This window comes from Rhagoletis zephyria, unplaced genomic scaffold (genome assembly GCF_001687245.7).
Source record: "Rhagoletis zephyria isolate East Lansing unplaced genomic scaffold, Rhagoletis_zephyria_1.1 Rzeph_scaffold_00035, whole genome shotgun sequence".
In the NCBI taxonomy this organism is placed as follows: domain Eukaryota; kingdom Metazoa; phylum Arthropoda; class Insecta; order Diptera; family Tephritidae; genus Rhagoletis; species Rhagoletis zephyria.
The window spans coordinates 79,265-223,443 of record NW_016157119.1 but is presented as its reverse complement, the minus strand read 5'-3'; the positions used below and the strand labels follow the sequence as shown (position 1 = coordinate 223,443).

Below are 144,179 nucleotides of genomic sequence, written 5' to 3'. Positions count from 1 at the left end.
CATCCATAGATGTACATACATACGTACATATATGTACAAGTTGAACTAAATGATTTATGATGTCGAGTGGAAGAAGTACTAAAGTTAGTTATTAAGTGCCTTGTAAATAGTAGTCGGAACAGCGAAAATCCGAGAGCAGTTAGCTAAGCTGCCATATTGGCACTCACACACTTATATATGTATGTACATATACATATACATAAGTACTACTTACTTGGAGTAAGGAAATTGCTTTGTTATGGCTGGCGCGTTATTGCATGCAATGCAGCGAAAGTATTGATGCCGCGTTGAGTTTCGTGTCCTGTCGAATGCATTTTTCCTTGCAATTAATCAAAGTGAGAAGGAAAATGAAAAAATTAAACAATCTGAAAACAAAATGCCAATATATAGTAAATGTTATAACTAGCTACATATTTACGTATACTATTTTCTTTAAACTACTGTAGTATTGATTATGGTAATAGAAATAATTTAGGTAAAAAATTTCAAGGCTGCATACAACATTCTTTTTACAAGTGGGTTAGCCTTGAGAATATTATTTTTCATGCTAGCGCCGAATATCTGCTTTAGCTGTAGTTATTATGCAGCTTTTGTTTTGTTGATACGAGTAGCAGTTCATTGATCAAAGTGAGCTATTGAAATGATTGAAAATATATTTGCCCAAATTAAAATATTTTTTCTATCAAGTAGACCTTGTAAGTATGTATTTCATATTTTAGGGTTCTCAAAGATTCTCAAACCGGGATCCCCATTGTACTCCTAATAGATCCTGCAAAAAACTGTACTATATCTCAAAACTCAGTGATAACTTGGACTTGGTTTTCACTAATGCAGGGAAGTGGGCTCTTGAAAGCTCATGCCCCTTACGGATTTATAAGTCCCACATCAAGAAGACTAAAGGGCCCCAGGCGAAGCTTGAATTCTACAGGTTAAGATGCTTATTTGCGAGGAATTCTTCTCCCTTGGGATATTTAAAACGGCCGGAAGTCGTGGACACTTGTCCTCGATTCTTATTTCCCGTGCAATCCAGCTCCAGAAGCAAACTCAGATTCGGCTATGGAGGATAGAAGTACCGCTTGCGACCTATTGTGCAAACCCTGCCTGGCTAGGGAAATCAACTCTTTGAAGTCTTTCAAGTCAGCAGGATCGGAATGCGTTATACCTTCCCGGTGCAAAAGACTATAAACGGTTCATGTGATTGGCTGCCTCCCATCTTCACTACATCAGGAGAGTGATCAGGGTGACGTTTATATCGAAAACCGCAAAACGTTTCCACATCTTATCCAAGTATTTCAGGCCAATCAGTCTATGTTAGTTTTTGTTTAAAACCCCGGATGGACTTATTGATCTGCACATTGGGAATATGATTCCTCGTTATTGCCTATCAGGAGCTCTCAGCTTGCGTACATAAAGAGTAGGTTAGTCGAGACCCCTGACATGATCGTGACGCCGTTGGTCAAGGTTTTCATACATCAAGATTTTGCTATGAGTTTCGAGGGGCCTTTAGATAGTTTTCTCCCGAGAGCAGTCGTCAGATACTTAGTTAAGCTTGTGGTCGAAAGTAATCTACTTTTTTAGTAGTACCATGCAGATTAGAATAATCATGCGGACGCCACAAAGTAGTGTCCTTTCATATCTAAGATTTCCTATGACGTAGCACTTTTAGTGAAGGTAAATTGTTGTATATCTTTAATGATCTGATCCTGGTGAATAGGTGTTGTGCGGAATTAAAGTAAGACGTTTAGACTTATATGTACATGACAACCCGGATTATCGCCTGGCCAGACTGGCACCAACTAGTTTTTTCTCCACGCACAACCCCGCTGGAAATCAGTGCGTAACGGGCAATGGTTGGAAAGAGGCGAATCATGGGAACTTTTGAAAGGATAAGCCGAAGCTTAAAAGAAAGGTCGGGGTAGAAGGCTTTTGTATGGTACAGATTGAAGGGCCTTAAATTTAGGCTTACAGATCTTTTGTAACGCTTTCCAATACGACAACCATAACCAATCGGCATTCAGGACCGTGCACAGTACGATTTGAGATAGTAGGTGAAAATATGCGTTTGACTATTCCATAGTGAAATTTGTATGAGTGCCAGGCCACGGTGAGATTGCGGAAAATTGCGCGGCGAATAAGCTGGCCGAATTAGGTGTTATCCAATCGACCTCACTGGGAAGACGGAGTACCTTCGACAACATATGGTTCTTGGTGAGACGGGCTTCATGTCAGTTGAGTGCAGGGTGGGCGAAAACAGGAACATATGCTGCGCAGTGAGACTAAATACCACGACGTATTCACACCGTCGCAGTAGTCGTTTATGCTTGAAAAACCTCAGCTCTCGCCGCTGTTGGGAAATCTTGCCTATCCCTGTATCATCCACCAAAAGGATGGCGGGATGGAATCATCTCAACACTTTCTATAAGACTGTTCAGCCTTCGCGAGGATAAGGTGGAAATATCCTGGCTCGCACTTCCTGACTTGCCCCCGATATTAGCCGCGCTAGGAATTTCGTAATCGGCTAGTGGTATTTTGTCCAATGGTCTCCGTTCAATTTTCGTGGTATAACAGAGGACAATAAATTAAATGTCCAAGTGCGTCTGTCTGTGGGACAACCACTGTAAACTTACCCAACAAAACCTTACCCACACTTCTCGAATAGGTTCACTAAGAATTTTGTTCGGCGAGGTATTTAGTAGTTAGGTAGTTTATTAGACTTTCTGAGAGTATTCAAGCTATTTAAGAGCAACAAAGGCAACGGTAACCAAAAGTAGTCGAATCGAATTAAGGCCATTCGAACGAAATAAGGCCAGCATTTATCAAGGTTATGGTGAGGATCTCACTTACACACTAGTTTGGTAATATATTCCTAAAGTCTGAGAAAGTATATACTGCCGAAATGGCGCCCTAACTACATCGCATCTTCTTCTTCTTCTTCTTTATTGGCGCTGTAACCGCCTAAGCGATTTTGGCCGAGTCCAAAACAGTACGCCAGTCATTTCTCTTCTGTGTTAACTGACGCCAATTGGAAATTCCAAGTGAAGCCAAGTCCTTCTCCAGTCAAAAGATGGACTTGAAGAAGAAAGAACACTTCGATGTTGCTATCCTCTTATGGCTCTAAAACTCACCGATACATATGGAGTCCAAGGGTTATATAATTGTGCACTTACGCAGCTTGGTGTCCTTCAAAAACAGTGAAAAGCCCTATGCCTCTTTGGGCCAATGCCTTAGAGATAGACTTATAGAGAGTATTATCTTGTGACCTCTCGCTTTCTGAGAAGGCACACAGGGTGCCCTACTTTCCAACTCACCAAGCAAATACTGTAAGGTGGATTCCGTTGATTTCCCTTTGGCATAATCAATTTACATTTGTCGTGTCCTTCAAAACGTACAACATTTTAATGTTATCTTAGAAATGTTAAAAAAAAATGTTTTTTACTGATAAACCCCTCCATCCTTATAAGTATAAAGCACGCTCACTCCTTAGACAAAATTTTTTGCTTATCCAAAGATTACTTAAATTACAACAGATTAAGGCAATAGCTGCGCCGAGCGGCATTCTTATATTCCCCTCTTAATCCCGCTTGAGCTTTAGATATCTGTGAGCTCTAAACGTTGAAAAACTTTACAACACATTTATTAGATGCTGTTGTTATTGCTGGAAGTTGTTTATTGTTGGCTGTTGCTGTCACTGTCGCCACTTAAGTAACTCAACTTGCGACTAAACCATTCGCGGCTGAAATACGCTTACAAATAAATAGAAAAAATAACTTTGCAAGCCATGCAGAAAAAGCATTGACAAATGAAGACTGACATTTACAAAACAACATTTGAGCAGCAACTGCGACAGGCCGAAAAAAAATAAAATAAAATAAGAAATACGTAACTCAGGAAGCTCGCAGTTACAAATTCGCAATGCGATGCGCGACTTCTGATTTTGACTTCAAGTGGGCCACAGGCTTGCGACGCCGCGTAGCTGTCTGTCTATTAGTCTCGCTGGCTGTCGGCAAGATTTAGTGAAGTGCAGAGCATAGCAATAACGACAGTTTCCCCCACCCCAAAAAAAAAAAACAATAATATGAATAATAAAGATATATTTAGTAAAGATTTTTCAGAGTCATACGTACATCTCTGGATTTATTTGTTGCCAATACTACCAAATATATACGAGCTTAGCTGTTGTTGTCGTCAAATGTACGTGAAAGATTTGACACAAAACCACTTAATTTTTGAATTTTTCATTCAAGTACACACATAAGTACATTTAAATGCGACCACTGATAAAGCTGTCACCCCTCTGAAACGGCCTACAACTACCCTCGGAGACTGTTTCTTTCGCTGCTTTGTACTTTGCAAGCGTATGTATGACAATTGGATAAATCGCATACTTTATTTATTTGTCACTTGTCGCGCTTTCACTAAAGTGGATTCTCTCTGTACGCGTGACACTTTCTCCCTTTTTCATATTCTTGTTTATTTATCTTTCGATTTAGTTCATTATTTTTGACAAGATTTCGCAAACGAACATATTTTCGAATTTCTCACCATTTAATTTTAATTTAAAATTCCGCGCCATTTTTTCTTCTCTTTTGTCCATTTTTTGTGGTGGCGGACGAAAAGTCGATTTGTCATAATTTTACTTAAGTATTGCTTCTGAATAAAAGCTGGGTGTTTTGTCTTTTAATTTTAATTAATAGCAGATCTTTAAAAGCTTTTATTTACTTAAGGCAGTGTGGATTGTGGGAAATTGACTCACACGAACAATTTCGTAGATTACAAATTCCACAGCCTCCATAACTCAAATTCACATGAGAATTTATTTTTCGAGATTCGTATGGATATACAAGTAAGTTTTCGAGGATTTTTTTTACGAGTTTGAAACTTTATTGTCCAAATTGGTACAATGTATTTTATTGAATGTATTGCCGATCGCTAGCTATAACTTTATCCACTTTTCTGGCAATGCATGCCTTCCGGGCTAATAAAACTGCTCGTTTTTTTGCAGACCAAGAAAGTATGAAGCCCCTTTTGGATACCTTCAACTGAAGATAAAGTGTCCTCCCGTAAGGCCGCTCTGCATCGACCGCAACAAATGGTAGTCTGCTGGAGCAAGGTTTGGGATATAAGGCGGGTGGGTTAGGACTTCCAATCCGCTATCATCGAGATAAGTTTTGACCAGTTTTGCGACATGCGGCTGAGCATTGCCATAGTGGAAGATCAACAATTCTTGTCTGGTTGCCCATTACGACAGTTTTTCCGCAGTCGCTCGCTTCAATCGCGTCAGTTGTTGTCTGTAGTGAGCGCCATCGATCGTCTGACGACTTTTCAGAAGTGCATGATAAAGGATGCGCTTCTGGTACCACCAAATTCAGAGCGCCACGCTTTCCGGATTCGCCGTGTTTAACATACGCCTTCTGGCTCTTTGGATTGTCGTATTGAATAAATTTTTAATACAATGCACAAAGGACTTCGCTTTGTACCGTTGAAAAAGAATTTGGGAAACGATGATACGCCGTTAAATATCTCTTGTGATATGTGTGTGAGTGAGGCATCCAATTTCTCACTTTCTGGACAATAGCAATAGGTTTTCAACCGCAATGAAACGTCTTGTTGAGTTACACTTAATGTTGCTGGAAGTTCTTCTTGGGTCTGGCATGGGTCTTCATCCAAAATTGTCTCTAATTCGGCATCTAAAAACGTTGATGGCCCTCCTTTGTGATGAATTCGCAGATCACTTATGCCGAGCCTAGACGGGCATGCTGCTCGATCATAATTGTTAAGTCAATCGATTGATGCTCATTCAAATAAAATTTTAATCTTCTCATCAATCTTTGGTTGGAAATTCACTCTTAGTTAAGTCCCGACTCCGGAAATCTGTCGTGAAGTTTCTTTAGTGGTTGCCTTCAAGCCGAAGAAGTTAGTTAATAGAAAATGACGGCGTTTTAAGAAAGCGGCTCAAAATGGGAAACCGTTTCTCTGATGAAAATTTACTTAACATTCACAGCGATATGGAACCAAAAGGGTACAGTAAACTCCAGCGGTCAGTCAGTGACCGACGCACTGCGTGATCAAAAAAGCCTACGCAATGCAGCACATTTGCCTACTGCTTGATTCATTTAAACTTTCCATCAATCACTATCCATACGATTGTCTCAGGCATAAATGGTATTCTGAGATGGTAAATAATGCTTGATGTTACTGTTTACGTTCAGCTTTGATGACAATGATTGAGCGTCTATGGCCTCCCTTATCTTTGTTTTCTCTGCTAGGGTTTTGATTATTCTTATCCCCCAACCTTTACGAGAGCACCTCCGAAAACGAAGAGAGGTTGAGGGACTTCGCTGCCTTGTGTGATAGGCATTAATTGGCAGTACGAATCGCCAGCATAGAAATATCCGAAAAAACCAACAGCAGGTGTCGCCCGATCAAAGATCCAAGAACCAAATTGATCAGGTTGTAATAGACAGAAGATACACTTAGCTCATTCTTAACGTGCCGTTCATCAGAGTAGCCAACATCGATACGGATTACTTCTTTTTAGTAGCTAAGTTCCGCAAGCGCCTTGTACAATGAAAAATTTACAAGAGAAGCTACAGTCACAACGGGCAGCCGAAAAATTTATTACTCTACTCTCAAAGCATCTTAAATAAGAAATTGTCATCAGTCATATCCCAATTTCTTCGTACCGCTGCAAAAGAGGTCGTTGGTTACAATTGCTCACGCAGAAAAACTGATGTGACGTAGAAATACCCATCACACAAAACCAGCCGATAGCCAATATCTACGCGCGAGACGATTGGTCGGAGAGACGCTTATTCGAGAAGCAGAAAAGAAATGCACAAAGGCCTGAATGGAAGAGTTTGTAACGCTATCAGGCAGAAATATACTTAGCTCTAAAAAAAATTCACAAAATATGGCAGCAATCGAAATACTTCTGCGGGGTGAAAACGGAAAACTTATAAAAGCGTGCCCACGTCATTCCACTCGAGCAAGACGGAGTAAGAACAGGAATAATGTGGTCAAAATCAACAAAAAGCTCCCGGAGCTTGCTTAACTACTGAAAGCCGGCGACAAAGAGCAGCAGATGGTAGGGCGAGCGTAGCCGCTGTTGAGCACATTTTGGACTAATGAATACGTGGCCGCAGATTGGACGCTCAGTGTGCTTTGTCCAATTCATAAGAAGGGTGATCCAGCTTTTTGCGCCAAGTACCGCGGAATTAGCCTTTTTAGGATTACAGAGCAAAGCCTTTCATGCACCAACTGATTGAACTTTATCAGTGTGGCTTCAGACCTTAACCAGATTTTCACAGTTCGTCAAATCCAGCAGAACACACTGAACGAGCAAATCGACACATACAATCTTTATGCCAGTTTTAACGACACTAACACGAAGCAAAGCGATATCTAAATTTGGTATCCCCCAAAAAATAATACTAACTATGTAGAGGGATGTTGAGCACATCGTTCAGCTCCGTTCTAACTGGGAAGGACCTTGCCGCGCTATTTGTGACTAAATGAGGTGTTAGATAAAACGACTCAGTCTGACGTAATACCAAATACAAGAGAAGAAGACTTGTGCAGATGATACTGACATCAGCGGCGTCAAAACCAGAGCTGTGCCAAAACGTAGACGTTGTCCAAGAAGGATGAGAACACTTTGCAGTTTTTGGAGAGATGCCGTCTACGTAAAGTCTGTGGCTCTGCTCGCGTGGACAACGTTTACAGAATAAGATGGCTGAGGAGAGAGGTGATTATCGAAGTTTTTGGTCTTGGAATAAACCAAAAAGCGGTTGTCGTGATATTTACCAAGAAGAAGAAGTTCAAGAGTTTTCAAATAGAATAGTAACGAATGGCCAGGAAGTAAATCAACACTCAATATTTTGGTGTGAGCAGTATGTAAAGTTGTGTGATTCTTTTTTGAGAAAAATACTAATGGTGATTTCGTTTCTACAAAAAATGTTGCCTTCTCATCGCCCTCTTCTTAGTGTTTGTGCGTAGAGGGCAAAGAGAAGGTTGCATTTTTCGGTAGAATCGAACTCGGCATTAGTCATACTTATGTGCATTATTTTATTCAGATTGTTAGTGGGGAAATACTTTATACATACATACATATTTGCTTTAATCGAGCCTGAAAAAGAGTGTAATAAGTAGTCGCAATTAGTACTCACAATTCTGTGTCAAAAATAACTTTTATCGATTTTGCCTAAAGAAAAACAAAAACAAATCCTTTAAATGCTAATTTAACTACATACATACATACAGGCGCAACAGCTGTCTCACAACAATTCGATAATATTCGTACCAAGCGCTGTATGCAAATGAATAGCAAAATGCCTTGAAAAAGTTGGTTAATCTATTCAAGGACATTGTAAGCACTTAAACTCAACTAATTTTTGTTTGTAGTTTTTCGCCGACTAAAACTGTTGACATTGCAAGAAAAAGCAATTAGAAAAGTTTGCTAAACAAAAATCAATAATTGATACTAAAAATAAGTCGAAATGCAGAAAAACCTGTAAATGCAATTATATAACTTTCACATTTGCATTCCTAATAAGACGGAAGGTACATACATACTTACATGCATAGATGTGTTGGATATTAATAGCAGACGTCACATTAGGGGGGCCCCTACTGTATCTACATATACTTTCTTTATATATAAATAGGCAAACATGTTTTCTTGACACCCCTTTTACGGCTAAACTATACTTCTAAGGTATAGAGAATTATATATCATTAGAAAGGTATTTTGATGCTGATGTGTAGAGAGTTACTAAAATGTCAAATTAGTTTAAAATAAAGCGCAAAAATTAATTGAAAAGTGACACCAATACATATACCATATGTCTACATGGTTGGGGCGGAAATGCCTGCATATTAGTCACGACTTTTTGCATTTCAGTTACGATCGTGTTACGCCATTTTGCATTTCAGGTGATGGTATGTAGATGACGAACACGATAAAGGCAAAGATTAAAATAAAAGCAAACAAACCTAAAGATAAAGACAAAGAGGAAGGTAAATTTAAATACTTAATATAATGACAAATGTGGGCATGAATATGCACAGGATAAAAATATAAAGATAAGAAAACGATGGAGACAAAGATTGTGATAGAGGAGTCTAAAAATAAAGGTAGAGACAAAGAAAAATATTAAACTGAAGAATGACCTGGGTTATGGTATGGTTTTATGTTATGTTGTATTATGTTATGTTGGGTATTATGGTATATTTTTAATGTTATGCTATGTCATGTAATCTTATGTTTCGTTATGTAATGTTATGTTATGTTATATTTGTTATCTAATGTTATGTTATATTAGGTAATGCTATGTTATGTTATGTAATACTATGTTATGCTATATTATGTTATGTTACATTATGTTGTGTTATGTTATGTTATGCACTGTCCTGGTACTCCGCATAGTAATACCGTGTTCTTTGCTGACAAGAGTTGAATAGTGTCAAAGGACTCCTTAACGAGCCACCTCCAGGTCGTCCTATTGAAAAGGGCCTTTATGGCCGCCTGGATATCTGATAATGTAACTAGAAATGCGCCATTTAATTCCTTCATAAGGTTCAGTCTGGCATTGAGGCTGCTAGTACCTCGGCTTGAAAGACCGTGGACCAAGTAGCCATTGCAATTGAAAGTTTGGTGCTAGGTCCAAAGACAGCCGCCCTTTCTCTACCCTCCATCTTTGATCCGTCTGTGTGCCAGTGTAAATATCTGGGATATAGTCCTGGTAAACCATTTGACCAGGCATCTCGATCTGGAATTTTGACTTGAAATTTCGTTCCAAACAGATTTCCTTTGGCATAGCGTCGGAGAACTCGCAGATTTCTAGACCTGGTATTTTGCTCAAAATACCTTTGTGTTGTGTCTAGTTTTTAAAAATATCGAATTTTGAATTTGCGAAGTCGCTGCTGCTTGGACACAAATATGTAGTGGAGTCCAGCCTAGGAGAGAGTTTAAGGCCGGGGCTGGACATGTTGCTCCTGTTACCGACATTAGAGCCAGCTTTTGGAGTTTGTGGTGTCAGCGTTTTTGGCCACCTAACTATAGAGTTATAAGTTACAATCGGACGGACTGTAGTTCGGTATAGCCATTCCGTTAGTTTGGAGTACAGACCCCATATTCGACCGAATTCCAACTTAATCTCTTATCCAGGGTAACCCCGAGATATATGACTTCGTCAGTGTATTCAAGCACTGTTTCACCAACGATAACCGAACCAATGTTCGGCTAGTACCTTCTTGTAAACGGTACCAGAACAGCCTTTTGTGGGTTTATGCAGAGGCCCTCATTGGCACACCAGTTTGATACTTGAATAATTTCTTTTTCTTCATAAATTTAGTTAATATAGCAGATCATTAGCTGAATTGGTGCTATAATATTCTAAGCTTTATCTGTAGAATAAACCACACTTCCTGCTCTTTCTCCTTGAAAAATACCAGACAAATCCGCAAATCAGTGTTTTCGCTACACAACAAACGTGCTCAACATCCATTCTGCTTTTATTTTACAAATTCAATGACGCAGGTGATACAGATGTTTGACGCATACGGGTCACCGAGGGGCAGAAGTACATATATGTAGAAAATACTGGCATATAAAAATCTTGCGCATTGTTTATTCCGTTGTGGTGAGAAAAATTGATTTGCAACACCGCAGAAAATCCAATGGCTGCGAAAGAGTGCTGTGTGTCGGCACCTCAACGGAAAAGACATAAAATTTGGCGTTGATGCAATCAGTGAAAATGAGCGCACCTGCGTTGCGCACTTCAAGTGCTGATGTAATGGAAATAGAAGCGAAAAATTAAAAAAAAATACACACACACAAATAAACAAAGGTGAGCGAAACTAAAATTGAAAAAAAATAAATAAAAAAAAACTTAAATTTCGAAATTAGAAATCATCTGAGTTGTTTAAGATTTTTCGCTTTGAAGTGGCATGACCGCCAATATGGGGCACAGCAGCGGAAAAATTGAAGAAATTGCAAGATGGGGGTACTCATATTTTAATTAGTGCACACAATTTTGTTGTTTACATTTGATTGCTGAATTGTTTTTCCCCCTCTCTTACCAACTCACTCAACCCCCTGCAATCGGGCAATTCGCACTTTGGACATTGTATGCCTTTAAAACCAATAGCTGCTGCTTCGTCAGCAGATAACTTTTGGTACAAATGCATATTCCAATGAATTCTGTTTAATCTGACTTTTCTTTGATTTCCGCTTCGAATTTTCTTTTCAACTATCAATCTTAATTTTACACTCACATACTCACACATGCGTCGCATTGAGTCATTTTAAAACACAATCGGCAATTGATTTACTCAACCAGTGATGCATTCAACGTCGCATTCCGCAATCGCACAATGACTAAAGTACAACTTTTCCGCTCTGATTAATAGCAAACTATTGCAAGACAAACAAAAACAACAATCAATTGATGCCAATGACAACACTTGCTCGAATGTCCTTGTACTCATTTCATTGTTTCTGCCATCTTGTTGTTGTACTATTAAAATTAATTAAAGGACTGCCTTTGTACATACATACATATCTATGCATTTCGGCGAAGAGGAAACGGTGCAAATTATTAGGGAATTACTTAAAATTCTCCGAATAAAGTGATTATGCATGAAGTGAGTCGCGATGTGGTTAATTCACAAAAATCGAATGCATAAATAGATTCACTTTACATGCACGTAAATGGCAAATTTGAAATATTACACCGTGCGACAGTCTATTTTACACACGAAAAAATCAACATGTTCCCAGAACTGTTTGTTTTTCTCTCTGACGTCAGAATTTTCTTCAAAAGGTCTTTGAAAATTCTATAATATGATTTAATAAGAAAATTATTCAAAAGATTCGATGCATTGTAAAGTAACAATATGTGTATAAATTAAGAGGAAAAGTTCTGTAGAATAGAAAAAAAATAATAATTTTTGGGTGCAACTGGACGAATAAGTATTGAAAATGTCCTTTTAAAACTTTATCCTTGAATATCCTGAAAAATTTCCAATATTTATTTTTGAAAAAAATATTTGTCAAGGACTAATATTTTAACTACCACATCCCCGAATTTCATCCTCCTCACTTTATTAGTTTTAGATAAAAAAAATTGTACACTTCTCTTTATAAGATATTGATAGTTACAATATGCATAAATGAAGATACTGGAATCGTTATTTTGGAACCATGTATGCACAAACTGACCGTATGATGTGCGATTTAAATGCTTTAATTTTTATAATCGATAACAAAATCGATAAATAATCAATAACAAAATCGATAATATATCGAAAAAAATTTATGACAAATTCGATAAAAATTTCGATAGCAAAATCGATAATAATATTGGTAAAAAATTGATTAGAAAACCGATAAAAATATCGATTAAAAAAATCCATGAAAATATCGATTACAAAATCGATAAAAACATCGAATACAAAACCGATAAAAATTTCGATAAATAATCGATAACAAAACCGATAAAAATATCTATTATTATATCGATGTCCCGAGAATCCTGAAAATCTATAATATCCCAAAATAGTTCTCAGATTGAGTCTCTGTGTCTCTATCTATATCCTTTTCTCTATAGTTACCTTTATTTTTATCTCTCTTCCTCTATCTTCATCTTTACTTTTATCGGTATCCCCAACCTCATCTTTTTCGTTATAGTTATCTTTGTTTTCACTTTTATGTTTATCATTTTCATCATCTACATATTCCCCTTCACATTTGCCCTTATACAATTAAAGTGTTTAAATTTGCCTTGGTCTTCATTTTTGACTTTATCTTTACGCATCTTTGTTTTTGTTTTTATTTTTACCTTTGCCTTCATCCTTTTCTTTATCTTTGTACGTACGCGCCTTTACTATCATTCTTGTATTAGTCTTTTTCTAAGTGTGATTCTTTAACGTTTTATTAGCAAGTTTTTGTTAAATTAATAACATTCAACATACATACAAGAGGCACTTGTTTCCGTCCCAACCATTTCCGTTGCACCGTTTCCGTGTGCAATCTCCGTTCAATTTGCCAATTTAATCCCAACCAACCAACCGCCGCTAAAGAAGTTTCACTTCAGAAAGAAAAAAATCTTCAGCTGCTCTTTTAAACGAAGAGAGTTTAGGTTACATATTGATATTGTAACCGACCATTATATTGAAAATTGCAACACCTACAAATCGTCAGTTTATATCATAAACGAATTTTCTTGAAGCATACGGATTTTTGCGAATATTTTAAACACTTTTTGGCTTAACGAGTACGGATTTATGTAAACGCATCCAGATGTTGATATATATGCATACAAGCATGTGTGTATTACACTGATTTAAAATCGCCCCGCCTGATTTAATTTTGTTATTTTCATGGCGTTTTTTTCCCTTCTTTTAAGGAAGTTCAATTTAACCTCGTGGGCGGCCAGCTAAAGCGCCTTCATACTTACATATGTATACTACATACGAGTAAGTATAACCTCTTGCAGGCGCATTGCACGCAGCACTTTCTTCTCTTCTTGCATCCACTGCTTATCCAGTGCATCTTCGCAACGCAACTACGGTTAACCGAGAAAATCAGCCGATTTTGCAATTACGCAGCGTTTTTCGCACTCCGCTCCGTGGCGCGCAAGCGGTCAGCCGTTAAATGCATTTTTAATAAATTATTTCTTTTATCACCCCATCACTTAAGTACTCAAACATTTGCAAGCATGTGTGTATGTATGTATGTATGCATATGGCAGCGCCCCATCCAACCACCCGCGCAAGTGTTGAAAGAAAAATTTCGCGTTGCGGCTCGTGAATACTTAACGCCTCGTTGCAATGCCAACTGCCACCAAGTATACATACTTTTGCTTCATTCCTTTACAGTTAGGTGCGCAACTGCTACCCGATTGTTATTTTTGCTATTTTTATATCGCACTTCAATGCAGTTTATTAACGTAATTGCATTGCCCAATTGTGCGTGCAAGCTGCGGCAGCGATTTAACTTTCGTATCGATTTTTTTTTTTCGTAAAAATAAAAAAAAGAAAAACAATAAAAATTACGCTTAAAAATTGTGCTGAATTGTATGTGTATGTGTTGTTGTTTTTATTAGCTTTATTGTTTACACTGCGTAATTGGGACATAAACGTAGCGTAAATTTAGAGATTAACTAAGAAGATTTGTGTGAGGTCGTTTGAGGTGTGGAAAGCTCAGGAGTGTAGCTCCACTCACTTACAACGAATCAATTTTACATGCTACTATGTATGTATGTATGTAGGTGCACACGGCTAAATAATGTTAATGTACTTACAGCCAATTTGATTGAAAACAATTTCTTTAAATTTTACGATTGAAATAAACTATGTGTAGTCATAAATATTTATTTGAGCAACTGAAATTGAAAAATTCGCGGAATTCCAATGGAACTATAAAAGTTATTGCTTAATTCGCTGGTATCTGTGCTATGTACTAATGTGTGTATGTAGCATTTGTGTTTTATAGCATGAAATATTTCTTAAGAAATATACGGGCTACTATTTCATGTTATTAAAACAAATTTTTCCGATAACATACACTTATATATGTACATATATATGTAAATAAATGTAAGAATGGAATGCGAAGGATATAGAATTATTAGCAAAGTTGATGAGCGTGGATATAAACGCTCATTTAGAGTAAATTAATTTATATGTAACTCACCTAACTAAAAAAAAAAAAGATTTTTGGGAAAAACACATCCTGAGCGCATATTCGAATTTTTTCGGGTTGTTAAAGTTTTGAATACAAATAATTTACTTAGACTGGGATATGTACACTGCCGGCAATAAGTATTGGCACAACTGCTTTTTTACAATAATTTCTACAATTTTTATCGTAATATTTTTCCGCCAATTTTTTGTAAAAATATAATATAATATAAAAATATAATTTCCGAACATTGTGCAAAACTTGCGAAAATTCAGAAAATTTTCAACTTTTTAATCAGATTTTTTTCCATGCAGTCTCATCTATACAAAATACTTTATATAGAAAAAATGCAAAATACCTTCAACAAAAAAATGTCTCAAAAATCAATGCGATTTTTAACTAACTCCGAATTTGCTTTTTTATACTAGAATTTAATGCGCTACAAAACTGCATACTCAAGAAAATTCTGATTAAAAAGTTGAAAATTTGCATGATAATTTATTGAATATTCGCGAGTTTTGCACAAAGTATGGAAATTATATTTTTATGTTTTTGTTGTAGAATAAACCGTATTTTTATAAAAACTTAGCGTAAATATTTTAGAATAGAAACTGGTGCATGTATTGTGCAAAATTCGCTGTGCCAATACTTTTTTCCGACACTTTACGTACTTTTTTGTGTATGTATGTATGTATGTAAATACGGAAGATTACTCGCTGGAATCCAATTAAAACCTAAAAATAACCGTTAAAGCGTAAAATAAGTAACAGTCTTCAATAAAAGACATCGTTAAAATATATTCATTTGTATTGAGGCCTGCTCTGAATAACTTGATTTTCGATTAAGTATTTTAATCACTCCGCACAGAAACGAAAATGTTATTTAGGGACTTTCTATATTAATGTAATGAAATATACTCACTAAAGAAAGAAATAATGAATAGACGTTTTACATTTCGCTGCCAATATTACACTGAGATCCTACTGTGACATAACTAGTATGATATTTAATATATATATATATATTTCGATTTACACGTCTACATACTTTTCTTCTTTTAAATAATTACAACCTTGATTTTTTATTTTTTTCAGATTTCGAATGCTAATCAAAAAAATTTTCGAAAACAAATTGATCTGCGTTGGTTTCCTGTATACTGGTAAGTTTTATAAAATTAGTAATAAATAATTTAATTGTGTTTCTTTTGTTAATTTTAAACATATTTTTTCGTGGAGATTTTCACCCTTGAATACCCGGTCGTTATGCTTTCCCATAGTTGGGAAACATAAAACAAACATTAAAAACAATACGAGGAGGTTAAGCGATTATTTCAATAACGGTTATCAGAAACTTTTTATTATCATTTTAATATGTTTCATTAGACTGCAATTGAACGTAGAACGTGATGGTATTTTTTGATACTGTCTGCTTTATTCGAACAGGGTAGCCTCAAAAAGCAGGTGAATGAAAATTGAAGAGATCTGAATTACAGGTTTTTTCGAAAATTCTGCTGGGCATACACACATATAAAAATGTGTAAATTTATAAAAAGAGTTAAATAACTCTGGTTTACAGCAAAGATTTACACTGAACGCCGCTATTAAATTCCTGTGTAGAATTGTTCGCTGATTCCGAAAATCGAGTTAATTTTTCTTTCTATGGAAAAGTTTTCGAGACATTTGCAATTTACCGTTATTTGGCTAAAAAAGGGGTTCTACTTAATCAGTTAATGAAAAAAATTAAAACTTTAACAGGGAAAACATTTTAAAAGTAACAGATACTGTGAGATTTTTTTCCATTTGTGTTAAGCCTGTTCTATTAAAAAAATTTAGCTCATCATGAAGAACATCGATGGATAAATATAAAAAGAATGGGTAGTTAAATGAAAATGCGCAAGGATTTTTTGAGTAACATTTGTCTCTGTCTTTTAGGAAAAAATTTTCTAAAAATTAAATGAAATTAAAAATAAATGATAAATGATTAATTACTAAAGAGAAAAGAAAAATAAAATAAAAATTAAATTAATAAAGAAAACAGAGATTAAAAAATAAATAAAAAAGTTCCTAAAAGTTTTACTAAATTAATAAACAAAATACATTTCTTTTTGATACAATATAGTCTAAAGTTAGAAGAAAATTAATTGAAAAAATGAAAAGAAATAAATAAAATGAAAAAGAAAACAACAAAATAAGCTCGTAAAAATTAAGTGAAACTAAAAAAAAAAAAATAGTTTTCTCCTTAAAACAGTATAATCTAAAAATTAGAGAAAACTAAGTTAAAAAAAGGGAGAAAATGAATTTAGAAAGAAGAAAAAATATGAGTTTCTAAAAAATAAATGAAATTAAAAAAAATCTTTTAAGAACAAAATCTAAAAATAAAAGAAAGAAATTAATTTAATATAATAAAATTAGTTTCTAAAAATTAAAACAAAAATAAAAGAAATATATAAATTTTTCTTTTTAAAACAATAAAATCTAGGAAAATTAAATTAAAAAAAGAGAAAAAGATTAAATTAAAAGAAAAAAATTTCGCTGCCCGATGACTTGGCCTCGGATGCCTCAGACGCCAGCGCTTCGCTCACCCGGCCATTGCGACTGTTAGAGCAGTGCTTTCTGCCAAATGAGCTTTTCACCATAAAAGTTGGCAAGGGAGCTATTTTTCTAAACCAGTCATTAAATTTTCTTACAAATAGCAAACAACTTGACAAGGGATGGTGGAAATGCATTCCAAAAAACATCGTTTTTTTTTCACACTTTCGGTAGAATTTTTATTTACTAAGGTCTTTCAAGCTAACATTTGTTTATCATGAGATATACTTAATTGAAAAAAAAAACATAGCAAAATTATAAACGATCTAAACATATCGACAGAAGTCCTTAAACAGCTTTTGTGTGAATCTCAAAAATTTAACATTAACATTAATTAGGTTAAAAAAAAAAAATTTTTTTTTTAAATATTTCTTTTCATAGAGAATTTTGATGTGTGATGATGTGAAAACTATTAAATCGATTTGTTTTTATTTTTGTGCTGTAAAGTTTATAAAAATGTATTAATCAAGTTCAAATTTCATATTTATTTACTATTTATGTTTATGCATTAACCCTAAAAATTTGAAACAAATCAAACACATGAAGTGTGAACCCCGTCCGTTTTGGTATGGAACACCCAACATATGTACATATGTATGTATAATCATTGTTTGAGCCTATACTTATACTCCACTTATGTACATGTATGTATGTATGTTTATATGTTTCTCTGAGTTTCTGTTAGTTGGTTCACAACTTTGGCTGATTACATTAATGGGCAGTTTGTTAGTGCTGCACAATTTGTTTCATCGATAATAAGTTTTGTTGCTATTTGTTGGGGCGCCTGTGCTGTTGCTTAATTTTCCCAACTTACAACCTCAACAGAACTTGCTGCCACAACACTTTTCACATTAACTCAACAGCCTGTAAATGTTGCCACCGGAGTTGCTGTTGTTGTTGCTAGTGTTATTGGTTATTGCCTGGCGGTTTTGTTTACTTTTGCGGGACGGTGCGCTGCGCTATTTTGCGCGCATTGTTCGCTCCACTTTGGCACTTTAAGTAAATACTTAAGCGAATTAATGGGCGAACTTAAAAATTCCAGTTAAAGAGTTGGAAGCTAAATAAATGCATATTTCAGGCAGAAGTTCAGCACTTGCTCCTCTATACTTATAAACACATACTTATGTACTTATGCATGCACATGTGTATATATGTATATGTAAGTATGCACGAAAATATCTGCAAAGTGAGCGAAAATGAAAGGCTTTCTGAATGCCTTGGTGTATTTAAGTATTTATGTATATGTATATGTGCATATGTGTTAATGCATTCGACAAGGTGGTAAAGGCGAAAAGTTTTAATGATCGAAATCGAAATTGCTTACGAGTCACAAGCTGACTGCTGCAGTCTGCTCTTTCTTTACTTGGCTGTTGAGCGCCAGTTGTCGTCTAAATGTCAGCTGCCATCTTTTGCTTGAATTTTGCGATTTTCACTGTGACCACATTGCCCGTCGTTTAAGAACCGCAGTGCAGTGCTCAGCATACTTTTTGGAGTAGTTTTCTCACATTTTTAAACTCATTGTAATTAAGGAAGACATTACGAAACAGAACTTTGGAGTAAGTTAATAGGACGACCAAGTAAAAGCAATTAATTTCTACCTATGTATGTATGTATGTAAAAATAATTCCAAACAGATATGTGAAAATGTGCTAGGATATTTTTGAACTGTGTCCCATGAAGTCCAAGTTTAGACGACTTTAAAATAGCATCTTGCTAAAAGTCGTAAGCTTAGGGAGGTCCTTGCCAATTCCGTCGGCGCGCAACGTCAGTTTGCTTGACCAAAGTATTTTTGGTATATAGCTGTGGCGCTACTAAGCTGTTATTGTTGTTTTAGCGGCAGAACCACAGACCAAGGGCTGTTTTTTTCGGCGACCTAACACGGTTTTTTTTTAAAGAAAAACTTTTTTTTTGAATGACATTTACTTTTTAGACTTTTTTATTTGTTTCTCTTTTTTTGTTCTTGTGTGAGTTTTTGTTATCTTTTAGTTCTTATATTCTACTGGTTTTAAACGATTTGTGTTATTTCATTTTATTTTTATTTTTTTAATTCTATTTTTAATTTATTTAAATTTAATAGATATTCAGTTTTATTCTTAAGTACTTTTTTGATTCAATGTTTTTCTTTTTATAATTGAAGTTTTAGATCTAATTGTATTAAAAACAAAATGTATAATGTATTTCGTTTCATTTTTAAAAATATTTTTTATTTATTTTTGCTGCATTTTCATATTTTTTTTTATTTAATTTTCTTTCTTTGTTAGTTTTCATTAAAAAAAAAAAAATATATGTGTATATATTTTTTTAATTAAAAGTAATTTTTAACAAATTTATTGCTAAAAGGTGGACAGCATAACCCTAAGCAGTTCTTTCAATTTGTCTTTCGAAAGGCAGTAAAAAGCTGTCAAGACAGTTGCCAGAATTGCCCTGTTAAAAGATTTACACTTCAGCCGCTGGGTGCTATCCACTTAGCTCTCCCTATTTCTCACTATCTCTCTCTCTCTGCCTTCCAGTGCTTTCAAGCACTTTTCCCAAGCCACCGCATGTAAAACGTATGCTAAACTATTCATTGCCCTGCAATGTTTATGTTTTAAATTAAACGATAAACATTTCTATGGTTTCACAACGCATCGATTTAACCTTAAATTACAATTGCCCTGGAAAATAAGAGCGGCCAGCACAATACAGCTGCGTGCAAAAGTGGAAGGGAAAGTGGGCAGCAAGAAATGCAACGTAGCGCCAAATGTTGACTGGAACAAGTCATTGGCGCTGAGTAAGCTAAGAAGCCGCCAAGGCAGACACGAAGCGAAGAAAGAAGATATAAATAAATATATGGTAGCTTAGGCAGAAAAAGCAAAAAAAAATAGTAGTAAGGGCAACATAGGGCAGCTTAACTTAGGGCAATGCTCCAAATAAATTTTTGTATATATATATATATATATAGTGCGCATGCATACATTTGATCGTATGTATGTATGTATGTGGACGTATGTACGGATATCTATTTACAAATGCAAAAATTATGTATAAGCAATATTTTACTTATTTATTTCACCCACAGCCTGTTTTACAAGCTGCCTCGATTGTTTTTCTTTTGTTTTGTTTTTTTTGTTATTGCACTTTGCTAGCATATTGCATATTCCTTGAAATGCCATTACGCTCTGGCAACAGGATAAGGAATAGTTTAGTGTTGCATGCCAATGCCAGTCAGACCGCCTTAGCATGCCACCAACGAAAATATTTAGCAGCAAGCAAGCGAGCAAGGAGTAAGTAGCATGTTGCTTACATATACATACATATGTCTCGTCTGTATTGAAAAATAACGTGTAATAATTTGATGCGACGACGATGATGATGACGACGACGATGACTTCCAACTGTTTTATGTGCGCAGTAAAAATGTATGAAACAAGTAGCCGCTGTCACCGCTAACCCCCACGCCAGCGATAAGCAACCAGTATTTAGTAGTGAAAATACCAAACAGTAGCAGTACACTGCACCTCCCCCATAAAGTGTTAAATATTCTGCTTTTCAATAAATAGTTACTTGTGGCAGCTGTAGCATAAGTGAAGGCATGCATGCAGAGGATACTTGCCATTTCGATCGTCTGGCTTATGGATAGCCTGATATTTAAAAGCCATGAGTGGTGAAGGCCGAACTTTTGCTCCAATTTGTGATTTGCTTTACTTTGCCTGGATTGCAACTGGTCAATAGTACAAAATTTTGGCTTTGGCGAGTTGCATGTCCAAGAAGTTGAGTTCAAGCTCATTACCGCAGGGTGAATGCAGTCAATATGCCATGCAGAACACACTGAGCTATGACGGCCGCCAACCTCTCTATAATAATTCATTCGATTCATGGCTGACTTGAGCTGAGTGGAATTTTTTTGTATGAATGTGTGGTGGCGATTGGAATTTGTTGCAAAAAGGGTAATGCTAGAATTTTAGTTTTATCAGAATAAAAGTCATGGGGGTTGTTTATAGATTTCAAGCAAATATGTACCCAGATGTGTGTGCATGAAAGTAATATTCTGTTTTTAAAAGTTTCCGTTCTCAAATATTTATTATTATATTCTACGTTATTGATTTTTCTTCTTCCTGTTTAAAAATTTGCTGATTAATTATTGAGCTATGTGTATTTTTTAGTCCTCATTTAGCGCTTTTGTAATTCTCAACTGACCAATTATGACTTCCTTTTGGTACCGGTACCTAAACTGTTTTTAAGTGTTTTTTTTTTTTTTGTTAATACCAGAGCGCACTTGTGGACACGATAAATAGAGTAAAAATTTTGTTTTTGGCGGAACCAGTTGGCCATTTCGTATGAAAATACATACATGGAAAGACCCCATTTTTTATTTAAAAAAATATCAATATTTCAAAAAACTTCCTGGACACGATGTATAAATATTTGCGATTATTGGTCGTTGGATTATTGGAATATTGAGTTAAAATAAAATATGCTTTTGAGTTACATACACATTGGTTCTATGTGTGCGTGTCAGACTGAAGTAATGCCGCAATTTTCTCAGCCTGAAATTACTGAGGTAAAATTCGACTCCCTTCCCTCTCCCTTCCATAAAAACCGAAATCAGACCATATCAAAATACTAGTGTGTGACCTAGGATGGTTCAAAAAAAGTAAAGTCGGAAGTTTAATGCTCGCACACCCTTGAATTGTTTTTTTTTGGAATCAAAAAATATTTAGAGGTCGCTAAAAGCGCTTAAGGTTTTAGAAATAGTATAGAATTTTTGAAAATCTATATTTTTCGATCGAAATACTCTGTTTCTCCTATGAAGACCTACAGTAATAATACCCAATTTTTTTATTTAACCATTTTTTAATAGTAATTATTTTTTATGCATAGTTCCCTCAAAGAACCATAAAATATTAAATGGGGAGAGCATTAAAATTTCGACCTTACTATTTTTTTTTGGGCCACCCTAGTATGTACCCGGGTAACCCGAGAAATTGTATGAGTTTCGAAATGGTTTACTCGCTCTCTGTAGGCTCATTAATTAATATATTTTGTTTATAAAATTTACCTAGAACATCTGGCATCCTCAAAAATCCAATTTTTATTGAAAAATTTGGGCAGTCTTTTTCCGCCCCTACTCTTACCATAATCCTGGCTACGTCACTGGTTACTTATCACTGGCGCCGTGTGTCAAACGGTCATGGGGCTTTCACAAAAAATATTATTTATAGAGGAATCGAAATTTCCAAAAAAAACTTATGCATTTGGTGAAATTTTGTAAACAATTAATTGGTTAATTTTTCGAAATAACTGAATATATTAACAATACTATATGCATGTATGTATGTATGTGCGAAAATATCATGTCATCATATAAAGTATTTGAAATGAATTTTTATTCCCTTGATAGCGGTTTATTTATATGTAATTATAAAATACCACATCAATTCTTCTTTGTACATTTCGTTGCATTTAACAGTAATCAGACAAAATTCTTTAAATGACTCACTTAACATTTCCTTGGCAGCATTTCAAGTGCATACCCACATATGCATCTGTGCATTAGGGTGGGCCAATTTGTATGGGTGATTTTTTCGACTACGCGCGTTTAGCACAAAAGGATTCTATGTGTAATTCTAAGAAAATTTTCCGAAGAAACCGTCGTTCTAAAATCTATTGGGAGTTTGCCAAATTGCGAAAATAGTCTTCTTAGCATTTCCTGTAGTGGCGTAAAGTAGAGCTTTAATTTTGTACAAAAATATGCTATTTTTTTTTGATATGAGGAGTCTGTACTTATATTTTTTTTGAAACTTTTACCGGAGGTCCCAACAGTGAACATTTTTACATTTTCTTGGTATACTATTTTCGCAATTTGGCAAAGTCCATGGTTCGGCAATTTGACGCGCATAGTCAAAAATAAATCGACCCGCCCTAGTGTGCATATATGTACATATGTATTTTTTGCACATACGTAATACAATGCATCCGAGTACTTTCTTGCCCACTTGCATACATTCTACAATATTGTTTTTCAATATACATATATACATACATATATGCTCACATACATTAGTTCTGCGATTTAGGTATTCAAATTGTGTTATAAAAATAACAACAATTTGAAAAATGCAAAATTTTTCTAATGCATTTTCAAATATGTGTGGAAAGCTAAATATGTTTTGATTCTAATTAAATATGAAAATTTCCAATTAGCGTTCATTGACGGTTGTTATCGCGCACCGATTCATCAAAGAGCGTTGATTGATGTGTTGCATAAAGTGTTGAAAAATTTTTGAAAGGAGCAGAAATCACTACTTGTATAAAATTATTCAAAAGACAATTTTGAATGCTACATGCATAGGCGGCATGTTGACACAAAAAATGTTGCGAAAGATTGTCTCACAAATTGAGTTTAGTTAATTTTAACAATTGTCTAAAATCGTTGTTTTTTGTTACCTTACTGTGCCGCCTTAGTGATAAATATCGAAAAATCCTCTGCCTACAATTTGAACGTCTTTCGTATTTTTCTGAAACTAATTTATCGACTAAAAGTTTCCCTATAAAATAAATTATATGCCATCAGAAAGCCACTACAGTTAACAAATTAAAAAAATAAGAATTTTAATCAGAGCATACCTATTGGGGTGGAGCGCTCCTTCATCCTACCTTTCTCTTTCATAGTTTGAATTAAATTATTTCCAAGGAAAAGTACTTAAAAAAAACATTTTTATTCATAATAAACTAAGTTTTTGGAGGTATTTTCAAATCGGTTCAGCTCAGGTAAATGTAAATATTTTTCCGAAATATTTTGGTGCAAGTCTTAAAATATTAGTAATATATTTTATAATTCCAATGGAAAAACAATGCCGATTGTTTTTTGTATGGGGAGTCATGCTGTCCTACATTATATGTTCTGGAATTTTGTAATCAATATTTCACCAACTTCTCGATGAGATGACAATACAATATGAAAGGTTAAATATTATCCGCTAGGTGGCGCAGGAGTCGAGACATTTGGAAATGCCGTATTCATGGTCCCATTTGGTTAATTTTTAGAATATATGTACATATATGGCTGGCGTAGGAGGGAGTAATTTGGGAACCCAGTATTTATGGTCTGATTTGGTTCATACTTAGAATGCTTGTTTTAAAAATATATTTTTACTATTAACTTATTTAATACTGACCATAAAAACATCTTATTCAACTTTTAAATAAAAAATAATGGACAAAAGAAATTCATATTTGTACAATTAAATTTTTAGCAATTATTTTTAGAAAACAAATAATACTTACGTCTATAATACAGAATATTGAACGATACTTATTTTATACCAAACCCATGATTTACAGATTCCAAAATCTATTTGATAAAGTTCTCCATCCGTGGCTAATTAAATGTGTTGACCTCTACTATAAAAAGTCAATTCATTCCTTTATTTTGAGAAAGCCTTTAAAATGCCGAAAATTTTGAAACTTTTATTGAAGAACTCTCATGATTTAGATGCAATGTGTTTGGCTAAAAGCTGCGAAATCACATCGAGTATTTCTATGACTTTTCTAGTTTAGTTTATTATAAGATGGATTTTTTAATATCATTTGAATTATATATTTACCTTCCCAAATAGTACCACTTTTATTTAATTTAATACGTCAGTATGGCTAATTGAGTAAAAGCACAGTGAAAATAAACCTTAAATGACGTGCTCTCAATCCCAGCATTAATGTTTTATTTTACTTTATTAAAATAATATCTACAGTGAAATATGGAGCTGGAGAAGGCAGTTGCTCGATGCATTCAGACCTCCATTTCATACGCTTACACAAAAGTAATGACAATTATCATTAAAAGCAACATAATTGACACCTTGCTTCGACATAAATATTTCCGTTCAACATAAACTACTCGGATTCATTTATGTATGCATATATAGTACATATATGTATGTACCTCTATACATAAATATGTTCATATGTACCTCTATACATAAATATGTGTACAAGAGTGTCCACATCAGGTGTGAATAAAAATAAAAAATTCATAACGTCACCAAATGGCAAAAGGCGACGTGCTGGGATTTAAAGCGCGCAGTTGCAGTTCGAATAAACAAACATATGCTAGAATTATGCAAAAATATTTACATATACATACATATGTAACTACATATAGAGTAAAATGCTTGCAGGAAATTTTGTAAACACAAGTGCTTCAGAATTACTGATTCTTTGAAAATTCGTATGCAAGCTATAATTATGTACATTCAATCCAGATAAGAAAACGTTACGCATATCGAAGTCGAAGTTCAGGAAAAAAAGTAGCTAAATGCCTGGCGAAGACATTTTCCGCAGTGTTGGTACATAATAATAAAAAAAATATAAGGGACCTAAATCTGTCAAGGCTTCAAACTCAATTGTGGAACGTCTACACATATTTATTCGAATTTTCCCGCAGGGGTTTGTCAATGGAAAACTCATCTATATATATATATATATATATATATATAGATTGGATATGGAATTTAATATGGCAATTCAACAGGTTGTTGAGCGCAAAATAACCGGAAATGAACAAAGTGCAATGTCGAGTCGTTGAGTGTAACAGCGTTTGGTTACAGAGTAAAGTGCAAATATTTTGACACTGTTAAAAGTTCACTTAATGCATTTACAGTTAACCTATATAGATTCTTATTAACTAAAGGAACGTCAGCAAAAAAAAAATGAGTTAACCTTGCAGAAATACCTCTGACGGCTATATTCTATGTTGTGTAAAAAAAAAATCATAACGGTATCCGTCAATTATGTATATTTATCATGACAACTATTTTTTCCAACGTTACCCTTTTCCGCTTGACTTAGAAACCTTAACTAGAAAACAAAGTTTGAGAAAGCAAGGGGCCAGTTAAGGATTTTTTGATTGCTTAAGATGGATATATTCTTGCGATTTATTTATTTATTTATTTTTTTATTTGGAGTTATTACTGTAAATAATTGAATTGAAAATTTCAAAGCTTTTGTGGAAGCTTTTTTAATCCAACTTTCAAAAGTAAAAGTAAGAATTTATTTATGTATCTACTGTTGTCCAGCTTTTAAATGCCCATTTGCCAAAATTACCAAAAAATTATGCCCAGTTTTTCAATGACTTTAGAGTTCATGTCTATTTTTAAAATTGTCAAAAATTTATGTCAATTTGCTAATGCCCAAAAATGTATGTCCAGTTATTCAATTACTAAATATTATGACCTAAAATTTATGTACATTTTTAAAGATTAAAAAATTATATCCAGTTTTTAAATTTATACCAAAATGTATGCCTAGTTTTTCCATGACTAAATATTATGACAAGAGCTTTTATCTATTTTTAAAAGTACCAAAAACCTATGTTCATTTTAAAGGAAAACAAAATTTATGTCCAGCTTAACTACTATGTCTAGTTTCTAAATTATTAACAAAAGCTTAGGCTTTTTTTAAAATTGCTTAAAATGTATGTCCATTTTTCAAGGTCAAAAAAATGTATATCCAGTTTTTTAGTTATCAAAAATTTATGTCTAGTTTTCGGTGAACAAACAAATTTTTTCCAGTTTTAAAATTACGAAAATTTCATGCCTAGCTTTTACTGGCCAAAAAATCATGTCAAGTATTTAAATACAAAAAACTTATGTCCACTTTTTAAGCTATAAATATTTATGCCAAGTTTTTTAATGACCAAAAGTTGATATCTACTTTATAATTTATAAAAAAATTTGTCCGATTTTTATATGGCGGTCCAGTTTTTAAATGACTAAGAAATTGTCAAGTTTTTAAATAACAAGTTTTTAAATAACAAAAAGTTAAGTACCATTTTGAGACAAATAAAAATGCATGCCTGTTTTTAAATAAAAAAAAATGCTCAGTTTTTAATTGACCAAGAATTTACATCTAATTTTTAAATATGTTCAGTTCTTAAACTACTAAAAAATTATAGCCAGTTTCTAAATAATAAAAAAGTGTATGTCTCGTTCTTAATAAAAAAAGTTAAATTTTTAAAATTTTATGCCCAGTTTGTGCATGATCAAAAATGTATGTACGCCTAGTTTTTAAATGACTAATAATATTTACTAGAAACTTATATAAAATTTTTTGAATGACCAGAAATGTATTTATGTACAAAAATACAAAATTTGTCCAGTTTTTAAGTCTTCAGAAAAAGTATATCCAGTTTTTAACTAAGCAAAAATGTATGATAAATTTTTATATTTCAAAAAAATATGTCCAATTTTTAAACAGCCAGAAAATTATGTACACTTTTTAAATTACCAAAAAAAGTATGGTAAATTACAAGCTTCAAACATTCATATTAAACACCATATTTTTAATAGTCAATAGACCACGCTGCATGCAAACAATGCCATGCACTTCCACTGTCCAGTCTGGGTGTCCATTGACTTTGCTGCGATTCTAATGCCCGCTTTGACCATTTCCGCATACAAATCTCGTGCACATACAATGTACAGTCGGGGACTGGCCGGTTGGCAGCCGACTAGCGCAGCTGTCCGAGTCTAGAACTTTGTCCTGCGGCACTGTGTCAGTGCGACATCCTGCCATGTCTGCCTTGACTTTAATACACTCGTCGATCGGCATCTTCCTGCCTTGAATTTACTCTTGTTACTGTTGTCATGATTGCGGTTAATGCTCTCCGCTTGGAATACATTGAAGCTATAGTAAATACATACATACATATGTATGTGCATAACATCGTAGTAAGCGTGTAAAGTTTATTGGTACATATTTCCGCCGTCGCTACTTTTACAGCTGCCCTAGTGGAGTTCATTACTCCGACTTGGTGCGTTGTGCGGCATCACTGACATATCCTCTTGTTTTCCAACAAAATTTTCCAAGATAAAGTCATCGCACGTTTTTGCTGTCCGACTGATTCGCATATCAGTAATATTACGGTACACACACACTACTATTATGCGCAGTGGCGTGCTCCGAAGAAAGACAGCAAAGCAAGCCTGTGACCAGCTAGATTGTCTCCTGCTAGCATACAATACATACAGCCAAGTGATTTCTACACACGATTATCAATAACAAAGTGTAACCGATGCCTTGAAACACAGCGGAGATTGGTAAAGGCTCTAAACTGACAACGGGACAGTCAAAACGGGAGTTGTAAAAAAGTTGAGTAAAAATTACGGCGGGTACTAGAAACGAATCTATTACCCACACTCTCAGGCTGCAAAGTGGTGGCGTAGTTTCTATTCAGGATGCATTTGGCCATTGAAATGGTTGTCGCAGCCGTTGCAGAAATTTATGCCGCTTCTACTATTTAGTTGTTGACAGCAGCACGCACGCAGTTTACTTGTAGTCACTGTGGGCTGACGCTCATTGGCGCACTAAGAAGTCGATGTATAATACATACAGTGGTGGAATAATAAATAGGGACACGGCATTTTAACAAATTTTTCCAATTTTTCTTTTGTTTATTTTATATTTATTATTTTTTTAGAAAAGTATAACTCATTATCTACCTAAAAACGTATAAATTCAAATTTCATACTTTGTGCAAAAATTATTAAAATTCTGAAAAATTGCATTTAAGTTTTCAACTTTTTAATCAGATTATTTAGAATTTTTTTTGGGTATGCAGTTTTATAACCCATTAAATTTTGGTAGAATAAAGTGCAAGTTTGAAGTTCCTAAAAAGTCGCGTTGATTTTTAATAATTTTTAAGCTGAATGTATTACGCACATTTTTCCATACAAAAAAAAAATTGTCGAACATGCTTTGTATGGAAGAAAATGCGTTAAAAAAATTGCCAAAATCAACGCAATTTTTTAGCAATTTAAAACTTACACTTTATTCTACTAAAATTTAATGGGCTATAAAACAGCATAGTGAAAAAAATTTTAATTAAATTTTTGATGAAAAAGTTAGTTGTAATTTTGCAGAATTTTAATAAGTTTTGCACGAAAGTTTGAATTATAAATTTATATAGTTTTTGTTAGACAATGAGCTATACTTTTATAAAAACATAATAAATATTAAATAAGAAAAAGAAAAATAGAAAAACTTTGTTAAAATGCCTTGTCCCTATTTATTTGTCCGCCTCTGAACATACTTAATAAGAAAGTTTATAAGTGACTTTTATTAAAATTTTGTCGTCATTTAATATTAATTGTAATTATGTTGAAATTCCTGTTGTTTAAGAGTTTTCTATATTTAAGTGTAGGCTGTTACAGTACAATTTGTGAAAGTTGCTTTTAAAGCTGTTGAAAAAAGTCTGCTTAGTATAAGTACGACCCAGATACTCGTACAATTAAAAATTTGCGAAACCTTAGAAAGAATTAGTTTCGTTTTCGCCATTTTGGCCCATATGTACTCGTGGTATGTTCAATTCTAGTCAGTTATTTATTTACAAAATACTTTCAAGTGTTCTTATTCATACTTATTAAATTTCCCTATACACATTACTTCTCGGTAAATATCCATAGCCTTAACATAACAAAAACTATCAAAAGTCATAGAAAAACAGATTACTTAAATTAATTGCCTCTAAGACAAATAATCAATACTGAATGCCCATTGAAATTAGCACAAATTATTTCAGTTAAACAATTAACTTGACCACAGGGTGCTGACACAGGGGATAAGTATGCGACCAGTGCACTGCAGTGGCAAAGTTTCTTTGGCTATAGAATCTGCAAATTACCGAAAAATATGTAAAGAATGCGTATGCGCCATGGCAAACGAAATAAATACATGTGCTGATTCATACATACAAATGTATCTATGTATGTACGTATATATTACATTAGGCATATGACTTTTTTCTAAAATTAAATATAGCAATGAGGGGAGGATGGGGAATGTTGGAAAACCAACAAAAATAATGTTTTTGTTAAAATTTGGTACAAAAATTTTTCACCAGGGAACTCGGAGAAAAAAATTTGTACTGGGGGAAAACCATACGATCAAAATTGGTTTCTACTTTTTTTATTTTTTTTACTCCTTTTAATTGAGATTTTGTGAGTGTGTGAGTGGGTAAATATATTTGTTGCGCTTTCGCGCTAAAACGGTTCAAAGTGTTTCAATGAAATTAAGCGCGCATATAGACTAGATATAGGCTGAATTATCATATAAGAATTTTTTTGGCTAGAGTTGCCACCTTTTTCAAAAGTGTAAATCATTTTGGGTGTCAAACAAAAGGAGCTTCTAAATGATTTATGTGGAAAATATATTTCAAAGGGTTGCCACCTGTTCAAAAAAATAAAATCGATTAATAAATAAGTTAAACGAAATATTTTGATATGAATATCAAACGATAGATGCTTTAGAAAGTTGCGGTTGCCACCTCTTTAAAATTCGAATGAAATTTAAACAGCCCCTTTGTTGAAATATGTCAACATGGATGCCAAAGGAAACAAATTGAAAAATGCTTTATTTCGAAAACATTTTTAAGAGAGTTATACTCTGTTTAAACGTTGAATTCAATTAAACGAAATATTGCAATAAGGATTTACAACGAAAGATGTTTAAGAAAACTTTATTACGAAAAAAATTTTGAAGAGGGTCTTCTTTTTTTAAAAGAATTGCCAACCATAAAGATTGTTTAAGGATGTACAATAAGAGGTTGTTCATATTCAAAAATTGCCAAAAAGTCATATGCCTAATATACTACATATGCATATGTGTACACATATAGGATCCATGTGGTGCAGTGTTGCCTGTGTTTACTTAAATTGTATATATAAACAAACATACTTGGGTTCATTTGTTTGTTGTCCGAGGGGCGCCTGAGACTGCATTTAATTGCTCTTTGTTGGCAATTATTCTTTGGCCGACGAAACAGCAGCAGCTCCCTGCAAGATGGCTAAGTGTTATTGTTTTTGTTGCATTTGTTATGCTCGCGATGGTTTAAAATGTGTGACAACAACTACATGCGAGTACGTAAATATGTATGTACATATCTACCTATTCCCATGGCCCTAACTATTTACAATATTTTTGTGCTATTTTAATTTCTTCTCTTGAGTGCGTAGCAACTTTTTTCCTATCTGATTGGCGCGGCCTTTTTGGCGAGCACATTTCACAAAAAAAAAAAAAAAAATTATCAAAAAATATTGCCCCTTTCATAGTCGTCGCATGCTTTGCATAATTTTAAATTTCACTTGTCAACATTTTAGGCGAAGAATTTCTAGGGAGCGTTTTGATTTTTAAAAATTCGTTTCATTTGTTCCGTTCAAGTGTGCTTTCCTGCATTCTGTTCTTGATTTTCAATTGTATGTATGTATGTACTCGCACAGATATTTTGAAAAAGATGAATCGCTTTTCGGCACGCCATGCGGTAATTGATGGCTTCGGTTTAGCATACACAAGTACAAGTACTTACCTGTTCAACTGTCTGGTGTGTCTGGTCTGTCTGGTCTGTGCTTAAAATAATTTTGTTTGCCAGCATTTTACTTTTAGCCGCAAGGCAAGGTGAAAAAAATCACACACGCAGACTAAGTAGAATTGTCGTTAATTTCAAAATATAAATTGGCAATTATGTGATTTTATTTAGTATATATGCAGAAATAAGCTCATTTACTAACTAAGTGCTCAATTGCCTGTGCAGGCTTAAATTGTAGTTTGTTTATATTTAATTAACTTGCGAAAGTGCAAAGTAAATAAATATGTTTGAAGGTGCAAAGAAAAAATATAAATACTACCCTGTGAATGTTTTTATGCTTTGCATGCGCTTATGGTATGCACATACTTTCATACATACATATGTGTATGAAGTTGTTTCAGGAATCATTCAGATACCATTTTCTTTAATGGAACTGTAAGCGCAGAATCCATGGGAAAAAAGAACCACCACGGGCATTTCCAAGGGGTTTCCAAGGTTAGGTTGTCGCCTACTCTGAAGGCTTAGTATGGCTTATCTGCGAAGAATCCTTGCCAATGATAACTGAAGTAATAAAAGTAGCACTATTAAGTGATATTTTGGAATGGGGCGCCAGACAGAAGGCCAGGCCTAGAACATAAATACTAGAGAAAAGTGACATGCAGGTGAATGGTGATATCACTGGCGTCTTACAGATACCGTGAGTGAAAAGAAATGGCACAGCCGCTTTTGAATTCCAGCATTGAAACTTAAAATAAATTAAAACTTTTTTGTTCAATACTCTATTATTTTCAATGTGGTGGCTTGAGCCAATTTAATCCAGCAAATTTAATCCAGCGAAGATTAACTGCCTGTTTCACAAAAACAATTTAAATGAACAAGTAATTTTTAAGCAAAAACAAAAAAAACAAAACCAACTTCAATTCTCATATAAAAATTTCAGATTATTGTTAATTTCTCCATGATCCAATGATCGGATTTAACCAAATTAGTAATGTGAGGTAAAACCTTTCCTTTAAAAAAAAATTATAGAAATCGGTCCAAAGTTATGCGGTAAGATACATAAAAAAAATATTCCGACGAATTAATAATCTTCTCCTTTTTGTCAAGTCGGCTAAAAATGATTTTTTTTCTGTCAGTTTCCATATTAAATTCAATTCAAAAAATCATTTTCCACTTAAATTGCTTTCGTGAAACTGGCTATAAGTTACACACATACTTATGCATGTGAAAATGTAATAAAATTTAACCCGAGGCAAAACCGGAAGTATCTCTCAAAATTTACAGCAAAAATTTATCCAATTGAATACATTTGTATCACTACTGCTCCGGATCAGTCAGTCCTATCGCTTGCCGATCGACTGCAGAGTCTTTCAAGCTAAAATTTTTTGTAATAGAAAAGCAACTACTGAGAACAGCGGTCCTAGCTTGAATGTAATGTGATCTAGTAGAGCAGTTAAAGCTTGGTATCCAGCTTTTAAGAAAACGGTAAAAAAAACTTTCATTATTTCGTGTATGTCGAAGGAAATTTTACATCTGTTGTCCACTCTTTCTTCACTAAATAACGGGCATAAATTTCTGTTGCGAACATGGGATCCCTGGTATTCTTTATTTACAAAAAAACTTTAAAAACCGTAGTAGAAAGCGTACTGCCTGAGGGAAATTTAATACGAGAAAATTTCTTCGCCCTTTCTAAAGCGTTTTCTAATAAAGAGTTTTTGCTCCTAAAATTTTAGCCAAGAAATCTGAAAATTAGAATCTCAAAACTTTAAAATTAATACAGCCTGTCGAAATTACCTAAAACTTTGGATTTTTTTCTGTTTTAATTTTTTTGAGTAGTGTATTATCTGCTTACATTGATAGGCAAAGCCAACATCTTTGTTCTTTTGGATACATTTTCGCGGACCTCAGAATTAATGTGAGTGAAACTGTGGCACCTCCTCAACCTTATCTTAACATGGCTACACACATCATAAATCATAAATCAGAAAATATCAATCAGACTACAAACGATTGTACTTTTTTCGCGTTCCTTTAATCAGGTTAAAATGCAACTGTCACACGAAAAAAAATCGAGTTCACAAAGCTTAGGTGTTCATCGCTCAAGCGCGGGCAGAATTACAGAAATGTTCCGCCTTTTCATTATTTTCAAGACAGAAATGGCTTTCATATATGCCGACCATGGTTATGTGTTTTTGCTATCAAAAATGAAAACATATATTTATGTACATATGTACTTAGTTAGCCACACCTTCTTGGATCGAGGGACACATGAGCTTAGCTCAGCCGCAGCCATGCGATGCCACCAATCATCGCTGAGCGATATACAATCAGCGTCAAAAATATGAATACCCGACGTTTCTTTATTTATATTTTCCATACCAAATTTTATTTATTTTATTTTTTTTTTTAAATATAGTTCATGCAACAGCAAAATCCCTCCAGAATTATTTTTTCAATTTCATCTAAAACTCGTTCATCAAAATTTTCAACATTTCAATTCCAGTTTCTTAGACAAATTTTAGGTATGATGCAAATTTCGAGTCTCTAAAAATTACCATTGATTTTTGATTTTTTTTTGTCGAGGGTGTTCCGCATTTTCTTTCATATAAAAATAAATTTTGTTCATGCGTTATATGGAGAAAATGCGAAACACCCTTAACAAAAAAAAAAGTATCCAAAATCAGCGGTAATTTTTAGAGACTTAAAACTAGCGCTCTCTTATACTAAAGTTTAATGGGCTACAAAACTGCGTACTCAAATTTTTTCTAAGAAATGGAATTGAAAAGTTGAAAATTTCGATGAAATTTTTTTTTTGTTTTCTTTTTTTTTTTTGATTCTGCTGGCCTTTTCTGTTGAATGCCTAATATTTTTATAAACAAATTAAAAAAATTGGTATGGAAAATATTAATAAAGAAAATTGTCAAAATGTCAGGATTTTCATATTTTTGACACTGACTGTATTTACTAAGTATATGTCGGCGGCTTCGTTGGCGAGAGGTGGAAGTACTGATACCTGATTGCCCGAAGAATACTCTTATACCGAACGCTTTCTAGTCAAATGGTACGATATCGTGTGAAACATTTTCCCAATGTTTATCAACATAAATAAACCGAACGTTGTATTGCCGAATTAGTTTGGAAATAGTTCGAGGGCTTGGCTGCGACTGCAAACACGTAACCCCCTACCCAGCACCTATTGTCCAATTTTTTACTTATTTAGCCTCAAAAATGTTTGATTGATAGCACTCATGTCTTGCCAAGTTTCACATACCAAAATGTCTACTCAAATGTCGTGCCCCCTCAAAAACCGCTTGTTTAGATATTTTATTTCCCTTCGGTTGAATATTCCTCATACTAACTGTGAATATAGGTCAATTATGCGAATTCGCACAGTTCGCTTTTAGCTGCTGCTGCTTGTTTGTCACCATAAGCTATGTAATTTGCATCACTGCTGCTGCTGCTGCTGCTGTTGGCAAATTGCTGCCACTGGCATTGAAACTTACGCCACTCATTCACTCAGATATATTCGTATGCAGATCAACCAACGGTGGCAGACGAGTAGCACAGCAACACCATCGGCAACAGTGTCACTACACAAATCAACAGCGCAACATGGCTGCTATGTATTGCTTTTGCCACCCGCTGATGTGCAACATCCCACCGAGCGGCACACAGCATGCAAATTTATGTGAGTAAATTTATATCCAACTATACCTATGTATGTGTGTTTTTGTAACACTTCTCATAATTTTTCGCCAATTTGCATGCCAATGATCCCCGTTGCATGTTCCACTTATATATATATATATATATATACATATTTAGTATCTCAGTAGCTGCGCGTGTTTCTAGCTGCTTATTTTTATTCCACCCATCATATTTCATCGAATTCGCACTCAGCTAATGAGCGTCGAGCAACAGGCAATTTATTAGCAATCAATCAACATTGTTGCTCTTGTTTGTCTCGTTGTACATACATACATACATACATACATACATAAATATATACTTGCTTAAGTGCGCATTTTTGTGTTGAATGTCATTTTGAATGTGTTAAGGAAAACATATTTTAATGAAGCGTAGAATTTGCCTGTTTTTTCGCATTAGGCGTGAAGTATTTATAAGAAAAGTATTTCATTTATTTAGCGCACACATGCACATGTACATAAGTACATAATTAGCCAGCTAGTAGCGCGCTAGTGATGATACTCCATTGCGATTTAATTAAAACTTACGCCTGAAAGTATGCCACACTCAATTTGATTAGCTTAGGTTTTCTTGCCGGAGAGTGAGTGTGTATATGTCGTTGGGGGTGTTCACAGTATCGTGCCAAATTGTTGGTACATTTGTAAGATACAGATTTGTTTCGACTATTGCTGATGTTGTTCTGCATCTGCTTTAAAACGAGTACCCAATGAATGTATCTCACATAATTTGAACAAAATGATTTAATACTCTTAGTAAAAATGTATGTAGATTAAGGGTGATCTTTAAAATATCAAAATGGTTTACTTTGACCAACTATAACGCAGCTCGTCTGGGAATTGATATGAATAAGTTTCATTAATATGCTAAATTTATCAGATTCAAAGTAAATTTTTTTCCAGTTTTAGCGATTTTTACAAAAAGATTAAATATTTTCAAACCCTGGTAGCGGCGCTAGCAATTTGTTGATTATTTTGGGGTTTTCGTGAAGGTCATTGTTTTGTAAGTAGAACCCAGGGTTGCCGTTGAGAATTTTCAGAAAGTCGCAAAAAATGTGTAATTGACGAAAAAAGAGTCACCATATTATTTTTGCTTTTATTTACGCGTAAAAGAATAAATTTGTTGAATTTGAAAAAGAAAATAGCGGGACAAGCTTTGCACAAAACCTAAAACCATAAAAAAAAATCGCTGAAAAGGGGCAAAAGTCGCACATAATTTTGGAAAAGAGTCAAAAAATTAAAATTTTCAAAATGTCGAGTCAAAGGGTATTGGCCATTAAAAAGGGCAAAATTACCCCTTTAGTCGCACAACGGTAAAACTGGTAGTACCCGCTTGTGAGAAGCTAATGAGCAAAAATGTTCTACAAAATTATTATTAGTGAAATGTTATCACTATATATTTCGTTCTAATCTACTTTTAGCCCTTTTTCCACTTAGTATAAAAATATCCAGGCAAAAATTGCAAACTTAATATGGTCATAAAAGAAAAATATTACCTGAGCAAGCAACAAGATTTCGAGGTTTTATTGTATGGGTCTAGATCTTTAATCCTAAGTTGGAATTATTCCGTCCTCCAGACAATGACCCTGAAATTATTGCACAGCGCAATTAGACGAATACAGGCATACTGCAGCAGTTGTCGGGCGAAAAGCTTTGTCTGCACTATAAATGAATCCCTGCTCGCGTGGAAGATCGTCCGATCTCGGCTGCCGATGCGAAAATTCCCCATCGCAGCTAATGGCTGTAAAACGTCCTATTTCAGAATTTGGTTGAAGAACGCCCTGTCTCAGCTGCCGATATATTGAGTTGGAGTTAGGGCATTTTCGAAGCTGATTCTTAGACAGCGCGATCTTTCACTCTGCTGACGATATATAATTAATAAAAAGCGGCTCGTTCCGAGGCTAATCCCATTCACTTACGGATTTTATTTTATAGGCATTTTACGAAATCGTGCCCTCTTAAATCTCTTCCCAAACCTAAAAAAAATTCAAATTGGGAAAAAAGGTAGTACAAAGTTTGAAAATAAAACCAGGAAAATACTTTCAACTGCTTTTATTAATACAATTATTTAGTTTATTATCAAAACGTATGCATATCGATGTATAAATTTCATTTTTAATTTTGCTTATTTTTTAATGAATATTTATTAAATATACAAGAAAATAATAATAATTCCAAATAAAGGATTTATAGCATTGCAAATTATAACAAAAAAAAAGAAAATACAAAATTCATTACTTAAAATTAATTACTTAATTAAATAGCAATTAATTGCACAAACAATGGAGAAAATGCACAATTTGGAAGACAATATAAATAACTTACTATTGACCCTTTTTTATTTTTTTTACGGTTTTTGTTTTTTTTCTGCTATTACAATATTTGCAACTTACTGGAAAGCCATGCCGAAAATGTAATACATACATAAATTTCTCGAATTTTATTTAAATATTTATTTTTTCTTTGCATAATAAATTAAAAAATTAAATAGATTTTCTTTAGGGGTGCAAACAAAAAAACCAGGCCAAAGACATAAACTTTACACATTTTCCGGAATTTTTCTCTAAACATATGCTGGCCGGAAAGTTTTCTTTTGAATTTGAACAAATACAGTTGCAGGGGGGTGGTGCAGTGCAGACATACAAATTTTTATTTATCTTCTTACTAACTCTCTCAACTGATTGTGTGCGTATGTGCAATGCCTAGGCATATACATGTGTATATATGTTCGTATATATGTATTTACGTGTGTGCGAGCTATCAATTTAAATATCCGATTTGCTGCTGATGACTTTGCGGGGTTAAAACAGAAAATTACTTGAATTTTTTATTGCAAATCGAACGCAGATGTGTAGTCATAGTGTGGCGAATTCTTCAAAACATGAATTGCAGGTCAAAACAAACTAGAGAAGAATGACCGATCGTTCCACAAGAGAAGGACGTGCCTCAACATGTATTTTAAGGTGTTGGCTGTTGTACTGCAAATTGAGCGTTTATTAAACAATCCAGTGAAACGAATACGAGTTGAATTGAAGGATAATCGCATGTCGGAAGTGGGATTGTTAAATAAATCCCAAGGAGAAAATTTTGGAAATGACGAAGTCCTTTAATTTGACAAAACTGCCTCTCAAAAAGGAGGACAAAAAACCGGAATTGCAATCCCTTAATTCGGGGAGCGAATTTCTGCAGAGTACCGTTGGAGTTTTGGTAGCGCTTCTCCAGCTCCTACTGGTAAAGCTGCCGTCTGTGCTTGCAATCATAACGCCTTTCCACGGCACCAAACAACGCATTGCAGCTCTTTCGGTTTTTTGTAAGTAGATTTTAAAGATAAAAAGGACGATGAAGGAGCAGGGTTTCCTCATTTGAAACCAACGGTTTCAGTGGTCCTTTGCAATCCAGTCGTCACAGCAATTATGAAAAGAATATTTTCCAAAATCAATTTGAATAAAACAAGAAATAAATTGGCAACTCTCTGGTAATTTAAGGACTAAAGATTTCTTGGAAAAAAGCTCCAGGAGGTATTAAATAAAAAAAAATTAATACAACTGAATTTCGTTAAACATGTGATCTAAATGTTCCATTTTATAAAGTTTTTTTTTTTAGTTTGGTATAATTTAAACGGTTTATGATATTATATTTTAAGTTACTCGTTTGTTATTCATGTTTAATAAAATTAAAAGGCCTTAATTTTTTAAAAATTCTCTTCGTTTTTGAAGGGTCGAAAATCCATTTGTTTACGGAATTTAACAGTTCTTTGACAAAAATAAAAAAATCTGGCAACACTGTTGTGTTATAAAATCTCACAAAAGTTTAAATATTTTGCCTTTAACGAGTATTACTTTCCGCAAATAAACTTAGTTGTTGTATTTTGTTTTATCTTCAAACATTAATGTTCAATGGTTTTTTTCTATTCTCCTAGATTTTATTAGGTCCCATTTCCTCCGCACTTTTCACGATTATTTTCGCTCAAAACAATAAATTGCGACGATCTACTTATAACTTTAGCTTTGTACTATAAAATTCATACTCAAAACGGTTTGCTGGTATTCCCTTAACCCTTTCGTGCCCATGGTAGCCATATGGATACTAACCTTTATTTTCCTAATTAAGGACTGCGGGGTAAAAAGGAATAATTGTTCAAAATACATGTACATAGTATATTCATTCGATGCAGAGTCACAAAGTCACTGTAAACTATTAAGAATATTTAACTTAAATTCAAAATATTTTTTCCTAAAGGAAAAAGCCTCGAACAACTCAAAAATTTCGAAATTTTTTCTGAGCGGTTAAAATTTCTATGAATGGTTATTTCGAGTTTTTCCTTCCTAGTTATTCGCAAACAAAACCAAGCGTCCATTTGTGCAAATAAAATTAAGAACGCTCTCTTCTCAGCTGCACTCGATTGCCTTGTCGAGAGAATAAACATTTAAAGTGCTTCTCTTCTGTCAGCAACCCACACACAACCAGCTGCTGCTGCTGGTTCCAGTTTGCTGGAGATAAATTCCAAAGCAATCAATTGAATTAAGCTTCGGCTTTGGTCTGGCTTTTGTCGTATTACTTTATTACAATGAGTACGATTTTTTTTTTCATTTTTGTTGGTTTACTTTTGTTCTGTGCGCCCCACACATTAACCGAAGTATCCATATTTGTTATATGAAGCGATAATAACGAAAGAACGAAAAAATAAAATAAAGAGAAAAACAAATAAAAACTAAAAGAAAAAAAATAAAAATATGAAAAAATGAAAAGTATGCGCTTTGCTGCTTATGTACACGCATACATTCGCACCTTTGTTTACATAAATAGGTTACGCAAATACTATGTACAACGTTACAAAGTGCATTAATTAGTTATTAAATTGCTTTTATAATTTCACTGATGTTTTCCACTTTCTTGGTTTTTTTTATTTTTTTCTTCAAATTTTTATGTATAATAACTAGTTACTTGTTGACACAAATAAATATACATACACATAAATATACGTATGTATGTATGTCTGATATCTTCCGCAAGACTGCTTGCAAAAATTGCTTTCCGCTTGAATCTCCATCCTCTTCGTACGACTTTTGTCTTAGATCCATTAAAGCAAAAAAAAATAATAATAAAAATAAAAAAATGCAACTTCGTCACTTCCTCCAACATTTCAGCTCACGCCCACCATCGTCTTACAACAGCTCGCACTTGCGCGATCGCTTCACGCGCATCACCGGGCACAGCACCGAACGTATGGCCTCATCGAATACCGTTTTCAAGCCCTTCTGCGTCAGCGCCGAACATTCCAGATACTTAACAGCACCAATCTCCTTCGCCATAGCCAAACCCTGTGGGTAGGTGATGGGTGTGAGTTTCTTCTCCTTCAGCTTCTCGATTGTGGCCTTATCGTCGCGCAAATCCAACTTGGTGCCCACCAAAATGATCGGCACGTTGGGACAGTGATGACGTACCTCCGGATACCATTTGGCGCGTACATTCTCGAATGAGGCCGGATTTACCAAAGAGAAACAAATGAGAAAGACATCAGTCTGCGGATAGGAGAGTGGACGCAAACGATCGTAATCCTCCTGACCGGCTGTATCCCAAAGACCCAAATTGATGGGTTTCGCATCGACCATCACATTGGCGGAGTAATTGTCAAATACGGTGGGTATATATTCGCCGGGAAAGGCATTTGTTGTGTAACTGATGAGTAGGCAAGTCTTACCAACGGCACCATCGCCGACAACGACGCACTTGATGGCCTGCATTTTGCTTGAAGGAGGGGGGAGACGGAGGTTGTTGGGTCAGGGGAGATTCGTTAACCGCTTCTATTGCGGATAATTGTTTTTGTTGTTCTGCTTTGCTTGATTAGGCGGTTATCGCAGTGAGAATTCTTGTTGCTCCTACCTTCTCTGCTATTGTTTTTGTTGTTGTGGCAGCACTTGCTGATTTTTGCCGATTAAATTCTAAGAATTTGCTGCTTGATATACCAGTTCTTTCGCCTTGCTTGTATGTATTGCTGCGTCGGAGTTGGACGTGTCGCGGCGACGTTGCTGCTGCTGCTGCTGCTGCGGGTGGGGGGTTGTTCTACGTACGTAAAACTTCAGCTATCTGCTTCGATCGCTCGCTCGATTATTGGATTCTATAGAAGCGAATACACTTGCTTACGTATTTTTTGTTTAAATATATGTGTGTATGTGTGTAGGTATTAGCTCACTATTTTTTCGCTAACTATTTTTTTTTTTTTAATTTTTTATTGTACTTTTGCGCCGTTACACTAATTAAAAGTCAACTCGTTTGCTGCTGTAGCTACTTTAGCTGCGATTACACAACTATTAAAATTAAAATTAATAAAACTTTTGCTCGATACACCAGCGTTTCGACACAATTTCAATGTCAACAAATGCGCGTCACCACGCAGTTACCTTTCGTTTTTTTTTAATATTTCTTGCTTTTATTTAATTAGTTTCTTGAAAAGTTGCCAAATTTTTTTCTCATTAATTGTCTGGTGGCGTTTTATCCAGTCACACACACGCACTCTGGTTTTATTTGTGTATTTTTCTTCTTAGTCTTTGCAGTGGTCGTGACGTTTGACAGCTCAGCTACAAAGTGACAGCCCGTTATACGAAAAAAAAACACACCCAAACGCTTTGGAATCTCTGCTGAAACTAAGCAACAAATAATGCATACACTTTTGCTGTGCTACGGAACGAGTCAGTATCTGCTCGAGCAGAAACCCTGGTAGTGTGTGTAGGTAGCGTTGTGAGATACACAGATACTTTTTCTCAATCGTTTGGCACAGTGTTGACTCGCTTCAGCCGCGATCAGCGTTGAACAGGTTCTTTCTTTTCTACCAATAGCTTGTGTGCTGCATTTCGATATCTTGGAGATCACTTTGGTCTCACTCTGTTCATGCATGCACAGTGGTGGCTAATTAAATTAGTACGATTGCACGGTTTTGTTGCTCTCAGCGAATGGAACCCTATAAGTACGAATGCGCTCTCCTGCTCTCTTTTATGCATATGTGTATAATACTTCGCCTACTCTATTAATCAAATTCATATTCCCGTTTTTGTTTTCTTTCTTTTTTTTTGGGAGCGAGTGTGAGCACAAGCCTTAATTCATTCGATGACTCTCAATAAATATTTTTTAGCATAAAATTTTTATAAGTACATCTGTACTTGGATAAATATGTTTTTAGTTACAAATGATTGTGTATACATATGTACATTAGGGTGGTCCTTAAATGTAGGAAGCAAATTTTTACCTCAGATTTCCTAAGCCTCAACCCAGACGTTGATGCTACTATAGTCGAAGATATCACACATAAATTTTGGTCCCGATTGGGGGACACAGGGGTAGTATAAATTGCTTGAGTTGAGTTTGAGGTTCCTCTACCTGTAATTTGCCCCCCCCCCGTGCGACAAGCCTTTACCATCTCCAATCGGGACCAAGATTTATAAGTGATATCTGTGACCGTGGTATTAACGATTGAAGGCGTGAGACTGAAAAAAATCGTTCATTTGATTTTTTAAGGACCACCCTAATGTACATATATTGGATATTTCTCACGCATACTAGTTTTTGTGTTGTTATTTTTCTATTTGTTTCTCTCATTACGTCGTCAGTGAGTCATGAATCATGGCACACAAGTGATCGGCGTCATCACAGGTACACAGATGCATGTAGGGCACATAGGTATACACATACATACATACATTATACTTATAAGAAAGCAATCTTCCAGTTCACACAGCATACTATTCCATCATTCTCGTTGTTGTTTACTACAAAAATTTCTTCACATTTTTCACTTGACCTTGTTCGAGCATAATTTTTCCACCAGTAGTGTATATGATTCGTAGTTGCTTTTGATCAATTACTGTCTGCTTAACTATTTGAATTCTAAATACAAAAACACTTTACCCATTCACGCTTGCATATATGTATGTATTTTTGTGTGCGAAAGCCATTTTTTTACCTTTAATTTTTTCTCGCATGAGATTTTATTTTATTTTTGGCTTTACTGTTTAGAAAGCTTATAAGCTCGTAAACTAAAAATTTTAAAATTTCAATGAAAAGAAATATATTTCGTCTTTATATGGTTAAGCAATAGCCGAACGTGGAAAATCCGCCAGTCCGCGCACTGTGCGAATGCCAAAAGTCATTAAAGCCGCAGTTAATCGAAATCCGCTGCGCAAGCAGAGAATATCAACTAGTGGTGCCGATTTTAAATCGATTAATCGAGCCCGTTGGATTTCCATTTCAAAATCAATGTTGGTCAGATCGCAGTATTTTGTTTCTTTTTAAAAATTAAGTAAAAAAGATTTTTTCACAAATTACGATAAAACTATAACAAAAAGGCATAAAGAATATCAAAATATATACATGTTTTTTTTTTAGGTTCCTGACATATATGTAAACATAGACATCTAATTCTCTACTGGTGAGCTTTTTCCTGATAACAGCACTTTGTCCTCTAATATCATCAAAACCATGGCAAACGTCTTGACTTAGCATCAGCCAGGAGCTATTCGTCGTATAAATCGGATCGTAAAATTTATGAGATAAAACTTACATACATACATATCTAGTTATTTTTATGGAGTGTATTGGAAAGCGGGTGGTTGTGAGAAAGTGAGAACCGGCTGTAATTCCCCTTTACAGTACTTTGCTTACTTTACTTCTTGCTTGGCAAGCAGAAAGCGTATTTCGTGCATAGATAGGATTTGTTAAAGATAAAATATTGAATTTTCCCACAGAGATCAAAAGGTAGCAGGTATTTTCTAAAGAGGTATTTCTTCAAAACATCGAAAATGTCTCGAAACTTGTAAAAATAGTAAAAAATATGCGGAGAAGTTCTTTCGATCTTCAACTATTGCAGTTTTTGGTGTATCTACAACTACATGAATTCACGGCATGAAAGTGTTTTTTCAACATAATGCTTTATGATGCGAAAAAGTTTATAAACATATCACCCAAAAATTATTTTTTTTACGAATAAATATTTATAAATGCTATAATGCAAAAAGAAAAATTGTATTCCTTAATTTAACAATATTTAATTAACCCTAGTTTTTCTTATTTTCAGATAATACATGTAGTAAAGGAACTAAATATGTACATACCTAACTGATTTTGAGGACAATATTTCGTCGGTTTCTGAGGTATGTAATATTCGAATTCTGTTTTTGTACAATTTTAGATTGTTATTAACTTTCATATGCATGGTTGTTAGAAAATAGCTAAAAAACAGAACACAAAGTCGATTCCAATATCTCACTCACAGACTACGACTTTGACCACCTGCTAAGCAGTTGGCGTTCGTTTTTTAGAAAAAACAAAAGACACCCTTGTTTGGTTTGAAGTTTTCTTTATCAAATACCCAGGACAAAATGTGCTCACTTTTTAAGTACGAAAAACGGCTTTTTGCCACAAAAACTGATCAAATTACACAAAGTGTCCTGCTTTAAACTGCATGCATGCATACATACATACATACCTTAATACGTACTTAATAGCAGGATGTTGTTTAACCCTTTCATTACAATCGTTCAATATATTGGACAAACTTTTTTTGCACTTAAAGCTCTTTTTTTTCTTCAATAAGAGCTTTTGTTTTTAAAATAACAGTTGTTTTGAGAAAAGTCGATTATTCTTATTTACCGCATTTCGCTTACTGTATTTTCTGGATGCAGTTGACCGCGTTTTTTCACAAAAGAGAGAAGTGTTACAAAAATCGATATTGACTAGTGGAATATTTATGAACAAATTAACTATGTTTCGGTGGAATTGAGATGCGAAAAATTTTTAAATATTATTCTCAGTTTTTTTTTAAATATATTTCGCAAATGGAAAAAAAAATAAAATCCTGAGTACCACTGTGCAATATAAAGGACGCTGAATAACGGTAAAACTAAAATTTTTATAAAATTTTTGATTGTATTTTTAATATCAATGACCAAAAATTAGTCGATTTCTGATTTTTTTTTTCAGATTTTTAGTTTCAGCCGCTGATTTTTTTTTTGTATTGAGAGGGTTTAATATGTATGTTTTATTGTTGTTGCTGTTGATGAATGCAAGAAAAAAATGTATACATATTTGTGTGTCCATTTAAAATAAACGAAATGAAATAATTGCATTTTTCACACTTCAACCGCAAACAGCAAAGCCACAAATTGGTTGCGTGCACAACACAGTGGTGTCTCATTACAACACTGGTAAGGGGGACTGGGTGGGGGTGAGTGGAGGCTCGCAAAAGTGAATAATAGCACTTAAATAAATGCGTAATTAGAGTATTTAATGCATTTAGTAGTTAAATAAATACTTAGATATTAGTTTTTGTTGAAAATGTCATTTAATGCCACATCAAATAGCTTGAATATTTTATTCGCGCTCGGCAAAAAGCCGCACAACATTGCAGACAGCCGCCCATTGGCTTGCATCGCCCTTTCGCTGAGCTCACTTATTTAAGTGCAATTTGCAACTAAAGCTGCGCATTTGGCTGTGCAAATCATTTCCAGCATTTAAATATTTACGCTTAAAGTTTTTAGGGTTGCGCGCGAATGCCTGCGGGTATACTGGGTACTTACATACATACATACATACATACATAAATGATTACTACACGTACTACTCTGTGCGCTCAACGCGTTAAAATCTGTACATGATTTATTGCAACAAAATTTATAACAATAACAACGGTTACAGTAACAGTAAAAACAGTGCAACATCAGTGACTGCATCAACTGCAACATTTCGACAAACAACTATAACATCAATTGTATGCTGTGTGTAAGTAGCAGCCGCAGCAGCAGCCGCAGCAGCAGCAGCAACAGCGAAAGCTTGGGCAATAAATGTCTACATCAGCAACACGTTGTGGAACAAAACAAATTAAATACAATAACAAAAAATAGGCAAAATTAAATTGTATGGAAATTGTGTAAATAATTAAATGTTGCAATTAATATTATTATTGTTATTTTCGTTTTATGTTGCTGCTAGCCCATAGCTGTTCATTTAAGTCGTACGTACGCGAGCTTAAATTGATAAAAGGGTCGTAGAAAATTCCAACGATTAAATCCATTAACAAAAAGTTGAGCGATGCGATCAAATAATGTACAAGATTTTTTAAAGTTCCCTCCAAAATATATGCTTAAATAAATGCAACTAAAAATATAATGCATATTACATATTATAAATTATTATGTATATGTATATGTATATAATATGGGGTAAAATTCGCCCAGTGTACCAGGAAAAAATTTTGTTCAAACTCCACCACTTTGTTGCTATGGTATGTTACCGGTAACGAATGTGTAAAAGAATTTTTTTCTACTGCTGTTTTTTGTCGAGTTATACGAGTTTAAACATGCAAACTTCAGCCCTTTTTCCTAGAGTCAAAAGTTTTCTTAGAATTCTTATCTCGTGTCACACTTATTTATGATAGAGAATCAGTAATTGCTGACCTATTAGAATATTTTCCGTGCTTTTTTTAAAAAAATTTTTAATATAAAAGATGGTATGGCATTTTTTAAACAATGTACCATTTTTAATTTTTTCGCAAATGGCTTATTTCATTAACTTATTTTCTAATAATGATTACTAATTTAAGCATATTTTTTTGGTAACCGTTTAGTGATTAAATATCATTGTTTGTACGTTTTAAATGATTAAAAATTAATTGTCTAGTTTAAAAAAATGTATTAAGTAATTAATTTTAATTACTTGATTATTTGGTTATTTTTGATTATGTTCAATTGTTTTTGAATTTTTCTAACTACATGATTAATATAACCATTTGATTATTTTAAATTATTTTTGATTTTTTAATATACATGACTAACAAGTATATTCGATTATCGTCAATCCAGTGTGGATCACAAATTTTAATTTGGTTTTTGTTCTTCAGATGCCACTGTCCAATTTGTATGTAGAACTGCACGCCGATTCCAAAAATCGAGTTCATTTTTTATTCTATGGATACGTTTTCGAGATATTTTCAATTACCGTTATTCAGCTTAAAACAAAAGGTGGTTCCACTTACTCACTTATATCTCATGAACCAATTTAACAAACTGAAAATGGACAAACAACAAAAAAATTGCCAACAATTGGCAATTTACACGAAATTTTGGGTGACCTCAGATTTAGATTCAGTGGTTCGAAATACTTGTCGGTAGGTGGGTGTGTTTAAAAGCATACACCACTTTTTTTGTGTGTCGGTATAATTAAAAATAATCACTCATTTAATTAGAAATAATCAAATAATTAAAACAATAAAATAACTAAAAATAATCAAACAATTAGAAATAATTAAAAAATAATTTGATTAATTTTGATTATTTGATTATTTCTAATTATTTGATTTTTATTATTCATTAGGACGGATCTCTGAAACCATTTAGGGCTTAGACTGATTGTTATTCTTTGTATTACATATCATATAAAAGTGTACGTAGGCAAAATTTTATAATTTTACATAAGCAATCAAAGCAATCATATGCAGCTTCTTTGACCCCTTCGGTCCACCAGCCAGAGGGATTTTGCATGTGCGCATATCCTATATTTTGTCCAGCGCTCTCTGAGCTTACATGAGGGGTTCCCAGCTGCGCCATATCCGGTAATCACGTTTTAAGAGTGCCTTCCTTTTCCAGGTCACCTGCCACGCAATTGCCCTGTGACAGAGACGTGAGACATTACCTTACCGATTTCGAGCGCACCATAAAAGCATTCAGGGCCCTGATATCCGCCTGTGTATTGGACTGTATGCTAGCGTTCCTAACTGACGTCACCGTCTTCAGCTCCCTTGATAGCTGTTATTTCCTCCCGAAAGACACTTCTGAAGTCTGAATACAGTTTTTATGGGGAGCTCTCGTCCATCTTTGCCTTCAAGTTTTGATTCGTCCGTACTGCTCCCTACTTCCAGTAACCGCGCCTGACCCAGAGCTTTTACTCAGAGACACAGTATTCTGTCTGATCAGGGACAGTGTCTAACTTTCCATCCGGTTTCCGTCGCCTTATGGCAGTTTATGCCGCGACAGTTCTGACTGCAATAGTTACGTTAGTGTAGGTGTGATTCTAAACGCCCCACTAATGCCGATTAGGGTAGTCCTCTGCACGCACCCTTATCATATAACCTTGATATCATATGACAAGTTTGGAGTAATCAAGAACAGTATTTGAGATTTTAAATAAAATGTTATTTGGCAATATAAAAACAAAACGTGAATAAAACTGACACTTACGAGTACATAACTAGTACATACACACATACAGTTATTATTTAAATAAACTTTTGCGTATATTTTCATTCAATTGCACACCTCTTTTACATAAGTTTTCACGCATGCACATATGTATGTATGTATGTACTTGCGGTTGACATTTCGACTCACAACCATAATCATGTGGTTGGCACAAATAAATAAATAAATAAATTGCACTTGCAACAAATAACAGGTATGCCAGCCGGCCAGTCAGCCATCCAGGAGGTCTTTAGCGTATTTGTAGAGCAATTTTGATTTCATGTGAACGCATTCAAACGCACACACACCTACATATGTACTCGTACATGAATTTTAATACGTATCCAGTTGATGCCCGTAGTGGCCTGTGCTGCAACTGTCAGAGCTGATTTAATGTGAGAATGCAATAAATGCAATGCATTTAATTGTCGAGTGATAAATGCGTTGAAGCTCACACAGGCTATGTTGCAGATTTGCAATCGTTGCAGCGTTGTTGTTGTTGTCGACCACCCATGTGATTTCAGTGCTTGGGTGTGTGTGTGTGTGTGTTTGTGGCCCAGAGGTCTGTTAGTTGTGACTGACCTGACCATTGCGTGGGCCTTTGTCATCGAAGCGACAAACATCACTTCCGGCTCGTCGCCATTTGTGGCACTCAAATCGCGTAATTATTTACGCTTCCGGCGGTTACACATACATACATAAATGTACAAGCTACGCTGCGTCAGAATAAGCTATATGTACGTATGTATATTAGGGTGGAGCGAAAATAAAAAATTGTGTGCTTCGAAACTCTAATAACGGGGTATTGCACGCCAAAATAATACCCCTAAACTTTTTTTTTTAATTCGTTTAATACTTTCCATGGACCGAGAACAAAAGTTATGATAGAAACTAAATGTCGTTCTCGCAGATTTGTTTCCAAGTACGCTTCAAAACTAAAACCAAAACCGAAATGAGAATAAAACTTTCGAGAACGTTCTCAATGGGAATTATATAAGAACAGAACCCTGGGAACGTTCCGGAAACATTTATAAGAGAACAAAATGGGAACAGAAGTCGCCGGAACATTTTGGAAAAGAACTAAACGGGAACAAAAGTCTAAGGAACTTTCTCTCGAAGAACAATTTGGGAACTTAAGTCTAAGAAACTTTCTGACAGAGAACGAGGTGGCAACAAATCTTCTCTGGAAGCGAGAACAAAATTTTTCATAAAGCATTCATTAGTTTGAAGTGTTTGGATATTAAAAGCAATAAAAAAAACTGAAGAGAGTTATGCAAATTAAGTCAACGAAGGACTTAAGACACACATTTTTCTTGTAGAGAAAATGAAAAAATTATTTCACAAATTGACAGATCACCCTGATGATAAACGATCTAGAAGTTGAAATGATCCAGCTTTCCACTGGCTTATAATAAAAAATTTATTGTGGGTCGCACTGAAATGATTTTCCATCACGCAACATGCAAACGTCCCTCTCATTCATAACGTTGAGTTCTCAAAACTTTCATGCTCGTTTTGTTCTCTAGCATAACGCTCTCCAGACTTCTGTTCTTATTTGATCCGCCCGTTCTTCTTGATAACGGAAACGTTCCCGAACCTTTTGTTCTCATTTTATTTCCGTTTAAACTGCTCTCAATGCTTTTTTTCCTGTTTTGTACTTTGTGCCCCCTTTTTTCTTGCATTTTCTTTTAATACTAGACAAATAATGTATTTTACCAAAATCATGTTTAGAAATATTCTGGGTATTCAGTTTTGTAGGCCATTAAATTTTTTCAATATATTTTAGGAATGATAAACTGCATTATTTGTTAAAAAAAATCTCCCAATCTTAATCAAAAAGTATTAACTGATTCCAAAAAAAGGAAAAAAATGGAACAATCTATTGAAGCCCAAAGTCAACGATCCGCCGATATTAGCGCAAAATTTTTTGCTTCCGCTCCACCCTAATGTACATATACATATTATGAATGCATTTCACTTTGTGCATGCAACCCGTGTGTGTTTGTGGGCTCTCTCTGTTTCGTTGCGTGCATATGTCAAATAAATTTGCGCTTTTAATATTCTATTTATATGTACATAAGTACTCGTATATATATAAAAGTGAATATGTTTGTAAGCAACTTTATCTACATATGTATGTAGTCTACTTACCCATAAAAGCACATATAGTATGTAGCCATTTACAAACAGAAATCTTTGTTATTAATTTTAAATAATTAAATAGTTTATATGAATAATTTTCACTTAATTAGCGCCAACCAGAAACTGGGTCAGAAAGAGCGAAATTGAATTACTTTAATTAGGATTATTTATTTATTTAATTGAAGGGAATTACTTACCGAGCACTTTAAATCGTCATTCGAAATGTTAGTAGCGAGATTAGCTTTAATTTAAATTAGATGCTATTAAATAACAGAAAATTTACATAGAACGAATTGCCAAACCCACCAATACCGAGGTAGTATTTTTTTTTTTAGCAGGAAATGTAAACTTCCCTGTAACAAACCACCTTCGCTGAATAGGATGGAACTTACTAATCTAGGCCAAGATTAAGAATTGGGTGTGACCTATAACCTTCTTCTAAGGGAACATCGTATGGATCGGATCCAATGGTCGGCTTCCATGTGCCAAGAAACTTTCGAAAATAAAGGTGGATTCATCGTTTTAGTTCAGAACTTTTCTTACATGTGGTTGCTGTTGTGTTTCTCTCTTTGAAAGAGCAACTGAAAAAAGTTCTGAACGCTTTTGGCTTGTTAACTTAACTTCTACTTTAGTACAACACATCAACGATGAATCCTTCTTAAGATGTTTAGTAAACTCTTCTCTTTTACTCTGCTTAAAAAATAAGTTCCCCAGAAGAATCCCAGAGAGAATCAGTTGAAAATGCGCTGCAGACTTAGATTTAGAGCCGACGGCTCCCTATACTGATGGCTACAGGCGAAACGAAAGATAATGGGACTGAGTAGTGAAGAGGCAATAAACTTCTGCCTTTGCCCAGCTAACCTTTATAGAATTTTTTAACTGAAACTTTCTACAATAAAATAGAAGCAGACTGCAATTAATTATCTAATATCCAACGGCACAACGTTCAAAATAGTTACCGAGTGAAAAAGGATTTAAAATCCCGGGAATGGAATGTAACTTAACTGCCACCTTTAGCTTGTACACTTTGAAATATTTCTGCTTGAGGAGTATATGAACTAAAGCTGGTCGCTGCCAACTGTATGCCCGACAAGCAGACAAGACAATGGAGTGCCCATCAAAAATTCTGCTCAGGAAATAAGCATACCTCTAATATCCTGTACACAAATATAGGTTAGAAGCGATTTTCATGAAGAAAGCGAACTTCAGGTGGGTTGTGGAGACCATCTCTAATCGGGCCTAAAGCGATGAAAAGCGATATGAAACTGGAATGCACTAATACCACTCCTCTTTAAAAGTAGCAGCTGGCGCAGGTTTACATTGCCAATGCATATATCAGTCAAGAACTTCAGGGTTCGTTTGCCCATTGGAGTAGAAAATTTGGTGCCGGCTCCATAAATACTTTGACATGAGTGCCCAGACGTGTATGCGATAATTGTTTGTCTGATGACAGAAAATATTTCGTTTTGTCCTCATTCGCCCGATTTGCATCTCTATCTAAGCTCGAGAGGCCAGAGCAGACGTAGCAATTGTTTTTTTTTTTAACCGATGATGTCAATGTAGTCGGACTATGCCAGCAATTGTACGTTAAAAAAAATTTTACCTGAGCGTATGATATCAAACGGCCCGTAGGGGTGCTTTCCAATTCTCACGGAGCCGGGGTATTGTTCAAAGCCATTTTACAAATCCATATTAAGTAGTTTGGTGGCAATACAAAATTCCGGCATAAAATCCACTTTTTTCGTGTTGTCGAAAGCGGCCTTGTAATCGACAAATATGTAGATGGTGATCTTAATCCCCCTCTCAATATATTGTAAGATTTGGCGTATGGTGAATAATTGGTCTTTAGTGAATTTATAAAGTTTAAGGCTACACCGATAAAGCGTAATAATTGGGAATTTCCTTCAGTCAGCTCATATCAATGCTCAATGTTGAGTTTAATCTAAGATATTTGCTATCCCAAAACCTTGAATCGGTCGAAATAATTCGGCAATTTCAGTTCCTTCGGTATTTTTATGAACACCTCATCAGATCAAACTCACTTTGTAGTGTATCTTCGAGAGTTAAGTGTTTATATTCTGACTTTTCTTTCGCAATTCTATCTAAGATTGAGTACTAAATGATGAAAGATAAAAAATTCCTACTAGCCGTATATTTCCAGATGACACAAACAGTAAAGAGTAGCATACTTCACGGCGCAATCAGTAGCATTTCTGTAAAAGAAAGTACAGGGTGTCGTAGACCACATATCCACAACTTTTAAAATTAAGGAAAATGTTGTTTATTGGAAACACAAAAATTCGAACTACAAAGCGGGGTATGGTTTATCTCTTAGCAGTATTAGCGACTTCCGGTTTCAACTGGAAACACGTAGGTTACATTTACGAGTGACAAGTATCAGTTCATCGCCGGTTTGTTTACTTGCTGGTTTCTATTGCATTTTTAAAGCAACGTTTACTGTCTTCCTTTCCTTACCATCTACATACATTCTCCCCCTCACTCCTTTAAATGTATGTTTGTGTATATGAATAAACATACGCGTACTTGTATGTAATTTAAAAGCCAGTGAATTTATCCCATTCAGACGTGCAGTCATCTGCGGCTGACTTTATGAATATGTCACGTGTCCATATCAACAGCCGCAATACATTAAATAGCACTCGCTGTTATAACAAATATGCTACAATAACTGTTTTGCGTGATCCTTATCTATATATAGGAGTACATACAGTGACTCAAACAAATGACCATGTGTTGATTTTCTTTAAATATTCGTAACGTTTTTCGAGAATTTTTTTTGTTTGTTATTTGAATATAAAATATCGTCTAAGTTTTAACCAAAACCATGTAAATCACAGTTTTAAACTTTATACAAAATTTAGAAAAATTCAACAAATTTTTTCAAAAATTTAAATTTTTTATTCTGAATTTTTAGACGGATTTTTGTACTTTTTTCATATAAGTACGAATTTCTTATAGAATAAAACGCGAGAGACCGTCAGCAAAAAATTTTCAAAATATCAACGCAAGTTTTTGTAAATTGCGCTTGTTTTATTAAAAACCCGAAAAAGTAGCCTCCAAAAATCAATGCGATTTTCTGGCCGTTTGAAACTTGCACTTCGTTAGACTAAAATTGTATGGGCTATAAAAGTGCACACCCAACAATTTTCTAAAAATTTGGTCATTTGTTTGAGTCACTGTATATATTTAGCAACTTGTCGTTGACTTCTTCAAGCAAAGAGCTACTGATACGAAGTCTGTTGTAGCCTAGTGGATGTTTTCCATTGAGTTCCTTGACTGCTTGGCGGCTGTGGCGGCTGTTCGCTGGTTGAGCTGTCATCAACTTTTGCACATTTCAATATTTTATAGATGCAAGACATTCAATTGGCATACTGGCACGTCCAATTTCTATTAAACACAGACACATAAATACATAAATAATACATACATATAATAAGTATGTATGTATGGATATTTGTTTGTTATTTGACATTCACATTTCGTTGGCAAGAAGGGGAGAATGCACAATACAGATATGAAAAGTTGCTAACCTATTGGCTTGAGGCTGCTTGTCTACTATCTATGTATGCTGATTTTTTTGCATTGAAGACCCAACAAACAAAGTATATTTTTGTTTTCTATATACACCCTTACATACGAGTACATTGTTGTAATTTGTTGCGCCATTCATTTTTGTTAGCTTTTGTTTGCTTTTAAAAGTAGCCTCCCAATTTCAATGCTTTCGCCTCAACATTCCTTTTTTACTGTGTATTTTTTTCCAACATACTTTGCAAAATACTTCCCCTGCTAGTCGGCTCATCTATTTATCTCTGTTGGGTTTTCGCTTTTAGACACAAAAAAGTTCTCATAAATAAAAAAGTAGTAATTTTTTTCTTTTGAAAGAATGTGTCCTTTGACATTTGATCGTCCACTGTTGATATGCTACGGTTGCGATGTGAATGTGAATGTAAAACGAGTTTGCTGTTTATTTGGAGGGAAAAATTAGGGGGAGAAGAAGAGCTTTCAGCTGCTAAATTTACAAATGAGTTGCATATGTAGATAAAGTTTTGGAAAACATAGAAGTTTTATATCTAATTCATTTAAGTTTTATTAATAAATTCTAAAAAATCAAGGGTAATTTTTAGCCATTTGAAATCTGCACTTTGTTCTACTTAAATTCAATATGCTACAAAACTGCATACTCAAAATATTTCTAGGAATTCTAATTAAAAAGTTCGAAATTTTTACTAAAATTAAGTGTCATTCACTAAGTTAGATTAGGTTGAAGTGGCTGCCTGCGTCGAATGCGGGAGAGCGGCATACTTAGGTTCATTGAGCTCATTGGTGTACCAGTTGAGAGCTCGTAGTCGATCCTGGCTGTTCACCTAGAACTAAAACCAGTTGGTTAAGTTAATAAAGCGCGAGATTGCCTGCTTTGCTTAGGTCCTCCAGACAGACAAAGAGGTGTTGCCGAAATGAGCGTTTTCTCCCATTATAAAGCAGGAAAGTGACAGTGATAATGTTCCACACACCCAATATATTCCTCGAGACGGTAGCCTTGGCAGCAGTCATTGGCCGGCAATCGCATTCTGTTAGCAGCGCTTCCCATCAAGTCATTTGCCTAAGTAGGTGGCTTTGTAATCGAATGAGCGCTTCGGCGCTTTTCTTGTCGAATTTGGGACAGATTTACGAAGACGTCCCACACGTGGATTCCTCCGACCATAATTCACTTGCCTTCTTGACGCGGTATGTTTTAAGCCATATTTTGCGGTACGCCCCAGTGAGAAGAGTTGACTTCAGACAGGGTAACTTCTTCTTCGCAAGCTCGTCTGTATATCTCTGTGACCTGGCATTATCAAAATAGCAGGGTAGCAGACTTTAATGCCAACTCGTTTAGGACTTCTCTACACTCTATTGCAATTTTTACGAGATTTCACAGTATTCCAATGACTTAATAGTTGCTTGGCTATCGGAGGAAGTATATGTATGGTCACTGAAGGCGAATCAAGACAGCATTCGATAAGCCAAAGTGCAGCCTCTTTTGGGGTTGCGAGCTCTGTGTGGAAACAGTACAGTAGTATGACAGCTTAAAACATAAAACAGAGATCTAATGAGAGGTTCTCGTAAATTAGTTTAGAGCCATTCGTATAGAGTTATCTGCCAGTGCTTCCTCGAAGGGATACGCGTGGAGAATTCTTAGTCTGGAGACCTATGTTCCCAGTGGGAAAAATGAGAAGCGCTTCAAACTAAACGCTTTCAGGAACGGCTTCTTTTTGGCAACTCAAACTATTAGAAGGTCTTTCATATAGCGCAGCCATTCGAAGACAGACGCGAAGGTGTGTTTTCATAACAACAAAAGTGTAATAAAGCAAACAATCACAGCGAGCGTATCGGTGTTCCGAGTCGTACTTAGCTCATGTTCTAAGGGAAGTTGAAGCCGAAACTCTTGAAACCCTTGTCTTGAAATACAAAAATAAAAGGGGTAAAGAACCGAATATAGAAGAGGCTCTTTGAGACCATCGTTTTTTTGTTTTTTGTAATTGTGCTCCTCATGCACGAAGAAGCAACAGTCTTTTGTAAACATTATTTGAAAAAGAGGTGGAAAAATGCAAGATGACCGTTAATTTAAATGAGCGTGCTGTGAATGGCTATGCTTTTGAATAGCTGTCGTATTAAAGATTTCCTTCTATGGATCTATGTATGTATATGTGAATAAGGATTTTTTCTATGTGGATTGTAAGCTTTATTTGTCCTGCTTTTCATCTAAATGCACAGCTTACAGGTATTTGTTTTAGCTACTCATTACCATAGAGGTACTATGTACATAGTTATGTATGTGTTCATCAATGCCATTCATTGGCAGTTCTTTTGGTATTTTTGTATTATTTATTATAGGAAAGCAATATGTAGTTGAGCTTTAGACTTAGGTTAATGTTTTGAGTTCAAAGTAAACAATTAAATATTAATGAAATACGCTAGATAGATAACTGAGACTTCGAAGTAAACGCTCTTTTGTTGCTTTGGAATTAAAATTTGAATTAAAAACAATGATATTTTGTTTCCTGAAATCAATGAGAAAAAAATGAATTTCCAGCATTGTTGAGCCTTAAAGCGCAATGTTTCTGAGAAACAAAGAAAGAAAATTAACTAATAAACCTCTTTCATCATTTTATTTCTCAAGATAATAAAATTAAAGTTTCTTACGTCATGATTAAATCATATTCTATTGGCATCCTGTAGAAAACGATAGAAATGTGTACATTAAAAGTCGAACTCCACACAAAATTATTTAGATGTTCAGCGATTTCCAGGCTTTCATATTTCAGTTCATCTTATAAAACTTATGGCAGAATAAAGTGCTGGAAGCCAGAAAAATATCGTATGGAGTTCTACGCTAAAAACAAAAAATTTTTTTGATTTAGTTTTTTAGAAAATTATTTTATTTTTTTCGCTTTTTAAATCTTTTTTTAGGTTATTAGTTTATTGTTATTTTTTTATTTTTAGATTTTACTGTTTCAATAACTTTTATTTTATTAAATTTTTAGGAGCTTATTTGCTTTTTTTAATTTAATTATACTTTTTATTACATTTTCTTTTAATTACACAGACCTGCGATGGTATCCCCTAAAAAAAAAAAACAATTATGAATTTGGGTAGGAAAAAAAATAACAAAAAAATTCCATCAGCTAAATTTTTCGAAAAAATGACTTCTTAAATTTTTCATAGTGTTACCGCGTATTACCTTCGAAATTACATTAGTTTTCCTAACTCACTTAGCCTCTATATGAGCATTTTTAATTAAAATTGGTTTTTAAATAAAAAGGTAAATCTGAAGTAATTAATTTTTGGCCTTTCATACCAATTGCTTAAAATCCTACCTATTCCCAGTTTCAACAACCACTTTTAAAATTTATCAGACTGTTGAAATTAAAAATTACAAATTTTCCGAAAAAAGGGGTAATTTTCAGTTTTAACAGGCTGATAAATTTAAAACTTTTTGATGCAACCGTGCACTAAATATTTCAGAAAATAACATAATTATTGGAGGCAGGCCTGTGTTATTAGTTTTTATCATTATAGAAATTAAATTTTTTTTTAATTCAATTTAATTTTTAGAAACTTGTTTCTAAAATGCAGAATAACGCTAAGATCTCAGCGTTAGCAGTTTCTTCAATTAGTAAATTAGTCTTTCGAAAGAGAAAAAAGAGCTTTGAAAATAGTTGCCAGATTTGACAATTGCCTCACTAAAGACTTTTGTCTTTCGAAAGACTGCGTGGAATTGGAAGACAGTATTGCAACTCATACGCCATGTTTACCCATTTCTCACACGACATGAGTGCGGTGCCAATTTATTTTAGTACCTACTTATAAACATACATATGTAGGTATGTACATATGTACACACATGGTTTAAGAATATTGATTCCTTATTTTGCAACTGAATATTTTTAATTAAGATCGAAGCTAAATCCAAGCTCTTAACTACTACTACTTGGCGACGACTTACTTGCTGCAACTCTAATTACAAACTTTTATGCCTACAATGCAGCAGTAATTTTCTAATTTATTTCGTCTTAAATCGCCGACAGTAAAGCTGCCAACTTCCACTTCGCCATCCATTCCAAACTTTTCACAGCAATTCTTTTGTTGTTTGCCAGACTGCAAAGCGTTCGGAAAATAAGTCACTTACAAACACAAAAACAAGAAGAAAAACAACAGCAGAAATTCAACTGTCAGCAATGCCAGGTGTTGCTGACGGCATGCAGCCGAATGCGCTCATTTTAAAAATGAGAAATGCCGCCACAAACCGCATATGCTTTTGCACAAATATACATACACTAATAAATACATACATATGTATGTACAAGTAAGTCTAAGTGTTGCGAAGCCTTACTGCCAACGAACCAACTGCCTATTTGATACCAATTTTCTGCTTACAAATTACTTTCTTTGGCTGCTCCTTCGGCCTCCTTTAGTGCAGTTGTATGGTTTTTTTTTTAGCACTTCTTAAGTGAGGAAACTCCTTATAGCTGCTTCACTTTGGTGCTATCGCTAGCTTACAGTTGCATTTCGGTGCAGTTAATTATAATTAAGCCAAGTTGAAGTCTCCTGTGTCACAGTTAGCGATACTTCACCGCGCGGCTATATTTCCAGTTTATACATCCACACATATGTATGTATGTACATGCGCATGCATATATGCACACAAATAGGTATATGTAAATATATGTACTAGATGCAAACGCAGTTCTTAGCCTAGCGGTAAACACCTCGTTTATGCCTTTAAACTTAGCAGTCTCTACATTTTTTCAGCGCTGAAGTCCTCTTTGGTCGCAGGTTAGCAGGTTGCCACTTGGCTTAGTTCTATGAGGAGGCGTTTAAGTGCTGTTGACTTTAATCGCCTTATTTAGTCTTAAGATTCGTGAATTTATGAAATCCAAGAGGGATTAATCAACTAGTTAAACGCAGCTAACTCAATTAGTTATTAAAATATTTTACTGCACTCGTACTTAACCAAATAGTCCATCTCAGGTCGTGAAATATTTAAAAGTACTATTTGATTGAAAAAAATAATTCAAAATGTATATAAAGTAAAGGTATACACTCGTGTTAATAATGAACCTTCAATATGCATCAATATACATATCATAACGGGCAAAAGATGTCAACTAATGCTTACCATCGTTTTATGGGCATACTGGGCATTACAGGTCCTCTTCACTATTTTTCCACACTTTGTGCTTTCACAGAAATTGCAATTCGATGTTGCCAAATTTCTGAGGTCTCTTCTTTGGGGCCTTGTACCTTTTTATGAACGGCATCATGTCTGGTTTTCGGGCGCCGGTCGACATGAGAATATATATAAATTTTATTATTTCACAAAAGAAGAGAATCAGTATAAGAACCGGTAGGGCTTCTTACATAGTGGCATGTAGCTCCGTTGTTTTTGGTACTAGCACTTTAAAATTCTTATAGAAGGTGAATTTTTATACATCCTACCAAAATCTGTAAAAACGCGGTTTCGGAATAGATTTTGGTTGGGGCCTTTGTTGAAAGCTCTGAAACGTATTCTTTATACCCTCGAGCGTGTTGGTCCTGGGCGTAGCTGACTGCCATCAGTGTTGTGCAAAAGTCTTTCAAAAGTGAATGTGTCAATTCTGGAAACCATTTTGAAAGCTTTTTTCTCTCCTTCCAAAGACTAGTTGAAAATTGTGCTAACGCAGAGTTCGACAAGGCAATGCAAAGAGTGATAGTTCGGTGCGGATTTCGGGGCAGTGGCATCATTGGCTGATTTTTTAATTCAAAGTGCTGCTGGATATTTCATAAATAACGGCAATCTTTGCTGTTTCGAATATAGCAATAATTTGCCTAAAAAATAGATTTTTGTTCCTCTTTTGAAATCTTAAAAACATACCACTATAAAACCTCACTACTAAACAGATATAAGGTGCCAAGGTTAAAAAAATTACATGATTTTTCATTATTAAATTCAGCATTCAAACGAAGACCTGTTAACCTAATTGTGGCAAGTAAAACTAGAAATCAATATATATGTATAACGAGAAGATTTTAAATTCATAAAGTACTTTTTCATTCAGATATTTTAATAACCTAACCAGTATTTTTTTTAATATCAACCTCAATTCATTTAAAACCATTTAACCTCACATTAAAGTCAAGTATGTCAATAGATTTAATTTTTTTTTTGTAATAAATTCAAATTAACTAGCTACAATGTATAAACGTAAGAGTACTCACTCATGCATATGTGTGTACATCTCTCCGTTTATTTGTATGTGGAAGTGTGTACCAAATTAACTATGAATGCAGTTTTGTAAGCCGTGACATACTTTTGAGCTCCACTCGCTCTACAACAGACACTCACGCATACAAATGCATTAAGGATAAATATTTCATATTTTTTACTACGCGACTGCGGCAACATTTCGACGTGGCAATCTGCGCGATGTTTCATATTTTATTTCATTGCGCTCGCTATTTTTTTTTTTCTTTTTGCATTTTAATGTTTGTGCGAAAGTGCGATATTTTATTGGCAATTAAAAACAGCAACATGGCCTAATTTCCTGTTACTTTGCAGCAAGCTCTCTTCAATGACATGAATACTAGTATTTATTTTTTTTTCGTTTACACAAATGTGTGTATACATATACAATTTTAAGAAAGTGAAAGTGAAAGTGAAAATTAAAAACGGGACTGTATTTTACGTGAAATGACAACTTTAGTCGAGCTTAGAGAAATGCTAAAAAGCGGAAATGGGTTTTCATGTGGCGTTAAGAGGTTAAGAGTTGTATTTAAATACATACATACGGACAAATGTATACATTTGTTGGTGGTGCAAAATATTACACTAACTAGACGGTAGGGGAATATGTATTAGCGCGCTGAATAAGTCGCAATGAATGAAAGCGCCAAGAAAAATGGGGTTATGATGTTGCCTGTGTGTATGAATATACAAATTTATAATTACATTTGTATAGTACATACATACATACATGCATACTTTCATCCACATATGAGTGCGCTTAACAGCTATTTAAGTATTTTTCTTAATATTAAATGCCATAAAAGCCAGTCGGTGAACCCACACCTGCGTGTAAGTACATTCATTGAAATATGGTATCCACACATCCCTATATCGCCCTCCATATATGTACCTAAATATTTATGTATAGACAAGAGTCTGTGCAAATGTCTCTGGCGCCATTGACAACACCCGAGAGACATGCAAATGGCCAACGCAGTGCGTTAAAGAGTAGAGGAGAGTAAAACATTTTATGTATATTGTTAGCAACATGTGCTGCCAAAGTAATGAACGAGCGCGGAGCAACATCTCGGCTGACTAGCGACACACATACACTGCGCAAGGCAGCGGTGCCTAATAGCAACTCAACTGCAGTGTAGGAGGTGGCAACAAAAAATACTCATATGCCCGACTTACAAGCAAAATAATAATAAAAATGCAATTATGAATGTCATTTCTATAAAATTTTCTACATTCTATATTCACATGAGACGATGAAAAATGTGCAAAAGGGCGTTGAAAGCAACAAAAATGTAAATGTTAAATGCGCTAAGTACCTACTCGCACATATAGACAACGCGGTGAAAGTGCAAAATTATGCGCTGAATTAAATTAGCATTAAAGTATAAAATAGAAAGACTTTGCTCAAACGCTTTAGTGCGTCGGCTACATTTTTGATGTTGCAACAATTTGCTAATAATATTAACCTTACAACGTACACACAAATGCTTGCAAGTACTATAAATGAAGTAGGCACATGCTGCTCACGCCTCGTCAAATATTCTGATGCATTACTCCTATCGATTTGTTGGCACGCTTTAATGCGGAAATATTTTTGCTTTTATGCCATAAAAAGTGCCCAGCATATTTATGCACATATGACGGCATTGTGCGTGGAGTCGACATGGAGTTTTGCTAGAGTGTGAGTGTGGTCATAAAACAAGCGTCGCATATACTGTATAAGCATTTAAAATGTTGCATACTTGAGGGCGCATATTACTAGCGGGCATTGCAGCGCTGCAGTTAGAATTAAAACTAGTTGAAGAACTAGTGGTGATTCGGCACTAGTGGACCAGTTTACATCACAAATAATGCCGGTTCGCTGCAGAATTCTGAACATTGCATATAAGATCTTGTTTGGGGTATTTTTTGAAAGGCTAAAGTGCGCAAGAACGTACTGTTTCAAAACGTGGATAAGAATGGCAAGAAGATTACTTACTGAACATCCCCTAAACATCTTTGGAGAATTATAGACATGTGCAAAATACTAGTTGGGTGTTGTTTGAAAAAGCCAGTGTGGTAGCGAATTTCCATTTTTCTTTTTTAAATACGAGGAAGTTACGAAGCATGGTGGTACAGATTAATAATAATATTGTTGCGGTTACACTTTTTGTGTTTTGCCGAGCTTCTACCTACAGTTTTATGCTGCCGGAGAACGGCAATGGGTTTTATGAACATCTTTTTCAGTGCAAAAATATACTCGGAGGCTTGTCATTGCCTGCCCTGGGGCGACCGCTGTTTAGAAACACACTTAGCCATAGCGGCCACCTCAGCCATAGCGCAGAATCTATCGTTCAAAGTTTACCGGTAGACGCTAGCTATCACCAATGTCTCTGCATATACATATATTATAGTATGTACATTCTTTTTCTCTACTGGGTATATTAACTGTATGTGATTTAGCGTGGGTTGCTACCTTTTATGTGACGCATTGCAGCCTGTAGCAGAGTTAAGGGGCCTTTAATATTTATTGCAGAAATATCGTTGAATATAGATTTTTTATTCAGAATTTTGTCTGAAATGTGTTAGTAATTGCTTTGAAATTTTTTTTGTGAAGACTTTAAAGTATGTAGTTAGAAATTTGTATAGCGCTACCCTATAAACATTGGGATTCATTTTATAATCAGAAAAGTCGCAGAATTCTGAGTTGTAATCCTCATTATGAGCTCAAAAAAGAGAGTATTTTCCTTCCTTTTCCAATATGGTTCTGAAATATGACGCTTTCTGAGTCTTAAAAACATATTTATATTATTCAAAATTCTGTTTATTAATCAACTTTTACATGTTTTTGAGTCAGTCTGGTTGACTACTCTCAGAATCATATTTATGACTCATTTTAGACTCATAAATTCTGAGCACTCAGAAACTTATTTAAAGGGTATATATTGCTTGAGTATAAATATAAGGATTCGAAATTTATTGAACATTGGTATGGCGTAGAATTAAGCTATTTCCATAGGCTTTTTTTTGAAGTTAAAGTGACATCGCTAATGCAGTTCTACAGAGTACAAAATAAATGATAAAGTAAAGGAGTAGGTTCCCAGCGGTGATTGCATTTCGAAACAACTACTCACTCCATGCTTTTTAGGTGCATAGAAGAGCATTTCTAAATAAGAGTACTCTCGAACCAAAGCAGATATTGAAACTTTTACTCTATCGAGTAAATATTCTGGAACGTAGCCAGCATACCTCTAAGGAATGTCCAACTTTAAGCACTAAGATGCTTTTAAATAATTATTATCTATTCCTTCAAAAAACACCTTAATCGTTTTTTTTTTTTTTAATAATCATGAGCAGTATTTCGAAGTCAGCTTCAATTTACCTGTGAAAATACGAACGGCAGATGCCAAAACCGTTTGAACGTCTGTAGACTCCGGATCGACACCTTCTGGTGGACAAATAAAGTAATGGCACAGACAAACACAATGAAAATATCAACAGATGAAGTACCTATCTGCACTCGGGAAGAACAACTATAACGAATCTCCAAAATGGCGTTTCACTAATTAAATTTTATGGATTACTGTGGAAGTTATTAAGCCGGATTGACGAGTATATTGCGCTTGGCTTATTATTTATAGACACTTTTTTCAGAAATGATTAAATTTGATAAACGTGACTATTTTTGCGCTCTCATTAAGATGAGGTCCCAATCATTGAGTTCGATAAAATATTAAGGGAGATATCGTGTGTTAGCACAAAATTACCTTTGATAAAAAAGTGTAAAGATATAAGCGTTTTGTGCTAAGGTTTTTTATTTGCTCTCACACACAATTGATATAATATTTGTTTTAAAAACCATCTGAGAACTACACATTTGCATTCAGCGAAAAAAATTGAAATGAAAAACCAAAAGCTCCTTTTTGCGCCTTTGTATTATTCGAAGTCACCTCATCTCAACTTATGCATGCCTCATTGTCATATGTCCTCAGATATTTCACCCATAATAAGTAGCATTATGACTTTATGACTAACAATAAAATAAATAACTGTCAGATAAGCGACACTAACGACGTATGAAATGAATAGCTGGATTAAAAAAAAAGTATGCCAGTTGGAAATGGCAAACTATTAAACCAATGAATTGACGAAAGGTGTTACCGGCGAAGGTAAAAATTCAGCTGGTCATGCAACCTTCATAAACATACATATGTATGTATGAGAATGTAAAATATGTATCTATGTTAACGAAGGAAATGCATGCATGTTGCATGCAACACATGTGCCATAATAGTGACGTGTTGATTGCGTTTGCAAGAGTAGGCACAAAATAATGACAAGAGAAAACGGATGAGAAGTAAATGAAGTATTTAATTTAAAATAAAAGGAATAAGTAATAATAGTTCCTTTATGTACGGGTGTTGTAAAGGTATTTTTTTTTTTTAAACTATGCACACAAACACACACGTAAGGGAGTGTATGGTTAGCTTTTATATGTATATTTACTCGTTCATAAGACTCTTCGAAGCGGCAAAGTTGCGCCATTGCAAGGCATTGTTTGCGTGTTGTTTCGGAAATGAAAAATATTTATGACAATAAATTCGCCTGAATAAACAAACACACACCGCTTGAATGCATGAATAGCACAAGTACATATGTATGTATGTATATATAAATGTATAAAAGTGAGCGCATTTCTGTATAAATGACTAAATGAATGACTCAATGCTTCAATGGCTGTCTGCGCTGCGCATTGACTGCCATCGCAACTGCATTTCCAGCTAAAATGTCTCCTATTCTTCTTCGTCGCTACTATGCCTCAATAGGCTGCACGCCAGTGTGGGTGGTTGGTTGCATGGTTGCATGGTTGACTGAGTGACAGTGAGCTGTTTGTTCCATTGTCCTTGTAATGAATGCTTTGTTGTGTTTCTGGTGTTTGCTTTATTTAGATTTCCATTTTCATTAAGGCACACACAGATACACAAATACAAATACACACACACAAAAACGAATAAATAAACACACATACAAAGCGAAGTGCGAAGGGATCGAGGAGAATGCGCGCTGAAAGGGAGTGAAGTGCTTTCAAAAGGATTGCTGGAAAAGTAGTCGGTTTAAGATAAGAGTTGTCTGTCCAACAATGGATGACAATCTTCTTAGTAAATTGTACATAATGGGCTGAACAGTGGCAATTTAAGGTTGAGCAATATCTTAAAGAGTTTCGAATTCGAAAGAAGTCTTATTTGCTACAGAATATATGCATATATGTGGTTGAGTTCAGAAGGAACAGGATTCGTAGTGGGAGTTAATGTGGATGAAGACGTCACTAGGTCAATGTTGCTTAAATCATTTACATTGCGTTTCCCTATTTTCAGAGAATCTTGTGCTTCTGACATCATATAGGATGATGAGGTCTTGCGTGGTTTTGTGGAAAGATAAATTCAGCTTCACTGCGACCAGTTTTCAACTGATAAATTCGGGAATTTGAAAAGCGAATAATGATTAGATATAATTGGCACACCCCAAATTTTCCTTCGTTGAAAGAGCTATAGAAAGGCTACCTTGAATTCCCTTTATCAGACTCTAATACACATACATATACATGTAAATATTTATAACTCCTGGATAAGGCCGCTGTTAAAAGGCAATCCTCGTAAAATGATTTAATAAGCTTGGGATGCACATTACCCAATAGTAGAATTGTCTCGCTGGTTACTCTTACTCGTCCACTTCGGCAACTTCATACGTTGTAAGGGATAGGTAAGCTGAATGCATTGACAGGGGTCAGTATTCGTAGCGCGGACACGGGCGGTATTGCTTTTGCCTGTTGTCGCCGTCTGACAGTGGTAGCCTACTGGAATTTACTATTAAAAATAGTCTGGAGCGGTCATATTTCAACCGATTTGATAAATTTAATCAAAAGCTGATCAGATTAAAAAAGGGTTTTCAAGGCCGATTTTGAAGTTTTAATTTTTTTATATAAAAAGTAGCAATTGAAGAGAAAGTAGCAATTTGAAGATAATCAATTCCCGATTCCTGCTAAGCAATGTTGCATAATAAAAACTAGTTAAAAATAATTATAGGGTGCCCCCAAAACGAAAAAAATGACAGAAGAAATATTTGAATTGCTATAAAGAAAAATGTCAGCAAAATTACTATTTTTTTATTTAAAAAAACAGCACTTTTCTGTACTTAGATAAATTTAATAGGCTGTATTACTGCATACCTTTTCCTAAAAAAAAAAATTTGGTGAAATTTGTTTATGTATTAAATTTAAAAAATTTCCTTGCAATTTTTTGTTCTTTTTAGAGCAACATTTTAATTTTTTTAAACTAGATTTTGTTATATAACATTCTTTAACGGAACCAGAAAATCCGATTTTCTTCACAATTGCTACCCTCTCTGCACTTTGCACTTAAAAATTTCATATAAACAAATAAAAATTAAAAAATCGGGCTCAACAAGTCTCTTTTAAATCCCATCGGTTTTCACTTAAATGAATACAGTTGGTTGTAAAATGAAGACTCTGGACTAATTAGAACAGTAAATTCCAGATTGGCACCACTGTGGCTTTATATGACGGGTGTGTACACCCACAATGCTTACCTCATAGATTGCGAACAAATACCTCCCAGCTGAGTTCGAGAAAATAAGTGCACTCAAACTATGCAAATGCGGTTCTTTAAAGATTACTTTTTTCCAATCTCGCATGCATTAAAAATCAAAAAAAAAATCCGCACTTAATAAAAAGAATCAATCAAAATTTAAGCTACTTAAATTAATTGAATTTCAGTGCATTTCGTGTTGTGTATTTTTAATACCGAAAATCGAATTTTAATACGAAAAATCAATTATAACCGCCGAGCGAGGATAAACTCGTAAGAATGTGAATGTGTGTGTGAGTGTGCTTTTAGGCGCATAAAAAACACAAGCACGCACACTCATACAAATAGTATAATACCAACGTTAATCTCTCGCTCGCCTCGCTCGAACAATAGTACAACTTGTTGTTATATGATGGACTTATTAACATTTTCTTGTTGGACCATTTTTTATCCATATTCTCAATTTAAATGATTTTTTCTCCATTTATAACTTTGCTTCATCTCTTTTCATTCACTGTTTTTTTTTGCAGATTTTTTAATCCATTGTGTACGGTTTTTGTGCGCCGATTGTTATCAATAACTGCGGTTACGCCATCAACAACAACAGCATCAGCATCAGTAACAGCAACAGCAACGTTAAGTCGACGTAACCACCAGCAACAACAACAACAACAGCAATTGTGTGTGCGTTTGCCGCTTTTCCGCTGGACAATGCAAACGAGCAAACTATGAGCTAACCCCACAATCAGCCGCAATCCGAAATACGAGTACCAAAGAACGGCGAAAAAAAAAAATAATTTATACGAAGCAAATCATTTGTGCAAACAAACGAGCACACACAAGCACGTACTCGAGCCTAATCCTGGGCGTTTGAGCAGAAAGCCGACAAAGAATAAACAACTCCGCCTAAAAAATACCACACACACACCCACACACAAGTAAAGTGAAATTTTATGTAACGCACGCCCACATCCACACACAACGACCAAGGTCTCGTCGGCTAAGGCGCTTTATTGAAATAATCCTGCGACTGACGAGTGGGCGGCGAAAGAGAGCAACGGCTGGATAAGTTGAAATTCCAGAAATAAATCCATCAGTGGCGTTGGTATTTCGTAAGCACGACAGTGGCAGCAGCTACACAGCTGCGTCGCACAACCACCCATCCACTTGTGACGCGCATACTTCGCATTCCGACAATTCCTTTTTTCGTCAGCACCGGTTTTTCTATTAAATTTCCATCATTGCGTTTTTATATTTTACGCCGACGTGCCCTGAGCACAATCACCACCTTCCACAGCATCTGCATTCGCAACAGCACCACCAGCAGCAGCAGCAGCAGCAGCAGCAACATCAGCAGTTGTCGGCTCATCTACACGCCGCTGCTGCCGCCGCCGCCGCCGCCGCCGGTTCTCATCCGCTGCTAAAGCAAACGCCACCGAAGGTTGTGCTTCTGCCATCGCCTGCGACACATCTCTACTCGCCGCACTCACACATCCACTCTCCGCATAGCGCACATTGCGATACCGAGTCACCGTCATACGCTTCCAAAATAACCGCCATCACGGCTAACAACAGCGTAAGCAGCAGTGCGGCCAGCAGCCCCAATAGCTTCTATAAGCATACGGCGTCACATTTTCTCAATATCGCCGACACAATGAAGATGTCAAAGTTGTCCAATCAGACGAACTCGCAGGATCCGCAGGCGGTGAATTCGCGCATTTTTGTGGGCAATTTGAATACGTTCCAGTGTTCGAAGACAGATGTGGAACGCATGTTTCAGATCTATGGACGGTTGGCGGGTAAGTGAAAGTGTGGACTATATTCTAAACCTACTTAGTTGAAGTAAAAATAATGAAATTTTTGTTGTTGTTTTCTCTTTATCGTTACTTGCAGGCATATCAATGCATAAGGGCTATGCATTTGTGCAGTTCACAAATCCGTTTGATGCACGCAACGCTTGCCATGGCGAGGATGGGCGCACGGTGCTGAGCCAAACGTTGGGTGAGTAGAGGGGAATGTGTATTTATGTATATATAGATGAGAGAAGTGGGTATTTATAAGGTTTGTTAAGCTAAGCGTATGCGAAACTAAAATTGCTAAGCCCCTCCTTAGTAATGTCGATGCTCAAAATAACTATGAAGCAGGCTCTGTATATGCAGTGCCTATACGAAGTAGTCTTTAGGGTTATAGCAACCCTTTATGGGCATTCCAATTTCTCACTCAATGTTATAGTACAATGAGAATGCTTAGCATTTGTTTATAACAGCTTTTCCAGGTAAATATTATTATATCAAGAAACCCCTGAAGAAATATTTTCTATTACAATGTAGGGGCTCTCAAATGCCACAAAAAACGCCGAGCAACGTTAACCTAATTTTAGGTACTTTTTCCAAAATATTTTCGTTTTAAGTTTGCATTGCGATTGAATAACAATTGAAACTTTCCGCCCTATTCCCACAACATTGACAAAATTCATCATATGACTATTGTCACAATTACTGCGCCTAAAACGTTGTCACTTACTCAGTAGGTCATAACAATAAAACTGACAATTTTCAACGACAGCTTAAAAAAATTTGCGGCATAGTATTAGGCGCAGTAGTAAAGGCAATAGTCAGCCGCTGAGTTTTGTCAGTGGTGTTGGAATAGGGCGGTTTAGCATGGAAAATGTTACTCATACGCCATGTACGAGTACGGCCATATGAACAAATCCTAGCGTTGCGGACACACCCTTCTGGCTTAAATTAAAAAGATCTTAAATATTTGAGAACTTAAAATATTTTTTACCATTATTATGTTAAACAAAATGATGGAAAATTTTTATGCATATTTCGCTTCACAGGGGGTTTGAACCCCAATATCGCTAGCTTAATGCTTTTAGAAACTATGCATTTTCAATGTCAATTGCTTCCTGTATCAAAATATGAGTTTTCATAAAAAGTGGACTTAGCAAAATTTGGCTCTCTATCGCTAGCTATATCTTGAATGTTATATTATATGAATTTTTCATTTTTCTTGAGAGCTGTTTACTAAGTTTAAACCGTAAATGAAATATTTCTCCTCGTGCAACTTTCGGAGATTTGCATGCTTGGGGCCTATATCTCTAAACTGTGGACGACCGAGCGGGTGACATTTATTCTTTTTTTATCCGAAGGAATTTTCGCTTTGAGACTCTGGAATGTTCCCTCTCTCAGCGCACCTATTCTCAGGGCAGTGGAATATGTTTTGCATATCGATATCGAGAAGGCTTTTAGTAAAATTCCTGGATTTCTATCCAAGTTTACTTTCAACGCATGCAGAAATACAAAATTTATAGTTCAAAAATTCCACTGAAGTGCTATTTGGACGTAAAGTTTTTCGCCGCCTTACTAAGATAGCTTAGACTAGTTGTAATGCCAACTGACTTAAGTTTTCTAACGATATTTTGAAGGTATTGGCAAAGCGAGCGTCTTTCCACCAGGCTGTCTAAGACCGAGCTCGTCCTTTTCACCAAGATATAATATGCATAGTTATAGTATTATAATCAACTTCCCTCGCAGTGTTCTACTTGTGCTTTCTTAAAACTCAACTATGTATAAAAGCGTAATTCAGGATAGAAAACTCTCCTGAAGGCCAACTAAGGAGAAGATGATGTGTAAGGTATTAGTCAAGAATTATGTCCAGAAATCTTAATAGACCTCAAGTTTGAGCCACCAGATTTATTAACAAGCTGTGGTGCAGCTAGCCCTAACGGAATTCTCCGATATGTCAAATCTTTTTGAACGAAGCTTTTTAGAGAATAACATGGTAGAATAATCAGAAAAATTTCACTGTAAGTATAAATGCAGTATTTGATACACACATCCATATGTGGCCTTATTTTACAGTTAAGACAGACAGTATTTAAAAATTCATTTGACTATGTATACTTTGCTCATGAAGCTCGCTCAATTTAATTTACGATTCTACTGAAGTAGTTAGTCGCGAAATGCGAAAAAGTTTCAACTACCTAACCTACTTAGCTCGACAAATAGACGACCAATTGGCCGTCTAAAACTTTTACTGCTTAATCTGTTACTTGTAACTGCCACTTTTAATGGCTTCACTGACTGGCAATAACATCGGCGGCAAATGCGGCGTTTCGCTACTTTGCAACCAACCACCACCAACCAGCGCCAACACTGCCTGCCTGAAACTTTCCTTTTACTCAGCCTTGCAAATTTTCTTAACCTTAGATTTGTCGACAGCGAGCGTCTGCGGTCGTCTTTCTGCATTCTCCATTCGCTGCTGGAATTTTCTTTCAACACTTGCACCTACGCAGCGCCACTCTACTTTGCTGCTCGTAGCGTTCTTTGACTTCTTGACAATCCTTTAGTATAGATTTATTTTTTTATTTTTTTTAAAGTAAGTATTTCTTGTTGCTGCTCCCATTTAAGCCTTTCAAGTCGCTGTTAAAACAGCGATAATTTTCTCTTTCATTTCCGGGGTATTGGCCGCAAAGCGGATGCATAAAAATTTCCTAACAACTACGCGAATTTTCTTTTCCGACTCACTCAAGCAAGCAAGTTGTCTGCTGTTAAATTTTCGTGAAATGGCGTTGTAATACAAAAACAAAAAAGCATTGGATGGTACTCTATGAGTAGGGTTGTGTGTGTATTCAAGCTAAGCATATTTAAAGGCAGTTTGTCGTCTCTCGACCTGTCTTACCAAGCTTCGATTGCAATCTCGTTGAAAGCGAAAAACGTTTTAGGTCGCTGCTTTTGGCATTTCTTTAATTTGTTTCTTGATGACACGGAAGTTAATGTTTTTCTGGTGGTAAATATCAGGAAGACTTGATTTTAGAAATGCGATTGTATTCGCGAAACTATTGGTCAAATATAGTAAAGCTGCGTTTTTATTTTTTCTCTCTGGCGTCAGGATTTTGTTCAAAGGGTCTTTGATTTTTGAAAGATATGATTAATACAAAACATTATTTAAAAAATTTAGTGCAATGTAAGAAAACATTATGGGTATCAAATTAAAGAAAAAATCTGTAGAAATAAAGCCGATTAGATTTTTAGGTGCATACGGTCTATGGATTATTGAAAATGTCCTTTTAAAATTGTATCCTTGAATATCCTTGAAATTTTTCAATAATAATTTTGAAAAAAAAATATGCTATGAATATATGAATTTCGTCCTTATAATTTTATAAGCTTAAGAAAATATAATTAATTAAAATACCATTTACAATACCTATTCGTCATTGTGAACCAATTTTTTTTTTTAATTATACGGAATTTTCTCTTTTATTTGGTATACATATTGTTATTCAACATTGCAAAAAATTTTTAAAATAGTAATTTTTTTGTTGCATTTTACTAATTTAAAAGCTAATTACACGGCCGGGGAAATCTAAAGTCGCGAAATTACACAAAAAAATTACGACACAGGTGAAATTAAGATTGGGTGTTAGATTACGGATATGTTTGCCGTATGTTTCTAGATCTGCTAATTTTCCCAAGACATTTTCATTTTTATGTACAAAAGCTCTAATATTAACAGAGAAAAAATTAAGAAGAAACATATTATTTTGTATTTTTTTTATCATTTGTATTAAAGGCTGTTCTTTTGCTATAAAATCAAGCTGCTAACGATGAAAATTGATCCATAATTTGCCATGTTTTGAATAGTCAAATGAAAATGTGCAATAATTTTTGCATAAAATAGGAACAGGAAAAAATGTTACTCATACGCCATATCGTACATCAGCTTACGCGTACATAATGCATTTTTTTTCATTCGCAAAGCAAACTTAAAATTTAGTGGTAATGCATTTCAAATTTCACTACCACTACACGAATCGTGGTAATGAAATGCTCAGTGCATTAAACATTTAGTGCAGTGTACCCAACCCTGCTCAATAGATGCCCATGTAAAACTCTGAGCAAGGAGGGACCTACAATTTGACGCCACCTCTGAATGGCAAATGGTTTTATTGAGAAGCTTTTTCAAGGCAGAATTACACTTGGAGGATTGACGGCCGATGAGCGAACGATATTTGACTTTTTTTTATGTTGCTTGGAACAAGGATCGAAAAAAGGTGGTCGAGGCCAAGGTAAAATACAATAACGACGGAAGATCTTCTGGAATTCATCAGATCTGCAGTATTTGCTGATGTCATCACGGAGTCATTCCACCAAAACTTCAACGATGGCGAATATCAACGAGCAGACAATGCAGAAGTTGAAGCGATGAGAATAAAAGAACTCAACTGACAATTTTGCGCGCTTAGGGGAAACAGAGCAAGCGACTTATATATATATATATATATACTTGGCGTTACACTTTTTCCTAAGTCTGGCAGGGAATTCGGAGTTCGAACTCCTGAGCCTTCTCAATTTCATTTTGGATATGTAACGGTTCAGCCAGTTCATGCTTTGATTATTCTCTGTTTTCGCTTTGGCCTCTCAAAGCGCACTCACAATGGACCACCATGTCGCGAGTATGAAACTTTCTACACAAGAATTCCTAACGTATTCTGAACTGAAGTCAAGTTAAGCAAAATAAAATGTGTATAATGTGTGTGTGCCAGTGACGCCCAGTTTTAGGGAGTTATGACTTTGTAAGTTATTATACTCGTAAAGCCAAAAAAAATTGGCATTGCCGATTTTTAAAGAAAATAAGTTTGCGAGATAAAATAAAAATTTGAATAAGACTGAGGAGATAGATAAACAATAACCAAACGTAAACATCTATATGTGGTAGTCAAATTACAATAGGATTATGCTCCACAACATACATTTTTTCGGGTGGCTAAAGCGTACATATTTTGGTAAAAAATGACCATAAATCTTCATGTTCAGAAGCTTGTTTTATGTATTTTATTGGAAATGCCGTATAAATGTATATGCAGACTTATGAATACACTTACGTCGGTCTTTTTAAGTTCAAGGTAAATGGACCGCTCTTGACACGGCTGGCCTTAAGATTTAATTCACGCACCTTTCTTGCATCGCAAAAAATATTACTGGTTGCAATCTGAGCTTTTCGCAGCCTACGCGAATATTTTGCAGCTCTGCATCACTTAGGTGAAGCAATAATGTGCACTTAATGAAATTTCACTACACGCTAGTTGTTGTTGTAGTTGTTGTATGATGATGGAACAGGTAGAAAATAATTCATATCTGAGCACACAACGATTTCATTAACGTTTAAAAAACGTTATTTCACTTTACTGTACATATTCGTGTACATATATGCATATATTCTACAGGATATACATATGTACATTAGAGCGTACCAGCAAAAAAATTTCTTCGTACTTATTCGAACCTAAAGTACTTTTGTAATTTTTTAAAATAATTTTTTTTTTTGCCGAACATAGGGGTCGTCTTTGTACATTTTTCATCATATCTTCGACATTTACAGTCGGATCTTAAAGTGCGATATATCGTAGGTTTTGTATCGAGGAGCCAAGTGTTTCTGTTTTAAAGTTCATATGTCAGTAAATTGATGCTTGCCAAAAATTATTAAACTTTTGCCTAGGAAGTATTTCGATTATTCCAGTAAAATTACTAAAAAAAAATAGAAAAAAAAAATTAAAAAATTTTATAGCCGAATGTAAATTTGGCCGAAAAATGGTGACCAACGTCCGCAAAAAAAAACAAAATGTCGAAATTTCCTTGCAAAAATTCTTTGGATTCGAAGGTGTAAGTCGAATTTTTTGTTTGCTTGTAAGATGGTGCGGTCTAATATACATACATATGTACATACATACGTTGATATGTAAGTTATAAAAATGGCACGGTAAGGATGTGGAAAAATCACAGAGTTGCATATGAGTTTTTTACTCCTCAATGCATGTGTAGTTACAATTATATATGTATGTACATTAGCGTGGTCCAAAACAAAGTAAAGTCGGAATTTTAATGCTCCCAACCCCTAGGATTGTCATATACCGAAATTTTTTTTATTTATTTTGAAATCAAAAAATATTTAGAGGTCGCTCACAGCGCTCATAGTTTGCCATGTATTTTATGTGGGGGAAAAACAACTTTTGGTAAAAATGGAAAGAATTCTTTAAAATCCATATTTTTCGATTGGTTCTGGTTCTCTTCAGGAGACCAATAATAATACACAGTTGTTTTATTTTTTTATACCTAAGGGTTTTTATTGAACCCCTTATTGCATTTTCTGAGGTTTTTGCTGGACCTATAAAATATAGTTACTATGAAAAAATGGCTAAATAAACAATTGGGTATTATTATTGGGGATCTCCTGACGAGCAACAGAGTTTTTCGTATGAAAAGTATACATTTTCAAGAATTCTATACTATTTCTAAGAAAAATTGTTTTTACTCCCATATAAAAAAAATAGAAAACTTTGAGTCCTCTAAATAATTTTTGATAAAAAAAAATTGAGGTATATTTATTTTCGGTATAGAACAATCCTACATGGCATACAAATTCCGACTTTACTTTTACACATTCATTTTTGGACCACCCTAATATACATACTTATGTACATGTATGTGTATGTGTTGAAACGAATGGGAATGCAGTCGGCTGACTTGGCTGCTAAGTGCGTTGCTTCCTGTTAGTGCGCGCTGGCGGTACTCGTGGCACAGCAATTGCACCTGTCCATATGCCCATGTGGTTGTACGTATACTTATTCACACACGTGTACATACATATGTATGCTGGCCTGTATGTGAGGTGCAAATTTATTTTCAACAATGCAGAAAATATGCGATTTCAGTGAGAACATCTTAATGCACTTAACAGTGGCATATCTACAAACAAATATTTTCACACAAATGTACTATGGATATGCATACATACATACATAAAAAAAAGCAAGCATGACACAAGTATGTATGCATGTGTTTACTTTTGCTCTATGAGGAAGTACATATATTTTATGCAGTCAGCAGCCACCTGTAGAAAATGAAAATTGGCACTGGCAGTGACAGTGGAACTGACGCTCTTAACTGCAAAGTGATGGCATGCTGGTCGTTGGGTTGAGCGCTTTATGGAATTCAATTAGTTGTGCGATGCTTTTAAAGCGGGAAAAATGCATAACACTCTCATGTACATATGTAAAAAATGAGCTGCTGAAAATATTAAGCAAAAATTTCACACTTGATTTTCAAAAAAAATAAAATAAAAAAACGAAACTCTCCACTTGGCTGCCAACTGTTGCACTGCGAAGTGCTGTACTCCTTTTTAAGCTCGCTTTAGCCTTTAATTTACTCACTCAGCAGCGAAATACTTTAAACGACTTTAGTTGATACGCTCCATTTACGCGCTCACTCAACTGATAAAGACAATGAACTTAAGACGGGGTGCAAGTGGTTGAGTAGCATTGCTGAAGAACTTCACTCTGCTGCCACCAACAGCATCCATACCCAGGACGAGGTACAGCAATCAAACGAGCGCCAACAAAAATAGCCAACCACCCATCATCCGACGCACTTAAACCGCTTTGCCGCTTAGCTTTTAAAGTCGTACGGAAATCCTTCTTATTTCTTATCCTTAATCTTAATTATAGCGAGCAGACAGGCAAGACAGTCGTCACCCAACATTTTGATTGTGTGGGTGGGTGGATGGAAAGGTGGAGATTTGGGTTTAGCAACAGACTGCCTCTAACAGTCATACTGGTAATTTGTAGTGGTTGCCAGCAGTAGGAGTAGAAGCAACAGGCACACGGATTGGTGGCATGTCTGTGTGAGCTTGGTGTGTGCGATGGTTTTTAGCTAGTGTAGCTAGAAGACGACCACACAAAAAAAAAAAAAACGAAGTAAAAATTTCAAAATTTACGCCCTTTATCATGTAAGCTTTGTCGTCGTGTACGCGCGCCCGCCTCATTTCCACGAGTGGTCGCAGCTCTGCGTTTTTCGTGGCGTGATGGCAACGGTCTGCAGACTCTATGAATTATGATGAGTGGCATGTCGTGGCATGGCGTAACTTTGCGCGCAAATGCTGTTTTTTTTTGTTTTTTGGTTTCTTAGCTTCTGCGGTTGTCACACCCTTTTCACTGGTTATGGATTGGTGTAAATATGTTTTTGAATATTTTTGACAATCCAACTCAGTGTCTAATGTATAGTACGCGTGGCGAATGGTGTATGGTTTGAAAAATCTGCTACGACTTTTATTAAGACAAATGACTGTGTTTTGCATGGCGGAAGTTGTTCTGCTATTTTTTGCTGTTATTTCTTCAGCTTGATTAAAAAATTATTTTCCGTGAAAAATTACTTTTTCCGTTCATTATGCCAACTTTAAGAATAATATGATTAAAAATATTTTCAATTATTTTTGTAGTAGTTTAGGTACAAGCTCTACCAAGTACTATTTTGTGGATTTGAACAAATCTTGTCAACCTAATTTAATTTAGCATACATTTTTAATAGGTGGCAGCTCTCTTTAAACCTAGCTGTTAATCTTCTCCTCGCGTCTTTCTACAATCGGGCCACGGCAACATAGATGAAATGGAATTCAGCACCATTCCATCAATTCCGCTAAGCACTAGCCAATAAGATTGATCAAATATCTCAATACGGGTGTCAAATGACAAAGGATTTAAGAAAGCTCATTTAATACAACAAGTGTTGTGTTTAAATAATTAAATTCCATTAGCTTGATTAGATAAAAGAAATATTACAATATGGCTGTCAAACGAACGAGATTTAAGAATTTTCATCTTCGAAAATATCATAAACAAGGTTGCCATCTGTTTGAGTAAATAAATTCGACTAAATCATATGTATGTTTATAAAATAAAGTTGCTTAAAGTTTGACATCTCTATGACTATAATGACTATATGTTGCCGTGTTCCGCATACCTACATGCTCACCTCGGCGAGGAGAAGCTTCTTACTTAGGCTAGAACAAGAAAACAGCTGCCACCTGTTAAGAAATAAATTCAATTAAGTTAAATGTATTAATAGAATATGGGCATCAACTAAAATGGTTTTGAAAAGGCTTTCTTTCTAAACTGCAAGTAAAAGGGTGGCCATATTTCTAAAAAATTCATATTTTTAAAAAATTTTATCTAACTTCAATTAAGGGGAATTAGGTAATTGAAATATGTATCACAACATGGGTGTCAGACGAGAGAGGTTAGATAAAAAAAATTACATTACACAAAACTCACGTTTCCACCTTTTAATATTAAAAGTTTTGCATTTAATAAGTCTATGTTTTAGTTTCTAAAATTTGTTTGATTTGTTTATTTATCCATTAGAATTTTTGGCAAATTTTTCCATTTAAAATTGGGTTTATTGTCAATGCAAGTTTGTCTTGTTCAGCAAATTATGAAACAAATTAAACACTGTGGATGTTCATACCAGTCTGGTTATCAGCTTATTTGGCTATTTTTATTCAGTTTCCAGCAATAAGTTACACTATAGATTAATAATATTTAAGCCAGGGACCGAACATAACTGTTATTGATGAAAACTGTCCTGGAAAAATTCACTATGAAGGAAATGCTCTACCAATCGATTTCTTTTTTTACCGAGACTCAAATTTGAAAATAAATTTATATTTGCAATTTTTATGCAAAATCAAAAAAATTTGAATTATTTTTGATTTTTATAGTCTTAGATAACAGTTATTGAAGACTTTTATTTATAAAAGTCATCAATAAAAATTTGTCAGTGACTTTTACTTTTAATAGTCATCAATATAAATCAGTCACCGACTTTTATTTTTTAAAGCATTCGTATAAAATTTATTAATATTTTTCGAAGAAGAAGGTGTTGGGAAACGAAAGTTTTTTACGACTTATACAAATGACTTTTATAAGTATGATATAAAAAATAAAGAGCAGTGACTGATTTTTGTTTATGACTTTTATAAATAAAAGTCTTCGATAACTGTTATTTAAGACATATAATTTAAAAAATCCAAAATAACTGTTATTTGCAAATAATTTAGATACAAATCAAAAATAATTGTTAATTTGGATTAATAAAATAAAAGTCGGAAATAACGGTTATTTAAGAAGTAATTAAATAAAAGTCAAAAAATAATTGTTAAAGAACGATTTTTTTAATAAAAGTTGTTACTGTTACGGCCCCAGATTTAAGCAGATAGCCAGATAATCAGGCAAGTCTGAAAACCCACACTGTAATGTGAAATTATAGTTTTGGCAATAGCGTGAAAGTTTTATATTTGAGTGAGTGAACATAAATAAAATTAAATCATTTGGAAAAGGGAAATATGTACAACTGTTTTGTGATCTTTAAACTTGAAAGATTAACAAAATGTAAAAACTGTATACACAAATAAGGGGGTTTGCATTTAATTCCTAAAAAATATAATAAACTAAAATATAGACATTTTGTATTTAATATTTGCAAAAAAAGGTTAAAGCATTGCAAAACTAACATTTTTCTTTTAAAAATGCGCAAGTTTGAAATTCAATTCCGTATGGTTTTTTCTACACTTTCTCTTAGAATTACCTATAAAAACAAGAAATAAATCACGATTTGTCGAGAAAATTTCGTCCGATCAATTTGCCCTACCCTAATATACATACATACATAAATATAAAGTTATAAGTTAATTTTTTTTATTACAGATGTCAATATGGTTGCTGAGCCCAAACCACATCAGATCGGTAGAAAGCGACAGAATGTGTCCAAAACTGGAAATGATTGGTAAGCAGAGAAAACATTCGACATTGATTCGATTTTATAATTTGTTTTAGTAATTTTCAATAGTTTTTTTTTCGAAATCCGTATTAAAGTAATATTCCATAACGACTCCACAAACCAGCGCAGAGAGTGGCAGAAATTCCAATTTTCGAAATGTATCGAAATAGTCAACTAAGTGGATTGCTCGACTCTAGACAAACCTATTAATATATTCTAAGGTCTTTTCCGGAGAAAACTGGCACCAGTAGTATTCAAAGGGTACTTGATGTCGGTGTTTCAACAGTCGTATTTTTACGTAAGAACGCGAACAGGCACTTCGCAGACTTAACACTGGTGATTAAAAGATCGGTTTTTGTTGGATTTGGTTTCATCTTTAATTCCCAATTCCCCATCATGGGTTTACGTAATTTTTTTAGTACTTTCAGAGTTAAAATCATTTATATGTTTTAAGGCATTTTTAGTGACTTTATGGAGAGTGTAACTACTTTGCGCCTACGTGCGCCAAGGAACTATAGGGATTACAGTGCTCATTAAACCCTGGGTAAACTATTGAAATAAGTTCCACGGTTAGAACCTGCCAGCCTTGTGTTTATCTTTCATAGACTTGACGCTTCATATTGGCAGACCCCCATACAGCTGTGGCAAAAAGTAGTAATTGAGATCTGATTTTTCCGAAATTGGTCATGTAGGACCTCTGCCTAGGAATGAAGATAGAGTTCAATACAATTTGGTTTTTATAAATCGATTTTTTATGACTGATGTTCGTACAAGAAACCGATTTTAGCCATCTTACAGACTTAAGTTTTTCTGGTTAAAACTAAGATACACATCAAGTTCCATTAAAATAGGGTAACAATTTTCATATTACTTTTTGCCATATTTTATATGGGACTCGTAGCACTCTCAATAGATCCAACATTTTGATATCAAACAATACGTGGAAAGATATTGCCAATGAGACATAATTACTCCTTGGCATTAAAAAAATTGGTCAAAAATAGTGTTCTTCGAAAAAACATGCCAAAACCACCGGATTTCTTTCAAACAAATTTTTGTGTGTGGTTTATTATACCGTGCAAAAAAATAATTTTACACACAAAAAAATCAATATATTCGCGGAACTGTGGATAAATTATAGTAAAACTCCGTACTTAATTTGTCTCTCTGACGTTAGCATTTTTTTAAAGGACTTTGAAATTTGAAAAATATGATTATTTCAAAAAATTATTTAAAAAATTCAGTGTGATGCAGGATAACAATAAGGGTATCATATATGTAAAAGAAAAAAATCTGTAGAATTATAAAATAATAAATTTTTTTGTGCATAAGGACGAATGGGTATAAAAAATGTCCTTTACCAATTTTGTCCTTAAATATTCTTGAAAATTTGCAATATTTTTTTTCTAAAAAAAATTTCAAAGTCCTTCGAAAAAAAAAATCCTGACGTCAGAGTGAAAAACTGAAAACGCAGTTTTATTATATTTAACCCCTCAATTTAAGAAATGAATTTTTTATGACTTCTTTCTTACAATTTTCATAGTTATATTTTCATTTTTTGGCCAAATGGAATGTACGTAAACCCGTCTGTACTTGTCATGTTTAACATTCAATCGAATGAGTAATAACTACTAACTACAACGCAGCAATAAGTTGAAAAAGGTGTGTGCACCTTCTGCCAATTTAATAGCTTTTCTTGAGAAATGATTGATTACGGTGCTCAAGTATTGGCAGCAAAATTTATTAATGACGCACAAATTGTAAACATGTGTCCCTTTTCACCCTGGCAACACTAGTTAAATTGAAAGCATTTGTGCGTACGTGTGTAGGTGATTTAATTTACTATAAATAAACAGTATAAGAAAGTGCATACGTGCATGTGTATATTAGGATGGTAAGAAAAAAAATAAAATAAAGTCGGAATTTTAATGCGCTCATCTACCAGGATTGTTCTATACCGAAAAAATATACCTGTTTTTTTTTTTTTTAATCAAGTTCGCACAAAGCGCTCAAAGTTTTCCATGTATTTGATATGAGAAAAAAAAACAAATTTCAAAAAAATGCTATAGAATTCTTGAAAACCAGTATTTTCGATCGGAAAACTTTTTTTTCTTTTCAGCAGACTTCCGGTATTTTTTTTACTAACGGTTTTTAAATAGTCGCCTCCCACCACATTGAATTATTTGGGGTTTTTGGGGACTTATAAAAAATAGTTAGTATAAAAAAATGGTAACTAAATATAACATAAAATAGTAATAAACAAAGCACTAAAATTTCGGCTTCACTTTGTTTGGACCACCTTAATGTACACATAAAAATGTCATATGTAAAAATTGGAATAGTGAGATCGTGTTTATTTATTCTTCATATTTTATGTACGCTCATATTCTTAGATTCTTAGATGCTTAGTTAGATTAGTGTTGCTGTGTAGATTTTTTGGGCAACGTTTAATGCCCAAATTCATGCTTCAATATGCATTTTAATTAAATTTTCCATATCGTATCTATTTTATTAGTCAGATCCCTGTATATCCCAGACTTTCTCATTTTTACTGAATTTGACAAATTACCTCGCTGTTCAAGTGATTTAACAATTTGCCACGTCCACTTTTGTGTGCTTGGATTATATCATTAAGCCTTAAGTGGGAAACACGTTTTTTTTTTTTTTGTTGATCCACTACTGCGTTCAGCAACTTTCTTACTACTGAAAATATTTACATATCATTAAACCGTTTACATTACCCAGGCACACTTTTATTTGTTCGTTTATGCAAAATTTACTACAAAAATTAAATTCCAGCCAGAGAGTACAGAAAAACGAAAAGGCATTCCACAATTTATTGTATTTATTCAGCTTCGTGCATTTGGGGTTTTTGTATACTTTCTCCTCCTCGTCACTTGGCTGGATGCGGTTACTTTCTGTAAATAACAACAAACAATTCATCACTTGAATGTCCTTTTCGTTTGCCGGAGCGGAGCGCACGGCATCGGCGGGTGATTCTTTGTTTTAATGCAGCTTGTGGGCGCTTGGCACTGTGGCAGGCAGTTGGCGGCTGGCGCTGTGAGTGTTCGAAATTTGTCGCAGTTTGTTGCCAGCTTTTTTTTTCGTTGTGAGCAGTACGAGGGGTCAGCGCATACATATATATATATAAGTGTATGCAAGTTCATATAGTATTTTTTCAACCAGTCTACCGGCATTACAGCAGCGCACCGTTGTTGTTGTTTGGCTTTTGCCGCTACGCTTTGATATGTCTGCTGAAGTGTTCCGTCAACACTGGAAACACGTCACTCCCATGCATGTGTTGGTATTTAAACTTAAATACACATACATACATACACACGCGTGTATGGTATCAGTGACAGCAACAACAGTGTTTGATGGGTAAGTGCAAAAATAATACTGTTGGGCGTTGCGTTGCATTGCGCTCACTTGTCGTCAGTTTGTATGGCGTTGACATTTGCCGTTGATGACCAGGATAATGATGACTGGTTGGTAGTATGTACTACATAGCGTGTACTTTAGTCGCCGTTGCTGTCGCGAAGTGCCGCCATCGTTGTGCTTTTCGTGTTTTTGACAGATGCGCTTTAATATGTGAACAAAAATAGAGAGTCAACAATACCCAGTAGGAAAACTTGTTAAATACTAACCCAATTTTTGGCAGATATATTACAATTGAAATCAAGTTATTGTTGGTTGTAAATTATTTAAAAGTACGGTGGCGAGTTATTAAGTCCGTGTTTTAGGGTTATGCAGCAAAGTAACCCAGAGCGTCTCTACCTTCGAGAGATTTCTACAAGCTGGCATGCCTCGAAAGCTCCAGTAAGAAAAGGGTCGAAAGAATCTAGGGCCCCGCTACTGGGATCTCTTTTCATATTTGTGTGCTGAGCTTATAATACATAAGTAATAGCCAGGCAGTGTTTAAGGCTCTCTTTTGATGTAAAATTAGATTATAATTAATCCTTGAGTACATTGCGAAACTTAACTCCCTTGGCAGGCAAAGCAACATCCAGTTAGTATGGGTAACCGGCCTCAGGTGAATATAGCATAATAAGATGGCCGACTTTCTCGCAAGAGAAGCGGCAGTCATCACTTCAATTGGCTCAAGCCGTTCCTGGGAGTAGGTTCCAATAATTTTAAGGAAGAGCTCTATAAGGAGTTGAACGCACTAAGGGATTTAAACTGGTGTGGCTCAGTAGGACTGCGACAAGCAAAGAGTCTACTGGAAAGGCACAACAATAAAAGACTCCAAAACTTTTTAACCTCCCAAGGAAGAAACTTAGAATACTAATACGTATGTATCCTTACAGGACACTGCAGACTAAGAGGAATTCTGTATAAACTGGAAATAGGGAATAAGGTCAAATGATCTATGTCGGTTCTGCAACTCGTCCAGATGCGAGAGTAGTCTAGGCTCGATGTGGCACTAGTGCTATTTTCGAGGGCATTAGGTTTAATTCCTGTATTGTGAAGAGCAGAGTGCACTAGGTCGTCGATACCTAGTGTTAATATCTATCTATCTACTTATTAAGAACGTGACTTTTTGAATGCGACTGACGAAACCAGCTTTAGTATGGGGAGTATGGCTGGAGTATATAGGTCCTCCTATTGTTAGAAGCTGAGGCGAGCCACTTAGTCACAACTGACGTAAATGCCGATTAAATGCAGTCTTTACCGAAGTATATAATGATTGAAATGTAGGTAACTGACTGTTTGCAAGTAAGCGGAACGATAATCAGCAAAGTGTATTCATAGGACAATTATTATTTTTTTAACTATTTAATAGGATACTCTAACACCTATGTATGTGCATATGTCCATAAAACAATGTGAATATTCATACGCGCCTGGCTATAGGGTTATGCGTTATTCCGTTTACAACAATAATTACACCGAAGAATATTTACGTTTAAACAGCCAACTAAATAACCAAGAAGATGTTAATACCAACAATAAGATAACGTAAACAAGTTATTTCGCCAATTGTGAAAACGAAATATTCCAACGGAATTCCTCTCGATTTCCTGTTGGGTTAGTTAGCATTTACTGCCGAAGTCTGGACTACACACTTCCTTTGTGCAATAAAATATAGGTATAAAGTTCGTGCGTGCCAAATTGTTTGTGTTTTTTTAATAAGTTTGCTTTAATAAAAACTATTTGTTAGACATTTTTACTCACATTTACTATAAGTAAATATGCTGCTAGGTTCTGCAATTCACTTCCGAGAGAATTTCAACCATAGACAATTTGAATTCGAATTGTATGGGGTAGAAATTCATAGTCATACTGCTGCACGAAATTTAAAACCACCCAACGTCAAAATGACCCAAATAAAAAAATTTTTTTTTTTTATATTTTTGAAAATTTAAACAAATCATTGCCCTTCTTACTACATATATGTAGTTATTTTCCAAATTTTTTGCGCGTAGTTAACTTAAAACTATAAATGAAGCTGTGAAGCTCCGATATTTTCACTGCCGTGAAAATTTATATAATATGATGGTTTTTAGCCATAAAAGCATAAATCTGTTAATGGTAATAATGTTAAATTGCCCTAAGTGAAATTTACCTCGCTTCCTAGGTCCTTTTTAAATATCCCTCTTTAAATTAAGCACTCGAAAAATTTCATACTCACAAAATTATGTACATAGAACTCTCTTATAAGTTTCGTTAGATATATAAAAAGCTTAAATCAATGCTTGACCACAGATATATTAAAAAACTGGTCACCAATCAGATTGGCTTATTATATATATATCCGCACAAGTAGAAAAATTAGTTTAAATTGCTTTCTAGAAAGTCAAATTTTTTTTTTTAATTCATTTTTTGCATTGCACCTACTTAACACTCGTCGCATGACTGCAAATATGCATTTTTATCAAACATTCTTTTTGGTTTGGGTTATTTGGACATTTTGCTATGAATCTGCATAATTGCTTTTACAGAATTCGCTAATCGATTTTTATTAGTTTCGGTCGCTTTACTGCCATTGTGTTAGATTACACGTTGTTCTATCCAATGCTTACTTTTTGGTCAAACTATTTCTTTTCAAGTGCCAAATATATTGACAATGGAAGGGACGGCAAATTGAATACTGACGCGACATTTTAACAAGTTTTGGCTATTTTTCTTTTGTTTATTAATTGTTTATCATTTAAATGAAAGTAAAGCTCACTATCTAACAAAAAGCATGTAAGTCGGAATTTCAACCTTTTCCTTTTGTTTATTTAATATTCACTGTGTAAGAATAAGCTATTACTATGCATTTCACTTTAAACGATCGTTGAATGCATGTAAACTACAGCTTTTAACCACAAATTGACCAAGTCAAAATACAAACACATTTTACACATTTAAATCATCAATTCTTGCTGCACCACTGGCCACAAATGCCGCACAGATTGAATTCGATATCCACTGTCACACAATAGCTAACCGAAAATACAGTTACCTAACCGCCACAAAACCTCAAAATCAGCCAGAAAGGTCAAAACACAAAATGGCCTATATATATGCAACCGCAAATTGAGTGAGGTTGAGTGGCGGCAGTAAATGGGTTGAGAAATTTTGTGGGGTGGCTGTGTATGTATGAGTGGAGAAATCACTTCGCAAAACGTGCAACATGTTGACCTAGAGTTTAAGGGCGCTGTTTGTTTTTGGTGGAGTTGAATGGGTTGAGGGTATGTTGACTTACTCGTGTATCAATCAGCGTAATATGTTTGTATGTACAGAGTGGGTGAACGGGTTGATAAGTTTGCTTAAGTGCTAAAGTGGAGCTGGGCGATTTTTTTTTGATTGGGCTGATAGTTGCCGCCGCTGAAGTATTCAATGCAAGCATATCAAATATTGACATTAAATACCTGTGCGGAAAAACAGTATTTTGTTAGCGTTTTCTTTTTGCAGCTGTGATTCGACTTTCATTCACGATACATATGTACATATATAAGTACATACATATATATGAATCGATATTTTTACCACGAAACCGCTTGTGATTTGTATGAAATCTGTACTAAACGTCGGATTGCAAAAATAGCGTCAAAATCGAAATCCCAGCGTTAAAAACTCTCCAATAAGAATTTTCAGTGTAATCAACCCAAAATCGTAAAATTTCGCTCAAAAACGGATACCGCCTAAAAATTTGAATTTGATATTATTCGATGAAATGACCTAACCTAGAAAAATGACTATTACCACTGAATTCAGCGTACCCGAATTGACTTTACTAGGTAGGTCGTCGGCTTGTTCGAAATAAAACGTAACCGAAAATAACCGTTAAATATCCAGAACTTTATTTTTCGTTATTAATTTATTTTTATTTTTTCGATCAAGAATAATTGTTGAATTCGGATTTTTATTTATTTTGTAAAAAAAAAAAGAAAAAAATAAAAATAAGTGAAAATAACGGTTACAGATAATATGATCGAAAAAATAAAAGTCAAAGCTAACGATAAAAAATTTATGGAAAAGTAAAAATGCAAAAATAACCGCTACACATGATCGAAAAAATAAATTTCATAAAATAACGGTTAAATTTGATCGGAAAAATGGAAATCCAATTATAACTGTTACGGTCCCTGATTGGAAGAGAAGCGCGGGCGAGCTATAGAGAGCTAAACACATACATACATATATCGATCAAAGATTCGATAAATAACGATAAACCCTTCGTCAGTGAGGTCCATACCGATACCTAAATGTAACAATATAAATAACAACATCGATTGTAAAGTCGATAAATTGAACGATATCGATAACTATATCGAAAATAAAACAATGCCTGCCTAGCTTTTTTAATGTTGGTCTTTGGAGGAAAATTACGAGTAAAATTGCCGACGTCCGTTTTTTTCTTTATTTATGCCATTTGGTTGTTTACTCATTTCCCTTTTTTGGTCCCTCCCGCACCATTAACCAATGTTGACAATCCATTTAAAGCACTTTTTAACGTTTTCATGCTTATGGCGCATTTTTAACTCTCTCATTTCCTCTCTTTGCTTTCTTCTCCACAGGGACTACTTCTATGACAGCTACTGCTCGTCGGCGCTGCTCCGTTCATCTGGCGTCCGTCCGAAAAAGCGTAAACGCCTAATGACAACCACATCGCGAATGCTCAGCGATGCAGTGAATAGCAGCAACATAAATGCTGCTGTCGCTGCGGCTGCACTGGCCCAACAACAGCAGCAGTTGCATCAACAGCAACAACAACAGCAGCAGCAGCAAACCTCCCACTTGTTGCCCCATCCGCACCACCATCAGCAGCAAGTGCAACAGCAACACCAGCACCAACATCAACATCAACATCAACAACAACAACAGCATCAACAACAAGTGGCCGCTGTAGCCATGGCCGCTATGACAGCCAATTTGTTGCCACAGCAACAATTGTTGCTACATCAGCACCAGCATAGCTTGTTGGGCAATGCTAATAGTGCGGCAGCAGCCGCCGCCGCAGCCGCTGCAGCAGCGGCCACATGCAATGGCGTTACAGGAGGAGGTGGTGGTGGTGGTGGCGCCTCTGCCAATGCGGCTCAGCACAATCTCAACGTGTTCTTGCAACAACAACAGCAACTTAAGCAGCAACAGCAACAGGCGGCGGCAGCGGTCAGCCAGTACACATTGTCGGCCGCAGCAGCGGCGGCAGGTGGTTTACAATTGAAATCGTCGTCCGTGCAAAATGCTACGTCGGCAATAATTGCTGCCGCTAATCAAACATCACTGTTGAATGGTGGTGGCGCCACGGCTGGTGCTGGCGGTGTGGGCAACGAGCAAATGTCAACAACAGCCACGAGCTATGGCAGCTTGGTAAATGGTCACAGTCAGCAGCATCAACAACAACAATCACAGTATGTTGGTGGTGGTGGTGGTGGCGGCGGCTTGCAGCCGTTAACGTTGTCACTGAACAGTATGCATCAGTCACCACAGCAGCAGCAACAACAACAGCATAAGTCATCAGTGCTGCTGCAAAAGCAAACACACCAGCAGCAGCAGCAAAACCATCAGCAACAACAACAGCAGCTGCAGCAGCAACAAGAGCAATTAACTACGAATCAACAATGGGGACCGTTCAAAGTTTACAGTAAGTAGTATTGATCCATACGACTATTGACAATTGGCCAGTAACGGAGATAAACTGTTAAACTGTGAGGCAATACTCGCATAGGAGAGATATACAGTGTTCATACATGCACGCATACTTTTAAGCACAGAAAGTCAGATATACAGATAGAATTATGGTGGGTTTAGTGCTTCACTCTCGGTTAGAGTTCGCCTGGATAAGAGAAGACGGATGCTAGCACTTTCAACTTCGCCTTTGATTTTTTATGAAAAAGGTTTTGAAATATGTATTCTGTATTCAGGTATCCGGGGAGGCTTCAGAAGCGTGGGGCTCCTAATAGAAGCAGATTACATGCTCAAAGACCGCCTTCAATCCGTTCTCCGGTTTCATACCTGGAGGGCATGTTCTCAGGCTGGCCTTCTGCTTGGTTTAACCAGGAAAGGGTGTGCTACATGTCCGAAGACTGGTTCCAACTCATTTCTCTGGTTTAAGTGGCTGTTAGCTTAGGCATTTCTCCCATGCCAGCAGATCAGTTAAGCCAACTACTTACTTAGCAAGACTGACTTTACTGCGCTCGCAAGTTCGATGCTTTATATGCGCTGTCCCAAGTTGGTTTGGGGAACGAAGTAATTGATGAGTGATTCGTGCATGATGTGTTACACTGCTGACTGTGCTCACATATGTCACGGTCCTGGGATTCAGTAAGCAGTCTCTAGTCACTAATAGTGACTTTAGGTGGTGAATGTGGATTTTGAGACTATTTGGTATTCAGTAAGCTATCTCACGTGTCTAGTCTGAAGAAAAGTCAGTAATTTTTCAGTTGGCTCTGAGCCAAATAAAAAAATATGGAGGGAAAAGATAATTGCTTTCTGTTTTATTTAAAAAATAAAACTTGAAAATGAAGCGAAGAAATATTTGCGCAACAACAATTTCATTAGGAAATAAACCAAAATGCTTTATTATCATAAAAATTCATTGATAAAAACTTTTTTTTTAACCATTAAAATCTAAAGATTATGTAAAAAAAGCATAAAAATAACAAAAAAAAAAAGAAAAAATAAATAAAAAATTCTCGGCGTCCTAGGAGGACTTGAAGCCAGATCTCTTGAGCGGGGGTATAATGCTTTGACCACTCGGTCATTGCCAATCTTGGAGATGCGCGAGCAAAAGGCATTCATAAATGCTATCAGTTGACTGTCTGTGTTTGTTTTCACCACACATTTTTTGTGAAATTTTTGTGACTTTCTCCCATTGAATACCCAAATAATCTCAATTCACAAAAGTAGTCACTAATTGCTAGTCTCAAATTAAGTGAATTGAGATGAGACTGAATTCTTGAATACCAGTATACCTCTTTTTTAATGTGGATATCAAAATATATTTATAGGTCGCTTAAATCGCTCAAAGTTTTCCATGTATTTTATATGGGATAAAAAAATTTTTTTCGTAGAAATGGTTCAGAATTATTGACAATCAATATTTTTCGATCGAATAACGTTGTTTATCATACGCAAGAGTTTATTTAGCCATTTTTTTTTAAATTAACTATTTTTATAGGTTCCCTAAAAACGCAAAGAAATCGCTAGTATTAAAAATGGGTAAAATAAAAAACTTAGTATTTTTACTGGAAGCCCCCTGAAGAGAAACATCGTTTTCCGATCGAAAAATATTGATTTTTAAGAATACTGTACCATTTCGACAAACAATATTTTTTCCCATATAAAAAGCTTGGACAGTTTTGAGCGACCTCTGAATATTTTATGATTTCGAAGTGGAGACAGGGCTATTTTTTTCGATACAAAATAATCCTTTTAGTGAGAGCATTAAAATTCGGACTTTAATTTTTCACATGCATTTTTTTAAACACCCTAATGTATATTCTTATATGCTGGAATCGTAAGTTTCAAGGCATCAATAACGCAATCTTTCACAAACATCCCTCTGAGAACAAAATAAATTGTCGTGAAATAATCTCAGTATTATGGAAAATCGCAATTTTCACACAACTCACTCGAGTGTGGACACCGGAAAAACCTCCATATTACAGCGTTTAAAGACCCGCCCTCTCAGATGTAAGGAAAACGCAAAAATAGAAATTTCATAAAAAAATTCGCTATCCAACAAATAAAGTTTCGCAAAATATCATTTTGTATCGAAGAACAGTTTTGGGATTTTTTGAAATGTAGAGCTCCATTTTAAATTAATATTAATTTGTTTATTGGACCATCATAGTTTTTAATGTATCTGTAGCTTTTGTTTTTTTTTTATTCTTTCTGATAATACATACATACGTATGCCCATAACAAAATCAGAAAGGAAATATTTCTTCCTAAATTTTCAATTTTATAGTGTTACTTAAAGCATTTCGATTTCTTAAAGAATTTCGAAACCAAGCACATCATCACTTTCGCATATTCTTCTCTATTCAGAAAAAGTCTGAAAGCAACATATGACAGCCATTTTTTGACTTTTTATTTTTACATAAACCAATATGTTTTCAAATTCTTGAAATGTATTTTTCAAAAAAGAATTACTTTCTTTTTATAATTTTGATAGCAAATATATTTTTATTAAAAGCACATTATATGCGGCGAAACGTTGCGCACGGTGCAAGTATGCGCAGTGAGTATATTGAGGGACTGCTGAAACTGAAAAGCAGAATGTTGGCCAATGCAATGAAAACTGTGAAGCAAAAGCAAGGAGACTCAGACGACGATGATCGACATCGACAGCCAGGAGAACAGAAGGAAGCATTCAATGATCTCGGCAGTCACCCCATAGCTACGCCACGCACATTACACGCTGAAGACTTTACAATGCCATCAATGGATATGTTCGCAAAGGCCTGCACTACAACACCCGAACCCGAAGCAGAACCTGTAACCGGTGCCACAAGCCGCATGCAATATCATCGTCCGAGTTTGCATACCACACCCACAAGCGAAAACCGGGAAGAAGAAACAATTACCAGGGAACACGATTCAGATGTTGAAGAAGCTACGCAACGATCAAACAAAACGGAATCTCAACAAAAGGATGAGGATGAAATGGTTACGAGCAAACACGAAATGGAAGTAGAGGAGGTTACACAAAAGTGTAACAAAACAAAAACCCAGCACGAAAATGAAAATAGCGAGGAGGAAACCATTACGAGAAAACATGGAATTGATGCTGAAGAAATCACTCATGCACATAAGGAAACTGAAGTCGAAACGAGCACACATGCTGGTGATCAAGGCACCAAGGGAAGACCACACGCCGAACACGAAGCAAATATGGAGAAGCCAGAATGCAAGCAGCATAAAACCACAACGCCCAGCAGTGAACAAGAAGAGACAAACGAAAGTGCAACGAAAGAACACCACGACAAATATAGTACAGAGCGAACTGAGGAACATAGAGAGAAATCGGCGACAGGAAGAACAGATGAGCACAAACCAAGTGAGCCACAGGAAGAGAAAGGCGTGGAGACTACCACTGAAACGAAACAAGACGAAGAAGAAGAAGAAACGGAAGAAGAATGCACAGAAGAAACAGAGAAAGAATCGGGCACTACATGTGGCCCTGATGAAGAAGAAGTAGATGATTCCCAATATGAGCCACCTTTCAGATTTATTCCAACCACAGCTAATCCTCCAAAAGAAAAGGAAAGCGCCGAGCAAGAAAAGGTACACGCAACTACTTGTGCGCCCGACGAAGAAGAAGTAGAAGAGGAGGAAGTCACATATCGACCACCTTTTAGAATTGTGATAATCGAACCAACCACAGCTGACGCGAAAGTGAGTTCTACAACACAAACGTCAGCTTCGTCAACGGAGAGACCGCCTCAGACTGAAGCCAATGTGACGACGACTAGAGCAGCGATTACAACACCTAGTGTACCAGTAGCTTACCAAACCATGTGTTTCCCAGTAACAGAAGCGAATGGGCCAAAAGAAATGACTACGCAGGCATATCCGACGGTGCCATCTTCCAATGGTACCCAAGGAGCCACAATGCAACAGGCATATCAAACAACCTCTGCAACGAGGACTCAGCAACCGATTAAGAGCTCGCAGGAGGCGACAACTCTGGGTTATCCGGGGACACAAGAACATCAAGCGACACAAGGATATCCAGTGACTCAAGGGTATCAAGTGACTCCAGGTTATCCAGTGACTCCAGGTTATCCAGTGACTCCCGGACAGCAAGTGACGCAAGTATATAACACAAGTGTGCCAACGACAGCTGCGGCAAGCGCCAATGAAGCCTCCGCGACTCTGCGGCCTGCTAATGCCACCACAGAAGTTACAACGCAATCCGTGACTGCTTATGCCACAATGTGCTTTCCTATAACTGAGCCCGCCAAGCCGTCTACTACGACCCCGAGGCCTAAATCTGTAAGAGATGCGCCGAAAAAACGCCGGTTCCATAAGCAGCGTCGCCAATCTGGAAACAATTTGTTGGTAGTGCGAAGACCTTCCATGCGCGCAACTCTCAGAAGAGTGGTGCGTGAGCTGAAGGAACGTGAAAGCAAGCCAGTAGATACATCCAAAATGTTGACGTTGGTGCATTATGCGGGCCAACCGCGCTCTCAACGTTATTATTTGCGTAGCCTCAAGCACTCGTCCGCCGCAAATGGAAACCATAAAAACAATGAAAATGCAGACTATCCTGATGAAGAGAATGACCCGAAATTTGTTAGGCATAGTAAAAATATAGATGGTCTCGATTACGAGCAGGCCAATGAGGACGATCAGTCTGGCATCTTTGAGGATGTAATGAAAGTCAAGGTGCCATATTGTCCAACTAAAGCGCCATCACCACAGCTCATGGCGGACAAGTGTGCGGGTAAGAATCACAACCTACAACATTTTAGTCAGACGCAGTTGAAGAGACCTCCACAGTCGGCGAACCTATGTAAAAAGCCTTGTGAGGATGGATTGGAAGTGAACGCTCCAACACAATTTATAATGCCAATACCACAAATAGGTAAAGAGTCAAATTATTCTAACGAAAAACAAGCTGATGACGATTCCGACATGGATTCGAATTTCAGCACAGACACCTTGCTTGATAATAATTTTGGTGGAACCAGCGGTTGTAGCTTGGAAACACCACAATTTAAGCAGAAGAGTAAAGCGGAAATTTCTTTGGAAAACTTTCGTAAACAACAGGCAAATGATCCAATACAGCAAAAGTTAAGTTTTATGGGACGCTTGCTGGGAAGAACCTCAAAGTGTGGAAATACAAATAAACCACCAAACGAATTACCGAATGAGTTTCCAAGCGCAACGCCAAAAAGTGTATCGCCGTTGCAAAGAATCTTCGGCAAATGGCTTAAGTCGGAACCCAACTGTGATAAATGCCATCAAAAAGCAAAGTTAAAAGACATACTTCATCGTAGGACATCTATCAAACAGCTTAATAAAGGAAGCACAAGTAAATACAGACGACAAAATAGCAGACTGTATGGGAATATAAATCTCCGAAAATCTGAAGGAAATATAAACTCAGAGCTCGACAAAGCGCATACAATAAGGCAAAGTAAAACTACTCGTGAAAACAAATCGAACAAAGCAGCTAAGGATGTAGGAAATGCGCAATTTGTTGAGGTAGTCAAGCCTCGCAGGCAATCAATAATGCTAAAGCCGCGTCATATTCGCGAAGAATCCAATAGTCGTGTGCTAGATTGGCAAGATATGGACGTGCCAGACTTATCCTTCTGCTGGGAGGGAAATGTGGACATTGAAGGACAAAATATGTTTTGATTGTTGCCTTCAGCTAGTGTGGGTTTAGTTTTCCATATCTTGTAATTCGCTATTTAAATTAGTCTAAAATATAAGGCAGACATTTTTAGTAAAAATTGTATTAAGTTTTTTTTTCATTTAATTAATTAATTTTAACATTTTTCATGATCATGCCTAAAATTTTCATTGGTTATGTGGAAGGCTATTGGAAGGCAAGGTGCACATATTTATCTACTTACTAGAGTTGATTTGGGTGTTAAAAATAAGAATTAATGAACAGGATAGCACTAGAAGCCATTCGGTCTTACATGTACCTAAGTAGCTTTTATGCCCAGCCCGCACACAATCTAATAAGAAATATGGATAATTTTGAACTGAAAGCAAGAGCCAGGAAGCATTGCGATAACCGAAGAGATTTGTTCACGAATAATTGATTGTGAGACATTTTCCACAAGCTACCAATCAATTAGAATGCTTCGCAGAGCTGGGACAAAGGAAAATCGCAATTTGGAAACTCTGGACTGTTGGAATCAAGGAACAAGTGAACGGATTTTTTTTTTTAAATATAGACCATACCGAAAGGATTTTTTACAGGTTATTGCGAAAAGTCTTACAACAAAAAAGGTATCTGTGGCTGGAATTTCGTGAATATTTGAATACTTTTTTTTTGATCTCAGTTATAGCCGGTCTTAGTTAGAATCAAGCATAATTAATTTGGGCTTATCTCCCGAAAGCTGCGAGACAGAAATTTCATGACAAAGTTGGGCAGTGCCTCTTATCATATGCTGGGTAGGGATATCCTCTCACGTTTCCGCAGGATTACTGTTATCAACGAAGTTGTAGAAGAATTCTTAATGAGAGAATTTCAGGTCAGAGGAAAGCTTATTTGGGTAAATTTAAATGCCGAAAATTGGTCTTCCAGTTCCGAACTCGCTGCTAATCCTGGAAAGACGGAGCTCGTATTGTTCACCGGGATATTTTAAGTGCCTATGCCCAACTTGCCGCTGTTGTTAACGTTCCTCTTATGCTCTCTGGTAGAGCATGCCCCTAAACAAGAAACAAGTGTTAAAAAGAGAATGAAAAAGTTCCTGTACTGCTGTAAAATACTGTCCTTTTTGGAACTATTGGGACGCTCAGCACCGTTCTACGCTCGCGATTGTAAGACTGGCACTGTCCGCTGCGCCATTAGGCTAAGAAACGCCAATTTCGTTTGCATACGGCCAATAATCCCTCTAAATGCATTCTCGGGAGAGTCAAGTTTGGATAGTAGATTTGAAGGAGGGGTTAACGCAATAAAATAGACAGTTGTCGGGCTACATATAGTGCAAATACCGACTAGAAGATTTGATACCTACACACTCACAACCATGCGCAATAAAAGCTCTAGGATCGCTTATGGCCGTCGTCGAATAATATCGGACTTTATTTGTAATAATTTTTGGTTTCTTTCAAATCAGGCAACTATCCAATAGTTCTCCCCAAAATAATTGGAATATATTCCAATATGATTACAATTTATTTAATCTTTAGATTGAAGTGCACTATCGCTGACGACATAGATCACCAGGCTATACTTTTCGCAAATACCGGCAACCGGGATAGGGTGATCTTCCACTCAGCCGTCAAATTGTTCTTTGATTTCCTCAGCGGAAGGGCCTTTATTGGAACTTTTTTTAAATTAGTGTGGTTGTTCTATGTTCTTTAGAACGTAAAATAGGAATGTTTGTTTTTATAAAAGGCACTTTTAAAGTAATAAATAAATCGAAGGATCATTTTTTGAACCCACTTGGTCTTTCCAAATTTGGGGTAGGACGATTGTATTAAAAATTATAAATCAAATTCTTGCCTTCACTGGTAGGTAGAAAAATTAACGAGTAATTTTGTAGTAAAAATTTTAGCTCTTGCACTCCGCCTTTTGTGGATATTTTTTACTCTTTTTAAAAAAAGTGCATTAAAAAGGACAGTAAGATGGTTAAAATGTTCTACAAAAATATGCAACACAGATGAGATTGTTATACTACTAATTCGAAATTTTAGGATATTTTCATTACGAATACATAATTTAAACATAAATCAATTTTAAAGAATCCATACTTACATACGTATGTAACTCTCCTCGATTTTTTGCAGGCAATCCGGACACATTAATTTGCGGCAATTGTCGGGAATGTTTCAACGAACTGGCTGAGTTATTAGACCACAAACGGAGTTATTGCAAGTTGCGTTTCACTTGCAAGTGCCAGGATGTTGCATTCGCTGCAAGTAAGTACATATCTATCCAAGCGCCAAGTGTGCTGGCAGAAGTAGTAGTATTTTATTGTTATTGCACCCACACCACCACAACGTCAAGTGTTCACTTCAGCAGGACGCGCTAACGCTAGACACATGAGTATTTATGTATGTATGTAAGTATGTTTATGCGTACAGCGTCCTTGTAGAAGGAGTACTCAAATGCAAAATTGTTATTGCAACACTTGCTTTGCATCTTGCAGCAATTTGTATGGGTGTTGTTTATTATTTGCATAGAGTATTGTTGTTGTTGTTAGTGTTTGTTTGCTGCTGCTGCTGCTGCTGTTGTTTGTAATTAATTTATTATTGTTTAACACTTTTGCAAACGTGTCGGCCAACACTTGTTTGCACATGTTTGGCTAGCAGCCATTATTTGACTCCTTCTTTCTCCCTGTCTGCTTTATATAGGGAATTAAGGTTGTCCTTATTTTTATAGAGCTAAGGATTTTTGTTTTGATTCTAGCTAAAGTTTTTTATTTTGTGTCAGCTTGTTAGGGGTATTTAATAAATATGTATGTAGATATATGAAAGTTTGTCGGAAATTTATCCGTTCCACATGCGATCCAGATCCGAATAGGGATTGGTAGTATTTCATAGCCATAAAATAAGACTGAGCGGGCGAAAAAATCAAATCGTGATTTTTAGAAGAAATTTTTCAACTTTAAAATACTTGAAACCTCGAAAGTCTAGTAAATTTTCCTGCGCTGTTCAAATTCATATGAAATCTTCTTATTTTACAGGTTTTATATTCATTACTTGCTTAGTTCTCAACTGAAAGTCTAAAAAGACATCCCTCATGTACCTTGTTTATTAAAATAGTGCATGCATGGGTATGCATTAAGTACCAGCAGGAAATTATTAACTGAAAAGCGCTCTAAGCGGTCTAGTTTGACTTCGATTTAAGTTTGTTAGTTTACACAGCTTGCAAAAAAAATTTATGGCGCTAGGAAGCTCAACAGCTAAGCGAAAGTCCTAAATTACATATCCTCTTAATGAGTAAATAAGTAAAAAAAAATGGTTTTGAGATTAGTTTTTTTTTCTGCCTTTGCAAGTGTTGGCAGGAGTACTGTAATCACAGTAATTTCCTGCAGGGCAGCATACTCATTTGAAATCATACTCAATTTGTAAAAGAATTTTTCGGCATTCTGGTGAGCGCAATTCACCCTTTGCATACATATGCATATAGCGTTATGCCCTCTGCTCTTCTCCGAAGGTGAAAGTAATGGCAAGTGTGAGTTTTCAAGGCTCTTTGTTTAAGTTGGCTGCTGGCAAAATGGATTATTTCCGAATTAGTGCGAAAGTTTCTCTGTTGTTGTTGTTGTTTTGATACATGTAGTCTGGATTGTAAATTTTATTACTTCACTGCGCTGAGTGAAAGTGTGGCTATAACAATTTCTCTTAAGAAAATAAAATAAAAACATGATAATATTTTATGAGCGAAGCTTTTCAGAAATTCACAATTTAGTCTGGTTGGAAAAAAGGCAGTAATTAAGCATGTAAACGTTTGTATCGTGAATTGATTAAAATAGTAAAATTAATTTGTATTCCTTAAAATTAAATATCTCTGCATATGCATATTTACAAATGGGTCATTCCATCCAATATTTACACCTCAATATTTTTTTGGGGTGAAATATATTTTTTTACATTCTTTATCGAAAAAAAGAAGACACCTATTATTTTATTTCGTAATGATATTCGAAATTCTCGAAAAAAAAATTCCCGAAATTTTGAACTTACCGAGAAGTATCTTTTTTTTAATTGTTTGCAGTTAATAAACTATTTGTCGGAGAAAATCAGTTAAGGTATCAAAATGTGCGTAATTACCTCGGATTTCCACGAGAAAATTAGATAGATTAAAATAAGAAAAATGTTGCATTAAAAAATCGCATTTTTATTTTTTATTCTTTTTTATTAACTTCATCATGTTTGATTTTTATTTATTTTTTAACCTGAATTGTTGTCAAACTTTATCTCGTAAAAATTACTCTTCGGCCACTCTAACCTTTTTTTGGACCAAAAACTGTACACATATTACTGCGAAAAATACCGTTTCCGTGGAAGGTCGATGTTGAATGTATAGAATTTTTGCGTAAGAATTTGAATACGCATTTTACGCGCTCAGCAAAGGTAGCTGAATGATCGATTGAAACTGGAAGTTCAATAGCACGCAACGGTGGCTCCACATCAGGTTCCAATAATTATTTCTAGTCCTTACAGGGTTAAGAACATTTCTGTGACATTGTGCACTCTTGGTGTTTTTCTGGCGAGTATAAGTACATTTTAAGCTCATAGCAAAATAAATTTAAGCTGCGTTGGCCTGCGTCCATGTCGTTTATCTCTCACAGACTGAACCTCTCACATTGGTACATCCCTATAAAAATTGCAGAAAGGGTGTATCTCCTCTCGTTATCGAGATATTTAATTTTGTCCCTTTTTTCAGTGCAGTACAAAAGTATGGAAGAAAATAATAACACCGTCGACAAAAAAATTATCAAAAATCAACGCGAATCGTTAGCCTCTGGAAACTTACACCTCATTACTAAAATTTAGTGGACTATAAAACGGCATATATCAATTTTTCTAAAAATTATGAATAAAAAGTTTGTTGTTGTGCAATTTTTTTCTTAATTTTTCCACAAAGTTTCCTGTTTCACGAAAGAAATTTAAGTGAAAAATTATTTTTTTATTTGACTCAATATGGAAACTGACAAAAAAAAATATATTTCACTTAAATTGCTTAAAGAAAGAAAAATTAAAAAACTGTTCAAAATGGCGTGTCCTCTTTTTTCGCAAGCATTTTTACCTCGCTTTTATTGGCTAGGCATGTAACTATGTAATAATGGTGCACCTAAAAGATGCAACAATTTCCATAATTCGCGTGTTATTCTATTCGTTATAATAGTTTTAAAATCAATTGAATTGAATTCTAAAGAGATTTAAATAAAATTATAGTTTAAAAAATTATAAACTCGGTCTTATTACAATTTGAACTAAAAGTAAAAAAAAAATTTATAGAAATATTAAGAGAAATGGGAAGTTCCTTAACTTGATTTAATTAATCTGGGGTGCTTCTTAGATTTTATAGTGCTGCTATTGACGATATTCAATATTACTAAACTGAAAATGAAAAATTCAAGACAATTGATGTCAAGCACCACACGTTTTGTTTTAAGATAAAATGAGCTTTCTTGTGAATTCCTTTAATCCTATTTTAGGTTGGTTTTAAAAGTTTAATTAAATCAATTTATGGAGCTTCCTATTCCTCTTAACCAAAATTTGTAGTTCTATTCAATTATTTTTAGCTTTTTAATTCACATTTCGCTGTTAGATTATATCGTGTTTTATCAACGACTTTAAATTTATACTACTTCTGTGCATTAAAAAATTTATGTAGCATAAACAAGTGGTTTTTCGTATAAATACTGTATTTTGAAAAAATAGCAGTACCCATTTTTGGAATAAAAAAGTATTAGACTACAAAAGAGTATAGATACCAGCGTTGAGTATGAGCAATCATTTTTGAAAGACCTCAATTTTGGGGGGGCCTGTTGGCATGAAACGTCACATATAGGCAACACAATTTAATTCGCATGAATATTTCCTTAAAACTTGAAACGGATACACTGATAAAGGTTCATTAAAAATGTGATTTCTATTTAAAAATACGTATGTATGTATAATCAACGCTACTCTTACAAAAGCAAACAATTTCATTTTCCTTTCAGAAACACCGCCAATGAGCGCCAAACTGTTATGTGCGGTTTGCAAGGACGCCTTTACCAATCCCTGGGATCTGATGGTGCACGCTCAGGCCGCCCACATGGTCAACATTTACGAATTGGGCAATGAGGCTAATAACAATTACAACAACAATACCGATTGTGCTGTTGTTGCCGATGTCGCCAATGTTTCAACAAGCAGCAACAACAACAACAACAACAACAACAACAATGCCACAGTATTCACCACTGCCACGAGCGCTCTTGCCAACTACAACAACAGCAGCAGCAGCGGCAGCAACAACAACAACAACAAACCCCACACTATGGCCAACGCTGATTTGGCCAACAGTGTACAATTTCCGTCACCGCCTTCACAGTTTAAGATCGAGTTAAATAATAACAACAACAATAGCAATAACAAGAATATAGCCACATGTAACAGTGGCAGCAACAATCACACCAACAACAATAACATAACTAGTGGCCATGAAATACAAATGTCGCCAACAAGCGAAACATTGGCCACGAAACAAGCACCAACATTGGGAGCTGGCAAATTAGAGAACAGCAACAACAACAACAACAACAGCATCGACATAGTAACAACCATGGGCTCGACCGCTGCTGCTGCTGGTAATAATGGTTTCAACGCCAGCAACGGACATGTCGCCGCCGATGCTGATCATTGCATGGATGGCAAATTTGGCATTTGTAATAGTCCGAATTCCGCAATTGCCAAAGAAGAGGTAAGTGGTAGGTAGATGCATGTGTCCTGTGATGGATGTGTGTGTGTGGGTTGCTGGCATTTTGACTGCAGTTGCATTTGTCGACAGCGGGGGGTGGAGATTTTGTCGTTTTGGGCTCATTTGCAAACGCAACAAACATGTCTTTGTCATTGTTGTATTTGTGTTTGTGTTTCCGTTTGCTTTTGTAAGTGCAAACATATGTATGCCTACTTACATATATGCATGCAGACACACCCACTGTAAGTACCAATTCTCGTATTTGTGTTTGTATTTGCATTATCTGTGAGTACACTGTTTGTTGTTTGGTTGGAGTTTTGTCGTTTGTCCATCGCCAATTGTCAACATTATTAAGCCATATTAGCTCCGGCTGGTGCATTGTTTGTTGGTATTTGCTTAGTCATTGATCTAAATGCTGGAGGAGAAAATGAATTTATTGATTTCTATCAATGAAAGTTGAGTTGAAAGTCATGAAGTTACTACAGATAAAAATATATAGATAGGTATAACTTATTTTCGTTGAAAACGATGCATCCAGAAACTAAAATTGGTAATAAAACTGCAGTCTTGAATTGTTGACAAAGCGTAATTTTTTTGACTTCCAAATAATATGTTTTTATTACACAATTTTAACGAATGCATTTTGTTACATACCAAATCACTTATACTGAGTTTCCACTACATACCTATGAACGGTTTAAACTAGCTGTCTATCTCTCTCTGCTATATCCTAATGCTGTGGAGGGGGTGAAAGAAGATACTCTCTCACGAAGGTTGCAGGGCGAAGGTTGCAAGCGAAGCCGAAGATGATGATGATGACGATGCCGAAGCCGAAGACAAAAACAGTGCAGTAGTAAACGAAGACGAACTCGAATACGATGCACAAGCGGGTAGCTTGAAACTAAGCGGTACTATTTTCTAAAACGAATCGCTTGCTGGGATGACGCGCCTTTTCAAGAAATGGCTCAAGTTTTGGCAAAATGTAATCCAACTCATTAATTTGCAAAATGTCTGGCTGTCTTGCCTTAACTCATCGTACAAGTGTGGAAATTCCCCAAAGGTTTTCCTAGGCAAATTTATTTCGTTAAATGCCGCCTTTTCTTTATTTTCTTTTCAGAAGCACTTCTTCATCTGAAGACGAATCCATTTCAATTGTATTGCATCGCATTCATCTTCCACTATGTACACTATCCAGCTTGCCTGAGGCGCAAGCAATTCTTCGCCGGTTTCCTCTTCAACTTCGACGTCGGCTTCGCTTCCACTCTGTCTGCAACCTTAGTTAGACTACCTTAGGCCGAACGGCACGTCATCATTAATACTAAGAAGGACGTAGGGAATTTCGGCAGCCCAAATCAGACTACTAAGGAGATCACTGGACATTAAGCAAAACACCATATTAGCACTCTTCGGTGGCGCAAATTGCTCACCCGCAGGAAGTTGAGTTCGAAACCAGAGGACAGCCCAAAAGTGCAGTTAAAGGAGCCATTAAACCTTCGCTATGGCTTCTAACCCTGAAACAACTTTTGCAGCGCAATAAATTAATAAAAAAGTGGCACCTCTTGTAGTTTACTGACCCAAGTTAATCTCTAATTTTAAAACGTTAGGTCAAATGATTAGGAGTAATTCTCGAATCAAGGTGCACTGGAATGATACTTTGCACTTAGAAAGGACTTAATGCATATGAAGTACATTCTTCTTCTTCTTATTTGGCGCTGTAACCGCCTAAGCAATTTTGGTCGAGTTCAACAAAGCACGCCAGTCGTTCCTTTTCTGGGTCAACTGACGTCATTTGAAAATGCACAGTAAAGACAAGTCCTTCTCCACTTGGTCTTTCCAACGCACTGGGGGCCTCCTTCTTCCTCTGTTACCACCAGCGGGTTCCGACCTGAATACTTTCAGAGCTGGAGCGTCGGAGTCCATTCGGACAACTTGGCGAAGCCAGCGGAGCTGTAAAGCGGTGTAAAGCTCATACAGCCCATAGTTTCATCGTCAGCGTTGGATTTCCGTGCTGACATTATTATAGGTGTTAATGCTGGTTCTCCAGTAAAGGAAATTCTCTACTTTCTCGAAATTATAACTGTCAACAGTGACATGGGTGCCAAGGCGCGAATGCGCTGACTGTACTTCGTCTTGTCCTCGGTGACCGCCAGACGCATTCGCTTTGCTTCCTTATCCAACTCGGAAAAGACAGAAAACACTTCTTATTACCGATGATGTCGATGTCATTAGTGTGGTAAAAAATACATACACGCGGGTAAAATGTTTAAGACGTTAAGTTCTTTCCTTCTATTTAGTTTTTTGTAAATACTCGTATGTTTTTGTTGAAAAAAAATTTGGTTGGAGATAAATTTTTTTCGATCGGAAAACTTTATTTCTCTTTATGGGACTTCCAACAAAAATTATTTATTTAAGCATTTTTTAGTATTAGCTATTTTTTATATGTGACCAAAATAATCGTGGCAACTCCAGGTTTACATGATCTCTTGATAAAAGGACACGAACAACGTTGCTATTCAGTGTGAAGTGAAGAGAAGTGCCCTTCTTTAACCCTGGAAGCGCTTCGCTTTGCTGACCCTGGCTGCGGGCTTTTTAGTCGACACGACTAACACCAGATTTGAATTTAAATAACAAACAAACTACAGTTAAAACGGAAAATACCTTCTTGGGTTTTTGGTCCTTATACTTTTTGAAACACATTACCTAAATATTTAATATATATTTTTTCTCTGTTACGTATAATAAACAAAAAGGTAAACGATTGCTGTTAGTCAAAGCACCTACAGGGTTAAAAGACTCACAAGAGTCACTGGAAGTGGACACAACGAATTATTGTCGTAGCACCAGCTGAGTATTTTATAATTTCGTTGAAGAAACAGTACTTTGGTTTGTGCAGGGACCGTAACAGTTACAACTTTTATTAAAAAAATCACTCTTTAACAATTATTTTTTGACTTTTATTTATTTACTCTTTAAATAACCGTTATTTCTGACTTTTATTTTATAAATAGAAAATAAAAATTATTTTATTTTATTTTTAAATTATATGTCTTAAATAACAGTTATCGAAGACTTTTATTTATAAAAGTCATAAATAAAAATCAGTCACTGATCTTTATTTTTTCAATCATACTTATAAAAGTCATTTGAATAAGTCGTAGTAAACTTTTGTTTTCCAATACCTTCTTAACTGCGAAAAATGTTAATGACTTTTATACGATTGATTAAAAAAATGAAATTCGGTCACTGATTTATATTAATGACTTTTAAAAGTAAAAGTCACTGACTGATTTTTATTGATGACTTTTATAAATAAAACTCTTCAATAACTGTTATCTAAGCCATACAATATAAAAATCAAAAATAATTGTTATTTTTGATTTATAATATAAAAATCAAATATAATTGTTATTTTTTTAAATTTGGCATACAAATTGCAAATAAAAGTTTATTTTCAAATTTGAGTCTCGGTGCAAAACGGAATCGATTGGTATGTTTCACTTAGTTCTAGAACATTTCCTTTATAGTGAATTTTTCCATGACAGTTTCATCAATAACTGTTATGTTCGGTCCCTGGGTTTGTGAGAAGATTTGCATAGTAGAAGAGTAAAGAGTTTCCATTAAAATTAAAACACATTTAGATTGCTTAATGCAATACAACAAAAACCACTGTAGAGAAAATTATTTTGAGCTTTTATGCCACCTATTTACCATTCTCTTGCTTTCAACTTTTCAGGCTGATTCCCCCATGGATGGCCACATTTCGATCTTGCCGCATAGTGCCCATCATCATACAGAGGATGTAAAAATGTTAAATGGTTCACTTTCCTCGCGGGGTAGTTCACCAGCATTGGAGCATGAGGATCAGGAGGACCAGCAGCAACAGCAACAGCAGCAGGAGCAAAACGCACAGCCCGCCTGCATTGTGCGCACGCTGAGTATTGTAAGTGCAAAATAAACAAATACAATAAAAATTCATAAGCAAATAAAATGTTATTTGCAATAGCAAATTCAAGCACATAATCGTTCTACATACATATGTAAATATGTGTATGTATTTGTATGTGTATGTGTGCAAAAAAAATATAGATGCGAGAAAAACAAAAAGAAAAAATAAATGGACCGCCGCTAAATGGTGAGCATTAAAAAATGGTTTTGTCATAAATTAAGTTAACAGCGAAAAGCACAAATTGCGGGCGAAAAAACGCAAATGCACAAATATATTCACAAATACATACATATGCGAATGTATATTAGGGTGGATATTAAAAATGTCAGCATCTTGAATTTTTATGTAAAACCGCTTAATTTGTTCTACGCTACGTACGAAATAAAGACGTTCACGAATATTTCAAAATTTTAGACAGATTTTTAGAAAACTCTACCAGGGTATCAAAAATTTAATTTTTTAATCGCAAAAATTCGACCAAATTTTGATTTTAAATCTGATAAATTTTACATATTCAAACTTTTTCATAAAAATTTATAAAATTTGCTGAGATACAACTGTGAAAGTAAAATTTTGTAGAAATTTTGCAATGAAAAAAAATAAATTTTTTTTAACCATGATAGCCCCATTTTTTTAATTTTCAAGTTTTTGTGGATGTCTTTATTTTGTATGCAGAACAATATAAAGGGGTGCCCCATGATGTCGATATATTAAGGACCACCCTAATATACATACACTCATGCAGAAATACGATTTTTTCAACCACATACAAATAGCGATTGTAAATAAAAATTGCGGCGAAAAACAAAATCCGACACATGCGCTCAGCCGCAAGTTGGGCGTGATCAATTTCGCAAACAATTAAAATTAAAAGCAAAATATTGACAATTATGCATTTATTTATTTAAATTTTTTTTTGATTTTATTTCTTTCTTGCTCTCTCTTGCTCTGACTTGCTTTGCTTGCTGCTGGCATAAAACCAACAACAACAAAAACAACAAAAAACCGTAGGAAGCAGCTACCGCCTCGGGCACAACAACCAGCTTGATGACCAGCACATTGGCTTTAAGCCTTACAAATGGCGTTGCCAATGCAGCAGCTGCACTGGCACCACAATAGAGCGTCGCCAACGACAAATGGTAAAATACAAAAAAAAATGAAAAATATATACATAAATAAAAAAAGCAGCAGCGTGTGACTTATGATATACAAATACAAACAAAAGTCAAATTAAAACGAATGATGTATGGAGGCGGCGTGTTGGTATACGTGGCGTATGAGCAACAGCGGGTATGTAAGGCATACCAGTGCTAGCTATCAGCTGCAAGTATGTATGCATATAGTATTTACATATAGTACATATAGTATGTACACAAGAGGCGTATTATATATATACAAATGCAAATTTGTTATTAAGTGAAAAATTAAAAGTAAACTTAATTCCGAGTTTTTCGTTTTCGGCGTCGGTTTCACTTGTTTTTTTTTTTTGACAAAATCAGCAATAAAAAAGTTAAAAGTTCAGCCAGCAAAATGTGCGCACAAATTTAAGTAAAAACCAAAATTGGTTTAAGCATTTGCAAGCTGTAGTTGAAAATCTTTTTTTTTTGCTTTTGAGTGAAAAAAAATAAAAAATTTAAAAGTAAAATAATTAAATGCATTACTAGTTATTATTTATTGTCCACTTTAGCTGTTGGCCACACACGCGCGCTGTGGCTTTTGGACATTTTTCCTTATTTTTCGTAAGCATAAATTATTTGCAGATGACAGTAGGTCTCACATACACATGTACAATGGCTGTACATACATACATATGTATGTGTGACCAATTGTTATAGCGTCTGTCGGTCATTCATTTTACATATTTACGCGGAGTGTTAAAATATTACGATTTTATGTAAAGTTGCTAAATTTACTTTTGTGGATTTTCGGATTTTTGAATTTCCTTCATACTTTTAACTGTCCTTATGCTATTTGTGAGGCAATTCTAAAATTATTTAAATCTCACGATATAATGTTTACATAATTTCATATATTAAGTTGGATCGGAAAATGGTCAATTTCCTAATAATTTGATTAAACATGTAAAAGGATGCCTCAAAATGTAATAACCGCTTACTGATTTATTTTCAGCTTAAAATATAACTTTTTTATAGTTTTATAAGTACCTAGGTAAGTATTTCTTCCTTGAATTTTCTCTAAAGTTATTCATATTATTCATGTACGAGTAGACATATTTAATATTTTTCCCAAAAAAAAATTGCCCATTGCAAACTTTGACTAAGCCTACAACACTTTTATAGCTTGAGTTCATACTTATTGAGCTAAGTATTACATTCTCTATACATCCAATTGTTGCTATATGTAATTTAAAAAGAAACAAACAAACAAATTTAAAGAAATGGTCCAATGGAAAGTACTTTTGAGTACTGAGTACTTTTGAGTTCTTTTAAGGTCTGAGTACTTCCGAGTTCCCTTCTGAGTATTGAGTACTCTCGAGTTCTTTTGTGAGTACTGAGTTCTTTGGATTACTCAGTATCGATACTTTTAAAAATCGGGTGCTGTCGATCCTTTTGTGAATCGAGTTCTGAGTACTTTTGGTCTCGATACTGCCCAACACTAGTAAAGTGTATTCCAGTGCAACAACAGCATTTTTAGTAGAGAAAGAGAAAAGGTGTTTAAAAATGTATCGGAAGAATTTACAGGATGCTCGCAAACCATTCAGTTTTGACGATAAGGCGCCAGTTGTAAAAAAATACAGATATTCAATTTATATCTTATTTTTTAGTTTTATAAACAACTCTCGTTGAAATAAGAATGCGATGAAATAGGTACTGGATGTGGTACAAGATGTTTTAGGGCTAAGCCATTTTCATATATACATAAATGAATAAATATCACAGAAATATTCTAACAATTTCAACTCGGTTTAACTCTATCCTGTTATGAAGGCGCATTTCTTCAAAAATTCCTACATGAGTTATAGCAAAAGATTCGTTTTGTGAATGGCCTTGATCTGTTAAAAAATATATATAAATTTGTGCACTACTTCTTTCAGTTCCTTCAGTGTAAAATATCCACTTAGCTTCTTATTTGGCTTTTTGTATGTTTGTATGATTAGGTCGGCTATGCAGGCCTCCTAAAATCACTTGACTAAAAANAGACTATTTTTTGTGGGGCTACGTCAAGTCTAAAGTCTACAGAAATAAGCCAGCAACTATTCCAGCTTTGGAAGACAACATTTCCGAAGAAATTCGGGCTATTCCGGCCGAAATGCTCGAAAAAGTTGCCCAAAATTGGACTTTCCGAATGGACCACCTAAGACGCAGCCGCGGTCAACATTTAAATGAAATTATCTTCAAAAAGTAAATGTCATGGACCAATCTAACGTTTCAAATAAAGAACCGATGAGATTTTGCAAATTTTATGCGTTTTTTTTTAAAAAAAAGTTATCAAGCTCTTAAAAAATCACCCGTTATTTTCTGAACGTTTTTTTTATGGAAATATGTGTAAAGCAAATTTGAGACATACATCCTTTAACTAATTTGGAGTTTTATTTCGTCGCATATGTAAGATTTATTCAAAAGCATAAGAAACAATCAGTATAATCGTATTATCTACATATGTATGTATATGTATAGTATTTCAAGCAACAAATTTAAATTTCTATTTTAAACAGTATCTAAAGTAAACATTAAATGCAAAACTGAAAAAAATATATAAAAATAAATTTAAGAATAAAAACTTATAAATTTTATGTCTGTAGGACAAAAATACGAAACATTTACATTTAAGCTAGTAGATAGTTGCATACAATATGCAGGATATACACAAACATATCATTTTAAATTAGTTAACAACTTTATATACAAATAAACTTGCAATTAGCTTTAGAAATATGAAAAAATATAATAAAATTATTAAAAAATAATGAAGTAAAAATATTTCTGCGTAATTATATGTATAAGAAAATAACAAAAAAACAAATTGGAAAAAAGAAATACAGTGCGAATCTGTACAAAAATGCCGTTAGGTATGGTCACCTGAAATGCAAAGGCTTTTACTAACAAAATAGTGTAAAACTCACTTTTTGTTTGATTTTAATGCATTTCATCGAACTGCAAGTCTCTCACAGCGTTCTATGTAAACAAAAAAATTTTGTTAGTTACGGCCTTTTGCATTTCAGCTGACTGAATGTACGGTGGCGGGAAAATAGATAGGGCGGCGACAATTTAATAAGTTTTGGTTATTTTTCTTTCGCTTATTTAACGCTTATTATTTTTTAGGAAATTATAGCTCATTAGCTAACAAAAACCATGCAAGATGGAATTCCAAACTTTGTAAAAAAATTAGGACAAGTAATTTTTAAGAAAAAAATAAAATAAAACCGACTTCTAAGCTCTTTATAAAAATTTAAAAGTACAGTTAATTTCTTCATGATCGAATGATCGGATCTAAACGATATTAGTACGGGACCATCATTCCTTTAAAAAAAGAATTAATTAAGAAATTGGTTAACATGGTGCAAAGTTATGCGCTAATATACATAACAAAAAAAAAATTGTTGTATTCCGATGAATTGATAACCTAGTTATTTTTTTAAAGCCGCTTAAGAATGCGAAAAGTTTAAAAAAATTTCAAACGTTTTAGTATGCAGTTTTAAAGCCAGTTACATTTTGGGTTGGTAAAGCGCTAGTTTTTATTGACTACAAATCAGTGTTATTTTTAATTTTTTTTACGGTGTTGCGCATTTTTGTCAATATAAAGTACATAAGTTCAATAATTTTTTTTATATGGAGAAAATGAGCAACAAAAAACATCCTGAAAATCAAAGCGAGTCCAATGTAATTCAAGCTGGCACTTTGTCATAATACATTTTAATGGGCTACAAAACTGTATACGAAAAGTTTTTCTAAGAAATTGAATTAAAAAGCTCAAGATTTTGATGAAAATTTGTCGAATTTTTCTAATTTTTTTACAAATTTTGAATTTAAGACTTACATGGTTTTTGTTAGATATAACTATATTTTCATAAAAAATAAAAAAAACTTTAAAAAAACTAATAAAAAATAACCAAAACTTATTAAAGTTTTGCGTCCCTATTTAGGTTTTCGCCACTGTATAAAACGAGTATATTTATGCTATGCGTTCACCATGCAAAGTAATTTCAAGAAATTTTTGAAACGATTTTGAGTACTTTGAAGTAGCAGTTAAGTTAAACTTAATAAAAAAAGATGAAGCCATGCAAAATATAATCAAAGTAACTGGTAAAATGAGCTTTGTACATAAATTAAGGATTAGCTAGCTGCTAGGATTATAGTTTATTTTATACAAAACAAAAATGTTAACAGAAATGTTAAAACCATTTTAATTATAAACCAACATTAAATAATATAAGCACATACTTATATAAAGTTATGTGTATATGCATGTATATGATTATATACAAATATATGTATGTGCATATGTATGCCAGGATATTAAAAGAATATATAAAATTACGTAGTACTCGCAAACATTACAGCGAAACAAAGTTTTATTAGTATTATGAAGCTGCGTAGATAGTAAACAATATAAATAAAAATCTTAAAAAGAACATGCTTATACAAATACTTACATATGTAAATTCGTGACATTATTTGACACTCTATATTACATATGTACATGAAATATATAAAAATGTTTGCTTTTAAAAACATGCAAATTTCGTAATAATTTGTTCGTGTTTTTTTTTCAAATTTAACTAACTTTTTTTTTAATTACTACTTACATAGCTTATGCCAAAAATAACTTGAGCATTTAGTTTAAAAGTTTTTTATTAACTTTGATTGCTTAGTTTATATTTCAGAATTTCAGAAAAAATAAAGAAAAAATCTAGTCAAATAGTTATGTCAACTCTTAAATTTCTGACTTCATTTATCATAATTTTCAAATAAAATAATAAAGAAAATGTGCATCCGAAAATAAGAATTTTATATTTTACTACAGAATGTTATTGAAAAAAAAAAATATAAATTATACAGAAATTTTAGTTAGATTTTTTTTTCGAATTCTAAGTTGCATTAATTTAAATTCATACATGTAAATGCACATATAATATATTTAATAAGTTTGTGTTTATTGTAATTAAAATAAGCAAATGTCTATTAAAAATGCTTAAATTTTAACAAATCGTCAATATGTAAAAAAAACAAGTTTCAGAAATGTATTTCAAAGTCCTCCAAAGTACTCAAATATGACAAATGTATGAAAATTAAAAACAATAAAGGATATATCTAATCAAAAAACTGTGTTGTAATTTTTCTTGTTGGAGGAATGGAGTTATTGAAGAGATGAAAAAATAATCGGAAAAGGAAATCTAGTCTTTTCGAATGTCAGGTAAGTAGCTGGGAACTTCGAAAACTTTGGCGACAAATATTTTTGACCCGTTTTTAGTAACGTTTGTAAAATTGTATTGTATAGAAAACAGCTGTCATTTCATTTCACTCTCTTTCAGGTCTCTTTTAAATTTTAATAGCTTTCAATGCGGTTGAAAAATATGAGCTGCAGACTGTTTTGAACAGTAAATTACAGCGTGGAACTTTAGATCTATGTGTGTACATACATACAATTTCAAAACGATATTAAAAAGGTAACATACTTTTACAAATCCTTTGGTATCTATTTATATTTTGGTCTCATTCTCATCACCTTTTGAGGGTTGCACGGTAATATTATTACCCCATTTTCTACCTTTAAAAATATACGTGCAATGGCGAATTCACCGTTAAGGCAACATAGACAGGCGCCTAGGGCTCTAAAATTTAGGGGCGGCAAAATTTGAGTTGAAAAAAAAATTCTTTTTTTTCAAGTTAGCTGTACTGAAAGAAGAATTCGTTTTTGTACATTTTAAGACATAAATTTGAGATTCAATCACGCAATCAAAAATAGGCCAACACTGTTATGTATTTTTGATATTATTTAAATGATAATATTTAAAAATACTAATTTAGTATTTTTGAGATTATAACTTATCAAGTAAAAAAGCTTTGTTGATGATGGCTTTCTTTAAAAGTTGAAAACATTTACTCAGGGCAAATACCACTTTTTCATCTTAAATCATAATAAAAGTATAGTAAATAATATAAATTTGAATATTACTATTTACTGCTAATCGTTCCAAAACTGGTCCTTTCACCTCAAAATATTTTTCTTATCAGAAAGAGGGCGGCAAATTCTAAATTGCCTAGAGGTGACAAATGTTCAAATCCGCCACTGTATACGTGACAGCGCTTTCAGACTTACACGGCAATTCTGGATGAGATAGCTAGTTGCAAGTCTTTTGTAAGATAATTGAAAGATAGAAGGCAAACTAGTTTGTTTTTTTCTGGCAAGAAAGTCTCATAAAAAAAGCTCCCTCGCCAGCTTCCATGGTGAAAAGCTCAAACAGTCGTAATGCCTGAGTGAGTAAAAACTAGCGTGACATTCTGGAGATCCGAGGTCCGATTCCTCGGGCAGGGTAATTCATTTTCTTTTAATATTTTTAAATGTTTTAAAAAGTAAAATACATACATATATTGGTTTAATCTAATTTAGAAACTTATTTTATGTTTTTTATGTTATGTTTATATTTTTAACTGTTAGGAACTAATTTCTTTCATATTATATTTTTAATTTAATGTACTTTAGTTTTTAGATTTGATGTTTTTTAAAACTTTCTATATTTTAGAAACTGACGTGAATATTTTTTTGATGTATGTATGATTTTTTTTAATTGAATTTTTCTTTGAGGATAAGGTTTTATTTAATTCTTAGAAACTTATTTTGTGTATTTTATATTAAATTCTTTTACCTTCATTTTCTTTTAATCTGTAGATTTAATTGATTATAAAAGAAAAATATATTTTTTATTTCTTTAAATTGTAGGAACTGATTAAATATTTTTTTCATATTTTTTTGTTATTTTTTTCCTTTTTAATTTAGTTTTACGTTTTTGATTTAATTATATAAAATTGAGAAATATTTATTTTTAATAAAAATTGAATTTTTAGGAGTTTATTGAATTTATGTATAATTTCATGTTTTTCGTTTTCAGTTTAGTTTTATTTAAATGTTTATGGCCTTATCCATAAAATATAAAGCAGGTTTAAAGAGCTGCATACATTTTCCAGTTTATAAACCTTTTCTAAAGCTCTTTATTGATCATTTGATTTTATCGCTTTAAAAAGACAATTTTTTTTTTAACTTCATTTAATTTATAGAAACTTATGCGAATTACTTTTTCTTTTTTATGTTTTTTTTTTTACTTAACTTTATAAAATTAAATTTTTTTGTTTAATTTTAATCTATTGCTAAAAGACAGACAGAATAACAATAAGACCTCCTCGCAGATCTTTCAATTAGCCTTTCGAAAGACAGAAAGAGCTTTCAAGATAGTTGCCAGAGTTGAGTTGAGAGACTGTGGTAAGTTGAATGACAGTTAACAGTTGTAAGGGCTATACTTAGGGCTCGAACTTTATGCCATTCTAATGGACATGAGCTTGGGATATGGCGTCTTGAGATGGGTACATATGTATGTAAATAAACTTGCGGCGAAAGAAAGGCTGTGATGCTGGTAAGCATGATCGAGCTAGCATAATCAAAACTTGCTTCGTGCGTAAAATATTTAATATTGTAAATTTAGTTTGCATATATTTGAAGTTGCAAATTAATTGGAACGCAAACTCTTTAAAGCAGAAGAATAATACCATTATAATATTATTTATTAGATCTTTGTTAAATTGATTTTATTAGGGTATAATTAAAACATTGGCAACCAATTCTCTAAGATGGTGGGAATACTATTAAAGCAGGTTATAACACCGTCCAACTAGCTTATTTGTTTTTGTTGAGCAATCATGCGCTCAATCTCCTTTGCTAAAAACCTTCATCCCCATTCAGCGAAAGTATTTCGTGTGCAAATAGAGTCATTTAAAATGCAGCAAACTACCTTAAATGGTGTCATAAAATGTTTCTTCATCAACGCATACAATTCCACTCAAACAAACAAACAAGAATGCATTCATACACACTTCTATTGCGTTCGCAGACAGGTGCAGAGTAGTGTCGCAGTGCTAATTCTCTGGCAATTCATTGCAACCAATTCACTTTTTATTGCCACCATTGCATTGTTTTGTGTGAGTGTATGTACATATTTGTTATGCACAACCCTAATGTTTATAAGCTTTAGGTGCCGCAGTAAGTGCACATTTATGTGCACATATGTATGCACATATACATAGTTACAAATGTGTATGACCATGTATTCATGTAAGTCGGAGCTATGTCCACTGCTTAGTCCTGTCATTCTACCGGCTTTAGCCTAAGCACTTGCGGCACCAGTTGATTTAAAATGCAGCCACAGCAATTTCTGTTACTCGTGCAATTGTGTTGAAAATTTCCATAACAAGCGGAACAAGCGTTAACCAAGCAAATGTGCAAAAATGCCACTAGGGTGAAGCTAAAAATTTTGAAATTTTGATTTTTTGTGACTTTACAAAAATTGCGGATGACTGAAATTCATGGTCAGAGGTTAAGTAACTAGTCTCAATATAAAGGTATTATTTTATTGCCATCCAGAAAAGTGTCTCTTCTAGGTGCCACATCTAAGTGATATATGAAAATACGTAAGTAATGTTAGAATCATTTAAAATACCGATCACCCTAGTAAATTACCTTTCCACATGCAAAAGCGACAACAGCCACCTTGCTACAAGAGAAGTACAACAAGTTCAAATTGTCATATGAAATTGGTTTGGTGCAAGTTTAGCTAGTACCTCATGAAGTGTTGCTATTTTTGGTGGCATTCTTAAATGTCGGCGGATGTGTGTGTGATCACTACATAAATGAGTACTTCAATGTTGCATACACCGACGAAGGTAATCTTGTTACGTTTTCACTGTCTGTATTCAAACTGCATTAATGTGGTCGGTCAGCAATTGTTTTGAATGGTTGTGGAAAAAGAAACAAAATTTAAAGTTTGCCACAAATATAGTCTCCTATTGTTTTTTAGTACTATGAAGAACTGTCTGTATAAGTACAATAGTATGCTAGGCTACTAATCTCCACTGCTACCCTCATCGCCATAGAACTGGTAGGCGAAAAGGCAGAACGGATACTACAGGCTGAATAGCAAGCTGATGTGGAGCTTTGTCTGCTTACATACATTTGGCCTTACCTGTATGCTATATACTATGTATAAAAGTATGCAATTTTATATGAAAAATTACTAATTACACATTCTCATGCCGAGTTTCTATTAGGCGTTAAAACGGCAAAAAATTTAAAAAATGCCAAGTGGAAATGAAATTAATTACTATTTTTTTAACGTAATGACACGAATATTCATTAGACATTAAATTCATTTTCACTTGGCATTTTTTAAATGCCTCCAATTTTTTGTCATTTCAACGCCTAGTGGAAATTCGGCATTACACTTGAATTTCATTTTAATCTTTACACTCAAGCCCAAATATCAGGCAGTGTTATTAATTTTTTTATACCGAGCGCACTTGTGCACAAGGGTATATTAATTTTGTTCACATAACGGTTGTTTGTAACAGCCAAAACGAGTCGGGATAGATATAGACAAATGTATACATAAATGATCAGGATGAAAAAAGAAATCGATTAAGCCATGTCTGTCTGTCCGTCCGTCTGTCCGTCTGTCCGTGTACACGATAACTCGAGCAAAAATTGAGATATCTCAACGAAATTTGGTATGTAGGTTTCCCTTAATCCAAGGTAGGTTGGTATTGAAAATGGGCGAAATCGGACTTTAACCACGCCCACTTCCCATATAACGGTAATTTCCAGAAATACGAAAACTGCGATATTTTAGTAACTACTGAAGATAATTCACTCAAAATTGATATTTACAATAATTTTTAGACGAAAAATAAGAATATTATAAATTTTTGGAAAATGGGCGTAGCCACGCCCACTTATGGTTACATGTGTATATCTTGGTAACCGCTACACCAATTTCTTCCAAACTTGGCACAGTTGTTGGCCCTGGTACAGCATAAAAAACCGCCGAAACTTTTTAAAATCGGACAATAACCACGCCCACATCCCATATAACGGTAATTTAGAGAAATACAAAATCTTCGATAAATCAGTAAATATTGAAGCTAATTTATTCAAAATTGATGCTTGCAACAATTCTTTACCAAGAAATACGTTTATGGTAAAATTTTGGAAAATGGGCGTGGCACCGCCCACTTATGATCACATATAAGTATATCGGTAACCGTTCTACCAATTTGTACCAAACTCGGTATGGTTATTGTACTTGCCACGTGTAAGCAAAACGTTGAAAATTATTGAAATCGGACTAAAATAACGGCCGATTCTCATATAACGGTAAATTTAAGAAATGCTTGAAACTTCGATATTTCGAAATTGAAGGACGCTAATTTACTCAAAATTGATACACACCGGGTTACCGTGTAGCGGTAGCTTTCGCAAAGGTGAAAATCATATACTTAGTACCTGCGCCGGGTATTTAATGTTCGGCTCCGCCCGAACTTAGACTTTCTTACTTGTTTTACTTCAAATTCATATTTATTTTTTGATGTTAATATTAAAATGTTGCTCATACGCCATGTGCTTACATAGGCAGGAATCTTATTAGAATTAAAGTGGAAGGAAAGCGCTGAAATTAAATTATAAATAAGGTTTTTTTGTCTTCGTAATTTTGAATGAAAATTTTTAATTTATAAAGGATTGCTTTATAGATGACTTCTGTATTGCCATCACTTTTTCTTTTGAAAAATGCTAGGTTTTCCCACAAAAACAAAAACGTTTTGTAGCACTATGTTTTATTAGGCAATTAAGCGAGCCCACGCAGCCAAACCATTATACTCAGTTACTATACGAATATATTTGTTTCCTTAATTCAAACTAATCTAATACAGGCAAGCATAGCAAATGCGCATCAGCACCGATCCCAATTGGGATTCGCATTGTACGTTGACATGAACATTAATTAGCCGTAATAGTGTAATAGCGGGTGGAAAAAAGTAAGTTTAGTGAAGAAATTTTCAGCAAATACAAACAGAAAGCAATAAATGACATGCATTGTTGTGTGAAAAATGTTTTATAATCGCTCAAACACACAAAGACACATTCAAGCGTATCCATAAAAATTTGCATGCGATAGTTATACATACATACATACATACACGGCGTATGATGAATAAATGTTTTACATACACATATTTGTCACGAAAAAGGGCTGCTAAACCGATAGCGAAAGTTAGCATTATTTAGTTTCTGGTAAGCGACCTTAGTTATGACCTTAGACACGCGTATAAGCAATGTGAATGCCGGAATGGCGTGAATAACTATTTCTGCGTGGGTAAATTCTCAATTGGGAATTTTGGCAATGTTAGTATAGCAGCTACGAGGAATCCCACAACTAATTTGCATCCCAGTGCAGGCTGGAAACGCATTCCCCGTTGCCTAGTTGAACGCGACGACGAGGCACCATTGGCTGGAACACACCTAAAACGCCAGCTGCTTGCAATCGTCTTGCCAGCTGGCGGTATAAAAGCCCTTGTAATTCGCTGTGCGAGTACACAAACTGTCTTTAGGAGCTGAACGTTAACGGTCAAAACGCGGTAAAAATCGGCAAAACGCGCCGGAATCGTGGCAAAGAAAATCGCTAACCGATATGGAAACGCCGGAAGAGAAGAAGGAAATGCAAATGCAAAAAGAAGCATCTTTGAGTAGCATACCAGCAGCTATACAGTGGTAATTGTGGATTAGCGAAAAGTGTTTGAAAAAATATGTGAAAATAATTCAAAAGTGATTTGAAATTTGTTTGTGTTAAATGCTTGAGTGCTTACAAATATAAGAGAATACTAAATAAAAATTAAATTTTTATTTTTTTTTATAAAAAATCATTTCCTTTTCTGCATGCTGCTGCTGCCAGGAAGCGCGCTGCTCTCATGGCTAAAAACGCAGCTTCTTCGAAGGAAAATATTGCTGATGACAGCGATGCAGAGGATGTAGACACAAAGCAACAGATTCAATATGGCAATACATGCCAGGCTACCTGCGGCATTTTGAAAGAATATTGTGATTATAGTACCATTCACGGTTTTCGATATTTGGGTGAAATAAAGCGACCTCGATGGGAAAGGTGAAGTTGAATAAATGTTGCCGTATTATTAAAAAAGAACCTTGATAAGTGGCACTACAAAGCAAAAAAATTTCAGTGAAAGGCTTACTTAGTAAAAAGTAGTAATGGAATAGAGAAATTAGTGCCAAAGTCTATACTTATTGAAATAGAAAAAATTCGACAATGCATTGTAGCTAGTGTAATGCAAATACATACATATATACATACATCGTAGCAAAAAAGTACTATTAACTGGATTTTGGAAAATATCTGTGGTGGCGTTTTTGAGAAATTGCATTTCAAACTGCAATCGCGATTTCTCAAAACCTACCGAAGGTAACATACGACAATATTTTATTCAGCCGACGATATGTAATTGAGGATTACAGGAATTTAGAGATTTTTCAAAAGTGGTAGGCTAGACTTTGAAAGATTTGTGGATAACACATATGTAGGTATATTGTAGATGTCACTCCAGAGCTTAGAAGAACTGCGTGTGATCAACGAAATCTCAATCTAAATATAAAACACAAATTTTTTTCTAAAGTACTAAATCACCAATTGATTTAGGTTCTAAATTTTACTAATTATATGGAAACAATTTCCAGACTTTTTTGGGTATTCGTGCTGATCTTCTCCATTTACACTTGCGCCACGCTTATAATGAATATCTGGGATAAATGGAACAACAATCCGGTCATTGTTTCATTTGCTGAAAAATCCACACCAGTATGGCAGATACCATTTCCGACTGTGACAGTTTGTACCGAAACCAAGGGCAGGCAGAGAGTTTTCAATTTTACTGAAATCTATTGGAGAATCACCGATAAATTGAACAACGTCACAGACGAGGAGTTGACCGATGAAGAGTGAGACACTTAACTTTACTTTATATTGCTTTGGAGTAACTAACTAAAAATAAATGTAAATAAATGAATCTTCGCAGACGCGTGCGCATGGAAGCTATGGCGCAGGTGTGTGACGCACATTTGTTTGCGGATTTGAAATTTGGACATAAAGCAACATCAGCTGCCAAGGTGGTCGATGCGTTGGCAGCAGTAACGCCACAGTTCAATGAAAGCTATTTGCATTGCAAATGGCGTAATTTACCCGAGAATTGTCAACAAATGTTTCAGAAATTTATAACCGAAGAGGGTGTATGTTATAGCTTTAATTCGCTTAGTGCCATGGAGATCTATCGACCGGAGGGGTGAGATTTTGTGATTGATTAACAGGGCAATTCTGGATAAGATAGTAAAAAGTCTGCCATCAGACAAGTGAAAAACAGATGGCAACTAGTAGTTCTAGTAATTCTAGTACAAAGGTCTTGGAAAAGAAGCTTACTTGTTCGTGGTGAAAAGCTATTTTGAGAGAAAATACTTTTATGTCATTTAGCTCGCTTTAGCTTTTTAATATACTTTTTTATTTTTTTATTTAATTTTCTTTTATACATAGCTTACATTAGCTAAAAAAAATATATATAGTTACCTTAATTCAAAAAGGCCCTAACCAACAAATTTTTTTATTTTACAGGAGCAGCAAAAAATATTATAAAAAGAGTATAGGGCTTTAGTATAGAGGTAGGGCTTTTTAAAAAGTGGCATGTAACTCCGTGTAAAATTTTTTACTGAAGTCGTATTTTAACACATCCTACCAAAATCTGTGAAAAAGGCAATTTCGAAAAAAGTGATGGTGGGCGCCTTTGTGAATTAGGGTGACGATATATATTTTTAAAATTTTATTTGATTTTTAGAAACTTATTTTATTGAATTTGTTCTTTTTTTTTAAATTTTATTGGTTTAAAAAGTACGTTTTTCAAATTTCATACGATTTTTAGAAACGTATTTTTTTTTGTATTATTTAATAAAATATATTTTCCGTTTAATTTTTAAATTTTATTGTTAAAAAAAGAAAAATATATATATGTATAATTTTTCATTTAATTTTTATTATCTTATTTTACTCCATTTTCATTGTTAATTTGTTTACTTGTATTTTCTTTTATTTTTTATGTTTCGTTTTAAGAATAAAAAACAATATTTTTTTTTGTATTTCATTTAAATTTTATGATCTTATTTTACTTAATTTTTTGATTTTGTTAATTTTTTTACTTGTATTTTCTTTTATTTTTTATATTTTTTCTTAAGAATAAAAATATATTTTTTTTTGTATTTCATTTAATTTTTAAGCACTATCCTCTTTTATGAATTTTTCTTTTTCTATTTTAATTTGCTCTTAATTTTTAGATTTTATTATCTTACAAAGAAAACCATATAATTTTTAATTTCATAAAATTTTTAAGAATATTTTTATTAAATTTTTTATTTTTTTATTTTATTTTATTTTATTTTATTTTATTTGATTTTATTTAACTTAATTTTATTTTTTTATTTTATTTTATTCTATTTATTATTTTTATTACATATTTACAAAAAATCAAAAAAATATTGCTAATCGGCCTACTCGTTAGCAGATCTTTCAATCAGTCTTTCAAAGGACGGCAACGAGCTTTTAAGATAGTTGCCAGAATTGACAATTGCCGTTTGTTTTTCGTAAGACTGCGATGAGCTAAAATACTAATTTTTAATGAGTTACGGCATTTACATTTTTTTCCAAAGCATAATAAGCGAAATGCTTTTCCAAACTGACAATCGCACTGCTACCGATTGGAATGTAGAGGATGGCTATAGCGCCAGCGCTGATCCCGAAACATATCCTGAACGGGTGCTTGGTCCTGGCGCACGCGCTGGCCTTTATATGGTTTTGAATGGTTTCGAACAGGATTTTGATAATTTGTGTCGCGGTCCAGTGCAGGGTTTTAAGGTGCGGTGCGAGCGGCATATTGAAAATAACTGTTCCTATTCTATGTAGTACTTGTTTATTTTTCAGATTATTTTGCATACACCCGGTGAGGTAGCGCAAATCTCCAAACAATACTTTCGCATACCATTCGATCAGGAGGTGCTCATATCGATTAAGCCTAAAATTATCACCACTTCGGAGGGTTTGCGTTACTACGAACCGCACAGGTAAATAAATCAACAAAAGTTTAATTTTTTATGAAATCGCATTTTTTTGTTTGGTTTTTGAATTTCCACAGACGCCAATGCTACTTTCAAAAGGAACGCCATCTGCGCTACTTCCAAATCTATACGCAAAGCAATTGCGAACTTGAATGTCTGTCGAATTTTACGTTAAGCAAATGTGGCTGTGTTAAATTTTCGATGCCCCGTAAGTGAGAAGCCTATAATTTTAAGCCTCCTTTTTCAAAATGTTTTTTGTTTATTTGCCGCTAAAAGACACCCCTAATACGCCAGTTTGTGGTGCGATCAACGTGAAATGCATCAATCAAGCTGAGGATGAGCTGCTGCTGAAAGAATTCAATCAGGGTGCGGAAACGGCTGAAGAAAATGTGCGTGGACGCACCGAATGCGATTGTTTGCCCTCTTGTACTTCCATAGCCTACGAGGCAGAGATTTCACAATCCGATTTCGACTATAAGCTAGTGGCGAATACATTTAAGGAGGAAGAATCAACACGTTTCAATGCAAAGTGAGTATGACACGCATGGAATCCGAAAAGTATGCAATATGAACCGGGAAAATGCGGTTAAAGTACAAATAGAAATGCTTGTTTGTTTATATATATGTAATGCACCGAAAGAGATATATGGGAAATCGGTCAATTTTGATACAAAAATTATTTCTAAATTTTCTATTGAACTTTGGCTTTCATGCTGCATACTTTTAGGCGCAATAAGTAGATTAATCGACAGATATTTAGCGGTCGAAATTTCGCACATTTATAGAATAATTGTTTCCCTATCTTCAAAGAAAAAAAAAATTATCAATACTTGCTCTTTTTGTGTCTCTTTTCAGCAATAAAATGTCGCGTGTCTCAATATTCTTTAAGGAAGCACAATTTCTTACCTCGAGACGCTCTGAATTGTATGGCACCACTGACTTTCTTGCCAACTGCGGCGGTTTGCTGGGCCTCTTTATGGGCGTGTCTATATTAAGTATTGTGGAAATAGCATATTTCTGCTCGGTGCGCCTTTGCACCAACTTGCGCATGCGTCATGCGCGCCGTAAAGAAGTGGAGAATAACGACGAGATAGTGAAGGATGCTTAGAATGTTTTTTTTTCGCAATTTTATTAAAAGATCCGCTACCTCAAATGCGCAAAAAGTATTCTTCTTCTAAAGCTACATATATAAATTTATTGAATGTTTTCAGATGAGTTTTGGCTAGTAAATAATGTTGTGAATCGATTTCAATAAGTTGAGTTAGAGAAATTTAAGTAAATGTTGCAAAATTTATGAAATAGAATTATGAGATTATAACCGCTATATTTAATTTTTTAGGTTTTGTTAGCCACTTATGTGTAATTTTTTAACACATTATAAGAAATCGCGGTTTAAGAGTTCCACTAAATTTAAAGTTGTTGTAATGCATATCATTCTATATTGTTGTCTTTCGTAAAATTTGCATAGAAATATTAGTAAAAGTTATACAAAAAAATACGGTGTTCATTAATTTAGTTTCATCCCATCATACTGCTAAAGAGAAAAAACATTGATCGTTTTCAAATACTGATCGTTTGTTGATGGGCGATGCCTAAGTGCGTGCAATCCGACGGAACTGCCGAGAAGAAAATATGCCACTTACAGGGCCAAGCTGCTATCGGGAGCAACGCGAACTATGTGGGATCAATACATAAATCTGAAGAGAGACGCGAGACGTATTTGCCGCGATAAGAAGAGAGAAGCCGAAATATGGGAGTGCGAAGAGCTTCAAATGCTAAGCGATAGAAAAAAACGCCGGCAAATTTTATCAGAAAGTTAGGCGACTTATGGAAGGTTTAAACACCCGTAGTGAGCATGCTTCAATTGTGGAGTGAACTTTTCTCCATCCTTCTGAATGGTGGCAACGCTGAAACCAATAGAGAAGATGAATCCGATCCCCGAGAAGAAGAACAGCTAGCAAAAAAAATGTTTAAATAATTTTAAATTTTTAAGCTTGTAAATTGAACATAAAAGTAGTTTCGTTCGTTAAAAAAATATATATATCTTGACCTTTAAAATGACCCACAAAAGTATAGGGTTTTATTTTTTTGTCCGTTTTGATCTGAAAACAGTATGCAATGAATTCTTTAAAATGTTGTAAACATACGTTTCTCTACACTTGCATCAAGACATTTATTTTCATTCCAGAGAAGCAAACTACCCGCTCGCCGTAACAAAACCACACATTATAATTCTCATCACCATGTCCGTTCTGATAATGACCGCAGAAACGTAGACGCTGATTGATAGCATCTGATGGGGCCGACCTTGGAATGTTCTAGAGAATGATTGTGCGCAAGACTTACAGGCAGTGTTGCCATTTTAGCCCTTTGGTGGCTAGATTTAGCTACCACGTACCTTTTTTTGGCCACATAAATTTAAAATTGCCCCTAGCCCTTTTTTCGCCCTTTTCATACATTCGCCGTTTTCATACATACATACTGTAAAAGTATTAGGGCTGTTAACTTATCTATTCACGATTTAACTATAGTTTAAAATAGATAAGTTTACGGCCCTTATGGTTAATTTGTTAAATGGCCCCTCAAGTCGATTGACCGTGTATGTTCTTGTGGTGTGACTGTACCAGCATGCTGGTGTCGTGAGCGGTGAAATTAGCTAAATTTTCTAAGTAAAAAGTATTTTGGCGGAAATGTTTTGCACTACATGAGTCAAAGCCGTGTGCGTGGATGATTAAGTTCCCGATATTGCAGTTGTGTAAAAAAACAATGTTTAACAAAATGGTAGAAAAATTATGAAATTTCGGCTCTAATCATTTCGAACTTTCCTCGACCTCATTTGTAAAGAAATGAATATGTAGCAGCATGCTGGTAATTTATAGTTATTACTGTGAATTGTTTGCATGTATGCTTGTATTATATTAATATTAATATTAATATTAATATTATATATTAGTACCATTTTTAGCCACAACGACTTTTTTAGCTCTTTTTTAGCCCTTTTTTTAAAGGAATTTGGCTACCACTAAAAATGATTCGCGGCAACACTGCTTACAGGTATTTGCCGAATACCGCAGACGAGGAAACGATTACCTGCATAAGTTTTACAAAGAAATTGACATAGTTTAGCGAATAAAAGTTCAACAGGTGCGCTGGATAGGGTAGGGTCATACCGTACAAATTGAGCACTGAAAGTGTTCAATTTCAGCTAGCAATATACTGAACTGAAAGTGTTCAATTTCAGCTAGCAATATACTGAACTGAATTGAAAACTGAATATCCAGAACGATGTAGACAATATATGTACACCGGTGAAGTGCTTGAATTTGTCCATTTTTCCATCCCTGTTTCATCAAGTTTCAAGTTTTGGGCTCTTATTTGGCCTCCTATTGAACTCACTCTGAGAAATGACGTAGTCATAACTGTTTTATATTCCCCGTATATATCGTTACCTAAATAAAAACAGTCAAAACTCAAAAAATCCCATATGTTCAGGACATGCAAAAAAAAAAACAATGTTGATGCTGCGCAAGCGATGAAAGCAAAAGTATTTTCCAGTTAAAGAAGATGGTTATGAAGAAGAGCTTTTGGTAAACGTTAGATACATGTATGGTCTTTGAACTGTTTTATGGAACTGGATTTCGGAAATTGAATTGAAAATTTTCGTTCTCAAAATTTAAACAAATATTGTTGGTGCAAAACCGGGGTCAAAACGTTTTTCAAAAGCAAAACGTTCCATACAAATTTGAAAACGAAAATTTCTCTGTGTATGTATGTATATTACGGTGCATCACTCTCCATATAAAGGACATATTGGTACTGCTTTTCCATCGGAATCATAAAATTCTTAATATTTCAAAGCCCTTTTGCACCAACAAATTTTAAATTTATCAGCACCCGAACGAAATTGTTTCCTTTTAAATTTTAGCAGTATAAAATAAAAAATTAATAATTAATTTTGGAAAACTCCTGAAACAGAGTTTTTCTTTAAAAAAAAAATACTGATTTTCAAGACTTCTATATTATTTCTAGGAAAACGTGGTTTTCGCCATATAAAATACATGGAAAATTTCGTGAGCTTTCAGGCAGTTCTAAATAATTTTTTTTTAACAAAAAAGTACGGGTATTATTTTTTCCATTTAGAAAAATCCTAGTGAGTGAAAGCTTAACATTTTAAACATCAAACGTAAATGAACATTTTTAATAAAATACATACATACATACATACATATGTAGGCATGTAAATATGCATATGCAATTCCAGTTACATACAAACACATGCGTGTATACTTAAACCATCAGCTTTCCTTAAAAATCAATGCCAGTATTTATGCTGATGTTTGCGTAAATTGAGATGCTATTGTTTAAATATTTGCCTACATAATTAACTTAATTCATTTTGATTTCCAGTGCTAATGTGAGAGTGCCAATAACGAACTTAATGGATAAACCAGCTGATAGATTGAAGATGTACATACATACATGCATAAATATGTGTGTAAAAGGCAACATCCAGGAAATGCTTTGCTAATTGTTTGCACAAGCAAAACAAACAAATGATAGACGAATGTATAAGGGCTAAAGATGCAGATAATGATGACATTGATGATGATAGTGGTCATGATTATAATGATGATTATTCCAGAGCAAGTGCTGCAGAGGAGTTTGTTAACTTGAAGTTCTATCTGTGAGGTAACCAAATAGAATACCTGGCAAAGACTTACATACGTGTGTGTAAATGGCAACGAAGGAATATTGTTGCAAACAAAAGTGATGTAGAACATATGAACCAAATTGAATAGGCAATCATTATGTCTATGTTCTGGTAATTTTCAATTGAGGCAAGCTGTGTGAATGGGAAATAAAATTTCTACTATGAGAATTTGAAGAGGACTACATAGATGGAAACAGTGCAGACAAAAATATAACCGAAGATCGTGCTCGTGATTAGTGCACGCTGTACAAAAATAATCACCACATCGCAATATTTTTGGGACTTCGATTTACGAAAACCATATGGACTCTGGTAAAATCGCTCTAGCCAGTCGCGTATAATGCGTTCGAGTTATTCAAATCGAAGAGACTAAAACCTGATGGCTGATAAGGCAGTTTACCTGGAATTAGCACAAAAACAAGTCGCTTTCTTTTCCGTGGCCTTTAAAAAGATTATAATTCATTTATTTTAAAGCTTCGCCAAATCAAAATGTCCTTTATTACTTAAATCACTCATATCGTAAATTCTTAGAGGTACCAGTACTTTAAATATTTTCAGCTATTCTCATAGGTATAGTTTTGATCTTGCTCTGTGACCTGTCGACAAACGGTTTTAGAGCAGGAAGAAGAAATTGACTTAGTTTATTCAGGAACCAGAATAAATACCTACAATAATGTCAGTCTCGAAGTCCGACACAGAATCTCACTTGCCAACAAATGCTACTTAGGATTGAGTAGGAAATTGAAAAGTGAAACCCACTCTCGTCATACAAAACTCACCGTCTTTAAGCCACTAATTAAGCTCATTCCAGTGTTTGGTGTGTTAAAAATGGCGAGTATCGCAGGCGATGAAACTATGAGCTGTATGAGCTTTACAATGATATATATGTACATAGCGCGACTGAATAAAATACACCGGCTACGCTGGGTTGGCCATGTCGTACGAATGGTGATGTTTCGTTGAAAACACCAGGTGCAGAAGGACTTGTCTTCACTTGGCATTTCCAGTTGGCGTCAGTCGGCACAGAAGAGAAACGATTGGCGTGCCTTGTTGAGCTCGGTCGAAATCGATTATGCGGTTACACAACCAATCAAGAAGAAGACGAATTTTGACATATGTAGCTCCTCCACAGTCGTGGCCCTTAACAGAGTCTGTTAACTTCGTATGCTTTCTAAGCATTACTTTTTGCGTAGAAAATCCTTTACCGAAAGCAAGGAAAGGCTTGTTAAATTCTACTGGGATTCTATGTCATCAATTTCGATGGTTAAAAAGTGGTTTACTGAGTTCTGTGACTCCGAAAGTTCAGATCGCCCAAAAGAGGTCCTCATACCAGGAATGTTAATGGACGATCAGAAAATGAAAGTGTGTGAGGTGGTTGCGGCTGTAAGCACCTCAACTGAATCGGTAAATTACAATTTACTTTGATATTTTGATATGAAAAGGCTATCCGTGCGATAGGTGGTACGCTTTCTCCCACTCGACCATAAACTTATCCGTGTGACCAGTTCGAAGGGGTGTTTCGCGATGTTCAGCCGCAATTTGAACAAGTTTTTGCACTGCTTCGTAACCGATGGCGAAACATGGATTCACCACAACACTCCAAAGACCAAGGAACAATCAAGAAGTGCACCAAAGAAGGACAAAGTGGGTCTGTTGGCCAATAGTTTTTTTGGGATACACGCGGTGTTATTCACATCGGTTACCATGAGGAGGGCAAAACGATTACTGGCGAATATTTTTCAGAGATTTTTTGGACGTTCCGGTATTGATTGAAGCAAAACGACCACATTTCATAAAGAAAAAAGTGCGTTCCATTAAGACAATGCACGCGTGCTCACGTGTGCGGTCACCATAGAAAAAAATCCAGATTTAGCTACGAACGACTATTTGCTGTTTCGAAACCCAATAAAATGGATGGGCGGGAGATTTGGGTCAAATGAAGAGGTCACCATTGAAACCAAAGTTTACTTTGAGGACCTCGGAAAACCTATTACATATTTGGAAGAAATTAAAAAATTGTAAAAATGCTGGACTACAAAGATGTACTAACAGTATACAATGTCGAGAAAAAAACTTTTTGGCGAAAAATACGGTGGTGGAAGAAATAATAGAAACGTTTTTTTATCACTTTTGTTTAATTTAAAAAAAAATTTAAGTATGCAGTTTTACAGCCCATTAAGTTTTAGTAGGATAAGGTGCAAGTTTCAAGATGCTGGAAAATTGCGTTGATTTTTATTAATAATTGTTTTTGCTGCTGCTGCTAGGCACTTTCTTCTATATAAAAAGAAAATCCGAGTATTGTCGAGCAAACTGGTCAGCTAAAGTAAAATTATTAAAAATCGGCGAGATTTTCTAGCGTCTTGAAACTTGCACCTTATCCTACTAAATTTTAATGGGCTATAAAATTTCATACCTAAAATTTTTCTAAAATTTCTGAATAAATTCAATAGTTTCAATTCTGAATAATTTTAAATTGTCCTCATATATACATACATAATATTGAATTTGTTATATGGCCGTTTGTTCTTTTTTTTCATCAATGCCATGTGAAAGTGCAGTATTAATTAACAAAAGTGATGATAGCCGTCCATTTCACACCTTTGTCGCTTCAAAATAAAATTTTCAACGCCTTTCGTTGCTGAACATCAATCGCCATAACAAAGTTCAGTTTGTAAGCCTAGGCCATTTTTTAAGTGGCACTTTGCACGCCGGAAACGCGCTGCACTTAACATAAAATATCAACAAAGAGAAATGAGCAGAAATTGGATCTTTATTTTTGATACTTTACATGTTCTACGCTACATATGTACAGTGACTCAAACAAGTGACAGATGTGCAGAACAGTTTTAGGTATTCAAGTTTATAGCGCATACTATTTTAGTCTAATAAAGTGCAAGTTTCAAACAGCTTCAAAAATCGGTTAATTTTTGAGATTTTTTATTTATTTTTTTGGTGACGGATTTTTGAATTTTTTTCCATACACAATAACCATGAATTTCTTATTAAATAAACTGCGGGAGACTGTTAGCAACAAAATTTCATAAAATTAATGGTTATTTGTTATATATAAAAAACCGCAAAAGCAATATACAAAAAAAAAATCTCAAAACTCAACGCGATTTTTTAGTTGGTTGCAATTGATTAGACTAAAATTGTTCTGCAGATCCTCAGATTAAAAAGTTAAAATTTTGATGCAAATTTTTTGAATTTTCCTAAATTTTGTATAAATTGATATATGTACATACATATGTATTTTTGGTTAAAGCTTGGTAGGTATTTTCATAGAAAAATATCAAAAAAAAAAAAATTTAGCTCGAAAAAAATTACGAATATATTTAAAAAAATTAATACTTGGTCATACGTTTGAGTCACTGTACGTAGTTATTATGACGGTAAAAGCAGCAGCAGTAGTAACCACAACAAAGCGCAACAACATATCATTGGAGAAAGTCAGGCAAATAGCAAATGTGAATGTAGTGAGGGAGGTAACAATTTGCTTTTTTAGTCCTTTAAAATAGGCGACCCACGGTGGAGGCGCATTTTCAGCGGTTCGATGTGTTATGACCGCGACCAAGCGCTGTGCCCCAAGCGCACTTTAATACTTACTTATGTATGTATGTGCATGTGTAGGTAGACTATCAAGTCACACATGATGGCACACGCCCTTACACTAAACGTACATCACACTCACTTACATACATATGTACACATGTAGGCATATGGATGTATATTCATATGTGAAATCAATAATGTGATTGACGTCAAGTGCCTCAAAGGACAACACGGCGTATGAGTGTTTAAATGAATCGAATCGAAGTGAAGTGAAGCAAAGTGTAGCGAAGTGAATTGAAGTGCAGGCCCAGCCGGCGCAACAAGCGCCATCAATAAAATTGTCATAAATTCATTTTTATGTATATCAAATTGATATGCACGAATGCAGAGCGTTAAAGTGCTGAATGGCAGCGGAAACGGCAGCGGCAGCGGCAGTGGCAGCGACGAGCGGCAGTTGGAGCACAGCGCATTCGCAAAGCGCAGCTCAGCGGGCCCTTAGTGGCATGCCAAGCACTTTACAATTCGCTACAACTAAAGTGACAATGCAATGGCGGCGAGTGGAGAGTTTGTGGCAAGCTATGCAGTGCGCTTAACACTCTGGGTGCGCCGCTCCGTATGCCGCAAAAAAAAAGAAAAAGTAAAAAAAAAAATATTTATAAAAGTTATACGAATTACGAATGAAATGAAAAGTTTATAAATAACTGATGTGTCGTTGCAGCGGAGCATTTGTCGAAATGTGTGTGCGCAAAGGTATGTATGTAAGTGAGTGCCGCAAGTGTGAATTGCAGGCGCAAAAACTATATGAAAATTTTATTAGCTATGCAAATGTGGCAGGTTGTTTCTTTTCCCGTTACCCATGCAACGCCAACGCCAAAAAGCGTTTGTTTTGTTAGCGAACGCCTGAGCACTTGTTGCCGCGCAATCAAAGCGTGTGCATGCCACATATGTACATATGTATGTAAGTATGTGATTTAATGTCGAAATTCGCATAGAGAATCGTGTATGCATTTGGTTGTGAACCTCTGACATGTGGTTTTGTTGGTTTGAGGCATCGATGGCTGTTGAAAACTGTTGCACGCAGGTGTATTACGTTGTTAGCTGTAAGTATGTATATAGCAGAGCTGTCGATTGTCATGCAAAAAGTGTGATAATGAAGCGTTGAGGATAATATTTGTGTTTGGGATATTATCGATATAGTGATGTAATCATCGATATATTCACTTCTTGTCAATAAAAAAATATTAAAAAATAAATATTAAAAAAAAAATAATAATTTATATTTTTAAATTTCATTGCCAATGTACCTATGCGTCTATATTTTGATACGTATATTTGCCGATAACAGCCCTAATTCTAACGTGTGGTCGAGTGGTTAGAGGTGCATACTACCTTAGGACCTGGGTTCGATACCGGTACTGAAGGTCCCTACACTTGTATAACACCATCAAGACCCAAATAAAATAAATAAATATTAGTATAATATGGTGTATGTTTCAAATTTCAAAAATATCGGGTTAATTTTTTTTTTTGTAATTTTTTGCCGAAAGTGCAAGGTCGCATTTTCTTCCATACAAGTTAAAAAGGGTCACGTAACACTTTCAAAAAAAAAAAGAAAGTGATCAGAAATCATTGTACTAAAATTGTATTCTCGAAAAATTTATTTTTTTAAGTTTGAAATTTTGATGAAAGTTGAAAATCGGATTTGCATGGTATTGCTATATAAAAAAATTATGGCGATATTTAAGTGGCCGACACTGTACTTATTTGCAAAAATCAATAATAATTTAAGAATCTCTGGAACAACACAGCAACCAGGTTACTATTATTTTTTTTTGAGGAAAGGTCGCAAATTAGCCTTCAGTAAAAACTGAAAGTTTATCTGAAATTGGCCCACAATTCGCAATGCCGTTCATATAACCAGTTTTAAATACTGGGGTAGTAGTGGTAGATTTCCGATCATTTATGATTTACTGAAAGATGGGAACCTTTTAAATATTAAAGTCAGCGGTGTCACTAAAAAGTCACAAAATTTTTGAGCAGAGTGACAGAAAGACCATCCACACTGGTCACAGAAGAGCATTCAAATTTCCCAATCCCTTCAATTACTTGAGTGCTAACCCACGAATATCATTCAAATCATCATCAAGTAAACAAATCATAACATTTTATTTAAATACTCGCGAGATTAATGCAAGCATTAGTCCTACAAAAAGCAATTTAAATACAAATTTGCTCTGGCAATCCATCTTGACTCCAGCTTAGAATGTTCTACTGATTCATGCCTTTGCTTCAATGCATTCTTGGCCATAAAATTATATAATTTTGTTCTAGTTTGAGTGGTCAATTACAGACAAATTAAATGCAAAAAGAAACTGGGCGATAGCTTCCGGCTTATACTAAAAATGACAGAAATGAAAATTTTAAATTTTTACTTTATAGGCGTCGAAAAAAATTACAAAGTAGCCAAGTTGAAGAATCAAAATTCGCCTTAAGTTCACTTTTTCTTGTTCAATTCGGAAAAATCATTGGAAAGGCAATACATTATTTTTTTCAACTATACTGCGTATACTTGAAATTAGATTTTGTAGTTTCTTGGAATAGTTTAAAAAAAAAATCCTCATCCTATTAGGATGAATTTAGACCATGTGCAAAATTTTAGATAGATCGAAATCACCTCTTTTTATTACGGCGTATTCCAAACATCAAAGCAGCTATGAAAGCATTTCTCTTCTATGTATATTTAAAAAAATTCTTTAGTTCCCTACTAAAGATTCAAATTTGTGATATTTTTATGGCCCTTTGCATTGATCACGGCAGCTCTCAGCCTCTGTATGTTGCGATAGGTGAAAACCTTTTTAAAAAGGATGCCTGTTGCTTCGATTTGTATGCAATTTTAACCGGAAATTACTTGAATGCTACAAAGACTGGCAACACCAGCACGCTTGCACATACCTATGTATGTACGAATAAGCGTACGCATGTTTGCAATCGCCCATCTGCGTGTTGGAAAACTGAAGAGTCATACCTACATATGTACATATGCACAAGTATTGCATGTATGTCCATCCATTCAAACACACACAGGAAACTATGCAATCGCTTACCGTTGTCTGCCTATGTTCTTGTTGTTTGTTCATGCAAATATGCGACACACACCAGCCACAATTGAGTGAAAACTGCGTCTGATACTGTGATTAGGCATGTGGATGCGTCGACTGCGCTGCGCTGTGCTGTGCTCTGTATGCAACTGGCGACATGGCAGAGCGCTAATAACGCAATTAGACTGAAACGCGGCAAGTTGAATGTCAGTTGCGGCCGTTTGGTGTGAGTTGGTGCAATTCGAAATGAAATGAAATGTTGCAAAAGTACGGAATGTCGCATTGACCCAGTGGAAAATGCATAATTTTATTCGACGTGGTTCTCGACAGTTTTGTTCTCATTTTAGTTCTTGACAAAATACTCCCGAAGGTTTTGTTCTCATTTCGGTTTGGGTTTCTAAGAGTTATTGGGGAAAAATTACAAGAACTATATTTAGTTTCGATCATAAATTTTTCCCCTTTCCCTGCTCCTAAAAGATAGGAGAAACTTGATGAGCATACTACCGGATCGTATATAGGTCCTACATCTATATAATTGTTTTCGAAAAGACGCTGTCATAGCCCGACAATTTATAGCCGAGTGTGCGCTAAGCATTGCAGTACTTACATCCTTGTCTTTTTAGACCCATATGAGCTTACGGTCCTTCTTCCATTTTCTTTAGAATCATAATAGAGGCAATGGTACCTCTGTTAATTGATTTAGTGGTCTCATGCATACCCCACCGCGCCGAAAAACTTTTGCTTGTGAACCACTGTTGTCGTCGGAGCTCCTTCTAAAGTAATTTGTTTTGATACATGGATGAAGGCCCCGGTGGGGTGTTAACTGAGTAAGTATAAGTGGGCAGGGTGTTGGTGTTGTGTGGGGAGCTTTCACAAGACAGAAATATGCTTGGTATATTGAGGACGAGCTTGGGTAAACACAAGTTCAATCGTCTGCAGTATATAAACGATTAACTGCGCCAGAGTTGAACGGGTCTGTCGCGGCAATTGAATTTCTTCGTCTGCAATTGGTAATGATAACAGCACTCATTGTGCGGGAGTCTCTAAAAGTGGTGAGGGACTTCCAGTGAATATCATTTATGGCTTTTCGGTATGCCGTCGGGTACAATGGATGAGTTGCGCGTGTCTGGACCGCGTCCGTGATATTGAGGGAAGATCTTATGACTGTTGGGTCACAAGAGCAGCCAACCAGAATCTGTTTGCTGAGCATTAAAAAGGAGGGTCGAGTTAGTTTGTTGTTCAGGTGAGCTTCGTAAAACCGATGGGACTCTTTAGGAGCTTGTTTGCATCCGCCGCTTGCCCGATGTGGAGACCATGAAAGCAGAAGCAGTCGGAAGACATGAGCAACCTGTGCCTGTGGGCAAGACCTGTGTGACTTAAGACCAGGTGGCTCTATCCGTTGAAGTTGTGGGAATTCGGACGGAGTCGTCGCTGGTAAACGCAGGTAAGTTTCTGGTCCGGATTTGAACTCAGTGCATAGAACCAGCTGTCATAATAATGACTATTTGGGCATAGTTTGGCTTGGTTGGTTGGCTATTTCGCAGTGCCTGTTTAACCTAAAAACTAATTTCAACTTCCCATTTTTGCATAATTAAAACTTTTTCGCTACATTTCTTATTCATTGCTCTCCCAAAAGCTATCACTGGGTTGCCTTCTGCAGAATAGTATTTTGTAGCATTTATTTCAAAACTAACTTTTTCGTTCAGCAGCTGTGGTGTGGGCAGCTAAGTTTTCTTTGAGTGCCTAAGCGCACCTTGAAAGACACCAAAACTTCCAAGTGCAGAGTGTGGACAGAGATGCACTTGCATAGTTTAAAAGTCATTAAGAAGTTTGCAAATTAGTTTGCTACAATTTAGTGGCAGTTGAGAAATTTGATTGAATTTGTGAAAGTGACTAACAACTGGGATTGCGAGTTCGGCTTGATGATATCTAAAAATGAGAAAATAGACGTAATCTTATAAACATTGCTTTTATTTCGATTTAGCAGAAGAAAGTAATTGCTAACAGCAAATGCCGCGCCAAAGTCATAAAATCATACAATTAATAATAAATTCATGTGTTCGAACCAAATCAATGCATATCGTGACGATAATAATGACGAGGAGCGTGACTGCGCGCCCCATTCACATCTCTCGGCTACACCAGAAACATACATACATACGTACATACATTGTACTGTGGGTATGCTTCTATGCAACTACTAAGGATATGCGAATTTATGCCAGAGTTAGAGAGCTGCGCCACAGTGTCGTCTAATGAAAAATTGCAGCCTAAAATTTGTATGCAAACCGCGAAGTAAATTAGTTGTCGATTTTTTCCCCTCTTACACAATTGACGTGCAGGAGACACTAGCAGGAGAGAGCAACGCTTGTACAAAAAAAAAAACAAAAAAAAACCAAAGCAGAATATGCCATCAACGATTTCATAATATTGATGTGACAGTCATCGCGCACCGACTGCTCTCCATGCTGCTGCTGCTTTGATGGAAATGACAACCGTTGGTGGATAAGAATTCGCTCGCGCCAATTCGATTCGATTAAAATTGATTGAGCGCAATTTAGTGCATAAAATACGCAGAATGCAAACACGTACGCAAACGCAACGCCAACTCGGGTAATCTCGTTAAAATTGCAAATGTCATAGCTGTGGCCGTGGGCTGGAGATATATAAGGCTGAGGGTGAGGATGAGGTGTCGATTGTTGTACGTTGCTTAGCGTTATTTGATGTTGATGGCGGGCGAAAATTGTGGTGATTGTTTATGCAACGCACTTTGCTCTCTATTCCAAGCCAAAATGTATGTACATTAGGGCGGGCCACTTTTTTGTTTTGACTGTGGGCGTATAACATAGGAGGTTTCTACGTGTAATTCTAATAAAATTTGCTGAAGAAGAACCATGGGTCTAAAATCAAGTTGGAGTTTGCCAAATTGCGAAAATAGGCTTCGAAGCAAATGTGGAAACTTTCACTGTTGCGCGCTCTGGTGGACGTTTTAGGAAAAAGATAAGTGCAAAAATGGATTCCTCATACCAAAGAACCCCCTATAGCATATTTTTATACACAATTTAAGCATTTCGTTACGACACTAGAGCAAAATGCTAAAAAACCTATTTTCGCAAAGTGGTAAAATCCAAATTGATTTTAGACCTATGGTATCTTCGGCAGATCTGCTTAGAATTACACGTAGAATCCTTCCGTGCTATACGCGCATAGTCGAAAAAATCTCACATACAAACTGACCTGTCCTAATGTACATATATATTTATATACATTGGTGTGTAAGTACATATATCTTCTGTGGCAATGTTTTAATTAGGTAATAATGGCATATGTGGCGTTCCACTAATTATTTTGTGGCATTCATGAAAGGCGCCGAGTTTTGATTATTTGTGGCATACCTGATTGTGGCAAATACATATTTACGTACAAATAAGCAGATTTGCCTACACACAGACGTACATTTTTACATTTTAAACAGGTACTTACCCGCTTAACGGTGAAACGTCAAAATTAAATTTAACTTTTTAAACAGGTGGCAACCCCAATAACTTAACTTAACTTAAGAAAATATTTCAAATGTTTCATCTACTTCCGTCCAGCCCTATACCGCTAAAAAAAAATTTAAGTTCAAAAAATGTTACATTTTATTTTGAAATTCGAAATAACGGTGCAGATGTGATGACCGCCAAAAAAGTACCTTCGCGTATTATACGAGTATATACACATACATACATACATAGGTAGGTACATAGCTAAGTGGATATTACTTTTCGAATAAGTGGCAACTCTAATCAAACATGTTTTCAAACTAATGTTGTATTAAAACCCTTTCGTTTGACACTCATATTTCTATATAAAATTTCACTTGTGTATAATTTAAATAAATTCCACTTTTCAAACAGGCCTTCTTTAAAAGTATTTTCAAACTGAAATTTTTCTTATCTTTCTGTGATATATATTTCAATTAACTGATGAACTAAGTTGCATGTAACTTTTTAAATACGTGGCAACCCTGCCAAATACATGTAGCTCAAAACTAAAGATTTTTCTAACACATTTCGATTGAAAGCCATATTTAAATAATTCAATAATTTATTAAATAATTTGTGTTTAGCCTTTCAAGCCGGCGGCAACCCTATTGAAACACTTCAAAAATGTTCTGAAGTTCAAACTTAAAATTTCTTAGAATTCTTTGGTTTGACACCCATATTTTAATATGTGATATAACTTGGGTACACTTGAATGAAATTCAATTTTTCAAACGGGTGACAACCCTCTTAAAAATATATTCATACTACGACCATATCTTTCGTCTGGCACCCACATGGCGATACCTCCATATTTTAATTACCTAGCTGTCTTAATTCAAATTAAATTTAACATTTTAAACAGGTGGCAACTCTCTTTTCAAACCCATATTTTTTTTTTTAATCGAACCTAATTTTTTAGAAGGTGGACATTCTTTTCGAAAAAGTAAGCCCTATCGTACATCTACAGCCCCAACTCTTTATTTTGAGAGCACATAAAACAAGATATCTAAATTTTATGAAAATTTCAGAAAAATTAAATCAATTTACGTACTAATTTAAAACACGTGGTACTTCAAAATGCAACACTATAAAATCAAGCTCGTTTTAGGACATTTATACGGTAAAGAGGTTAGATAATTGAATAGCTTCACAAACATTTACATAAATACATACATTGGTACATATGTGCGTGTGTAACTATATCTTAAGAAATCTAAAGTAAATATGCAACTCAATCTAAAATGAGAATGAAATGTGAACAATGGAATCAAATAAATGAAGGAATTAACTCCGTGGCGGCTCGTATAAACGTTCAGAGATATTCCAACAACAACGAATCTTCGCGTAAGTGCAAGTTATTACGAGAAGTGTGATATTTGTGCTGAAAGATAAACAAAGCTTACTATTAAAATACAATCTATGTGTAAGTTGTTGAAACGGAATTAAAAGGAAATAAATAGAAAAAGTGCCAAAGCAAATTAAACATAAATCCCGAATGAAAATAAAAAATAGAAGAAAAAACCTACTCTGCTACTACTTTTGATGACTGAGGGAATCGAGTAAGGATCCTACCAAGAAATGTATGAATGCATGTGCTTTGTTGGCAGAATGCTTGCAGAAATGTACTACATACGAGGGGATGCTGAAAAGTTTTGAGCCTAAGTACTTTTAAGTGTCATTAATTGTCGATGTTTTTGAATGGGTGGCAGCCTTAAAAAAAAATATTTTAAAACTAAAGTTTTCTTAAAAAGCTTTCGTTGGACACTCATATTTTAATATTTCCTTCAAGTTGAAAATCAGGTAAATAAATTCCACTTTTCAAACAGGTTGTAACCTTTTTTTTTTAAATGGGAGTACAGAGCTGCCATAAAATTCCTCACAAATAAGGACAAAACGCCGATGGAAATATTTGAAAAGTTGTCTACAGTTTATGTGGAGTCTGGACTTTCATCTGCCGACATCAAACGTTGGAGCTGAGAAATCAAGCATGGCAGGCAGTCGCTAGAAGATGATCCCAGGGCAGGGCGTCCAAACACTATCTTCATAAAAAACCTACAATGAAGGGAGACTATTATGCCACACTGTTGACAAAAGTACGTCGACTAGTTGTCGAGAAACGAATAGGCCAAAATAGTCCCGTTTTTGCAATACAACTGCGCGAGTTGCAAGGCGTGCCCTGCCCGAGACTCGATTTGAAGAAATCAACCACTCAACATATAGTCCAGACCTAGCCCCCATCGATTACTTTCTGTTCACCAATTTGAAGAAAATCCTCCGAGAACGAAGATAATCGAGCGGCAATTGACGGTAATTTCGAAGACAAAGACGGCGAATAGTTTTGCACTGGGTTAAAAGCGCTTTACGAGAAATGTAAGACGTGCATTGATGTAGAAGGAGACTACATAGAAAGCTGAAATTTGTATACATTTCTGTCAGCTATTTTAATACCTTATGCTCAAAAATTTTCAGCCTACCCTCGTATGTTCAGTGTACGAATTTAGTACCAAACCGATACGAGTCTGTAAGAATGTTTGCTTATATGTACAGTTATATGTTTGTGCCATTGTGTGAATTGTGCAAATAATGAATTACAGAATCATGAAAGCAAATTGACTTTAATGCAAAAATCAAATATTTACACAAAGAAGCGAATAAAATGAAATGCAATGAAAATAAAGAAAGAATTGAATGGAAATGGAAGAAAAGATGACGACTATGTGAGATGCTCTGTGTACATACGTACATATATGAGCAACGTGGGTATACAAAGAAATACAAATATGCATATGGGCATACATATATGTATGTATGTACGAAAAGTCGAAATGCCAAAGCGTCAAAATGAATGCGAATATTTGTTGTGAAGCGAAAAATTTGCTGCGGGTTACCAAGCTCCATTGTGCCCAGAGGCTAGCTAGCTTTACCACTGTTTCGTCTACGCTGTATTTGTTTACCGAAATAAATATACTAACAAATAAAGGAACACATTCCACATACACGGCATGCACATATGTATGTATGTATGTAGAAGTCTAGAAAGAAGAGCTTTGGCAATTTTGGAAGGACTAGAAAACAAAATAAACTCAGCGCTTGCAGTCAACGGTCTACCATATTTCCGGTATTGCCTTTAGACAGCTACAATACATACATAGGGGTACGTGAATATGCATTAAGGCGGTTCTTTTTGTGTTTGAGAATAAAAGTAGCTTAAAAAAAATATTTTAATCTAAAGTTTTGTTTCAAATCTAGAAATTTAAAAATTTAAAAAGAGAAAAGGTGAGCTTAAAATAATAAACAAGTCAACAACGCTGTACATACATATATACATATGTACAAAAGAAATATTCGGATAAATTTACACTAAGAACGAATCAATAAAAATCGATATTGTGCCACGTATGAACAATAACAAACATATCAATAACTATATTGATAACAGTATCAATAAACGTGTCCATACGCACATCGGCAATGAAGGAGAAAAATACAAAAATTACGTTGGCAATATAAAGATCGGTAAAGAAACAAAAAGAAAGTATGTAAATTTAATTACTTAATATAATGACAAAGGTGGGGGTGAATGTGTAGACAAAGAATAGAATGAAGAGATAAATCAAGATAAAGGTAAAACATAAATGTAAAGATGTAAGCAAAGGTAACACTTTACTTACTTACTATATTATGTTATCTTATGATATTTCATGTAATGTTCAGTTATGTTATGTTTTGTTATGTTATATTATGTTATAATATGTTATGTTATGCTAAGTAATGTTAGGTAAAACTGTTTAACGAATTTCACCTCAAACCCCCTATTTCACCACAACCAATTTGAAATCAACTTTCGCTTCGCTCCAACTCACCTCATATCATCTCAACTCAATTCCCCTCATCTCACTTCAACCCACCCCACAGTCAGTCAATAAAGTTTAGGTACAGCGAATTTTTTACAATACGAGCAACTATATTTTAAATATCGTATTTTTCGCTAATTTTTTATAAAAATATGGTTTATTCTACAACTAAAATCCCAAAAATCAGAGCTCAAAACCTAGAGCAAAATAAATTTTATTTTTTTAATTAATCATATCTTTGAAATTTCAAAGTCCTTTAAAAAATGCAAATGGCAAAACAAAATACCCACCTTAGCTTAGCTGCTGTACGAACAACATTAAATCCAAGCATATTTTTGTGTTTGTGTTTCGTTCTTCATACTCTTGCCTTGCAGCCACTACACAATTCACATTCGAAACGCCTCGGCAAGTTTTTCAAAATTTCACACATTTCACCTACTGCCTGCGCTCGCTCACTCACTTCCGACTGGACAGCTGGGTCCTTTGAAGCTCTACGCTATGTGGAGCGCGTCAACCCGCATAAGAGTATTTGACATTTAACCACAAAAATTTTACGATTGCCCCGCATTATTACGTTTTCACTGGGCAGACTAGTTTTGTGTGCTCGTTTATTTGTTTTTGTTTTTGTCTTTATTTTTCAAATTTGTTTATTTTCTCGACTTTGCTCTGTTGTTAAAAAATTTGCCTTTTTCGCGCCATATTTGTGTTGAATATTGTTTTAGCTAATGTTTTGGAAGAATTAAAAATTCCACAGTTTTGATGGCGGGTGTGAAAGTGAAAGAAATTAACTACACAGGAAAAAGGAGTGTGGAGTCCAAGGCATTGTTTGTAGTTGTGTGAAATTTGCTAGGAATGCAAGAATTTTTCAAGGCAGTTTGTGGCGATTCAAGAATGTTTTTTTGTTATCTAAAACGGTAGGCGAGAAAGGAAGCTAATTGAGCCATTAAAGAGTAAGAAAATGCTTGCTTTAAACAGCTTTATATGGAATCAAATACATATGTGATCTCTGAATAAAAATTGTATGTCATATCTTTTCCTGCGGAGCTGCACAGTTTTCGTTAGAAAATTCCACAAAGGAATTTGTTAACAATATTTTAAATAGTTTGCCAGAAGCTCTTCGTATAACGAAAATTCAATTCCGGAATTCCAGTTCGGCTCATAAAATTCTGGTCAACGGTGCATTAGGCAGGCTAGGAGTAACTCTGATGAGGTCGAATCCATTGGTTCTTCATTGAGAAGATATTCAGTATTTCACACAGTATCGTCGAAGTACCACCCAAGCTTAGGCTGTTACCGTTTATAAACGACCTCTCAAGCCTTCCGGGATCATTCCCGATTTGGCAATTTTTTTTCCAGGCAGATGTATTCGCTATAGCTGAGGGCTGTAGTTTTTTAGAACGTAGTCAGCCGTTAAGGCCCTTGGCGGCTTTAAAAACTAAGTCGAAACTGATCAATGAGTGTAGAGCTCTTTTAAACGCAGTAAGTAGGCATTTCTATCTAAATTTAGTTTGGATCTCTGGTCATCGCGACGAGGAAACGAGCCTGTAGACGAGTTAGGCAGAGACGGTTCCATATTGCCCTTGATCGAGAGCGGATCTCACCCCCGATTGGAACCATATATGTATGTATATGGGGCGTTCCATACTAAAACGGACCGGGAGGTCACACTTCATGTGTATGATTTGTTTCAAATTTTTAGGGTTGATGCATAAACATAAATAATAACTAAATATGAAATTAGAGCTTGATTAATACATTTTTAAAAACTTTTCAGCACAAAAACAAAGCGATTTAATAGTTTTCCAAATATCTCGAAAACGGGGTGAGGAAAAAATTTGAAAAAAATCACACATACAAACTTCGAAATTCTCTATGAAAGGAAATATTTAAATTTTTTCTTCTTGAAAAGTTTTCACATAAAAATTTTTTGATAAAAAATATTAGTTTTTGAAAATATGCGCAGTAGTAAAGTATGGTATTGCGGGGTGCACTCTACAATAATTTGAGTTATGAATTTTTTTTACTCTGAAGTTGAGTAAAATGAGTACATTACAAATTTAAAAATTTTTAAATTTTTTTTTAGAATTTCTTGAGTATGCAGTTCTGTATCCCATTAAATTTTAGTATAACAAAGTGCAAGTGGAAGCGTTGGCATTCATTTTTTACTTTCCTTTTATTAGCTCGGGATGTAACTATGTAATATTGACGCGCCTAAAAGATGCAGCGATTTCTCTCTCAAGTTACATACCTGATGACAGTACGAATGGCAATTATAATAGGGAGGTTTTAGTTTTTTAAACTATAATTTTATTTCTAATTTTCTTTGAAAACGGTTTTCGGTATTTTTTTCCATAAGAAAAAAGTACAAAAAGCCGTCAGCATAAAAAATATTAAAACTCAAAGCAATTTCGCAGTAGCTTAAAACTTGCACTTTTTAATGGACAACAAAAGTGCATACTCAAAAAATTTAAAAAATTTGTAAACTTGTATGCACTCATTTTACTCAACTTCAGTGTAAAAAAAATTCATAACTCAAATTATAATAATTGTAGAATGCACCCCATAATAACATACTTAAATATTGCGCAATACGCAGAGCTACCATTGTGATTTTGTCTATTTTTTTTTTTGAGATGGCATATTTTCAAAAACTAATTTTTTTTATCAAAAAATTTGTATATGAATAATTTTTCAAGAAAAAAAAGTTTAACATATTTCTTTTCATGGATAATTTTGATGTGTGTATGTGTGATTTTTTTCAAATTTTTTCCTCGCCCTGTTCCCGCGACATTTGGAAAACTCTTAAATCGATTTGGATTTTTTACAAATGTATCAATCAAGGTCAAATTTTACATTTATTTATTACTTATTTGTTTGCATCAACCCTAAAAATTTTAAACAAATTAAACAATTAATCAAATTTTACCTTTGCTCCAAATTTCACTTTTAGCTCTTCGGATTGATCTGAAATAAATCTTCCATTTATCACAAGTGTCTAAATTGGGTCTGGCAAATAATACTAAGTACTATATATTGTGTAACGATTTTCCGTCATCCCTTGTCAAATTGGCTTTGGAGGCGAACCGGTTTCGCCATCTTCAATGTAGTTTTTCTTTCACCAAAATAAAATACTAAGTACCAAGAACCATGTCGTGGCGAAATCAATCAGAGTCATGTCGGAAAATTTTCGACAGTAGAGCGAAATAAGCTTTCTTTTCCCACACTATCGTTTAAAGTTAATGTCCTGGTGGGAAAGCGCTCAATTCAATCAGAACTAGCTGTCTCGCATTCTATTCTATAATTTTAACGCGTTCATTAAATTCTTTAGCCATATGAAACTAGTCAACATATCGCCATGGACAACAACCTGACAAGTTCAGAAACGTTAAGGCCATTGGACTTTGCGCAACAAATCCATACGTGTCAGTTGGCGGTTAAGTGTTTCCCTTAATGCGCTTACATTTTAATTAATTAAAAGAGTGATTAGCTTCATAGCTTTCCTATGTAAATTTTTTCGCAATAAAGTGCGGCATTCGTGCAATTGCAAAGGTTCTAGTGCTATGCATGAGCCACGCGCAAATGTATCGACCAGATAATTTGTTTTTTTTTTTTTTAACTCAGAAGTTAGGTATGCCTTGATGACAACGTTCAGTGTCATGCCGGTGGATGCCAAGGACTGGCAAATACCAGAGCAAAAAAAAAAAACAACAGAGACATTAGATTCGTTTACTAGCTTTACATATGGACGTGTGCATTTAGCTACAATGTTGTTATCATTTGCATAGAATGTGTAGCTAAGGAGTCAACTAAAGAGTCATAAAGTCAGCAGCAAAAGCAAAATGCGAGTAGTTTATGTTAATTATGATGTTTGGTGGGGTATATCTGTATTTTACATACGCATCGCTGGGTTGGCATATATATGTACACATGTACTTCTAACAAATACATATGTATGTATATATGCGAGCCCAAAAGGATACCCCGACCACATCTCTTACGACCTGGGTAAGAAAAACTTCGCGTCCGTACTTGTTCTGGTTTTGGACTGGCTTGGCCCTCAGCAGCCCGTCTACGACTTTCACAATTACTACATGTATGCGTTTGTCATATTACGGATTCATTACCT

At 34.9% G+C, this 144,179-nt stretch overlaps 3 protein-coding genes across 4 annotated transcripts; 2 read left to right on the top strand and 1 right to left on the bottom strand.

Annotated features, from left to right (window-relative positions):
- Positions 1-37,654: 37,654 nt before the first annotated feature.
- Rac2 (Rac family small GTPase Rac2) lies at positions 37,655-46,584 on the bottom strand. 2 transcript variants are annotated; one of them, XR_001847842.1, is made up of 2 exons: positions 38,028-42,061; positions 37,655-37,981 (listed from the first exon to the last, which is right to left on the bottom strand). XR_001847842.1 is itself a non-coding variant. In XM_017618799.1 (2 exons), exon 2 carries the CDS (start codon positions 41,055-41,057, stop codon positions 40,479-40,481), a length of 579 nt encoding a protein of 192 aa, XP_017474288.1. In that variant the 5' UTR covers positions 41,058-41,144; positions 46,574-46,584; the 3' UTR covers positions 37,655-40,478. The 2 variants fall into 2 exon arrangements, 1 of the variants encoding a protein (XP_017474288.1); XM_017618799.1 differs by adding an exon at positions 46,574-46,584 and having other exon boundaries at positions 37,655-41,144.
- Positions 46,585-68,690: 22,106 nt separating this feature from the next.
- LOC108364904 (uncharacterized protein DDB_G0283357) lies at positions 68,691-107,284 on the top strand. Its single transcript, XM_017618787.1, has 8 exons — positions 68,691-68,845; positions 68,940-69,047; positions 79,591-79,669; positions 87,670-88,736; positions 96,575-96,706; positions 100,462-101,204; positions 104,935-105,141; positions 106,159-107,284. Exons 1-8 carry the CDS (start codon positions 68,701-68,703, stop codon positions 106,264-106,266), a joined length of 2,589 nt encoding a protein of 862 aa, XP_017474276.1. The 5' UTR covers positions 68,691-68,700; the 3' UTR covers positions 106,267-107,284.
- A 10,554-nt stretch (positions 107,285-117,838) lies between these two features.
- Positions 117,839-122,419, top strand: ppk26 (pickpocket 26). Its single transcript, XM_017619104.1, has 9 exons — positions 117,839-117,918; positions 118,100-118,309; positions 118,897-119,157; positions 119,235-119,498; positions 120,907-121,111; positions 121,178-121,317; positions 121,389-121,519; positions 121,588-121,840; positions 122,167-122,419. Exons 1-9 carry the CDS (start codon positions 117,839-117,841, stop codon positions 122,417-122,419), a joined length of 1,797 nt encoding a protein of 598 aa, XP_017474593.1.
- Positions 122,420-144,179: the final 21,760 nt, after the last annotated feature.

Coding starts and splice junctions, on each gene's coding strand:
- Rac2 (XM_017618799.1), bottom strand. CDS start 41,057: ATGCAGGCCATCAAGTGCGTCGTTGTCGGCGATGGTGCCGTTGGTAAG.
- LOC108364904 (XM_017618787.1), top strand. CDS start 68,701: ATGAAGATGTCAAAGTTGTCCAATCAGACGAACTCGCAGGATCCGCAG. Junction 69,048..79,590: donor GGTGCTGAGCCAAACGTTGG/GTGAGTAGAGGG, acceptor TTTTTATTACAG/ATGTCAATATGGTTGCTGAG. Junction 79,670..87,669: donor TCCAAAACTGGAAATGATTG/GTAAGCAGAGAA, acceptor TCTTCTCCACAG/GGACTACTTCTATGACAGCT.
- ppk26 (XM_017619104.1), top strand. CDS start 117,839: ATGGAAACGCCGGAAGAGAAGAAGGAAATGCAAATGCAAAAAGAAGCA. Junction 117,919..118,099: donor ATACCAGCAGCTATACAGTG/GTAATTGTGGAT, acceptor TGCTGCTGCCAG/GAAGCGCGCTGCTCTCATGG. Junction 119,158..119,234: donor GAGGAGTTGACCGATGAAGA/GTGAGACACTTA, acceptor GAATCTTCGCAG/ACGCGTGCGCATGGAAGCTA.